The following is a 144,179-nucleotide window of genomic DNA, read 5'->3' on the forward strand; positions in this document are numbered from 1 at the left end:
AGACATTATCTTTGAAAATCAATAAATTTGCTTTTTTGGCACACATTTACAGTCAAGTCTCGTTTATCCGACACTCGTTCATCCGACAATCGGCTTTATCTGACACAATGATGGGAACCGATTAAATCAGTGCAGTTTAGACCCGTTATTCTTTATTCTTTTGTGTTAAACTTTAGAGGTTGCATGATTAGAAAACATATTCCGCGAACAATGTAACACAACAATATGAATATTTCCTTTTTCCTTTTTTTATTACAACATGTTTGAATCGTCATCTATCGTGTAGTTGTCCAATTTTCGATCACGAACGTTAATAATACCTAATTTCGTTTATCCGACATACTCGTTAATCCGACATAATCATATGCAACCAACAATGTTGGATTAACGGGACTTGACTGTATATCATTTCAAACATGATAGGGATCATGTTGATGCAAATTTATTTCTTACCGCAGCCTCCATTGAACCAAATTTTACACAAAACTACCCATCCACAGATTACTTTTTACAAACTGTTGCAGGAATGAATGATGGTTAAATAGACAGAAGCAGATTTAAAAACAGTTTTTCTATTTTCAATGACATAAAAAAGATACTTTCTTTGGGTCTCATTTCATGTCTTTTAAAGAAATTATCAGCAGGAGCAGTATTGAGCATTTAAGAGATTGGTGTCAGAGTAAGAATGTGATTGGACACACTTCACACTGTATTGATACATTCGGGTATTCTCCGTCAAAGTACACAGGAAGAACTTCCATGATTGTAATTAAAAGGGCAAGAATACCAACAAGTCACGCCGTGAAGCCATCCCCCTTGTTATGTGTCAATATCTTTATTGAATTGTTATTACTCACTGTTACAACTATTTTCTATGTATTAATGCTTAACTTGAAAGATGTCATTATATTTTGTTACCCTTGGGAAGTGCGTAGAGGGTCAACGCCGTCTCTATTATATACATAGTATATGTTTGGAGAAACAGGAATAAAGCGACTAACGTAGTCATGACTGTTGGACTGTTGTCAAACCTCTGCAACCTTTTAACAAATCTATGTACATACTGTATAGTACAGTATTACTTATCTTATACGCTCTCTGATCGTCATTGCCATTAATCATGCTGAGCTACTGATAAAAGAAAGACGTCGGCAATATACCAATATGGTGATTAGTCTTATCCCACACTTAATTATTGATACACATGATGCTAATAAGCATCTTCAATTAGCTTGTTATATTCGACTTGATATTGATTGGGCAATGTTGGCATTCTCTTCCAGTGTTTGAGCACACGTGATGCGTGCAAACAACATCATTATTTTATATCAGGTAACTAAACAAAGTACCAACCGAGGTCACGCAGAAGACCAGGGTTCGAATCCCCACACAGATCATGGGTACAATGTGTGAAGCCCATTTCTGTTGTCCATCGCCTTGATATTGCAGGAATATTGTTAAAAACGGCGTAAATCCTCACCAACTGAGGTTCTTATGCATATTCTATTGGCGTGCACCTGCTCTACTGTTTGTTAGATACATATTTTTAGTAATGAAATAAGGTATGTGTACAGGCCTTCACCACAATACTGGAGAAATAGTACAATACAGCTGTGCTCCATATTCCTTTAATATCATTGTAAACACCTTCGCTCCAAATATGTCAGTATGATTTCTGAGTTGAGAACCAATACATTTCCCTGTTTATTTATGTGATTGTGATACCGGAAGATTTAATTCCAGGCACATAATCGTTGGTAAAACCATCACACCCCTCTTCACAACAAATGCTCATATCTAAATAACTGACGTTGGCATTACTTTGATCTTGGGATATTGTTAAAAACACAAGGTTTACTTTGAAATGTTTTTAAACTCAGACCGGCAAACAAAGCCGAATGCCCATATTGATAGACATGGCCCAAATATCAAACAAACTGCTTCTATGACTTGCACTAAAATCATATTTATGAGTATATGGAGCCGAGGGTCCCATCAATTCTTTTTTACTGAGTGTTTTCTTTTCCCTGGTCGGTCCACAATGTCTGGGTTCTAGGACAGAAAAGCGTTTGAGTGCCCTCAATCAAACTGCGAACCTCAAAGACAGCCTATCGCTACAAGCCATGAGGAGACCCCCTCAGTCCGCCGCAGTAGTCGTCGTGATATAAAGAACGGAGACGTTCACAGCCGGACAGCCTCAAACATACCAGCTTCAGCATCCATCGATTGCAGGCACAGAACGCGTTATGCCATTCGAGTTGTTGAGAAGGGAATGCATAGTTTTATATTTCAGACTGAAAGGCTTTGGTTTATTGAATTCTCCGAAAGGTGTCAATACTGCATCGAGACTGATGTGCTCCAAAGTTATTGGATAAAAGTAGATTGGGAAAGTGTCATTTACAATCCAGAATACGGTTCCACTATCAGTCGCTGTGCGGGGTCTCCAGGCAAGAATCGAACCTGTCTTTAAGGGGTCTGAAGCTTCCCTTTAAAGCTCCGAACGGCGTTTTGGCAGCCAGCCAGAGTGATTCCTTCAATACTTGTATGTTGGACTCAAAGGAGTATGTAACGATTAACACAGTCTTTTATTTGTGCTTTTTTTCAAGGAGAGAAAAGTGCCTGAGAGTTTTTGTAAAATATTTCCAACTGGGTGTGTTTTAGTAAAACTGTTTTCCATCAAAATCCGACATCCCTCCATAGTTTCTACAGCAACGTTTATGGGGGATTTCTTTGTGAATCAGTTATTATTGAAAGACTGTTATCAACCATATTTCCTTATAATGACATTCCTTAATATTATTGCACCGTAACAAATCGAACGACATCTTGCAGAACAAAGAAACCTTCACAAACTGGAAAATACAGGTGGCCAGCATTCATAAAAGGCAATGCATTGACAAAAGGACCGGAAAGGTTTTAATAAACGAAATAGCCTATCATGCAGTTAGGTAACGTGATTCAAAACGCTTAAGTTCAAGGTTTTATAAGAGAAATGTTATGCCTTTACGTTAATGATGAATGTCTTCCTCATTTTGTGGAAATATCTCAAGGCGGATGGCAAGGCTATAGTAATTACGAGTTTGTCTCTGCCTTAAATTTCAATTAATGAGAGTAAGGTTCGATGTGGGTCATTTCCTGCCACTCAATGTTATCTTAGTGCTTTATAGGACAAGATCAGACAGGACACTTTGCACTCGTGTCCACACCGTACAAGTATGCGATTGATATGGATCTAAAACACACACGTGATAGATTACAGATCCGCTGATTATAAAGAAGAACGGCAGATAGTTTTACAGTGTTTTGAAATGCTAATGAAGCTGTACTAGGTTGCAACCGATTTCTTGGAAATTTCATTTTAAAAGCCTAGCTGAAATGTATGCTTTCAGCAGGTCGAAGTGACTTGACGCACGCATTGTATCCATTTGCAGAATTCATGTACACTGTACTTCATGAACACCTTCATGGTAATAAAACGACAAGAATTGGTTATTGACAATATCCCAACCGGACCTTTTCATATCCCGGATGTTATTGATGTTTACAATTCCCATATGTACGATTACCAACCTTGGAACCGTTCTCCACCGTTGCTTAGTTTCGGATGTGACGTCATCCATCTCCATCCCTATCTTCTCACTGCATTTCCCTCTCTAATCAGTGTACATTGGTGGGCTAGAGTCCGCATCGGTTGTCAGTCCTGGGCCCGACGAGAAGCCATTGCACGGAGAATGGGTCTAGGGTGTTTATCATAACAGAACGCACATACAATACACTGGATAATCGAGGATACAGTACCAAAGACATTCCTGATAACTCCACTGGCCATACAGCACCATGGCAGCCGCCTTAGGTGCCACGAAGATATATGTCTTCTTTGGTTAAGCAAATGTTCATTTAGATCATAAATTATTATGTGACTTTTTTCGTCCAGGCTGCACAAAGCGTCAGTTTCATTGCTTGTAAAAGTATACACTAAACATATACAGTTTAAGTATATTCCACAAGTAAGAACTGCAAGGATTTCAGAGATTATCATACTTTTCAACGGGTACTGTTGTTCGTTTTACACAGTAGGTCCTTGTACAAGTGTACATCTCAAGTTACGATCTCGATTTCACAAATCAGTAAATCACTTCACAAAAGTAGAAATAGTCAAAATAGTTGAAGATATGTGTGCAAGCTGATGAATATGTACTAAATCATGTCCACACTCTTTCGTGGCTTTTTATAACTGATCGTTTTTCTCTTTATTCTTGGACTTGTTCTCACTGAAAACATTGTGATCATTATTAGACTATTTGAGTAAGTATTTCTTTACTTGAGGGTATTTCAGTTATATCACGGTGTGTTAGCTTAACTTGAGAGGAGAGCCTGAAGGTCGTACACATTTGGACGTTCACGCGTTTTGTGAAACTCACGAACATGGGAAATATGCTGACAAGGATCATAATCAAGGCTACTAGGTGAAATTGAAATCCTGGGGCGACAAAGGAACACAACTGCACAGTAAATTACGGCGCGTCAAGTGTGATGAAAATACAGTGAAACATTATTCAATTGAATTCCCAGGCATGGCAAAGCAAAGCAAATTTAAAACGTGCAGTACTTAAGAAAGACAGCTCATTTTCTCTAATCTTGGCCCCAACATATTTTATGGTTCAATTCATCGAGCAATATGAGACTTCGTGACTGCTTTGGGAAAATTTGATATATTGTAGAAATCTAACATATACATTCATTGTGCATTTACTTTTATACCATTTTAATGGTTTTCCTTTTTTGTCTGATCTACCTTTTTATGGAATGAGTTACTTATGAAATAGTGATTACTTGCTGTTTTAATATATAAACTAGATCATGAAGCAGATTGCTTAATCATCTCATTTCCATCACTCAATACCCATTGCTCTTGTTGACATTTGATGTAATGGAGGTGAACACATAATTATAGACCTTTAATGGTTCAAGTCGGCCCTGAAACTCAACTACCATACCACATCATACCATACCATACCATACGGCTCGGTATGTAAATATGTAGCACGTCCTACTCACTCATCTTGTTCAACCCTTATTTTCCATGATACGATGAATACATGCCCTTAAAATATGTCTGTAGAGTCCAAATCGCTGTTATATTGAAGCACTTCATTCACCGAGGAATGTATGAATCAGCAGAAAACACAATCATACGCCAGCTGTAAACTTGACAATGGCGTGTTCACCAACAAACGCCATGCTGACGGGTAACGATGATGATTTCGTCTATATTATGTTATGTTTCGGAATGTAAATCGTTTTCTAACAGACGCATTTCTCATTTTGCTATCTAAACAAGAACACATGACAAGACGGGTCAATATTCCACATGATTCATCATGTAAATATTATACTGATAATTATGGAAAATACAAAATCGATTCATTGTCTGAACGGAAAAAAGCACAGTGCCTGGTAATAGGAGAAAATAGAAGTGTGTCTTTAAAAGGATGACTTGCAGTATTTGCGAATGGGGTTGACTCGATTTTCAATACAAATATTTCAACGAAGTTAACGACTCAAGAACAGAAAAAAACTCGAAATATTGTTAGTGGAAGTATTCATTGGTTTGCGTGGTATGAGGAAATATTTTTTAGTGATTCATTACAGAACAAGTTCACACAAATACAGCAAAGAGGATATTGGTAATACGCTTGGCCTACTTCACGGCGGGTATCACAATTTGTATAAAACCACGTTTTTCGTTTTAAGTTGATTTTGTCGCATCTCTGTAACGACGTAAAGTGGTTAACTCGAAGGACGGGCCAAAGAAGTTTTGCGTAATAAAAGTAATCGCTTCCTTAACGCAACAAAATTCACGTTTCTAGCAAACGTGATTGGAATAAGTAAAGGGGACTTTTTGAACGCATTGTGATAAACGGTTAACGCGAGTAGGCAATACATGCATTATCTGTCACTTGACTGGAACATTTACTATCCAATTTGATTTAATAGGTTTTGTATATACTTGTTTGAAGGTTGTTTTCGTTACACTTTAAACTAAGTCAATTTGTTTTTAAACATGAGTATGATCAATGATATAAACAGACAATCAATGATACGAGCGTAATAACACTCATGGAGCCCACTGCCGTTGATGAGTTAACGTGTAGTATAATACAGGGGATTAACGTCGTGTTTTAGATTTGCTAGTGTGATTATGCGTCAGGCATAGGTTTCAAATGCTAAAGTGACCTTACATTGCACAATTATACTCTCAAATTTGAAAAAACAAACATATAAAGTTTATCGATATTGAAAAATATAAAAGTTATCTGTTCTTTCACAAAAAAATCTACCCTGTCGATGACCTACATATCGATGTATATAACAACGGATGCCGATAACCCATTAGAATGGTTTGATACCGGTATCTAATCTACAATTAGACTGCCTCAAATCTCAAAACACAGAAGGTTTATCTCCTGAATGAATGACGTCACATGCTTCCATGACTCCTGAAGCAGCCTGGTTAGCACAATGTGGCGAAAAACAGCAAAATCTAAATTGCTCTGACAAATGTTTATCCAACTTAAGATAAAATTAATGACGTGTTCAACTTCCCCAAGCCGAATGACACATTTATTTTCAGAATTGGGGATTGAGAAAGAAAAGCTACTTCTTCAGACGACGATTCATACTAAAGTGAAAAGTCAATACAATATTTCTGGGATCCAATCCCATTTAACAACTTTCTAAAACCAATCAGATGTGCATCGCACACTACCATTCTATTTACAATGCCAGTTTGACAAACTGATGAACGGAAGCCCCATGAGTAATTAAGTTGGAGGTCGTATACCGGCTATGCTAGTTATAATTATATGGTCAACGCCGGTTTGGTAATTGGACCAGAGCATGTGGTTCTCTTACTGAATCAGTCCATCGGCTGTCCCGCGGAGGTTCTATGTGGTACGAGGTGTGACTGTAAGGTGTGACTGTAAGGCTGTATAACCGTTTGCAAAAGTACGTTATACCACATACTTACGGGCAGTATTTGAATGCAAAATACACAACCAGCATTTTTCTGCAGGAATCAAAGTGACAAAACACTCTCTCTTGATCAAAATGGACATTTATTGCTTCCGTACAATGTATCTCCAACAGAAATGTCACCAACTCCGACATTCATCATGGTGTCAACTTCAGGGAAAATGGTACTTTCCTATGCTTACTGTTTAAAAGTGGCCAAACTTTAAACTCTCCAACAATAAGTTTCATGTTGACAAAATACATGATATGATTATGGATCATTGACCATTCACCACACGTCACATAGCCAATATATAGGTATATCTCATGAAAGAGTTTTTAACACTCTGAGGAATGAACTGGGCATGACAAAGGTTTCTGCACGTTGGGTTCCAAGGCTTCAGATTCCTGATCAGAAACGTTCCAGTTTCTCTATCTCTCGTGAGAATTAACGTCATTTTGAAGGAGACCCAGCTGATTTCTAACCATGAAGGGAGCTACTATCAGCCAGAGCCTATCTAAACCGACGGAATTATGTTGGAAACTAATAAGCAACCAACCTCATCAACCTTGTCCATGAAAGTTAGTCTCAGAACTTTTCAGTCACCTACCGCACTCCCTACACCGCGCAGCATACTTCTATTAAGCCTTAAAGGAGAACAAGCTCGCATCATAAAATGAGTATCTGCTCTATTTTCTGACTCGTCGTGATGTCATGTATCACTAATTCTCAAAGTGTCAAAATCTGTACATACAAAATAATCATTTATATGTTTACTGGAACAGATTGTGTTTATTTCATCAACGAATGTAATACAAACGGTATACAGGGTCACGGCATCATCTGGTAGTTATGGGTGCTAATCCGATTATAAACGATTCGGTAAGTACATTATCTGTGTTCAGGGGTTTAACCCATATCGTAAACCTCATCCAAGTGCGTTAATCTAAACTTATTCATGAAATATCTTGCGTGATACTCCATGATTTACCAACCTGAAGTAAAAGAGACCAGTAATACCGCCTCATCTGTTTCATATTTAGATCATTGCATAAAAATTAAGAGTAACATTACGCTATCCACAAGACTTCCTAATAGTCCTCTTATAGCTTCTAGTCTAACATTGAGATACGTGGTTCGGTAATCGGTTCGGTAGTTACTCAATGTCACATATATGTCATAATTTGTTTCCACTGTTTCATATTTAGATCATTGCATAACAATTAAAAGTAAAGTTACGCATTCCACAAGACTTCCTAATAGTCCTCTTTCCTTTGTGTCCAGCAATAGTCCAGCGTCTCCAGCCTTTCGTGTCTACATTTCGATTTTGAGTACAACGTAGAATTTTCTTTCTGCAAAGATTTCAAAGTGTGACATACGACTCTTGTTCAAAACTTGTTTGGTCAGGACCTTAGTAAAGCTTTCAAACGTTTTATGGTAGACATTTCCAAATTTGACGCATTCAGTGACCATAACTAAAGGATATCCGATGCAATTTACTGTTTGTACTTATCCAATATGTTGCCTTGCTTGATCAGGTGAACACTTGACTTTATGACGGGTGCAACTGGTTGGGCAGGAAACGCCCCGGTATCCTCACTATTTGATTGTGATTCAGGTGTTTTTAAGATAAAGTCCGAATAGTAAAATGGACTCTGCTATAAAAAAGGCGACGTTTCGGTATAGATCCTTATACCCTTGTCAAGCAAAACTGTAAATAATGTATTTTTATATGAATCAATGCCGTTCTGGACCAGCACAAGACGTTCCTACTTTGCTGTCTGATTGACACATATATCAAAACTATAAGAATCCCTACATGCGATTCAGAATGTGTGGCTTCTAGTCTAACATTGAGATACGTGGTTCGGTAATCGGTTCGGAAGTTACTCAATGTCACAGATATGTCATAATTTGTTTGAAATTTCAGTTAGTTTCAAATTCCAATGCACATTGTGTTTACGTAACACAACATACGAATAAACCAGCACTCTGACTTGAACCGTGCTATAACAGCTGTCGTAAAGCTCTTTACTGTCGACGACAGACGCCTAGAAACTGAGCCTTAAAATGATTAAGACTTGACAAGGTGAAGAGCTAAACCCTCCATCCTTATTTTGCGGCCTAGCATATGCGGACCAGATTCCAATAAGTTTTCTATTTGAAGGAGACATTCAGCGGCGTATTGATAATCAATATCGGTAGTGTATTTGTGTTCTGGTGATTGTCAGCATATATGTTGTCTTTAGTCATCATCATAATGAAAGATGTTTGATTACATATGTATGCTTGAAATATATCTGGTCTTGGCGATTATTTCAACATATTAAAGGACGGTTGGGGATTTCTAATGGTTAACGCAGTCGTTTGTCACGCAGAAGACCAGGGTTCGATTCCCCACATGGGTACAATGTGTGAAGCCCATTTCCGGTGTCACCCGCCGTGATATTGCTGGAATAATGCTAAGAGCGTCGTAAAACCACACTCACTCAAAATGTTACCATGAAAACCTGTTTTTGGAGTATATGATAGATCTGATTATTTGAACAAAATTGTCACTTCTCACTTATAAACTTTTCACTGCATATGCATATTCTTTTTTAACATTATTTTTCATAATCCCAAATTTCAAACAAAACGTGCAATTCGGCCTTGCCGAAATGGATACGAAAATGATTAAATCTTAAATTTGATTAATACTGATAAGAACAACTTCGATTTTTCCACATGCTGCAAAACATGAGTTGTCAGTTATCAAGGAAGTATGTGACGTTATTCATTGTATCATGGCGTCGTAGCATTGCGGAGTGTCTGTCTGACAACTGGGAGACATCACGTAGTGTGTAGGGAGCCCATGCTGTGAAACTTTGGTAAGTTTCAATGTCGAACAACATTTCGTGGTCAAGCTTGGGAAGCATGTGCGTGTGCGTGTGTGGTGGTGGTGTGTGTGTGTGTGTGTGTGTGGGGGGGGGGGGGGGGTGTATGTGTGTGGGTGGGGGGGGGTTCGGGTGGGTGGGGGTGGGATTGGGTTAATGAATACTCGATCACAGGAATTTCATTTGGATCCGATGAAGAACACCAGCAAATCTAACATAACCCCTTAATGTTGATCGTTTAATACGCAATATGTATACTGAACGGAGATGAACTGAAAGTACATTGTTTGTATAGTTCATCGTACTTGGATACCAGTGCCCATATCCACATATACACCTGTGTATGATTGGAAATCTGAACTGTATTTGTGTTATATGCTTACTGTAGGTATTTCACCTTGATATACTATTGACGTTTCTTCTTGATTGGGGATGACCAGAAGACGGTGAATTATTACAATGCGCTGACCTCACTGCATATGTTGTGTCACTTCTTCTCGAAAGAAACATAGATGAAGGGTTTGATCGAAATTGTCGTGACTATGCACATTATAAATGTATATAACATATTCATGTACCTCCCTCCACACACAAAAACACACACTTACACACACATACACACACACTTAGATAGGATGTAGTGTCACTGCTTCATCAAAGAAACATATAATAGATGAAAGTATTTCATGTGTATGATACATGTATATAACATGTTCATATACTTTCTTGTTTGTCTGGTCCAGGATCAAGTATTTATTGGTCGCTGTCATGTAGCTAGAATATCACTGAGGGCCTCAAAAAACGTGAATACATTTTACATATCTGTTAATGAAATAAATGCAGGTCTCCTAAAATGAATTGCCATTTTTAGATATAGCAACGTTATGCCCAACTTTGACTTTTAAGCCACACATTCAAGGACTGATACATACAAAGCAAGGTGCTGTAGTAATTGCACATAATGTTTCCTGCACCTGCACTGTCCACCTGCAAACAGATACTCATTTCACATGATTCAGATGAAGACAATGAACGTTACATCCATCCCTTGTAAACGCCCATAATATCCCAGCATTGTCTGTACTGACATACTAAAGAACAGGCACGTCCAAATTAACTGAAATTAGTCTACACCTTGTAGGAGTTAACCAATGTCCAAATTTGATTACATCCCACGTAAAAGGAGATTAATTGTACCTTACGGCCATCCACGTGGATCAGATGCTTCTGCACATATTGCAAGGATGCGGAGACAAAGTCGTGGCCTATGGATTACTGAGCGTAATAGAATTACAAGAGCACGAGATGAAGGCTGAACAGAGGGCAGATAACTCTTCAAGGCGTCATTAGGAGGCAATTGACTTTGTAATCACGTTTCATTATAATTTTATAGACAAGATGTTAATCGACAGTGTGAAGGAGATTTAATGTGAAATTAAAAGTGGTGTGATGCCATTGATGCCACATTATTAACATTTTAGACAATTTTTTGAACTCAGCTCAAATTCATGTCTATAAGAACATATGAGTATCCTGAAAATGGTACCAACAAATTTTTCAAGAAGGACAGGTGAGTTGGGCTTCAAATGTTCACACTCAACTGAACTGACCATATTAGTTTTCATGGTGTATGCGATATTTTACGTTTAAATGCAGGACGTTTTGCAGCAATAATGACAACATCATAGGCCACAAATATATATTTTCCCACTGATGAAAAATCAGACACATATAAATTATTATAGTCCGTGTTACCCTGTTATGGAAGCGATTTTATCCTCCACGCATACCATTGCTTGTTTCATTTATCGTTGAACTGCTTTAGTACTCATGATATTTGACTACCTTTTCTAACAGTAAGCATTTAATTCTTTATACAACAATATATATTGTCAGCGAATCAAAGGACGTGACTCCGGAAAGAAGCAATCGTACGGTAGCGCCACTTCTCTTCATACTGAAAATAATGAAAACAGTAACCAAACATCATTGTAAAAGTTTTATTGTTGACCATGAACATGATGCTATATATGCGGTGACAATTCTCGCTGTTCAAAATGACTCACTTCTCATGGTCAAATATTCTCCCATTTATTAATATATATTTATATATGAGTGTATATATATTTAACTAAACACATACTCGCAGCATACTCATAACATCGTAAATGGATAACTGCACATTATGATATTTCAGGCGAATGGAGTGTGTAGCGGGAGGGGGCGGTAAAAATTCAAAGTAATCGTTATTTTTTAACACGGTGGAGACTCTCTTTTTGCCTCGTGGTATTACTATTATTATGATAATGTTATCTTGTCATTATTGAAATTATTTTAAATTATGATTAAACTAAGCTCACCTGGGAAATCAAAATTTACCTTTGAAACATTGCTCCTGATCTTAATACGTTTTATCTGAAAGTCACATAACAGATAATAACAATCAATATACCAAAAGTGTGACCAATGTCACACTATGGAATCACTTCTATTGATGGAGTATTCATGAAACGTTTCATCAAAATGTTTTTCGGGCTATCCGCCCACTTCCAAACACCTTTTAAATATCGCTTGTCTGCAACCAATAAAAAACACATAACTAATGCTTATGTTTTCCATTCTGTACTGAGCAGTGTTAATATGGAATTCCGTATACACCCATAATGATGTAAAGAAACTGCAAAATTAGACAAATATGACTATTAATCTGTATTGCAGATAATATGCACAATATCTTACACAGCTTTTGGCAATATTTTGTAATACTTGTACCGGTTCGTCTTTATAGCTCTATATTGCAACTATGAATATGAAGACAAAATATATCAAATACACTCTTATATCTATTTGTTGAAATTGTTTCAAAATACGCCTTTGTCTAGAGAAAATACTCCTTCGTCACAGAAAAGGTGATGACTATGAATCATATTCATTTTCACATGATTGTTTACAATAATGCCTCCAACACAGTATTGAAGAAGCTATGCTGGCCAACAAGTACATTGAATGTGAAGCAATCGATTATTATTACCAAACACAATTTTGAGGTTTTCCTACTTTGTCCAATGTGAAGTATACCCATCAGATATCAGTGTAGGAATGAAATAGAAATGAGATATTTCCCAGTTTTGAACAAATCATAAAATTAGGGTTATAAGGAAAAAACATTGATAAACCTGTACATGTATTGCATTTTTGGAGACACAAAATATCGATTCAGATACAAAACTGTAGAAAAGCACTACTGTGCCCGACTGAGCTCTGTATATACAACAATGGCAAACTTCATTGTAAGCCATTTCAAATGTGACTTTATTAGCACTTTTGTGGAAAAACTATACCAATTATTGCAACATATTTTGAAAATGAAAACATGGCATAAAATCATATATCATATTTGCACTAACTGTGATTGTGATGACTACATTGCAGGTGGATATGTATACTTATATTCAGCTCAGTCACACATTAAGCTCACACTGTGCAGTCTCACAAAACATGCATTCCAAGTCCAGCACCAGACAATAAAAATTTGCCGGTGTCTTACAATGTTGTTATATAAAATTGATTGCTTTAAATTTGTGTTGTTACACCGCAACTACAAAAACAACAAATTGCCTTATTTCTTAAAGGGCGCCATCCACAACTGACGTCCCCGGTAAATTACCCAACAACTTTCAGGTGTAGAACGGTTAAATACCTCCTGAATGTAAGAGTTATCACCCTTTCTTCATGGACATGTCAAGAGACCTTCAACTTTCCAGACTGTTTCCTTGACTTCTCGGTGGGAAGACATTGGTCATGTGACCTTCATTGTGCACCATGGCAACCACATAATGAGCCAATGGCAAGACGTTTTAAAACCAGACGACTTCCTGTTCACTTTCATCTTGGAATGAACTTGGTTGCGTGGATGGGTGCGATCATCATTTGATGAATGGAGCCTCGTTTTGGAACACACCGACACGTAAGGATCTTCCAGAACGCGCGGCGGAAGTTGACGTTACATAGTGCGTAACATAGTGGATTGATGGTGCTGTTGATGTAACACAACCAGTAACCTGTGAAATGAAAGGAAAGAAAACTCATTAAAAATCACCATCATTTAAAAAAATGACGACACGAATTCAGAACATGTAATGAAGTAGCGGTGCTTGATAAATTACAAATTACAGGAAGCAAGACTTAAATTGTAATTTTCTTTGTATCTTAAAACCAGAGGCAGTTTTGTGTGTTAGAAGTGGAAAACAATATTTGACCTGTGTCGGTTTGGTTTTTCTTGCCATGTTAAGATGATTTCCCGAAACGTCATACAAGCTGAAATACTCGTAGACGGTGGAATCATCTTGTGTTATTACCCGAAACGTCATACATCTTGAAATGCAAGTACCTTATGGATTCATCTTACGATTTTTACAAAAAGTTAAACATGTTGAAATACACACATTCATGGATTCACCTTCTGCTGTTTCCTGAAACGTCATTTATTTTGAAAAACAAGTAAACTCTGGATTCATTCTCTGCTATATGAAATACTTGGCATACTGATCATGGCGGCGTTATGTCCACCTAATTCACTAACTCCTAAAAGCAAAATGACTTTGTATTCAAAACCTTTAAATCGTTTGGTAATATGAACAACTAATCAATTCCAAATCCTTCACAATGGCATAAAACATAACTCATAATTCAGGAATTACGTGCTTTGTTGATAGTACCACCACACATCTCTCCAACATTTTTACCCCTTTAAAATCTCGATTTACCTTTTCCTTGAACTATTATTATGATGGCTATTGTATGCTCATTACATTGACCTCGTGTTTCCTACGAGTCTGTGTTCATCATAACATACAGATGAATTGTACATATATTGACTACACATCAAACCTTTTATTAGTGGCAACGGATATGTGGACATATTGGCAGATTCCGGAGGAATCAACATGGGAAACTCAAGGAGGCCAGTGTACACCGATGGATGTCTCAATTGGTTTCAGAGTTTCTGCTATCGACTGGAGAAGGTAATTACACGGTCATTGGGTTTGAGATTGCGTCCAAACATCCAGAACAGGAGACGATAGTTGAGGGCGCTTCGCTGAATGTGGGGTGATTAGCCTCCATAATTGTGAGGGGTTACACAAAAGAAAGCTTGTATTTGTCAAGTCCAATATTTAACAAGCATCGTGTTATGTTACTGTTATATATTGCAACATTTATCAGGGATGGAAATATTAATGTTCATGCTTTAATATGTTTACGATTTCATGTGGGCCTTCCGTTAGCATGTTTTTTTCTGATGCTGTACCGACTGCTGCAGATGATAGTTGACGTTCATGGTACAATACGAGCGCATGAGTGGGTGAATGCTTGTTAACGCCTAAATCAATATGAAACTTCTGTACAGCCGACGGGGGAAGCCTAACTTGGCATTACATGTGAAACAGCTGTTTCAGACATCTTGGTACGATTATGTCTGGATTTAACGAAAGGTATACATGTACGTAGAAACAGAGGGTCGTGTTATACAAGCCTTGACGCAAAAGTATTTGATTTGCAAATCATATAAAATCAGATCGTTTGAAGACTAGACTGTTCATTACATTGTACACACTACAACTATTTCGAACCTATTTAGCGCGATAAATATCGTATCACAACAAACAAAATATACTAGCAATATACCATATTGGAAATATATAAATATGTCTCAGAATATTGCCAAATTATGCATTGGCCTCAGGCGCCATCATTCGCTTGTAAGGGTAGCGCGAGTCCCACGGGCGTGATCGTGGGTTTGATTTCCAGATTCGCCATATTCATGTTTCTTGGTTTGTAAGCACCATAATCATGTTCCTGTATTTAACCAAAGTGGGAAAGTATACTATAGTTTTCATCACTTCGGGCTTCCACCCATATCAAACTGAAATAATGTTAAAAAAGGCCGCTATGTCAAACTCACTCACTCCTGCTATTCTAACTTTAGCAATCTTCGAGAAATCTAGTTAAATGAAAGCTTCCCCCCCCTGCATAGCTACAGGGGCTATATAATTGCAAATTTGGATGAAACTGGTATCCAACTGCCACCAATGTTCTCCAAGCCCAATACAGCAACCTAACATTCACACAGGTAGACTGGTACAGGATACTCTCACATAGCATGAATTTCTGTAAGCAATTAAAACTTCTCGATAGTTTTTTTACAAGAAACAGTAATAATTTCCAGAGGAAAATATGGTCACTTTGTCATATTTGCAACATCAAAAAGTTAATCTTGTTACTTCCTCAGATCTTGAAATAACATCATTTTTCAATCAAGTGACTAGATTTAATACATGATGCTGCACTATCCCAGTTAGTGTATCATCGACTATTTCAGTTTATCATTTTCCTAGACACTCGTGCAATATCCCCCAGTTCATATTTCGGCTTAAAGCCATACGTAACTGCTGCCTTTAGTCAATAAACGACATGGAATTGCCGCAACAGACACGCAAAACATCATATTTAATCAACCAGTCCATCTTCATAAAAAGAAAATCTTTATGGAACGTGTTCCATCTACCATCTGAAACTGTAACTGCATCTGAAACAGCCATATTATTCTTTTGACTGGCAATTAGATTTCAAGATGCAAGGGACAATTCTCGTGCCCTAGTGCACTCTATAGACTGTTTATGACTAACATATGCACTATGAAATCATTTTGCACGTTGCCAGCGTTCACTATCCCAAGTACACCACAATCAATTGCATACTGCTGTGACTTGTGCAAGGCATTGCTGGCAAATGCTGCTCTCACAACGTCTGTACTTGTTGTCACAACATGGTAAATGGGCGTGGCGTTATTGTCTGTGAAGTAAGTGCGTCCTGACCTTTTTTTCATGCTGCTATTATTTCATGTGGAGAATCGAACCTGTGTCGTCGGCGTGACGAGCCATTTCATTACTAGGATACCCCACCGCCCCTCTGTCAAACATGAATTAAACTTGAGTGGGAGTTTAATCCACCCTTCACGTGTATTTCAATGTGTATGACCTCACGGAAAATAGCGTTAGAAGAAAATCCTTCGACTACAGGCATTTCGGGAAATAGCATAAGATAAAAAATCGTTGTCTATGTGTATTTCATGCATGACATTTGGGGAAATAGCATAATCAATATGTGTTATGCAACATTTATGATGATTCGGGAAATATCATAAGATAAATCCATCATCGACAAGTATGTCATGTATGACGTTTCAGAAAATATATTGAAAATGAATCCATGAATATGGGTATTTCATGTATCACGTTTCGCGAAATAACATAAGACTGTAATTCATTGTCTACGTAACCTATGGATTAAACTTATGCATGTTGAATACACGTTAGATGACTGATTACACTTATGATATTTCCCAAAACGTCACACATGTTGAAATACACGTAGACGACTGATGAACCTAATGCTAACTCCCCAAACGTCATACATGTTGATTACACGTTAGATGAATGATTAAACTTTTAATTTCCGAAAACGTCATACATGAAATTAATGTATGCGATGGATTAAACATTATAACGCTACACTTCACACATGAGGGGCGCTCGTCACGCCGAAGACCCGGATTCGATTCCCGACATGGGTACAATGTGTGAAGCCCATTTCTGGTGTCCACCGTCATAATATTTCTGGAATATTGCTGAAAGCGTCATAAAATCAAACTCACTCACTAACACATGAAATGCGTGAAGACTGTGTATTGAACTTAGAGACCGACAATGTGATATTCTTGGAGCTGCCTGGGATTTTGTTTGGCGATAAGACAGTTTTCAGCTGGCGCTGCAAAACCAGATTTTTTTATAATTATGACTATGAGCCTAAACGTATTTTGAATACATTGCGACAATGTACATTTTATGCCAGACAGATTTTTATCAAAAGTCTAAAGCATAATTACTTGTTTCAAGGAGGTTCAGTGACAATATGTTGTTTTCGATGACGGTGCTAAACCAAACTAACTCACTCTGATAATTTTCCCCGAAACGTCTTACATGGTGAAATACTCGTATTTATGGATTCATCTTAATATGGTTTTTCCTCAATTGGCATACATGTATTATACGTAGACAACGGGTTTTAATCTTGTGCTATTTCCCAGATTAAATATTACATGAACTACAGGTTGATGATCGATTCATCTTATGATATTTCCCGATATGTCATACAGCTTGAAATGCACGTAGACGCGTACGATGAATTCATCGCATGTTATTTCCCGAAACATCATACATAAGACATACGAATGCATAGATTCACCTTCTCTATTTCCAGCACTGTCATAAATGCTGAAATACACACGCAGAAGATGGATCCGTTTTCAAAAAAAATAATCTATCGATGATCTGGCGAGTGATGCTTTAATGTGTACTATACCCAATCTGGTGCGTCTTTATAAAAACAACTTAACATTGGTGAATCATGTACATGAAATAGAAGCTGCCCTTAAGCAACACATTTGGTGAACCCTATACCATTTAAAGCAACAAAGCGACCATGATATTAATACTTTAGGGAATACTTAATCACAAAAACTTGGCAAAACTTAAATTTGAAAAAGGGAAACACCGTAAAACGAACGATGAAAAACGACAGCCGAAAACGCCCTACAAACGAAATATTCCGCCACTCAGGGGTTTCCCTTTACTGTTTAAACGGGTTCCGGGTGTTTGACGTGCTGTCCACTCTGCATGCTTCCGCCTCAGATTGTTTCGTTGCACGGATTACCGTGGCAAATGCGCAGGTTGATTTCCAGTTTATTCCGGGTGTAGTTGAATTCAATAGGAACAATTATTATATATTTGCATTGCAAATTCATTGATGAAATTCCCAATGCTAAGAAGGGTACTTGGTTTTTGACGAATACAAGTTAATGATTAAGACCAGACGTCAAACTTCTATTCATTGGAAATGTTCCCACAGAGGGTGTCCAACCACCATGGACACCAAATATGTCACGATATATGTCACGTCGACGCCAACAAATTATCTGGAGGGGTGGCATCCAAATCTGTACAAATTCATTAAGATACTGCAGGCTGAGCAGGATAATGCTGCCATCACAATCCAGGTAGTTTGAGAGAGAGAAGATACAACCTCTTGTCAACCAGAAAGTGAACAATTATCACATTGCTGTTTCACTTTTAGTTAGAGTAATGAATAAGTAAATTTGAGATGTGAAAGAAGAAACGTATCTATTGAGTATTTTTGTATCGCAAATCTTTAACTATGTGGTTACCCACCCGAAGTAGCCTTAGGTATAACACAAATGGGGAACCTTGTACCGTACATAGCAACTAGGCTACGCAACGCAAAGTACCCTTAAGTTACAAAAATAGTGAACCTTTTATCACATAAAGAACCTACCCATTCTGATTACCTACGCGTAACACCCAACGCAAACAATTGTGCATGGTAAGCACAATACGTCAATTATAAGATTTTAAGAATTACAAACTAATTTCATCATTGATATCATGACATACATGTAGTCAGAAAAAATAAAGATTGTATTTGTCCAAGGGGCGCGTATAACAATAAGCCTCAACATACATAATGCAAGCTGCATAGAAGCTTTATAATCGAAGTGCCGAGACGTGTCCAGCCATGGAAATAGGTAATCCAATATTTGTATTAATAATTAAGCTCAAGCGGCACTTCACACGCACAAGATATATCTATATAAGAGCTTAGTTATAACCCAAGACACCGTGCGCATACTTATAGCCTATCATCACCACATATGTATTATTTACATACAGGTCAATATTATTATTGAACGTACCTGTCACCTGGTAAGACAGAAGCAGACTCCAGACACAGACCAGCAGGTGTTGCTCTAATATTTCTCCAATGTGCCCATGGCACAGCCGGTAATATAGTAAATCGAAAACTTAAAGGGTATATGTTCTACCCTGCTTTTAAACGCAATGCAGCAATATTTGATAGTGGTGCATCAAAATAATACTGATCCCATCAACACTGAGAACCTCACCGTAGCAAATACAATAAAACATTCATCACATAATCCAGTATGGTTTTATGTCGGTTTTAGCAGTATTGTAGCCGTATTAAGGTGGGGAGCGGGTGGGGGATACACCAGCAATGGGTTGCCTAGTACCCATGGTTGGAATCAAACCTGGGTCCTCGGTTTCATGAACCAACTCTTTAAACACAAATAACAATGACGAATAGTCCTGATACAATAGTCACATATATTTATGTGTGTTGTATCCATTCTTAAGAGTATCCAGCGGTTCGTAACGAAGGTAACGTGACAAGTCTATTATTATTATTATTATTATTATTATTATTATTATTATTATTCTGGCTCTCGGAAAGGTAGATCAGATACTTCCCAATGGTACCCTTGAAATATGTTAACCTACGAACCACAAACTTCGAAATGGTTTTCTTACAAAGGACCAATCCCAAGTGTACCGCTTTGCTTCCTGTAAATTTAAGTATGACCTTATCTCTTCCTTTCCAAAACATTCAGAATGTCCACTGCGCTTTATTACGTCTCTTTTACTACCACACCTCGGAGACATATCTGGATAAATATCACCCTGGTGTATTACGCAATCTACCCAGAACATCATGGGAATTAGTAGCTGTGTAATTGTCACTGTTCGTCTTGCTGCCTAAGTCGTGACTTTCACATCAAAAGGGGAAAAGGCTTGCCAGGGGATTATACCCAAAATAGGAGTAATCAAACGTTTCCTGAAACTATTTGCCTCAGAAAGTTGGTGGCAGCAAAGTCAACGTTAATCTCCCTGCAAAGGATGAAAGAGTTGATCTGAGAAGGCACACGCGAATCTTGACAGGTATTTGACTGACAGAAAAATCCCAATTTCACTTCCGTATTTTAATGCCTTTAGGTACATATATAATATTTGTATTTGTCTTGTATTGTGTTCTTTGACAAACTGTCTGTGCAGCAATATCAAGCGCTGAGGTTCCGTTTATTCTATTCAGGAGGCAAACATTTCTAAACCTATACATGTCTTGAAGTTCAACCATGTTGACAAAGCAACCCAAAGGTAACAGACAGAAGTGATCCGGTGAGTATGTGTATACGTTGTGAACATTTGTTCCAGAAATCGGTACAAACGGCAGCTATGATAAATTTCAGTCACATCACGTGAATAATATTTGGTGATCAAAACGCAGCTGATCCAACCCGACTTTCTGAATCAAATATCCCCTATCGCTATCTGATAAGATATCTCATCGTTACGAACATGAAACTAAACTTTAAATTATTCTTTATCACATAGGTGTTATTAGTTTTATTCACTGTAGCGATTATTTAATTTATTATTATTTAGGTGTACATGAATGATAACCTTTCTGTTGACAAGATTAACAAAGGAAGGTGGTCTTGGTGATAAAGTAGTCAATTACTTATTGCTTCCACTCGTGACACGCTGCCCTGAAAGTAAGTTCGTGTCTACTCCGGCAAGTTTAATTAAAGTCCAAACGATAAGATTGATTAAAGCTATTTTCAACCGGCCCGACCTAAATAGACTCGCGCATGGTAAATGCTTCATGACAAATTACTGTAAAGCCGCATGTTCATCACAGCCTAGAACCTGTGTACAATGTCACTACAGTATATTGTCCATTCTATTCAATAGATTAAACGTGTATCAGTTACTTTTCACATAATATTAACCATATTGGGTCTGTATTCCTATATATGACCCTGGTGACTTCTGTATCAATTATCTATGCGTGAGTGTATATGAAAAAGGACATACGTCCAAATTCGGTTTAGTCCTAGGAATTCCATATTCAGTTTATGATGTTACACGTTTGTTAGCCATGCTCGTAGGTTTCACCAAAGTGATATCGTCAAAGATCTGTATCACTTCGGGTTATCCTCCCACATCAAGTTGACATGCCGTGACTACTGCAATATTGTTCAAAGCCAAACTTGCGCACTCAATATATTTGCCTTATAGCTTGCGAGGCTTTGTTGTGTATATCTTAAACTCTATTTTAAGAGACTTGTAGCGTTGATACTTCTAGTTACATCCTCATTTTAATATCACCGTAGAAATTATCATTATTTATAATTGCCCTTAAATAAAAAAGGTAGCATTATCGTTAGTGCTTCTAACATGCTCACATCCCTTATCTCAAACATTGTTACCGGTTCGTTCCCCAAGGATACACAAATTAGACTGCAATCCTTTGCATAAAACGATAAAACGTTCATATTCTGAAAAACCCAGGGATATTTTATTGCACAGGAGGATCGTTTATCATCTGACATGGCCACACGCTTGGTGAGTCCTACGTTTTACAGCTAAAATGTTTCAAATAATAGTTAAATCACGAAAGCATTTTTAACCAATCAGGAAGCGAAATCAAATTTCACATCATATGACAATGGTTGTTTAAACGTAAGTAAAGTAAGATATATTGTCCACCTTTCTGGGTATCGTTGGACTTTTAAGGGTTGCATAGTTATCATGACTGCCAAACCATGCCATAAGCTGAATGTCATGCAAGGAGTTTACAAAACACTAGCTTTTAAATAGGTCTTGTTAATAGAGGAGCCTCGTGTACGTCATTACCTGTTCGATTGGCATACATGATAAAATTTGAGTTGGTAGTTGTATAAATCGATGTTGGAGGACTTTATTCAAACTTTTGAGTGCTGCCAATGTATCTAGCCTTGTTCTCGTTAACGTATGGTGCGCATATTTATGACTTTTCCGAAGAGATCTTGAATGTAAATGTGCCTTTGTGAACTGGCGGTATTGTTAAGGTTGACCTGACATTATCACTGTAATGACATAAGCACTATGTGACTCACTAGTAATGCAGGTTGCATAAATATTGTTACGTGAATACGACATTTTAAATGATTGCATGTTTGTCACTAAAAAGTAAACCCAGGTCTATATGATTACATTGGTATGTCAATGAGAGCATGAAGGCATTGTCATCTTTAGGTTTGTTTGTTTGTTGTTTACTGCCGCACTCGGCACTTGGCAATATCCAAGCTACATGACGGCGGTCTGTAAATAATCAAGCCTGGACCAGACAATCCAGTAATTGACATCATGAGCATCGATCTACGCAACTGAAATACGATGACATGCATCAACCAAGTCAGCGAGCCTGACCACCCGATCCCGTTAGTCGCCTCTTACGACAAGCATAGTCACCTTTTACAGCACGCATGGAGTGCTGAAGACCTATTCTACCCCGAGTCTTCACGGATTACGTCTTTAGGTAAATCAGTGGTCACTGCATGGTAGTTACAGGGGAATATAAAACATCCACTACCTAGATGGATATTATAAGGAATGTGCTTTATCAGATGGTTAGTATAGGGGATGTGCTTTATCCAGCTGGGTAATATAGGGAATGGGTTTAATCCAGCTGGGTAATACAGGGAATGCATTTTTTTCAGATAGGTAATATTTGAGAATGCACCTTATTCAGATAGGTAATATACGGGACGGGTTATTCCAGAGGGTTAATATAGAGAATGCATAATTATTATTCAGATAGATAATATACGGAACGGGTTAATCCAGATGGCTAATATAGAGAATGCATATCATTCAGATAGGTAATATAAGGAACGGGTTAATCCTGATGGGAATATAGAGAATGCATATTATCCAGCTTGGTAATAAAGGGAATGTACTTCATTCAGATGGGTGATTTAAGGAATGGGTTTCATCCAGCTGGGTAATATAGGGAATGCGCTCAAGGAAGGTATCATAAGAAATACACTTTATCAAGTTGGGTAATAAATGTGAAATGTGCTTTATGCAGCTTGGTGATATACAAAAGGACCTTTATCCAGTTGGGTAATATATGAAAAGAGCTTTATTCAACTAGATAATACAGGTAATGTGCTTTATCCAGTTGTGGAATGTACTATTACGTCACCTACTATATAAGGAATGCACTCCAGCTAGTCGATGTGGTTGCTCTTGAAGCCGAAACATAACACAATGACTATCCCAGGGATGACATAAAGATGATTTTTGCATGGTATACGTGAAAAGAAGATATGTTACACATTAGACAAGAAGAAAACTAACTTTACACCAACAGTTAGTCTAGTCCTAGACAGTGATGCTAAGGTTAAATGTTACCGATGGAATCGTAGAACCACTGCAATATCAATGTACGTAACATAATGACTGCACTGAGCCAACGACACAACCATGATCCAGGTACCTATAAACGGGTGAGTGATACAATCTTTTATGTAAGATCATGAAATGTAAAGGAAAGATTCATTCCAGAGTTTAAGGTCATGTTATGTTAGAGATAATATCGAAGAACAGCCTATACTAAAATGGACTGGTGAAATAAGAATACCTACTGAGCACTTGGAGTTGTACATTGACGCTTCCACGTTAAATGTAATGTCACTCTTTGACCCAGGCTCGGTACTTATTCCTTTTAAAGGGCAGACCACATTTCATTTGAGGGGGTGCAACACAACATTGTTGAGTGAGTGAGTTGAGTCTAACGCCGCTTTGAATAGTATTCCAGTTATATCACTGCCTGTTAACTTAAACTGGGAGGAAAGCCAGAAGTGATGCATGACTCAGACGTTTTCTACTTCAGTATGGTGCTGTTAACCAAGAAATAGAATCGGGACGAATCGGGATTCGAATCCAGAAACAGATTAATCACAGGCGTAGGTTTTGTGAATGGTAGAGGCAGTGAAGTACCTAACGAACTTGTACTGTCAAAGGACAAAATATAATAATTTCCATGTGATTTCTATGTAACTCGAAACGATGGCTGAACTTGTTTTTCCTTAGTGTGGTACAGAGAATAGAAGGATAGAAGGATCCACGAATTTGCCAGTGCCGTTTGTAAAGTAGTGGATATTAGGGTCGAATAAGGCCACAAAAGTCATGGTGATGGCTTTCATGGGGCTCTTGGTCAGAAAAGCTCATGACTGAAAATACGGTTCTATTGAGCTGACGTCCTTTAATTTGAATGTTCAACAGTTACATACAGAGCATACCTTATGCAATCAATGCTTCTGGACAGAACACGAGTATTTCAGCATGCATTTTTTTTCTTATCACATGGACATTCGTTGCAACCTTCATGGTCCTGGCTTCATAGATTTAGATTTCAGTTTGAAATACGCGTCAAAGATAAGGCAAGTGCAGATCATGACAAAGGATATTGCTCTAAGGAGTATCCATATAGACAGTGTCAGCAAGATGTAGATTAGGGCCTATTTGGCAGCTTTCATTACATCCTGGAATATCAGCCAAACCCTGTGTTACTATGACCCGAGCACGCATGCCGTGGCTGAATGAAAGGACTACAACTTGACACTGATTCAAACAAGACCGTATCTGCTTCACTGGATAATCAGGAAAGATCTATTGCCATTGTGTTTACGGGTTAGAACCGATATAACCATGTTCATTATGAATGTGTCCTATCCATCTGTTTCAACTCAAATATTAGACCTCAGTATGAATCTGCCAGAAACGAATACCAGTTAACGAATGAGATGGTCATCCATATATGTTGAGATGAATTATGATTAAGAGAGTAAAGGACAGGTGATAATAAAGTTTCACTTTGTAGACATGATGCATGCTTTTGTTATAAAATGTATAAGAAATATCAGATATTTTATGGCTCGTTCTAAAATCATATTTACAATATTTAGCCATGTATTCTTACTGCAAATTTACACACTATGGTCTGATACTACATATTCCCTTTGTGATGGCTGCAAATCATATCGACGAGGTGCTTTAGGCTTTTGTTTGTTGTAAGGCTTCTCCTCAAACCCCGTGTTGCTTTGATCATATCTGACGCTCCATATACATGTGCGTCAAGTATAGTTTCTGATTACTCAGCTTAATCAAATATTTAAAAAGGTCAAATGTCAAAGATATTAATCGACGACTTATAATATTTGCAAGGCACTCTTGCAAATATTAAGTGAGACTGAAAATGTAATAGCACACAGGTGGCGCTGTAGAACGGAGGCGTTATGGAAACTTCATTACCAGATAAGATACATAAACATTTCCTTATCAATCATAGTCATAGCTAGATCCTAGAATGTATAACAAATAATGTAAAAGTTTGTAATAACATAATATCAATATGGGTATGTGTGCCATGACGTAACGAAAACAATACCCTTTATCTGAAAAGGAAAATGTAATACTTTCAGCTTTTAGACACACAAGGGCCAATATCATAGAATGGATGAATCGAAAACAACTTAGGTATATGTTTCATGATTATACAACATTGAAATGTACTTCGCATTTTGTATTCCAAAAGAACCTTTTGACAAAACCCCATAGATGAATTGAGTAAGCTTAGAAATTATTCTCGAAAAACCTTTCATGTTAGAAATGGCCTTTAAGCTTCCAAAACCCAAACCAAAAATTATCTTATGCCAGTGTGAAAAATAAAAGTTAATCTTACCAATGGCATATAGAGTCTCATCTATACATCCATTGCAGAAAACCATGATGACAGCAAAGATGTTATAGGGCGTCCACGTTACTATGAAAGCCAACAAAATGGCGGTCAGCGTTTTAGCCGCTTTTTGATCCTGTCTCCGTTCGTGGCGTTTTGAATGCATTTTGTGCCGTGCTCGTTGCTTCCGAACTTTGTTGGCTACTTTCATTGCCATGCGTTGCTGCATAGCATGTCTAGTTTGATCATTGCTTTGAGCCCGCCTTCCCAAGGCAGGGGTTCCTTTCGGTGGTGGAAGGGGAGGTAATCCCCTGTCTCGGTCAAGGTCGTCGGAGTTGTCCGCTTGGCTGCCGTCACTAGAATCGCTATCAATGTGGCGTGGCACAGAAGGCGTCAACTCACAAATACTATCAGCATCGCTATCGGGTATCATTCGTATAGATGGTTTGTTCTCCGAGTCCGTTGAATCGTCCCGTGGAAGCTTTATCAGGACAGTGTACAATGTCTCCTTTCTGTCGTCTGTTGCACAGTCTTGGTCTGTTTCGTGCAGAGGTGGGGCAGACGGCGCTCTGTTTTGGCGGGAAAATGATGTAGTGATGTCATAGGGAGGCGGAGGACCAGGTGAGGGGAATGGGGAAGGAGTCTCCACCGGAAGTAAAGGGATCATTGATCCACTGCAGCTCACACCGTCTGTTTTAGGGGTCCGGTTTAAAGCTAAACTATTGCTAGCACTATTTTGTCGGAACCGTGATGGAAAATTGGCCCGGAGAATACTTTGACCAGCACTGGTGGTTGATGTTGTCACCACGTTAGAATTCCCCGGCGAAGCTGGAGGGTCACTTGTACTGGATTCCTCTATGTAATCCGAGTCTCTATCTATTTTGAGACACGACAACAATTTACTCCTACACGAAGTTCTTTCAGTCCTCCGAGAATACTCCTCTATGTCTTGAAGCTCAGGGGATGAATGACTTCGTTTTTCACTGACACTTGAGTAACCCTCCTCGTCACTGGATATGGTGGACTTTTTGCTGCCGTAATATCTCTTAGCAGCCTGGAGCTTAGGAAGATCCTTCTGTCTTTTCTGGGTTTCAAGAAAAATCCTATAATACAGAATCACCATGATGGACACGGGAATATAAAATGCCAGTGCTGCTGTTATGATCGTGAGGTATTTATTTGTTTTCAAAAACTGAATATAACAGTCATTATACTGAACGGTCCTCTGCCCCTCGATATAGGGCCAAGCAAATATCCATGGAGTCCACATCATTGCTGATATGACCCAAGCACAGAATATCATTGTCAAGGCCTTTCTGGAGGTCCTGTTGGCGCGATAGGTGAGAGGCCTTGTCACGGAAAGATACCTATCAAAACTGATGATGATGAGATTGGCTACGGAGGCATTGCTCATGGTATAGTCCAGAGACAACCATATGTCACACATCTCGGGGCCCAGTGGCCAGTACCCCATCACAAGATAGACAGTATAAAAAGGCATGGAGACGACACCGATGGTAAAGTCTGCCACAGCCAAACTTAAAAGGAAATAATTACTGACAGTTTGTAGTTGTTTTTCCACCTTAAAAGCTATGATGACAAGCAGGTTACCTCCCGCCGTCAACACACATAGAACTGACACCACGATAGAGATCACAACCACCTCTAGGGTGCTAAACAACGGCCCGGTTGCTGTCGAGTTTGATGGATCGGTGAAATTAGTTGAATTATAGTAATCAAACGTGAAGTTGTCGCTTATAGTTGTGGCTGTCGTATTCCATTGTGTAAAAGATTCCGTGAAGTTAAGAAACTCCGACACAGTACTGGTTTCCAGTGGGGCACTTGTGTTAACATACGCATCCAAACTTTGAAAAACTTTTGTCGTATTGAAAAACTCCGTACTGAGAGAAATCTCGCTGACCGGCACCTCAGTGTTGACAGATAAATCCGTCGTATAGCTGCTGTCCGTTGTTCCGTTGTCGGTATTGCCAGCATTCCTACCTGGCATGGATGACACATCGTAGGTAGTCCTGTTAGAGTGTTCCATTGTCCGCACATAGCTATCACTCGATGCCGGACAGCGAAGAGCGAGGCACTAGTTCCGAGGAGCTGATACCCTCCGAGTAGAGCATGAACGCTGGAACATCGAGCTGTTGGTTGGTCGGTCCGACAGTCTTGCGGGCACAGCCGATAATCTCGCTACTCGGTCGACAGAGCAAGTCCCTTACTGCACTGGGCGATGGGCTCTCATTTACTGCTGACTGCCGGCGTCCGGATGACATACGGAATCTGCAATCCAGAAATTAATCAAAATCGATTATTCATTATTACATCATATTTCCGTGTCTAATTTATCACTAAAGCTGTCATGTTTTAATATAGTGTGATCTGTATATCAGAAATGTCACAAGCAATAATGATAAATTGATTTTTTATCCTTTTCGATTATGTTTTTACTTTTCCATGTGATGAAAAAAGTTCATTTTATTGTTTATGCGTATTAATAAATCTTACAGAATTCATAAAAATGTTGAAGATATATATAGAGTGTTCAGTTTCTCTGAAGTAACAAACAAGTTCTCCAGTCCTATCACAGTTAACTCACTAGATTGTTCCAACAGTTCTCATATTCATCACCTAGTCCTTCTTCACCACATTGTGTATACAGAACATTTGTCTATGCTGCCGCAGAGTTACAGCGCTATGTTCCAATGAATATGTCAATCAGTTACTAGCACGCTTTGAACAACTGGTTCATTTGGGTAAACTGCTGTTATACTGACGTTATACTGTTGACCGATGGACCTGGCCTCACATAACGAATACCAAAATCAAATTACATCAAGTCTCTGTCAGTATACCTGCCTTTTCATTGAATATAAAGCCTAATGAGTTCAAATGGCAATTGTTGTTTAATACACACAGGACCGGCTTCACCTTTATTAGCTACTTTTCACCCAGTTGCCTAATGCATATGCTTACAAAAGATTTGGCGCATGACATGTGCAGATGAAAATATCAAACCCTTACGTCTTGCAAGATCCTACTTTGAGTATAATCTACAAAGATTCCTGTAAAGCAACGGTAGTCATTTCCATTTAGGCTTCCGCACCATTTCATTCATTTTGTCAGTCTTACGATAGAATATACAGTAACTGACTTTCAGAACGAACTACCTTCAATCAACGCCTGAGTAGCCAAAACGTACATTATGTAGAATAATGACATATCATGCCACGAGATATCGATTTATAGTAATCAAAACAGCCCTAATCATGTTGACATGTGACCTGTAAAACGAACGTTCAGCTAAACCTTATCTATCCCTGATCTTTCAGAAATAAGGAAGGTTTTGCAAAACAAACCTCATTCAAGCGCTTCATGCATGATCAGAATTCGGTGGCTGAGTGGGTTATTTACGCATACGTAGCTAGTACCTTGAACATACAGGTTCCTTTGATGTGACTAACGAACATGCGCTCCCGGCACTTCTTTGTACAGTTTCTAAGACTTGTCGAAGACATAATGTAATGAAATTACATGACGCGGAGGACACTTAACGCTTGCATAATGTCTACAGTAGACGAAGCATAGATCGATTTTGCGTGTCAAATACATGACACGTTTCATAAAAGTGAGTGACTGAATTGGTTTTAACACCGCTTGGTACAGTATTCCAGTTGTGGCACGTCGAGTCAGCTTACGGTCAAAGGAAAGCCAGAAGGGATGTGGGTCTCAACCGTTTCACCATTTCGGAAGATAATGACATCTATATTAATACACAAATATTATAATCAAGACACACATGTATAATACATGTGATTTGTTCTTTTATTATTCCTCCATTTCAATTCTTTAAGCTGCATTTGTAGTCGCTAAGTTAAAGCGATTATATCAAATTTCACATATCCGATGAGCATTTGTTTATAAATTGATAATTACATATCCTAAGTATAAGGATTTTCAATAACATCGTATTAACAAAAATCCAAACAATAACTAAATGTGCGTGGTATTTAATAACATGTTGGCTGGCCTTATCCGGTTTAACCGTGAGTGCTCTCAAGTAGGATCTCGCTAATACCTCGCGGCCTCACTAAATGATAACACTTTAGAAGCGTTGTTAATATTATTAGTTGCTTACTGCCATTACCTGCGGGTGAAAAACAAACTGTGAGCAAGATAATACAGAACATATGTTAACACCATGTTACGTATCCGAGCGTTTGACACATGGAGGAGGATCATATGGTCCTGTGATACCGGTGCCCTGTGTGTCTTGACATTGCAATGAATTTGTACTGCTTGCCTTTCTCATTTGAGGTATCACGGGCAATCTCATAAAAAATCAGATCTTAGATCTCGCTACCGCTAAACAAAGATCTCAGGACATCCCATAACGGACATGTCAAACAGACCTTTCGCGAACTTTGACCGACCAATGGAATAAATGACAAGACGTCGGCATTAGCCAACCAAAAGGCAGCTTGCTCGTGTTTTACGGCACTAGTTTCAAACTGACGACTACGCTTCGAAACATATTTTGACAAATTCTCGATTCAAAATTTAAAACCTGAACAAAAGAACATACTGAAATCGTTAATAGGTGGCCTAGGTTGCATGGATTCAGTCATAAAGCCTGTAACTGTCGTTTGGGAATATTTCCTGTTAAGTTGTTCGAGGTTGCATGATTAGAAAACAAATTCCGACTGTCACGTTCATGATCTGGTAAGAGACGCTCTGATTGGTCGGATGAAAGGTCGTTCTGACCTGACCCGTAATGAGATGTCCTCTGGTCTTTGTTTAGCTGTAGCAATAACTAAGATCTGATTGAAATGAGATTGGAGTCACCGGTAGCCAAGTCGTCGAAGCTGGTCGCTTCATTTATAGTGGTACTTTTGTTGGATAACAGAAGATTGTTAGACCATACGTTAGAGGCGACGCAAATCAAAGCAAAGTTGTCACTTAGGAGTGCCAAACACCTATGATAGTGCGTTAGAATCCCGGTTCGGACTCATTATGTTGCTAGGTTTGTCAGCACCATACCCGCGCTTGTTCATCAAACGTAAACGTCTTTTATCACGTCTGGCTTTCCTCCCACGTGATTTAACCGAAAGTTGAAAAACTTTTATAATTATATGAACTTATATTTTTATATGAAGTTTAACCATGAATATAAAATCAAATGTACAATGCTTTTATTACGAATGGCGTATTCATGCATAGTCACCCAGACCATAGATAATATATTACAAAACAAATCCAACTCAAGTCTAGATTGTTTTGCCATGTCTAGATTGCCTCAGTACTAAAATAAAGCATATTTATATGTGTATTATAATTTTAGATGAAGATAACTTTGTTTCTGGGACTAAGGTGTTCGTCTCATTCAGGTAATGCCTGGGCATTTCGTAGCATAACGATTTCCCAAAGAGATCATACTCAAATGTTTAGTGCTCATATATATTCTGTAGTCTTATCGTTGTAATTAGTGCACTGATTAAAACTGTGACAATGAATGTAAGTCACCATATAATATGATTTACGAAACAAACACAATGGCTTTTCAATGAGTTTAATGAAGCTTGTTAGGACTGTCAGTCGACCCGAGTATACGTCCTATAATTTTGTAGTTGACGTAAATCTAGGTAAAAAGAAAACATACAAGTTGACAGTGAGTGAGTGAGCGTGTTTGGTTCACCACTTCTTTGAACTGTATTCCAGTATATCACTGCGTGTCAGCTTAATGTTGGAGGAAAGCCCGAAGTACATTTACCACCTCAGTGCAACCCACAAGCACGGATGACAAACAGTGATTGATATGATGAGCAACGTCCTACGTCACCGTAGGCTGACACGCAATCATTCAAGTCACAGAGCCTGACCGTCCCATCCATTCAGTCGCGTTTTACGACAAACGGATTCTGTGGGACCCATTTTAACCCAGAATCCCAACACGTTATGTGGGTTTTACAAAATTTCAGTATCAGTGATGCCAATCTGGCCGCTGGGAAGTCAATAAGAGACGCTCATATATACCTGTGACTGTGAGAGATTAATAACCTCTCAGGCCACCTGGAGCCAATTATGAGTGTAATTAAGGTTGTCTAGCTCACTGACGTACATTATTTGGCACCAAGTTGGGGTTAACGTTGCTCAAGCTTTTTCAGGGAGGAGATAGGTTGGACACGGACTCTCTTTCACGATGGACACATGTTCTGTGGCACGCTCGGTTCATGCTCATGGGTTAAATCAAGTGATATTTCTCACATTAGGAACTAGAAGCTGTACCATGTGGCTGAAAATATGTTCCTATAATTCTGGCGTTATCTTATAGATCAATATATATTATCATCAAGTTCATCTTAATTATTAGTCAATTTTCTGTTAGCGCGAACTGATGTGCTTGGCCTACATTCGACACAATGGGGGATTCAAAATAGACTTTAAAACCAGTGTCATCTTATTTTTGAACGTGGACGATCCAACACGGACAGTCTATGAACTGGTAATTAATTTTTGAGAAATCTCGGAAAGAAAGTCGAAATTGCGGACCGTGTATTTTGAATTAAGGTATTTATAAAGCGCGTTGGAATTTGACTGAAAACATTGAAACACTGATCATGCAAAATCGATCACATTAAAGAATAAAGCAATTTCACAATCTCTCTTTTATGTCGCGTTTGGTGTGCCTCAGTTGGCAATATGAGTATTGACTTGAGTGATGAAAGCATTTGAAATTTGTGCACACACGACTATACAAAAACAGTGCTTGGTAAGATGAATGATCCTACCCAGCATGGAAACAATTTCGGGAGCTCATTCTTAGCGACCCACTCGTTGATTCTGATTTAAAAAGGCCATATAATGTAGCTGTCTCAAAGTGTGTCTCGCACCTAGTCCCCCCTCAGCCAGCTAGCCGAGGTCTAATCCCCCCATAGGTCATTCTCATACCACCAAAAGGATCCACACATATAAGGTCAACAGTTTCATATTTTAATATTTCATACTCTAATACGACACCAATTGATAATTAATCAGTTCTACCTGATTTCATATTTTAATACGACAGGTGGTGGGTGATTGCCCTCAAGAAATCTAAACTGTGCATATCCTCAAAATTGTCTACAACACGGACATGTCTGTAAACTTGAGCCCAGGGAGGGGCAGTCAGACCAGAAGCCACCTCTTTGGGTGACTAGTAAATTGATAGTCAAATCCAAGCCTATAATTGATTGGTATTTTAAGTAAACCATGATCTGATTTCAATATCGAGAGGGGGTTGGCTATGGGGATTTAACCTGCCAACCTGCTGAATTAGGTCGGGGTAGTTACAAACAAGGTATCTAGCTTTCAGTTTTGCACTCTTCATAATCAGCCCTAAAGCTTGATGGACTACCATTATATACCTCTTTATATTCGAAGAACACATTGCTGAATGTAGCCGTGAAAATTAACACACAAACAATCTCAGTTGAACGTCATTGGTTGTAGGATTAAACATATTCTTCTTGAACAGAAAAAAATATCAACTGCAAAAATGTATTCTTTGATTATGTATGACATATTTTCTCTCTTATTTCGGAATATATTTGGGAGTGTCTCGTTGGGCTTCAAGATGTTTTCAACAGTGACCCTTTCGATCATGATCACCACTTCTTATGTGGCGCGACTTCAATTCCTGAGTAGAAACTGATGATTGTGTTGAAACAGATAAAATTCGACACGCACATTTAATTTAAGATGTTGTGTGTTGTTTGGAGTAAAAAAAACCTTGTATCTAACAATAGTTAGCGAACACGACCAGGAGCATTTATGAGAAAACAATCATAGGATAAAAGAGGTAAAGTTGAGCCATTTTACTCGATGCTACATTAATCAGTCGTGATGACGTTTGCATGAAAACAGAGACATTAATGAGTCATGATTTTATCAAAACAACATAACTTCCATTATTCTCATCGGGGTATTTAAGAGAAGCAGATTTTCATGCTCATGAAAATAATTACCGTTAAAAAGTTGTGTATAATAACATCTTCATCTATACAACAAACGAACACGAATAGGTGATAATATAAAAATGCAAATAAGATCTTTGATGGAGATAAGACAATAAGTGTCGTGTTATACTAAGGGTTTGTAATCATTGTTAATGCTCGAGGTAACAACGTATAAAATAATAAGAATGAGCATTACATGTAACAGCTTGCGAAATGAGCATTATGAGCTTAAACTGTTTGTTTATAACCTTAGCATTTCTTATGATTGTGTGCATTGAACCACGTTTGCTTTGTTTCAGTCATCTTTTCACAATGTTGAGGCTAATTTTCAAGCTTGAATTAATGCATCACATCTCTTGAAAAAATCACCATATCCGTATTGGTACCTCTCTTTGAAAGGCAGCAATCATTTCATTATTTATATATTCCAGGCCGTACACATAACAACTAATCAGAACAACAGTCGTCCCTCAATTAAGCCAGTTAAGAAAACGTCAGTATCTCTATAAGATAAAACAGTTAAGATATGGTGTCATAACAAACTTTAATGTGCAATTTCTAATATGTGAAATATATGATATTAATGTCAAATTATCCAACAAATACGATATTCATAACAACATACTGCCCGTTTATTTGATTAATCAAAAACATCAGCACCATTACCATCATATCGGCAAAATCAAGAACCCAATACCCCTAACACTCCATTCACGATATATCTTTACAATTTGACCATACAAGGTTGAAATGGACACTTAACTAGAAATTGAGGATCTTGGGTGTACTTTCGAGGCTCTGCAAGCCAGTCCATAATCGAATATAAATATGACCAAGCGGTCTTGCTAGTTAATTCGATCTGAGCCCCATCCAGCTATCAGCCACTGATTTCTACATAGGAATCGGAAATTGGCAGTTTCTTTCGCTCTTGTGGGGCCGACTTCGATTTTCAGACAATGCATATTGTTTTAACTAACGTCATACAGTGGACAGATTGTGTTATATCCCCTGGACAAATATTGTCATAGTATAGGGTAAAGACACAAACAGTCTTGCTGATGTGGGTAATGACTCAATGTACTGTTGTGGCAGTTCATGGTCACTGGCCTATATAAAGTATTTGTGTAAATAGTCCTATCCAATTGAAGTGCTAACTGATAAAGCAAAGGAATGACCCAGATCGACGACAGTGTCCGGCACAGTTACTAGAACGGATCCAGGGCCATGTGTTTCAAACGAATGCTATATAGATTATTAAATTTTAAGCATATGATACCAATTATGGTCATTATCGATTCAGAATTAATACAATATATTGATTTTGTATACTGAAACTACATTTTAACACAAAGAAAAATATATTTCGCTATCAATATGTATAACATTTATCTTATCCGACGTTGCCACAGTTGTGCTATGTATTGTATGACAATAGCACTATAAATACGGCCGTGTGGACACTTAGTTTATGAATGGCCATCCAGACCAGAAACCGTAACAAATGATGCCTATAAAATGTAAATATCATGCAATCATCGCAGATTGTATTCTGTCTCATTGTTTAAGTAAATAATTCAGAAATAGAAAGCTGTTTAAAGTAGTCGTGTGTCCAGGAATAGTCAGCATACGTCGTCCTGTCAATAAAGGCCCTGCAAGCCAAACCTTGTTAATTCAAAGACCACAGGAAGCCTATTCAGAACTGCAGGTTTGCCAATATAATCTTCTCAGATAAATTCATCCTTGTTATTATGGTCCTTGTCGTGACACTAGCATGTGGCCTGTGGCCTTGTCTACAGACGTGCTTGGGAGCAAGTATCTCTGGCATAATTCTTGACAAGCTCTATTGCGTGAATGATGTATTGGAAACACCGAACCATTTTCAGTCAGGAAACTATTTTGAAAAGCTCTACAGGACACGTTAGTCTTTTAACCAAATCCCAGGGACGTATATGCAGAATATATTACACTGATTAAATGTTTAGTCACTGAGATGTATGCCCAATAAAACATATGAAGATGCTTGGCGTCGATAGCAAACATAGCTGATTTTCAAAGGCCCTGAAAATCGCTGAATGGCCGTTAAAAGTAATTTGATTGAATAGCCACTTCATTTTGATGCCAATAACGAACGCATAAAACATTTGGAATGTTTTGCGGTTTTCAAAATTGTATGAGGAGCTGGCTTGTGCGGCATTAAGCGGCATTCTCACTTGACTGGGCATGCATCAACAACGATAAGACACACATTGCTAAAACATACAAACGGAAAGTTCGTATGATGTTCTTGTGTCTGTGGCATTAGAATATCAAACAATAGCAACAACTGTTCGCAAAATGCAATATTTTTGGTGTGAGTTTTGAAGCAACATCAATGCATTATTGTAGGATATAAAAGATATTATCAATGAAAAAACAAACCCCATCTAATAGGATTGTTCTTCATTGGGATTCAAAGCAGGCCAGTGGTCATGCAGAGAGCAAGGGGTTCTTCTGTGGGCACAAACAGGGCAGTGTTTCAGGGTGACAAGCACGATCCTTCTATACGATGTTTTCTTTGTTCCTGACTTCCCTTGGACCCTCAATTAAATCCTATGAAATAAGCTTCGTTAGCAGATCCCACGAAATTGACTAAGTGAGTATTTGCAAATCCTACCCCCTTTGATTTGACGGATTATCTGATTTGGCAGAGTACACGGAAAAATCATTAATTAACTAGGATCATTCAAAGCTCTCGCCGCCAGTCACAGCAAGAATCAAATGTGCATTCACCTAGACTCGGAGGCCCGAGGGAGGGGGAGGGGGGGTGCAGAACTGACGGCCAGTGACAGATGAGGTAGGGGAGAGGATCGACCGGGGCAAGGAGTCAGATCCCGGTGTAACTCCATTGTTGACAAACACACACGGACCTCTGGGTAAGTCTTGTCAAGATGCAATTAGAAAGATTCCGTCTGTAGAAAGTCCGGCTAGGAGGACTTGAGTGTTTGCTTTCTCGCTAGGTATTGAAGACGTATGCCAAGAAAGCGTATATTGCAGCCGACTTTAAAGTAGTTCCTTTATTCTCTCTACGGCATTTTATTGAATTATTCCTGTCGAATTAAAAAGCAATTTCCCACCAAATGGGATTCGGAGATATAACGTATATCACGTTATTATCAGAAAATATCATTTACTGCAACTTAATCTGATGAGGTTACCATTTAAGAAGCAGAGGGTTATGATACAAACATAACATACATTAAAAACCCATTAGGGTGTAATAGGTCTCTTTGGTGACAACAACGAGCATGGATACGATGTTGAATTTATATATCCGACTGGTGGCTCCTGGCACGGCCAGAGTACGTAACTCTGCACAATGAATTATAGAGATATTAGAACTATAATCCACTCGTGTCCCAACCTGGAGAGTTCGAAGTTGTGATATAGCTGAATTAGTTTACTGCAGTACCCAGAGCACCATTGCTGATACTCGCTCTATGACCACTGGTTTTCTTGCTCAATTCTCGAATCCAACATTCGCGCAAATTATGGACGGTTCTGTGATAGTAACCTTCCTCCCATCACATTTCACTCTCCAAATTTCATTCTTAGAAAAACTGCTATCTTCAGCTTAAGTAACTTAGTGGTATACAGACGCTGGAAGATTTAGAAGTAACTTCCAGTTAAGGACTCATGTGTCGGAAAACTGACGAGATACTGTACATGAAAGCGACAAAACCCGTTCCATACGAAATCTCAGCCACAAACAGTCGATTGTACGATTCCGACAATGTCATGACCATGTGTTTACAAATCACCATCAAATAGTGATCATATCAGGTGTTCGAGGATATGTGGGCGTATCCTGCCCCACCTGTGGCACCCGTCACAAACACATACAAAGGCATGTCAACACTTCACCCGAATAAAACACGGGACCATGTGGTACATATGTGACTGATGCGCCAAATTTGGAACGTCCTCCACATGTCTACCACAAAGCCTCGTAATTGGATTAAGTATTAGCAGCTCTTGGAAAGAGTGCTCGATGACTGCCTTTACCACTTCTTCACCCATCCAATTCGCAGACTCGGGCAGCTGCCAGTCGACACATCACCAACAGATGGCACCATCACAGATAATGTTTTTTCCATACTAAAATCCTATAATGTACTTGTCGACACCTCTTGTAACATCTTTCGATTATTTAATCGGCAATGCGTTTAGCACTGTCTGAAAATGTCAAGTGATGAAGTGTTAACCGTTGACACCAATACATATATAGACAATCAACTGATATTCGTATATGCTTTAAAAGATATTTCGTCAGTCAGGAACTGTTTACTTATATGCCTCTGCATAATTTCCCTTTCTTGTGCAAACGGTAATTACGTGGCAGGCAGGCAAATTATTTGATGTTTTAGACAAAAAAATGAAATTTTGTACGAATCAATACTTTCCCGAACTTTATATTGATTTACATGGCCATTTTCATTATAAACATGAAGACAGTTCCAACATAATTATACACTGCTGACATCCTAACCCGGAAATGGGTATTTGCATCACTTTATTTAATAAACCATTCACATGGCCGTGACCTTTGACCAAGTCTGCTTTCCTACAATTAAATTCAGAGACGATGTAACAACAGGAGTCGACCATTCCCAAACCCACTTGTAGTCACACAGGGTATTGTTCCTGGTACCAGAAGGGCTGACCACAGAGAATCCCCTTGCCATGATTGTTTTGTCCCGAGCATCGATCACGCCAAACCGTGGACTGATATTCCACTGGCCTGGGGTCGCGGTCTTCCATAAGGAAGTTCATTGATTCGCATCGTCAATATTGGCCACTACCTTCTGCTAGTACTACTGTTATGAGGAACAGGTTTTTGAGCAATGCTGACTATCCTCTGGCTAGGAACCGAGAATTACAGGTTTGATATTCTTTTTATGGTATGCAAAAAATGCGGGGAAAGCATTATCGGTACCGTGAGAAAATTGATAGATTATTTTTTCGATTATAAAATGCATTAAATATTTTCGATTTTAAGTCCGGGATTTTTCCATCTTTTTATGCTCTTGCATCTCTATCAAACAGTCCTAGACGAAGCAAGGCAACGTGTGTTTGATCTTGCGCAATAACAGCCCATTATTGATAAGAAAAACCTAATGAAATCTTTCATACTTCTGCATCGTTGCTTAACTTTGGAACTCCATATTCCTGTCATCCAAGTAGAACTGTGAATGTTTTAGATTTTTTCAGTATTTTTATGGATAATTATATTTCAAAGAGGACCCATTACAACCTGACACGTGTTTTAAAAGGTTATGACAGATGTCTTATTAAGACTGCTTCAAAATCTCAACCGTATTAGTTCGTTTCTTTTAAAAACAGCACGTCATAATTTCTGTGTGGCTTCAACATTTGTATCTTTAAAATTTCAATTTCAAAAGATGGCATTTTTAGATATGCCGTAAATGATAAGAATGCTTGGCTGAGGACAAAGCATGCACAATCAACCCTGTCGGTGTCTACAAGTATTATCAGACATATTGCGAACTGTGTACTGGAATATGTCCATGAACCAGATGGGATTAGCAAAAAACGTTGATCTAGTCAATATCATTAAAAAACGTTGATCTAGTCAATATCATTTAAAAACGTTGATCTAGTCAATATCATTTAAAAACGTTGATCTAGACAATATCATTTAACCCTCAGAGGTTAGTGATCAGTGTGTAGGGAATGGAACTGACGGAAAAAGTCAACGAAAGCACCACTTTTCTTTGATTCCTTCCACTAAGATTAAATCATATTTCCGACTTACAGGTATGTAATAAACAATCCATGTAACTCCGTGAAGATCCGGGTTAGAATTGTTCTTCAGCAACCCATGTCCCGTCAGTATGTACACATGGCCCACAATGGGTTTACAGGGAAGCAACTGGCCAAGGGTTTTGCCAACTGGGTTTCCCATGGGTCCCAACAGATATTATCGACAATGTACATATGCTTACATGCGAGTGTGTTTTCGGATGGGAAGTATCATGTATTATGAATGTTTGTTTAATGTTGTTTATTAGCCCAATGTATTATGAATAAACATTTTGAGCCTAGATGAACTTGTACATATATTGTGTTTAATCCTAATACAGGATATTTGTCATCCCAAAACTCACAAGCGTTATAGTCAATGTTTCATATGATGTTATTCTAAAATTCTATGGTCACAATCGGTTCTTAAACATTGCAAGATTTCATTGGATATGTATATATAAAGCGTGTATAGTTCGTTTGTCAGTTTGTTTGGTTAGTGTGTGTGCGCGCGCGCGTACGTGAGTGCGTGCGTGTAATTACATCTTATAGAATTGTGTACGTTTACATCGTCAGACAATTGGGATACCAGTGTTCCCTCGCCCAACTCACTGCAATGAAAAAGGGTCCAAAGCAGTTAGTTATATTTATATATATCGTGTAATAATTGCGCAAATATGATCCAGCAACATGTAACAATGATTAAGACCATATCTAATACAACGCCCTCAACGTCACTAAGGAGCCGCATTTTATGATACAGGGTTATGACAACAGCAAAGTTCATGCAAATAGTGAGTGAATGAGTATGATGTTACGCCGCTTTTAGCAATATTCCCGCAACATCACGGCCGGGGACACCAACAATGGGCTCCACACATTGTACCCATGTCGGGAATCGAACCCAGTTCTGCGGCGTGACGAGCGAACGCTTTAACCACTAGGCTACCCGATCGCGCCTAAATACTTCAATAATTCATTTACAGAAATAGTGAAGCTTTGATATCTTACTATTGCTCCACACCGATATCTAAGTGATTAAATACAATGTAACCTGTAGGTTGTAACAGTTTACATATTAATCAGTGTAGACAGTTGGCAGCTACCTGCACTGTTCGTTATCAAATCATGCCTCTTCTTAAGTACAGACAAAATCCGTGTCTACTAAATGTTTGCACATTGCAATCAGAATCTATACTCAAATTAGGTTTAGGTGCACCTTCGAACCTAATCAATATATAAACCGTACAATTACACAGTTAACAAATTGCCCATTGTCAGCCTTTCAATCAAATCTGAAATTCATTGCAGATGGACGACGAATGCCAAACATCAATTACCAAGCTAACACTCTGGTGGTTACCTAATTTGTGTCGATGAGCTTACGGGAACCGTCCACACAACGTTAGTTGTAAACTGAAGCGAGATAAAGCAAAGTGCCATCACCCTGTTGTTTATCTTGCCAGCTATCTGAGCTACCTGTAACGAAATACATCTCAAGTGTGTATACATGTGCTTCTTCACTTCCGGCCATGTGCGTCCAGATTACTCCGCATGCCGAGCATAAGTACCACGAAGTGAGGGTTCCGTTGATGAAGAAAGATTCGGAAGAAAGTTCATTTACAGAATTAAGAAACTGTTTTACATGTAGTTTCTCACTGCGTGCATTAAACAGCCTCTGGTTTGTAAACGCGATGAACGTTGGCGTGTAATAATTTCATTTAAAGTCTCATGGATTTCATTTATAGATAATCTAAAGTCAAGAATAATGTGTGTCAGACATGGCCTACCTTTCAGAATCTCTACAGCGTAATATTATATTGTACAGTAATATGGTACTCTCCACCGGCAAGTAATAAATAAAATACTAATCTCGCTCCCGTATAAAACCAATTTAAGAAACTCGTATGTCTGGTATGTCACTCACTTTCGCTCGTCAGATACAAGAACTATTCATTAGTTTCATAAATTTGGTATTAGATGGGAGTATTACAATAGTATTTTATATTAATAAACATACAATATATGTCGTTTGTTATGATACATATACCCATTTTTTAAATGGACTCGTCTAACACTCATTAATATGTATTGCATGTGCACCAACTGAATTTGCAAGTGCACCAACCGGTGGGCGGGACCGCGCTGTCACAAACCAAGTACTCGGTGAACTTTCCTCCATCACACTGTATTACAATACTAAACATGATACATTTGATTGCAGGTCGATTCGCGTCAAGCAATTTTCATGTAAAATAAATCTGTAATTTTATATATTCAAAATCAACATTAGATGCAAATTAAAGATGCAGTTCAAAAGTTAAACAAGAAAGCAGGTGGTATTTATAATTCAAAGTAAAACCTTTGGTATTACTTGAAAGTAAACCTCCCTGGCTATATTCGATGTCGGACTCGGCATTCAACCTGATTGAGAACAAGTATATGCTGAAAGGAGAAGTCCATATACTACATAATATATGTTTTATACATAACTGAGACATAACAGCAAATATTAGAAGAACCTGTTATATATAATTATAAACTTAACTTCAACGATCTCTGCCAGTACAAGATACAATAATACAACACTCGCAATGTTTTATTTTTAATTTTTCTTAAGGAAAAGCGCCTTAAAGTCCTTTACATGATTCGGGTGGCCCAGTCGTATTATAAGTCTAAATCAGGAACCAAAGCACATATATTACCTTATGTGAATAAATGATGAATTGTTTGATTACTGCCCACTCGCCAGGCGTAAATAAGCTGTCCGTCAATTATCTCCACACACATTCTTCATTATTGATGTTGCTAGTCTGATGGAACAGTAAACTCAATAATTACTTTGTTTATACGTCGTGTTAGGGGATTGTTGCAATTATTGATATTGAGATAATGACCAATTTTCTTTTGATAAATTGTATCGTCATATTGTGTATCAAATACCGTATAGATTGTGACTTGACAAATGCTTTCTGAGATCACAAGTGTTAGATTAATAAGATAGTATTGATAACCATTCTTATTTATAATGTTTTTGTTTTATGTTCATATGTACATACATTCACAACTGTATTCTGTGATACCTTGTTAATCGAAAAAAAAATTATGGTAATTATTATCTATATTGACTAAATGACCAAATTGAATTGTTATCAAATAAACGTGTACTATCATCGAATAAATTACCTGATCCAAGTCAATATCGCACAGGGAATAAGAGATTACCGGAATATATGCCGACCTTGTGAGGAGATAACACGCTGAAATGGACTTGTTTCATATACAAAGGCCAGTGGGAACACTACATAATCATCAGCCTCTTCTGCAAACGACCCTATTCATCAGTCAGAAGTTAATACTAATCTGCGGAAGGTTTTGCACGTTCATGTCACAACATAGTTATATAAATGCAACTATCGATCCCGTAATATATATGATGATAAACATGAACGTGATTGGGAGGATTAAAAAGTCATTTCTTAACAAAACAGAATGATAAAGCAAAACACATACGTCTAGCAAAACACGTACGTCTTTTCCTCGGTATTGTTGTCAGTTTTGTTTCATACTGAATTGTGTTTCTGTGGATATTGTTTCCGGGGACGCCTATTCAGTTGCTCGTTTTGTTTCGGGTTGGGAAGAACTATATCTTATTTCTCCTGTTCACACAGACCCCTGATGCCTGATGACTGTAAAACGGGTTCTGTCTAGCCACAATCTAGATTGAATTTCAATGTTTCTATTGTCCCAAGCCAAAAAGTAAGCAGTGTTTCAGGGAAATAGAGGAGTCTTGGTACCGAGCCCTTAAGTTCACCCTGCAATCAATGGTTAATTTATCCTCTGTATTGAACAGTATGGAGATGTGACGAATCCTTCGATTTTTACACCGTAAGCCAGAAATCTGAAACCAAGCACGGGGCTTTGGGGTCGATTCGGCACTTTGTTGACATTACAATGTCTTTTAGCCATTTTGATCCTTGTCGATCTGACCCAGAGGATCCCCAAACAGGCGGCAGAACGCGTGTAGATTGATGACAAAGTTTGGAAGACTGAAGCAAGTGTATGAAAGTGGTTCGTGTCTCGCGGGCGAGTTCATCACTATGGTGGTAATAATTGAAATACCTCCTTAGAGGGACATTTCTGTTGTCTTTTTTCTTAACTGTGAAGGCACAAACACGATGTGTTTTTGAACCAGCGAGAAATCGGCCGAACGAAGCAAACATCTTTCCAGGTCTGACAGTCGAATGCTCCACTGTTGTTATTTAAATGAATCTTTAATAAGGATATCTTTCTCAAATAAATCATCAATTCGGCGTTCTTAAAATTTAAACTAAGTAGTTCTAAAACGAAGGTCTTGCACAAATGTGTTCTTCTATGTTTTGTATTTTGTATTATACACATAATGGTACTACATTTTTCACAATATGAGCTAACTAATGACAGTTTTCATATTTGAATAATTGTTTTTCCCATAGACAATTTTCTGGCAATATAGAAGAAATAAGAGGCAGTTAAAACTTCCTGTTTTGTACTCGTGGTCTTGTGTACAGTGCATACGTCCCAAATGTGGCGAAGTTGAGCAAGGTTAGTCGCGGGTGGGTTCCGCAAGCTGGACTTTCTAGGGTCCTGCCCAGGACTAAAACACTGATTTACATATAGTGTCTCCTTAGGCAAGTGCCTTTGTTTAAATAAGTATAATTACTCAGCAGTGGATGGGTACCAGGTGGGATGAGAAGCTTTTTAGCAACTTAGTAGGCAGCTTGGTTTGCATACTCTCTGGGATGAAATTAGAATTGACGGTCTGATGGTAATGTAGCGCCGTGAACTGACATTTGATTAATCGAAAGAAGCATTAAAAATTGACTTCATCATCGTCATTATCAGCATCATCATCAATGCATCTCTCTCCATGGGGATTCCTGGTTAGATTCCATCCCCAGCGGTCAGGCTCGGTGACTTGGTTGGATGCATGTCATCGTACCCCGACGGCGTGTGTCGTTTCTCACAATATTGATCACTGGAGTCTCTGATCGGGATTTGTTTACTTACAGGCCGCCATCGTATTGCTGAATCATTGCTGAGTGTGGTGTTAAACAACAAACATACAAACACTGCGTCTCACTTTCCTTCCACATTAAACCACTGTTTGAAGCGGCGTTAAGCAGGAATATCTCACTCACTCCAAGTACATGTACCAGTTCACCTGGACCTGACGATCACAAACTTTCTCCTAGTTAGATTTGCTTGTTTATCCTGGTGCCCATAGTGTGTGGGTTATAAGTAGAAACTAACACAAGGCCAGGTGGTGAAAGTCTGACCGCCCCGACCCAGTGATTCACAGGGGGCAAATGATTCTGATCCGAAACACGTGTGTATAATTCCGCTGCAACAGTGGTACCAGCTTCCAGCTGAGGATCACAGACAGTGCTCATATTCACGAGGAAGATGCCGTAAAGGAAAACATAGGATCTAAATATCAGATGCAGTATGAAGTTTATGTATAAAGAAGCTAATGATGCCAAAATGTAATGTAGAACCTCAGGTAGTAGGACTGTATCATAATTATTAATACAACAGAAGTACGTGTAGTTCTGATTGCTGGTGTGAAAGCTGTCATACGTTTCCTTTCACAAGCTGTGCTTCTAATATAGATAACAAAATGCAGGCGTAAATATATTTTTTCTTCAGTTACGACCTTAAAGTTGTGCAGTGCCCGCCAATGCCACGTCAAACTATAAATGCTTCACAGTGATTAACAAAAGAGGACACTTACTGCATTCTTGTGCAGGTTCCTTGACAAATTGCATGAAATGAATCCTTCTCATAGATTCATTCCAGTGTATTGTTCATGAAGAACAAACATACGCCAGGTCGTTGTCTTCCTTATAAAACATAGCTCTGCCCGAGATCAAATAGCGGCATCTGCATCAAAGGAGGAATGGCATGGCACGTATTTTTTCCTTCCCCATATATCCTCATAACAGCATTGACATTCCATCTCAAGCTTTTCCCGGTATGGTGAACTTGGATTACAATGATATCTTATCTGACAATTATTTGTGACGATTTAATGAATTTGTCAGTAATTTATTACTGTTATAGAGATACATGAAATAATTATTTCGTACTTATATATGATATATTTTACAACGCCATATCGTACTGATAATGATGTACTTAATGACGAAAGGTGGATTTCAGCACAATAGCACATGCTGAAGAGAGGTTATCACGAAAGTGTTTTTGGGTGGTAAATATTCTGTTTAAGGAATGAACAATGTTTTCAGAGAGTCTTGGCGAGCTAAACATTTAGTCTTGTTTCCTAATACAGCACATTTACCATCCCAAAACACAAAAGTGTGGTGACCTCTTTATCATATTATGCCATTCTTAATTTCCATCATCATAATAAGTATTTCCAGGAATGTGCCAGGTAACATATTACGTCAGAGTGTCAGTAATCAGTCAGTAGGACAGTGGAACAGTCAATAAAGTTCCAACTGAAACTTTTCGTTCAGGTAGTGGCGTAACTACCATATAGGCAAAAGGAGAATTGCCTATAGATAATTGTTCAACAAAGTCAGTGACCTCCTTCCGCGGCAATCCATCGGTCCGCTCGCTAGAATAACTACCCTTTCTCAAGAGGAAGCTACTCAAGTCTATGACACGTCACGTCTGTTTTGAGTCTGCCTTGTTTGTCAAAATGTTCCGTAACGCGATCACGAAATGCATTCAGATATTTAACATAACGACAAAATAAAACAAGGCAACATTTCGAACATATTTCAGCCAAAACCAACTGTTAATAACTCACGAAAAGACCGCTAAGCCGCAGAGATCCTCAAGCACAGGTATCGGAACTAATCCAACCGTCCTCGCTAACTGTCTTCGCAATTTACATCTCCAAAGTTGCCTTCACTTGTGGAAGGACCATAAATACACCCTTTTCAAACACCAATTTTCGGTATCTTAGACTATTATTTTTTGATAGTGTTAACACTTATCCTTGTAATTTGTTCAGGTCCCCGATTGTCAATTAGAAATCGAACCCCGATAGACAGTGCGTACCACACCGTTTATATTTGCATATATATTCGTATATGACCCAAACGGATATCGCTGGTTCCGTGGGCTTTATCCTGCAGGGAAACCTATCCGATATATACGAGAAATACGCGAACCATAGAAACATACTGAGAAGCATGTAAGTTAAGAAGAGATATTTAAAATGTGTACCAATTACTGCCAAAACTAACAATAAGTCAAGTGTTACGAGACAAATGGTGCATCTCTGACGTCATATGTGCTGCGTGCATGAGCGTTTGTTCATATAACATACCTGTATGTTCTTTTGTGCATCGAACCAGTCTAATATCTCTTGAATTCGCGTTTCTTCAGGTCGTGAGTACAATAGAACAGCATTCAATTCATCTGAAAGCGGAATCAGATACAGTGTTATCTTGCAGCGACTCGTGAAGTGTTTGTTGTCTGTCTCGAGTGTGTTTCGTATAAGATAGTATAAAGGAGCCTTTACAGAGGTTCATTTTCAATTCAATATCGCGAGACATCAGTAATGCATATTCGTTGATATAAATCAAATGACAATGGTTTCTACGAAATATTAATATATTGTTGTTTAGTTAAGATATGAAGGTCAGTGCAGGATGGGCGTAAATCCTGGTGTCTGAATATGGTTATACCGTCAAAGCATATGCCAAAACATTGGCCAAAGGAGAAGATGAACCTGTTGAATGTCTTTTAGAGGGGGTTAGGTCTGTGAGTGACGTTGTCATTGGTGGAATTCATAAACTGAAAGAGTGGAAACAGAATTTGAATAAACCCATTCTCTCCAAGCCAGCTGTAATCCAAAGTCTGGCTGCTCTCTTGTCTACATGAAATATGTCTGTAGTTGGTTCCTCTTCCAAGGCGTGAAATTACATAACCATTATATATGTAAACATCACTGGGTGAATTGTTGCTAACAAACTTGGTTTGAGTGACATATGAAATAATGCCATATGTAAGGCCAGTATGTTAACAGAGTAAGCAATCTGCCAAAACCACGCACCAGGAGTATCAACTATTTACTTCACTCTAAAACCTGAAGTCATGTCCATTCCTATTTTGTACTGGATCCCAAACTTTAAAAACATCAGTACAAAAAGATATGTGTTACTGGGTCAAAGACATTTACTATCAAATTCCTGTCTCAAAGATTAACCATAATCCTGAACACAATCAAGGATGGACTTTCTTTATATGCCCAGCAAGTAGTTAAGACGAGTGGCATTGATACATGTGGATTCTCAAAAACTCAAAAAGTTTTGCCTGAATGTTTTTAATTTCAGAAAAGTTTTTTTTTTCAATTCTGTCACATCTTATTTTTCAACTAAACTACTCTTTCCACACGACAAACTTGAGAAACAAATGCATTTATTGATTCTCGGGGCAACATGGTGACCATACATACAGTTACACTATTTGATAGTGATTCATAAACACATGCTTATGATATTGTCGGGATTGTACAATGGGCTCAGATTTGAGTACATATTATGATATTAATATATCATATTAATACATATTATGATTATGAAAATGCTTTTGTCTCATGTTAGTCATTTAAAATTAATACACGAGAGAGAGAGAGAGAGAGAGAGAGAGAGAGAGAGAGACAGAGAGAGAGAGACAGAGACACAGAGAGAGGCACCCTTTGAAAGGTAGCACATGCATGTATTGAGATACTCAGATACACGTGGTATACATGCACATTCTTTTGCACCCTAGTTACGCGAAATACGTTTATTTAGCTGGCATTGGTTTTGTTAATAATATTGTGTGTTTTTTAGAAATACATTCCCTACGACTGCTTACGTTGCTTGCATTTCGCACACTGTTCATTAGAAATAAGGACGACTATATACGACATATAAAGAATCCTGTTGTATCATTACAGATACAACTTGCGATTAAAATTTATGTTCTCTTCAATTCATATGCAGTTTGATACTATTTTTTTTTGTCTTATCTCATTAAAAAGCAGAGCAAAATGATCATTTATATAAAAATTAATTACATTTGTGAATAACATGTTGCAGAACAGCACATCAACATGTAATGATATTAATTTGATGTTGGTATTTTATGACATCTTTCGGATGTTCAAAATCTTTTATTAACGAAAAGCACCGAATATTAACTTTCATTGTAACATGTACATTTACAACCATTTATAAAATGGCATATGTTCAATACCTTGGCTCTGTGTTTGTACGTTTATATTATGGGCGTTCGTTGGCAACTTATATGAGGCCGTATGTCTGTCAAAGGTCATAGACAGTTAATCCGTACGGTATGTCTACTTCCTGTGGGCAGACTGTATCCGTCGTTATTAAAATAGATGACTTCAATTAAATGAAATCATTTTTCAGTAGTCAGCTTATGGGATTAGCCTACATCGTCCTCATTCATTCCCTATATAGTGAAATGTAGGAAAACAAATATACCAGCGAACATTGAGCAGTCTTGGGTTATTGCCTTATTATAATGAAGTACATGACCAAACGTAAAACTAATATTTCAGACAAAGCATTCACCTAACAAGAATTTGTTTCATGTCTGATTTTCTTTCATACAAGAATGATAGTGCTTATTGATAATACTTCATGTACATTGCATGTCATTTGTCAATTCTTTACTCGCAAGACACACATATACCATCACATGATATCGACAAAAACTGCATTAGTGACATACAACTTTTCTTAACCATTTTGAAAGTTTAATCGGAGGGTTGTGTCTTCAGAGGCGATGCTATCTTTCATGTCCTTCGAAAGCAAGGAGATAGTGACATTTAAAACGTAAATCTCCTCCGATTTTGATTGTGGCTGTCAATCTCCCGTCAATAAATGTTGATAGCATGTCGGTATCCAGAGACGATCGAACGTAATCGGAAATCACTGGAACAGATGCATTAAAATTGAAAGCGTTCGAAACGAGGTTGGGATGAGCGTGACAAGGCAGTTACTAAAGAATGCCTCGACAGAGAAAGTTCGTCCTATGTTCTACCACATCAGGGAATGCTACCATTTCCATATGTAATAGAAGGAAAAGTAGATGTTTCCAATGTTAAACAATTTGTATTAATTTCGGTTACTCTGGGTTGTAAGCATTTATTGATACAGGACAGAATTACTTTCTATCCTTTTATATCGTGGTTTAGGTTTTATGTTATCTGTGGAACTTTGGAACTTTAGAACAGTTGTGGGGATCATATAGAAACATTTTATGCAGGGTAAGACCATACATATCGTCGTGGTCAAGACATATTTCTTCCCATGGCCATTAGCACTTGGCAACTGGTTACAACTAAACCTATATGTGTTCATCGAAGTGCCACGTACCAGTACGCATATATTACCGATGTACGAGTAAGATACATTCACAATTATCATAGTGTAAATAACATGGAAAGTAGGTGTGTGCCTTAACTACATAATATATCATGTAAGGTCACACGTGCATCCTATCAGGCATCTAAATGGAACCGGAGGTAAGGCTTGGTCACACGCGTGCCATAGTACCCTGCCAGTGCATAGCATGGCCACTGGTATGTCTGGACCAGACGTTGCTGAGTGCACTGTTAAACAACAAACAAAGAAACATGTCCATCCAGGCTACCCCATATGGCGATGCACCCACTGACAACGGTTCATCAGCACCAAACACCAAAACCTTCAGAAGAAACATTAAAAACGTGAACAATCGATCGGGAATCGTTCGTAACTGTCACTCAAACATAATTCGGCTTAGCCTAAATCTTTTGAACCATCCTCGTGTATTTTGAATAAACAATGTCCTGGCAAGGAGCCTTGACTACAAACAAGAGACGTCCGAGACGACAGGGTAAATCTTACCAGAGCAGATTACTGGTAGTAAGTAAAATCTTCTTCACGATCCATCACGTAATTAATTCACTCAGTAAAGCGCACATGGGACGGAAAGGGTCTGTGAAAGAGCGAAATATAATGCAGCTCACCCACCACCCTTTGTGAGACTTTATCTAGCTAATTTCTTTGACTTGACAATCTCCATATCGCCTTGTCTGAGACCTACATCAATCAATAACACCATCAATGGCGGGATATAGCAATATGTCACTTGTACGTTTCGCTCCATTAGATAATGAATTAAATGTCTTCTTGTGTTCAGAAGATAATAAACTAGATTCAATAAACCATGGTTAACGTTTATTGCCCTACTTGGGGATACTGTTTCAAGATGAAATCTTAAACGAATAAGGCGCTTTGATAGTAATCTTAGGAGTTCTGCTCGTGTTTGCTTCTTGTCAGTACTAAATCCACTTAAGGGCCCCGCGTTTACTGTACAAACTAGATAAATTCTTTTGATGTTCCATTTTCCTAAAATTGCACTGAAAAGGGTGAATAAATGTTACTGGGTTTGCCTTATAAACATTTACAGGTTCTGTCTTATAGCTATCCAGGGAGACAGTCGATGTAAGCAAGGGCATGGTGTTACAACCAAGGTGCTACACGACTCCCAAGATCAGTTTAAGTTCATGTTTCTTTGTCCCAGGGTCAAGGAATACACGTGCAAGGCTTCCAAACATATAGAAATATAGAAATTCACAAAATGCTAACACAACACAGAGAACAATCCGTGTTATGTAATTATTTTGTACATTTCTTAACATGTGATTCTGTACACCAGTGCATCTCAGCATAAATATATATCTTATCTTATCGCTATGATAACTAAACTCCTTTTTGTAAGTTGAAGCAAATGTAACTGTTTCAGTTATTCACATATTGTTTCTGTATCGTACCCATATCGACCGAATAGTTCATACATTCATCCAGTGTGAGATATGCAGTCATGCTTCCATTTGTAATGTAAGTGGTAATACGCTTCCAAGTGGTAATATACAGACTCATCAGAGAGTGGCTGGAAACGGTGTCCTTTAAGTGTCAGAATTCCGACGCCTAAGTTATATTGTCCTGTAACACGAGACCATGTATTGGGCACAGGGTAATGGAAATACCCTACAAAGGTACATCCGAGCTTTATGCAATACAGGTTAAGTTCTACACATGATGAATGTTTATACATCTTATACAAAAGAAATTGCCCTCTTAAGCTGTGCACCTCCAGGAGTTGATCACACTATCTTTCATTTTGTAAATACGTTTTTAGTCAACCACGCATCTTAGGTACTACAAATGCAATATGTTATATGTCTTAATTACGTTTCTTAGATTCTTTAATGACGTTATGCAACGTAAATCAAGACAAACATTTAAATAGACATTATAACGGCGATTAATTATTTGCTATTGATGTGTTCTATGCTGAAAACGATATCATCATATTTCCCTCTTAACTGAGTCCGTCACTGACGGATATGATCATTCCATACTCGTTATGGAACGTCAAACGTCTGCGTAATCATAGAGTGTCCAAAACTATTATTAGTCAATCGCGTATACAATTATGGTCGGTATTGTTTGACGATGCTATGATACGTTATCCGAGAATGCAACGTTGTTATTACTATCACCCTGATGGCGAATAATCAAGAGATAGCTTTTGTGGTTTGGTATATCCACGATAATCGACTACATGCAATCGTCATCCTTTAATCTTATCTTAAAACCATGTCATGTAACAGAGGATGCAGATCAAGCATAAACTTCTCCTTAAACATATATTATTTAAGATAAGTATCAAGAGCCAAATCTTCACATGTTATTTGATCAGCTCACGGTATCTTTCTTTGACAGCCTCAGATTCAATTAGATGTAGCTTACTTGTTTTGTTTTTTTATAAACGAGAATGATATGTTTCGTGACAAGATAAATTATCTTTGCCTTGTGTCGAGGCCGGGTACTGAGTTATGGTTGTACGGCTCTTTGAGCAATATACAAGCAATATCACGGAGGAGGACACCGGGAATGAGCTTCACACCTCGTACCCATGGAGGGAATCGAACGCAGGCCTGCGACGGCCGCACGAACGCTCTAACCTCTGGACTACCTCCCACCGCCCCCTATTACTGAAAAGTAGTTTTTAATCAACATTTACGCTAAACGGCTGCGTACAGATAAAGAGCTTAACAGTTAGGTCCTTGAGTGTTCATGTGACCTACATATGCATAAACAATACGCTACAATAAGTCTCTCTAACACGGATCAGTGACCTGTTATGAACGCGAACTGATCCCGTTGATAATCCGCTAATGCCTGCGTTACGAACCACACTAGGTATGCGTTTAATGAATTTCGAACGCGATAAAAGCACGAGATTACGCAATACCAACGCATCTTTAACGAGTTAAATTCGGTAGTGAATTATGACAATGCATAATGACGCATAACGACGCCCGGTGAACTCTATCTTGACGCTTTTCTATACGTACGTTTCGTTTTCGCGTAAATAATGTATTCAGAATACAAAATGGAAATGAACAAGTGAAAAGGGCATGCACACATAACTAAAATGACGGGAACGTTACTTTTGCACAGAAGTGTACTTCTACACATGTACAAATATGTTGTGTACAATTAGTGTTTCCATTTGATATAATATATCACAATAATAGCATTTTAAATATTACGTGACTTGATTAGTAACTATGGATTATTGCATTCAGACAACTTTTTTTCTATTTTATCCCACTAACTGTCGCCTCAAGCAAACCTTTGCCCAAGAAACCAATGACAGTCCAACAACGATATGATCGATATCGTAATGACAAAAATATGAAAAAAATCATACATTATGTATATACTCCCAAGAAAATACCTTCCTCATATTCCTATGAGTTTTAACTCCATCACGATTGATGCTTCCCCAAAGGGTCCCCTCGTGCCAATAATGTCATGCCCAGGATCTCCTTACTATAGGACGCCCCTATAGTAGATCGCTTCAATCACGCCGATATGCTAGCATTCAAGAGCCCTACACTCTGTACAGCCAACAAAATCAAAGCCTACTTCACAATGTAATGAAAGGAATCGCGTGTTGGTTTTCACGCCCACCGTGTGAATGAAGGGTTCATTCGGTTATGTGTGCATATCTACACGGGGACGTTCGATCCTGTTCTTGGAACTTGATTAAATGAGTTTTAAAAAACAACGTTGGTAACGGATATAAACGGGAAACTCCTATCTGACCGATTTGTAGTATTTACTTTACATCTTTTGAGTTTTTTAAAAGCATAAATGTATTTAATTCAAGTCAATTAATATGAAACGTTAGGTTTGCTGCGTGTGAATAAATGGCCATGTGCAGTTTTGTCCAGTCTTTTCTCGACTTCATGTATGTGCATCTGCAGCTTCATGCATTTGAAACCATCTGTTTGGTATATAAAACTATCCACGTTTTTATTTGATTGTTTCTAAATATAAAACTGTCATCCGATTCTCTGATGTACCGTTACTGTAATTGGGCTGATTGCATCTTGATGTAATTGAAATTGGTTCCCTATTAAGTATTCTCATCGATGTACTGTATAGATTGAATTTCAGTCAGATTGCGTCACCACTTCAGTAACCTAATACACTACAAATGGGCTAGGCTTCTCGTCAACTAAGTGAAAGATGTTTTTATTCGTTATTATATGCAACAAAAACCTTCCCCATCTAAATAAATGAGTTTTATTTTGTCCATTTCCAATAATGAGTTTTTTATACGTTATAAACCACAGTATTTATTAATTCAAAGAAACACGTTTTTAAACATTAATTAGTATTTACAAAAATACGTATTCTTCTTTGCAAAATATATAAAAATGCAGCCTTTGTAACATCTCCTACACTTCTCAAATTTATCCTCCTCATTTTCCTTGTAAGATGTCAGAGACACCAAGAGGTCGCTGGTTCCTTAGCGTACTCTATATACTTTAGCTATCAAGAGAAGACGTCCTATTTGGTTCGATTTTAGTTGCGAACAGCTGTACCTTGGAGCGATCCAGAGACCATACGTTTTCAGAAAGAAAAGAATACCACATGCCGTATTGCCGTCACGTGACCGTAGATTCCCTGACTAATAATACGGACAATAGAAATATCTTAAATAAATTCACGAGTGTCACTCAGTTGGTGTCGTGGCGTTTGGCTGCTTTCAGAGCATCGTGGTGCTACTTACAGCTTATTCCAGACGAAGACATCCAAACCTAATGCATTGCCTGCAATTATGACCATCCCTTTGTGCCACTGCAAGACATGGCTGAAACGATCACTCCTCTGTACTAATGACACCACCTAACGATACATAAACTGCCCACTCCTCTGTACTTTTGACACAACCTAGAGATGCTCCTCTGCATTGTTGATACCACGACGAGATACATAAACTGCCCACTCCTCTGCACTGTTGACCCCACCTAGAGATACATAACCTGCCCACTCATCTGTACTGTTGACACCACCTAGAGATGCTCCTCTGCACTATTGACACCACCTAGAGATACATAAACTGCCGTGTCCTCTGCACTGTTGACACCACGATGAGATACATAAACTGCCCACTCCTCTGCACTGTTGACCCCTCCTAGAGATACATAAACTTCCCAATCCTCTGCACTGTTGACCCCACCTAGAGATACATAAACTGCCCACTCCTCTGAACTGTTGATACCATCTAGAGATACATAAACTGCCCACTCCTCTGCACTGTTGACACCACGACGAGATACATAAACTGCCCACTCCTCTGCACTGTTGATACCATCTAGAGATACATAAACTGTCCATTCCTCTGCACTGTTGACACCACGACGAGATACATAAACTGCCCTCTCCTCTGCACTGTTGATACCATCTAGAGATACATAAACTGCCCACTCCTCTGCACTGTTGATACCATCTAGAGATACATAAACTTCCCACTCCTCTGCACTGTTGATACCATCTAGAGATACATAAACTGCCCACTCCTCTGCACTGTTGATACCATCTAGAGATACATAAACTTACCACTCCTCTGCACTGTTGATACCATCTAGAGATACATAAACTGCCCACTCCTCTGCACTGTTGATACCATCTAGAGATACATAAACTTCCCACTCCTCTGCACTGTTGATACCATCTAGAGATACATAAACTTCCCACTCCTCTGCAATGTTGATACCGTCTAGAGATACATAAACTGCCCACTCCTCTGCACTGTTGATACCATCTAGAGATACATAAACTGTCCATTCCTCTGCACTGTTGACACCACGACGAGATACATAAACTGCCCTCTCCTCTGCACTGTTGATACCATCTAGAGATACATAAACTGCCCACTCCTCTGCACTGTTGATACCATCTAGAGATACATAAACTTCCCACTCCTCTGCACTGTCGATACCATCTAGAGATACATAAACTGCCCACTCCTCTGCACTGTTGATACCATCTAGAGATACATAAACTTACCACTCCTCTGCACTGTTGATACCATCTAGAGATACATAAACTGCCCACTCCTCTGCACTGTTGATACCATCTAGAGATACATAAACTGCACTGTTTTGATGCCAACATAAATGTAATTATGTAACAGGGAGCGGCAGCGACATAAGCCAGTTAGGCCTGTGTACCATTCCCTTTCAAGTTAAGTTGAATAAAAGATGTTCTAACCAACTAAACCTCATCTCGGATTTACTGTCCGTGCTGCAGAGACCATAAGCAGACAATGGCTAGACCTGCTACAGTTACCGTGTATGAATTGACCATTCCTACATACTGCTGTATATGCTAGAGACACTATACACTGATCACTACGATGTTCTGGTGTCCCTGCAAGAGATACTCAAACTGACCACAGACCACTCCTTTGTTCACTGTAGACATCGTCCAGAAATACAATCGAGAAAGAAACCATCACCTAAATTCTAATACCTTCAGCTCAGAAACCCACACTGATAACTTCTCCGCTCTGGGGTCTCTACTTGAAAAACCCTGAACTGACCACTCTTCCGCTCTGGTGTCTGCTAGAAATATAGAGATACTGGGTGATGACCACTCCTCTATACTTTGTTGACTCCTGATAGAAATACAATTTCCCAAGTACGAAACAATCACTTAACTTCTTATTATACCTACAGCTGCTGCCAATAGAAACAGTGACGATACTTTAGGCTCCATACGTGGTTGAATCAAGTTATTCCTTAACGCAGTAATCATTCGAGAAGGTTGCATGCGTCAGAGATCCGGCATTAATTAATAAAACGCACCCATCTCAGGCACTCCAGTCTTAAATTGCCATGCATGGATCATCTAGATTTAGACCTGTAGTTCCTTTATTGATCTTAATGGCTCACGCATTGTCTAGGTCATCCACGTATTGATAATGAAAAAAACCTGAAAATTATTTGAACTCATAAAAACACCACTGTAAACGGTTTGGTGCATAAGCACATCCAGATATCACATGATCCTTGAGAGTATCGCGAATCGGAAAACACGATAACATGCCTGCGTGATTTCTCGTGATTTCTTTGGTTAAAAACTGGGCATAAGTCATGAATGGCATGGTTGTGTATTTTATAGCAGTATTTTTGCAAACGTTTTTATAATAAGCCATGTTTAAAAATCGTTTGCATAATATTAATGTCCATATCATGCAAAACCAATGTGTAATTGAGATTTGATGTTGATAAGTCATCGAATATATATATCGGGAACCAATGCATATAATGCTCTATGAAGTGTTGCTATCAAATTACATAAACGAATGTTGGTCATCCAAAGAGAAATGCAGTTGTCAGCACAAATAGTCTTTGTATCAAAAACAAAATATTTACGCAATTTATACGCACTTATCAGTCAAAATTGTCTCGCGTTCTATCAGCCTTAAAATGACCATAGCGAACTGCCCAATATCATAAACAACTCCCGCCTGTCTTCCTAAAAAACAATTCCATACAAGGGGCGTATAAGCCAGCGAGTGATCGTGAAGCCAATGTCCAAACCTGGTAGTTTCTGCTCCATGTTATTACCGGCGTCATAATACAAGCAGCTTCGCATAACAACCTTTTGTTGGCAATCTGGGCCAATTTGTAGCAAACAAACACGAAACATAAGCATCTGCCCCCTGGGGAAAGGTCGAAACGAAGAAGCCTTTTCAACACCAGAAGGCTCAGAATACATCTCACAAGCGTCAAGAATGAATCCAGAAGAAATGACATGGCAACATTGCCGTGTAAACTGGCGGCAGACTCGGCTGTTTCGCCGCGTGACGTAGAGAGACGGGGTCTTAATCGCTTCATTGCCACACACCTTGCATTACAGTCCAGGCCCTGATAGTCGGGCAGGATATCCGAACTAATTAACTGGCTCGGAAATAGACATTGGGGAAATTAAGGCGCTTAAGCCAGTGGTAAACGTGTGTGTGTGTGTTTTGATTAAATGCAAAAGTAACGTGTTGAAAGGTATGTTCAGCCACTGTACATTGAACGAAGATCTGGTTAACACAAACATATTCAAAATTTGAATTGGTTTAGATTTAGAGTTTTAAAGAATTCCGGAAAAGTAAACCCATTATTTTAAATATCTTGTACAAACGGAATAATCGTTTTAATGTAAAATATATCACGTCTACAAAACCTAAATCATAATCTCATCCTACCGGGTACCCATTTTTACTGCTGAAAAGATGAATACTTCTAACAAGGGGACATCACAACATCGTTGTACATACTTATTTATTCCGATGGAAAAACGGCTGCTTTAGACCATAGGAATGACTGTTACTGAAACTAGCAACGACGGAAGTATGAGAACGCCATTTCTCGTTGTCTTGTGCAATAGGACAGGAACGTCACGCAGAGTTGATACGAACAATAAATATATATTCGTGGTGTTATTAGTTATTAGGCTATAGATTTGCTTGGATGAAATGTACGTCATCTATATCTTGTCAATTGCTTTTATTTGAGACTGGTAGTATTCTTTTGCTCTACCGACACGGTGAGGTGAGGTGCAATTGGGTTTAACGTCGCGTCCAAGATTATTGCACTTATATACCGACGTGCATGCACGTGCGTGTGCGGCTGCTTGTACTAGTCCGGACCGTGATGCCGACTTATAGTGCTAGCTCACTGAGATACAATACCGCAGTTTAACATGAAAACCCCACTCAGACACAGCATGCTGACTCCGAGCCGACCAGTCCTTGTTTTAACCCCTTAATGCCGAGCGCCAGACAGGGTAACAACAAGTACCATCTTGTAACGCCTTTTGGTATGACGCGGCCTTTGGATCGAACCCCGGACCTTCCGCTCTCCGGGCGGAAGCTCTACCACTAGACCACGGAGGCGGTCCTCTACCGACACGGAAGCAACGATTGAAACGTGTTCATATGTGTTTGGTCCCTTCATACCAACAAGGTAGTGATATTTGTCTTGTATCTGTTTCCATGTTACGTACTTCCACACCATCCTGTAAAGTCATAAACCATAAACATTGCGTTTTTTACCTCTACCGGTTCCTGTACCATCAAAATGAATATTCATTAATTTAAATAACAACGCACAAACTGCAAATTGACAAGTCTATTTTAATCAAGTATATTTATATTAAATTTGAACACTTTGTGTCAATCATTTTAAGTATGAACTTTCATCCATTTCATGAAAGACATAAACATTAAATAAGTACGTACAATCGATGGGTCTGACATTAGCAGCCCAATATAGAAGTGTATTCTCGTTCTGATACAGGCCGCAAGTCTAAATCAGGCCTTTTTGACGTCACAAGAGAAACTGTTAGTAAACAGGTTCCGCATGGTAATGGATCCATGGTTAGTAAACATATTTAATAATAGAAACGGTTATATGTGGATATTGGTAATATTGTATCAGCAATCAATGTTTGTTACATCGTGACATTTATCTCGAAGATTATATTGTTATTCTTAAATGTATGTATAGTAAGGGGCACGGGTGGTCTAGTCGTCAAATGCGCCACAATTCGCTGTGCAGAGTTGCGTCCCTTAGATGTGACCTTAGGTGTGCCAGAAACCTATGATCGTGGGTTCGAATCCCGTTTCGCCCTGAATATGTTTGTTTGTGTGTTTGCACTGGTTTTATAGTGTTTCACAAAGTGGTGAATGTCACAGAACTGCATAACCTCCACTATCCTCCCACACCAAGCATACACATCTGGATATAACTGACATACAGTTCAAAGCGGCATTAGACGAAAACCAAACACTATCGTTTTGACTCAACCTATCATTCACTCGGGCTTTAAAGATAATCAGTGTCAGAATGCGACAAGAAATCTACATGAAACGACCAATTTAAGAACAACATGTGCACGTGTGTTGCTTCATAAAAACAATAAGACATGAAATAGATCACCATAACAAATGCAAGTGTGTAAACCGTAATAACGTCAATAATCGTACAACGCATAACTGTGAAAGCGAGTGAACTATTTTGCGCCGCAGTAAGCAATGATACGATTATATCCTACTCTGCCCGTTTAGATCCGGTTTAGAATGATCCTCAGCAACCCATGCTGGTGGTGAGAGGCGACCGACGGGATCGGGTGGTCGGACTCGGGTGACATCGTATCTCAATTGTGTGGATCGATGCTCATGTTATCAATCACTGGATTGTCTGGTCCAGACTCGATTATTTACAGACCACCGTGGGATATTGCTGAGTTCGGCTTTAAACAACAAACAAAGAAACAATTCGATCTCATTCAGTCGCTTCTACCAGCATTTGGGCGATGGGATGTGTTTAAAGCGTTCGCTCATCACGCCAAAAGGCACGGATTTAATTCAAACACGCATAGACATTAGCCCAGTTCTATCGCCGTTATTTTGATGGAATATTGCTAAATGTGCTCGGGAACTCTACCAGCATTGGATAACAGAGTCTTATTCTTCTCCAAAATCCCCACAAGGCAGTTAGGCCATCAATGTTTGAATGCACATTCAGTACAAACACGTCCAATCATTAACGGGTATGTATTAAACTGTAAAAAAAGTATTAAAAAACACGATACCCGAAATAGGGACTCATTTGACTTGCTGTTATGTGCTCAAATAAATACCATCCTTTTTGGTGTCCCCCGCCATGATATTGCTGGCGTAAAACCATACTCACCGTCGGGGCCATGACTCGCACGTGAGGCAGCCAGAAACCCGCATCGCCTGATTGTCTTAAGACTAAAGTGTACGTATACTTGCCCACCGTGCCACGTGATGTCATGTGTATATAAAGAAGCTACACGTTATCTTGATGTGTTCCAACTAAATACTTTTTTGGATCTGCCACATCAGATGGGTTATTTTATCAATGGTACCAAAAACTCAGGAGCCCCGGAGCTTCACAGCTAGGCAGAATGGCAAAAATAGGCATTAAATTTTATTTTTTAACTAAGGCATGCTCTGATCCAGATGTTTGGATACTGCTAATAAAGCTGCTCATGTCACAAATTATCAGGATTTGTGAAAACCACAGGTGAATAATCTTTAAGAGAGGAACGGAACGTACAACGTCATCTTACATAATGAACGCATGGTCAAATGGATCAGGCTTGAAGTTAGAATAGTCGCAATATAATACCACGTACGATGAGATGAATTACTTCAGTGGTTTAAAGTTAATTATTCCACTTATTCGGCATGAATATTACTGGAATGTGACTTATGTATAAGCAAAATGTGCGGTTAGTTTTCTGAAGGTCGAGGTATAGAAAATCAAAAATCATTTACAATTTTTTTAAACTTCTACATTCACAAACATATTGTGAACTGCCAATTATGCGTCCACATATAACGTGACAGAAAATCTTTATCAATTCTAAACGTACAGGAAGACTCATATGTTGGTTCTCATTTCGAAAATTGTCTGGGGAAATATACAGAAATTCACATATGTGAATAAAGAAAAACGTCTTCGTGTCATATTGACTTGAGGTATTTTCTTCTGCACAATTAAACCATGTCGTCAGGATATTGGTATAGAAATAGGTCACAGATGCTGATGAAGTTCCACGCGTTCCTTTCCAAAACTCGCGTCCTCAGAAAATGATAAATTGTTTACAGAATCTGTTAATTCCAATGTTGAAGATGGCAAGGGGCAGAAGCCCGCAGTGCATGAAACACGATATTTCTTAAATTGATTTTCATTATTGATGCAATGGAAAACACATAATGATGGTAACATCCGCTAAGAACTGCATTATTGACTTGAAGGCATATTTCTTGCCTCGGAGGCAATTTTCTTGCTATCATTATCAAGGCATAGTTCTCGTTTGCGAGTGTTATCGGGGTAATATTGATGAATATTGTTATTCGGAAATGAACATTGAAATCAAAGTTTAGTAAAACAGACGCACACTCTGATTTTGACTCACATTTTTTCACTCTTTTGGAAAGAATGTTAAACGTTTTCAGCAAGTGTCTATGATCATATTTTAGTTTAAGCATACCCCATTGTGCATTTGTTGCAAAAAAACACCAAATATATATTTGCACGTAATTATAAGCATTTTTCAACAATACTATGACAAAATTTAGAGCATCTCAATACTACGTGGCATCTCAACGCAGAAGACAGCCTCCGTGGTCTAGTGGCAGAGCATCATCAAGGAGACCGGAAGGTCAGGGTTCGATCCCGGTCGCGTCATACCAAAAGTTGTTAAAAACTGCCTGGCACTCGGCATTAAGAGGCTAAATCAAGGATTGGTCGGCTCGGCTTCAGCATACTGTGTCTGGGTCGGGTATTCGTGTTAAACTGCGGAATGATATCTCTAATAGCACTATAAAATCGACATTAGTCCGGGCTAGTACAAGCAGTCACACACACGCGCACACAATATTTGAAAAATGTCTTCAACGTCAAGGCCAGAGAATAACCAGTCTCGGTTATCCGGCGAAACCGATTTCGTTTGGCGTAACAGGCAAAATAGCTGTGAAAGGCATAAGAGTGGATCGCTGAAAATTAGTGATGACACCAGGTGTCGAAAAGAGTAAGCATATCATGCCCTAAAAACAGATAACATGCCCATAAACAGTTTGTTGTCTGACGCCGCACAGCAGTACTTCCGCAATGCGACCATAGCTTGTAAACAAACCAAACAGCAGTCAAGTGATCGATGGACCAGAAAATCCCTTGAGACATGTCACGTCTTCTGATTCGCCATTTTTGTTTCCAGGTCAAAGTGTTAAATGTCCACGACCAACCTCACTGCAGCCTTTCCTCCTACATCAAGTTACTACGCCAAAATGATGTCGACAGCGGCGTTAAACCGAACTCACTCACTAATCGTAAAGATAAAGCTATAGATGATATGTCATAAGTTGAGTCAAATCTAGTTAACTGAACGGGGATAGCTGGAGTTATTCAATGTTCCTTAATATTCCTTAATTATATCCGGTAGAATTATAGCGACATGTAAGTGTGTCAGAATACATGTGGCTTGGGTCTGATTAGTAGTGAATTCGTTAGCGTTCGTCTTTAGCAGTAAAACGGGATTGTTCAAGCCTTTGGGTGTACACTAGTTAAACCCAGGTCTGTTGGAGGCATCTGATCAATGACTGATGAAGATGACATCGATCCAGGGACAGAGAGTACAGATGGACATCACAGATGCCTGACAATGTTGTTGGTCACCATATATGTGAGATGGCACGATCGCATCATCTCAATTTACATACATACAAATCCCCACTGGGAGTAATTATACATGCATAGAAATGTGGAGATATAAGAATAGCTGCATATAAATTTTCAAAATCGTACAATTATATATGTCGTAGGCCACGCATCCACCCCTCAAATAATTTTGTGTATGGCCAATTAAAAGTTTTCTCTAATTCGACTTTTAGAGAGACCAGGAACTAATCACCCAGTCAACATTCAGGCAATTGTAGCTCCCATTCTAAGGAATGCACTACAGGAACGCAACCTATGTTAAATTGGACTATTCATAGAGTTCATTTTGACCTGGAAAGTAGGGAATATCCAATCAACTTGCTGATGTCAAAATGATCTTTCGCTTTCAACAAAATGTGTAGGTCCGATCCCAAAAGCCCAATCAGGTATGGATGTTAGGGCATGTGTCGCTAATATAAAATCCATAAGATTTTCCTGGAAGCATTAAAGACTGAGAATCTATGTACAATGTTAACGATAAGGAGAAAAGAGTCATTTAAGCCTCGGACATATTGGCTCTGCATAGATTATTGAAAATTGAATCAATTTCCACATCTCTTGAATCGACGTTGCAGCGATTATAGCACATAAATGAGGACATGTGGTATAAGTTAGAAGGCCGTACAATGTGAAATTTGACCACCAGGGATTAAACAGGTTGCAACTTGACCCACTCTCAGAACACCTCCCCCCCCCCCCCTTCCTCCCTCTCTTCTCTCTCGCTCTCTCTCTCCCTATCTTCTTTCTCTCTCTTTCTCTCCGACTCTCTCTAGGTCTCTCTCTTCGTCACTTAATCATCAATGAATTTGTTCTTAAACTACAAATGTATCGTTATTAAAAGAGTTCACACTTAATAAATGATGTATTCGTAAAGTATACGACCAGTTCCAATCGAGGTTTGATAGTATTCTAACAATTAAGCCCCACTGTAAAATGTAACCTGTTCTCCCACCGCACTCTATCGCCATGTACTTCCAATAATGAGCAATGTTTAAAGATGCGCTCACTGACGTGTACGTGCGTAGGGAAGAAAGAGAACCCGTTGTAATTGAGTTACACGCCTTTTCACAGGACATATTGAAAAAACAAGATCAGAATTAAAGTAGACAGATTCATTATTCGCTCTAAACAAGAAAATATTGGCTCTGTACGGCAATTTTCTTCATATGCTCGTTTCGCTGAATATTTCCGCCTTTCTAGCCTTTTCTTTGCCAAAATATTAACTTATACCACACACAAATGTAATATGAAATAATTATTTGACATCAAAGACCGTATTCATCAGAAGTAGGGATGATTGAAGTTGGCCTTAAGTCATATGAAAGATACATGGGCTGTAAGCGCCCTTCCATTGGAAGAGAACAATTTTAGAATTTAATAAAAACTCCAGCATATCAGTATAGAAAATCCAAAGATTTCTCCAATGTAAGAGTTCAGTAACCTGGTTCTAGACAAGTCCTTATTGAGATGACATGATTTTTATCTTGTCTTTCGAGACAAGAGTAATTATGTTCCGTATTTGCTTTGATAGGAATATTTTTGGAATGTCTTTTACGAGAATGATACATATTTTGTGTAGTTTTATATTAGTGATTTGGAATGTTTCAAAATAATGATCCAGATGCTCGGAGACTTCTTGTGGTGATTTCCTGAGGACAACACACTGCCGTTTTATCCTGCCAGGGCCAATTATTGTATTTGTATTTCGGAATAGCAAGTTTGCAGTTTGAACGTTGCATACCTGTTACCCGTTGTACCATCGACAACCTATAGAGTTCACCGCATTGGAAGACAAGCAGGATGATGATGTTTGACATCAAATAATAGTGAAGGACGTCAACGAACACCTGAAGGATATTGTCTTTAAAAGGACTATCTCGGGAACCAACCTCCTGGCAAAACTCCTTCCCCCAAATACATTTCCACCTTATCACCCACTCCAGTGTTTATTTTGTCCCTGTTTAAGCGATGTTTTCCTGGTTGAGCATACATTTTATACAAAACACATTGCTTTAGTTGAATTCCTCATATGCACAATACGGGAAAAATAACCTTTGAAATGATGATTTAACTCAAATCCATAGACCCTTATCAAACCTACGTAAATGTACTCATGTTGTCTTTTCATGCACTCTATGTCAACTTATCTGAATAAGAAACCTGTCCCAGCGAGATGAGTGTTCCCGCTATCTTAATTTGAGCATCATAAACAACATTTGTCCTCAAAGCTAAAATCTAACATCTTAGATCAAACATGGTACCTGTAATTATTTTTCTGTGACCAGAATGACGAACCCATGCAACACTGGACAAGTAAAAATGAAAGATGATTATGGATTCTTTGATTGTCATGCTTAAAAACTGCTTTGTGCAGATGAAAAAGTACATCCTGAATTGTCATTAATTCTGCAACCACGCTCCTTTGACTGTTAATGCCATCTGTACATGCAGATGTTTGATAGTGCCGTATGTACGTCCTTTAAGAAGACATCAATTACTTTCTCTGAGAGATTTCATGAAAAGATGAAATTACATTTCCAAAAAACACAGCAATGCTTCAGAAGAAATGGATTTATAAGACAGTAATTAGTTGTGTAAGCGTCCTTTTGATAACTCGGTTGTGTGATATGTGTATCAAAAGTGTTTCTGACACAGAAACTTGTTCACATTAGCGTCTCTGTATGTTAACAAGGAAATAGGCTTTATACATTACCCGTCCTTACCCTGCCATGTTATGTATTGAAGCCTGTGGGATCAAACTGATAAATTTAAATTAAAGTTTGTACAAACAGCAGTTACAGTAAATAATGTTTCTATATTAAGCATTGAAAATATTCTCCATGCATTCTCCATGCATCACCAAGCCAAACAGGCACACACATCGCATTTTGAATGCATAAGGTATGCTGATCATATGCCATGAAAGGATTCTAAGTCAGAGTACGGAGCACATAAATGTACCTCATGCTTGTGGACAGAGCCGGCTAAAATTGGGATGATTTACGCGTCATCGTCACCTTATGATCGATGATCGTTGCTCTTGCAACAGTCCATAGTGATATAACTGGAATATTGCTGATTGTGGCAAATGTGTATTTATCCGGCCATTCCGGCATGTACACGTGATGTACATGCCTGTTTGTGTATTGTGACAAACCAGAGATTGAGAATAAAAACAACTCCTGTGTCTGAGTACCATGCACGCAATCACCAAAGACGCAGAGATTAACCAGGCATCTCCACGGGGCTATGTGCTGTACTGATAATATCCATACTCAGCGTCATTATTGAGGGGCCAGGAAGATTATAAGAGATAAAACATCGCTTTTACAACTTCCAAGAGTGCAGTTCCGTTACATCTGGAATGAACCGTTTTAGACCAACATTGACTGTTAACTTGTCATGTATAACACCTGCATGGGTTAATCCCATGGTTTAGGCGTGTGTTCTGGGTAGCTATGTCAATCACCTTAAATCTTGCCCTTTGAATTGTTTTTTAGAGTCGTTGTTCATATTTCCAGTCCCATAAAAGCATCCGATCAGTGAGACATAGGCCACAACAACACGTGTTTCAACTGTTACTCATATATAAACATTCAGACCTCTTGAAGCTTGTTTGTTCATGTTTGACACCTTATTTGTACATTCCTACGTGATCCTTCAATAATGACGCTGAGTATATTATGACTGACTTCATAACGACCTTTTCATGTTATCCCGTCGGAACTGTCCGTTGTGTGATAATGTAGTGAATACACCAGCTAACAAGCAATGAACCCTGTATCTTGTTTTGTTGAATCGTGATTACTGCCATTCTCCAGGTATGTTTGGTGTGGTGAGGGAGCCTGGTGGACGATGGTTCACCTGTATATAATGACTGTGCTTATTCAGATCCGATTTTGACTCGTAAGCGGTTTATGGTGCATGCATGCATTTAATATGTTATTTCGTTGTGTGCGATCGGTTTACATGTGTGACACTGCGTGGGAATTGTGCGGTTAATGGATACCACGCACTGTCTGAACGGCTACCTATGTCTTCATGCCACGTGTGTTTTCTGTAGAAACAAACATGCAAAATATTTAACGAAACGAAAATATTCTATATATTTATTGACACCCGTCCTCCTAACCAGTAGAACTACTCATGGTTACATATTGCATAAACAGAAATAATAAAAACGCGTGTGTTTTCTCTTCATTCAAAGTGTCTTCTTAAAGCTTGTTAGCCGTGAGGGATCGCGTTTAGGGACATACGTTAGCGTTATGGAGGCACGTTGTATGTTGTACCTAAATCGCTCTTATTGTCAAGGAGTTCACAGATGTAATCTTGTTATCAAGGAAGTAAACTCTGTTTCATGGTGGTGTAGCACGAATTATAATTAATCCACCAGCTACCATTCACGATGCACTCGCCGTTTTATAAAAACACGAGGAGAATTTTTAAACCATTGCTCCGACTTGCCCCAGCTGTGGCAAAACACTTGTGCGATCTTCAGTTAAGGAGTCCCAAGTGTTGAGAGGGTCTCTTCAAACGGAGACGGGAAACTGTTAACCTGATCACGTGATCTAGACCAAACTAGTTCTACTTTCGATCCCACACTTGGAAGAATCAAATTATTCCGAAGAATAGTGAGGGTTACTTAATTAAAGATAAAGGCGAAAAATTCCTTATTTGTTGAGTGAGGTTTGCGACATCTCCGAATGAATGGACCCAAGGATCAATGGCGGTCAATTTCTACACCCTACTAAGCTCCTTGCATGTCGTCCCTTGCACATTCCCACTGATGGCTACCGAGTCTGTAATGGATTAATCAAGGTGCATCGATCGTGAACAGACGCTTGTGTTCACCCACAGATAATGAACTGATTAAACATACGATTGAGGAACACTGAAACCATCACTGACCTTGTAAGGAGACCACTGATGGCTTGCCACCTCTTTGAGTGAGAATGGACATTTTGACTACGGTTCTCTGTTTGAACAACATATGGAGAGTGTACCCAATGCGTGTTCAATGTCAATCAAACATTATATACTCAGACATGTATACGTTTATGTAAGGTAGCTATAGCATCGCTATGGTCGCTTTTAATCTTTCGTCATCGTTCTTGACTTTCCTATTTCTCCCAACTAAACTGACGTGATTACCATAGTTCTGTATGTTGAGCATTGGGCTTTATACGTCTTTACCCTTGATCTTTTGCAGGGAGTTCCTTTCATTCCATTCACGATGCACTCACAAAGCTAACTTCTAATTGAATTATCACATTCTACTCTGGTCTGACCTTTTAATTCTTTTAAACACTGTAGGCCCGGACTCTGTTGCAACTCTTTATATATCAAAATCGGATATGGCGAATAATTAGGAGCCGACGTGTCACCTCCAGGAGGGTAATGTCTCGTCAATGCAATGATTATACTTCATATATCAAAAACCTAAACGTCATGTCCTTTGGAGTTGGACATTAAGCTTGTTTGACTGTGAAGATGGACAAATAATTATATCCAGTTCTATTTCAGTGCGACCCGGTTCTCATCGTCTCAACACACTCCCATGCGGTACACCCTTGTGTCCGTAGTTTACCTATTGTCTGTAGTTTACCGCAAATATTTCTTTTTCACATGTTATCGTGTAAGCGTGGGGCACATGACTTTCGCTGCGCGTCCTCAGACTCTAAGCAAAAACACTTCGTTGCTACTGCGTAGTTGGTTATAATTACGACAATATCATCGAATACTCAAATACCATCCTGCGTGGGTTTTGCATTTACTCTGTGATAACCACCGCGTGAAATTTCGTATAGAATCGCAGACTGTTTCTATTGATAAAGAGGCGGCGAGGAAGTCTAGTGGTTAGAACGTTCGCTCATTACCCCAGTAGCCCGATTCGATCCTGCACATGGATATAATGTGAGAACCCCATTTCTGGTGTCCCATTTTTTGTTGGGATATTGTTAAAAGCGGCGTAAAAGATTATTCACACACTCAGACATTTTGACAAAAGTCACCAACCCAAAAGCAACGTTCTGCTACAGAGCCTTCAGAAGATACATCTCCAGCAGCAGGGCCTATTCTTAACGACTGTTCATCAATCAACGCCTAGACAAATAAATATTATAAATTCCACACGCATTGATAGTCCAGGCGATATACAGCAGATTGGACATTCCGGGCGAGGATATTTCCAGCCGCACTATAAGTAGTATAAACGTCAAGTTTAGTATTTCCGATAAACATTTTCCTGTTTCTGATAGTGTGCACATGGGACTCTGCAGGCATAAAGAACACTATAAAGATTCACTAAATACTATCAGATAGTATCCTTTAGAAAGCAGTACTTACTTAGAGGAACAACAATTACACCGAGGGTGATCCTCTTGTAATCACTTCAGATATATAATTTAAGCTCGCTTGCTTACATACACATATACGTGAGGGAGGATAGTTGTTATAAATAACATTCTACATTGATACGATGATGATAGGCGTAGTAACGTGGAGCACATATACATGTTAGCACAACAATCGCTGATGAAGTTATCTATAATCCTCAGTACTTATGTGTGTGTGAAGTTATATCTATTAACTGATGCACTTATGTGTTGGGGAATACTGACGTGATATCTTTCAGCTGATGTACTTATGTGTTAGGGAGTAATGGAGTGATATCTACAGGCCTATGTACTTATGTGTTAGGGAGTAAATACGTGAATTTCTATAGGCTAATATACTTATGTGTTAGGGAGTAATGGAGTGATATCTACAGGCTGATATACTTATGTGTCAGGGGGTAAATACGTGAATTTCTATAGGCTAATATACTTATGTGTTAGGGAGTAATGGAGTGATATCTACAGGCTGATATACTTATGTGTCAGGGGGTAAATACGTGAATTTCTATAGGCTAATATACTTGTGTGTTAGGGAGTGATGGAGTGATATCTACAGGCTGATATACTCATGTGTCAGGGGGTAAATACGTGAATTTCTATAGGCTAATATACTTATGTGTTAGGGAGTAATGGAGTGATATCTACAGTCTGATGTACTTATGTGTCAGGGGGTAAATACGTGAATTTCTATAGGCTAATATACTTGTGTGTTAGGGAGTGATGGAGTGATATCTACAGGCTGATATACTCATGTGTCAGGGGGTAAATACGTGAATTTCTATAGGCTAATATACTTGTGTGTTAGGGAGTGATGGAGTGATATCTACAGGCTGATATACTCATGTGTCAGGGGGTAAATACGTGAATTTCTATAGGCTAATATACTTATGTGTTAGGAAGTAGTGGAGTGATATCTACAGTCTGATGTACTTATGTGTTAGGAAGTAGTGGAGTGATATCTACAGTCTGATGTACTTATGTGTTAGGAAGTAGTGGAGTGATATCTACAGTCTGATGTACTTATGTGTTAGGAAGTAGTGGAGTGATATCTACAGTCTGATGTACTTATGTGTTAGGAAGTAGTGGAGTGATATCTACAGTCTGATGTACTTATGTGTTAGGAAGTAGTGGAGTGTCATTTTGCGTGTTGGGTGCCACTATTCTGATTTTCTTGCCAAAAGTTTTGTCACATCATCAAGACTGGTTATTCTCTGGCGTTGGCGTTGTATATATCTACAGATTGAGGAATTTAGTGTGGATGGGTAACAATGTGATGTTTTGGGTTCACTGAAGGTAAGACTATGGGGATAATAAAGTGAGGCTCATGGCAAGATGTATTTCGGCTGTTGAACTTATATGTTGGAGGGCAATACAGTCTTTGGGGGCTGAGTACGGGTTGATGCGTGTAAGAAATGTAGACGATGAAATACACTTCCTGCTAAGATGTCCCTACTATCAAGAATTAAGATTCAAATGGCATCACGTAAAGCCTTATTGAGGTTCCTTCTCAGTCCTGCATCTGCTTCTGTCAAATATTTCTCAGCTATTATACATATTCCAAATGAGTGTATATTATATAACATTAATATCTTATTATATTCTCTCGGGGTAGTGGGGTAACCTAGGGGTCAAAGCGTTCGCTCGTCACACCGAAGACCCGGGTTCAATTCCCCAATGGGTACAATGTGTAAGACCCATTTCTGGTGTCCCCCGCTGTGATATTGCTGGAATATTGCTAAAAGTGGCGTAAAGCCATGCTCGCTCACTATGATATATACTTTCAAATAGATTCAGTGATATGATCATCTTATTCCGAAAGCTTCAATGTATCTTATTGTCAGTCAACGGTTACTTTGTACACGGTTACTGTGTCCTGTACGACTTTCCGACTCGTCTTTCACATTCAGACCTATGCACAAAGATTCAGAATGAACAAAATCTATCAACAGGATTGTGTAACAAGAGGGCTGGCTTCAGCTTTCCAGTAGTCGACTTTCCTTATGTCAAGCAATATTCCAGGAGCTCCAGCCTTTGGCGTCTACTTTTCCACTTTTGAGGTACAACAGAGCATGTTCTTTGGCGAAGATTTCAAAGAGCGTCTTACCACATTATCTCGAAACATGATTGATCAGGGTAACAACATTCAAGACCTGAATAAAACTTTCAAAACGTTTTATAGAAGACATGTGGAGGACATTTCCAAAATTGACACATTGACCAGAATGATGTCCGATGCAAATCCTATTTGGACTTGTGCCATATGGTCCCTTGTTTTTGTCCAGATGCCTTTGTATGTGTTCGTGACGGGTGTCACTAGTGGGGCAGAATACGCTCACCTTTTCGCGAACAACTGGTATCATCACTATTTGACAGTGAATAATAAACACATGTTAATGATAAAGTCGGAATCGTACGATAGACTCTGTTTTAGTAGAGATTTGTTATGCTCATAGGAATTACTTTTGTGGATTTTATTTATGAAGTGGTGTCTATTTGCTGATTAAATGATGTGTGTCGAGATGGTGCATAATGCCATGGGGACGATACCGTGGGCGCTGTGGTTTGGGGTAGGGGGGGGGAGGGGTCTGTGTCGTTGATCATGATCATGATTTAACGATAGCGACATTATTATATCTGAAATAGCTACGTATGCTTTATTGTCCACAGACGTCTTCCATCGTGTGTTTGGCACCCAGTCAGTGATGTTATGGCATGTCAGTACTATAGCTTTATCTCAGAAACCTGACTATCCAGAATGACGGCACGTAATGTTGTTTCAAAGAAAGGATAATCAGCTAATCTGCGTTTGGCGGTTTTATTTTGTAGATGCCAATCTTATATGACGCAGTTGGTTTGCGTTAGACGTACTTCATCGCATATAGTACCTGCAATAAAGCATGTTTGCACACTGACCGTCACACCTATAATCTAAGAGGGATGCACCTGAAGTCTAGTCTAGTCTTCCATCGTCTGCTTCAAGTCTGAGCCTTTTGCAGACATCTTATTAATTTCTGTTCAATACATCAAAGAAACACCTATTATGTTGAAGCAGCTTGTGCGATAGCTCAGACATGGCAATAACACATAATATCATTGTCCCGGATAGTGTCGTGGTTATACACTTTGGCATGAGGTAAAGTGGCAAATTAATTGATTCACTTGTAAATCTCATCAACGCTGTCAGTCGGATTTAACGTACATGCTGATGAGAGACGCGATTGCGCGCTTATGTGCACCACTTGCAAGTGTTAATATGTCAATTTCGTGGCCATACATGATTACGTGATATTTAATTCATATTTCAGTACGTTTCGGCGTATATTAGAACATTATATATCATATTTATACACAGTTTTTAACTAGATTTAAGCGCGTTTTGCACATAGACCATCCCAACAAAAGTGGCTTTTTCACTTGGATGTTTAGACTAATAGAACCAATCTCTATCTACTACAACTCCTAATAATCCAATCGTCGCGTGTTCTGATCATTGTTTTGATTGACAGATATTGAGTTGCACATCATTAGTGGAGAAAAACGTCATTAATAAACGATTGCACTTCGTGTTTACTTGAGCGGAAGAAAAAACGTCAAACCAGTGATACATATTTAAAATGATACGAAGAAGAACTAACGAAAAGCAATCGTAGGGAAAATACAGAATTGATTTATTCTTACTATAAATCCTTACTCTCTGACAGATCGTGAAATCTATCTGAATGGTGAAATTAAATTTCCTTTTTCAAATTGGTTACTCCTTGCGTGCAATAAGCAATACATACCGCTGACGCCAATTGATAACTCTTCAAGCTTATTTGACATTACCTTCTGTCTCAGCAGATCTGTGTATGTCTGAAGTCTGAGTGATTTACGAGCATGGAGGCATTGAAATGTCGATATTTGTTATAACAGGGTATTTAACTGCAAAATCATTATCTTGAGAAATTTTGGTTTACTTTTTGAATACAGGATACCACTTCATCATTGTATCATTCTATGGACGTTATTTTGCTTTGCTTTATATTCTCAGTCATCAACTATAATACCATAAACAAAAATATGAGAAAAGAAGAATCGCTGGAGTGTAAACGCGTAGCTTAAAGAATGCTCTTAAAAGCAATAAATCAATTCCCAAATCATTTTTTGTACACAATTTCAAGAGATTCTATAATAAGACTCCACTGGCACATGAATGAAAGAACACATCTACAACATAGGCTGATTTGGTCTGATCATAAAATCCAGAATGCATGAAGCGGAAACATTTGTTCAGTTGTTGAAGGGAAAATAGCGAACAAAATTAAATAGAATATTGACCTGGTTTTTTTTCAATTTTCGAGAGGGTTAATGTCACGACAGTTTATCAACGTGAGAAAATCGTCTCTGTTTAAATTTGCGTTTTTGTGATGTTAGAAATTGTAGCCAATAGGTCCTCTGCTCAGTGATCTCCCAAGCATTAAATTGTACCAAGTCCTCCTGATTCCCTAATGACTTCCTTTTGTTTCATTAGACATATGCTACATTCCTATCACATGCTGATCATGAAGACAAGCGACTAGCGAGCCCCAGGAGACGCGCGCGAATAACAGCTGCTCTTTAAAGTAATCCGGCCAAGTCCTTTCTGACAATATACACTATAAGAAATATGTTGAATAGTACCATCGTCGAAAGTAGAGCTTCTCGAGAGTCGTACGGATATCTTCACGGCTCATACAGTCTTAAAGATTTATTCGGAAAAAATGAAGCATAGTTCGACCAAATGTGTTAGGACAGTGAGTGCGTTGTATTTTTATTCTGAACATTATTTCAGGGTTTTTTAACGGCGTGGTAGTTAGATGTAGGCAGAAGGTCAGAAGTGATACATGTTCGCTTTGGTGAAACCCACAAGCACGGGATGACGCTGAAAGAATGGTCATCATCAAAGCGAATTTGGTGCTCGAACCCACGATCATAGGATCATGGATGGAATACGTGGTCAAAGTAGTCCATCCGAATTGCGTGCCTTAGACAGCTGTGCTAGCCCAGCGTCAGAATAAAATGATTTGATGTTTATTCTGACATACAGCAGAAGTTTATTATAGTTCTCTTTTCCCCAAAACAATATAATTTCCAGCGTGTTAAAAAGTGCCAAGTAAGCTGTTCTCCTTCCATCAATTGCAATTTTTAGACTTAAAATACGATCAAGTGTTGAAATAAATGAGTGATGTGACCAGATTTTAGGACTACTGAAGAATATTTTTTTGCATGTTCATTTTAAGTCCGTGATCTTAGATGATAATTTTACTTATATGTTTGAACTATCCTCACCTTCATCACCTCAGATAATCAACAGGGTTTTTGGTCATGTTCAGAAGTAAGAAAAACGCATCATGAAAGTCTCTTACATCAGCCTTTGGGAAACATTTTACATTAATCTCTGCATTTGATGATGAAGCTGTAGGTCCAGAACATGCAAGTGCAACAGCTGATAAGAAACAAATTACATTTCTGAGTCATGTGAACACTTCTGAAAACTTTATAACTTACATATTTTTTTAATAGTTTGAACTTCAAGTAGACCAAAACTGATTTAGTCATATCTCGCCCTTTTAACGTGTATTTTTTTATGTCATACTGGGGTAAAGAAAAGAAATGGCATATTTGTTCTTTAGTCGTTGGTATATACAAAGCTCAGTCAGATAAACCATTTGGTGATCTTATGAAACTGTTTACACAGATATGACTATTTGCTTTTGAAAACCGCATCATCAGAAACTGTATGTGGAGGCATACACATGAACTACCAGAAGAGGCTTGTGCATATATCTATCAATCATTATCATACTTGCCTTCACCCCTGATACCCATGAGCTACTTTACAATCTTGTCATGTTCAGTTACGCCTTGCTGTTTGTTACTTGACGTAATGTTAATTACAAGTAACGCTGGGGTTGTACAGAAGCGTAGCGCCGTGACGCTAGTCTAAATATCGCATACGCCAGCGCTTCTCCAAGCCTTTCACCTTTCTCAAATCCCCCAACCACAATCCCCCCAACCCCTAATCCAACGCCACGCCCTAAAACCTTAGCATCGTACCCAAACTACATGGAATTAACTCCTGAATATAATTACTCAAGTTTCTTATCATGTAGATTTGAGTCTACTCATTTTGCATACATTATGACGGTAGTTAAGATGAGGCACTACAGATGACAGAAGGCAGAACTGTTCCATGTTAACGTACTAAATGATATCGATTTATTTAACAGGTCCACTAATACAATGTAGGCACAAAGAAGACAATAAACTATATTCGTTGTTTTAAAATTAAGTACGAAGAATGTTCAGATGAACCTGATGTTTGTTTGAAAGTGAGCTTTGAGCAGTACTTCAGTCATGTCACGGCATACCAGGTTAATGGGTGGAATTCTTAACGAGACGAAGGTCGTGACGCTTTACTGGAAGATGCTGACAGAATGCAAGGACCAAGAGACCTAAATGAGAGTTGGACTTACTTACAATAAGTGAATGAAGCACATGCATATGCATGAATATACAATTTATGACGTCAAAATCAAGAACTACCATGCGCGCATCATGTTTCATACCCATTAATGTATGGAAAACCTGTAGTAGTTGCATACATACTCACAGACAATACTTTCTAATCAGTGTCGTAAATACCTTGTGCAATATATGCGAATGTATTTTCGGTAAGTATTTACACTTGCTTCGGTAAAAATGAAATGTTTACCCATGGTTCTTGATGTGTATTTCGCCGTTGAGATGTGCTGATGATATTATTTAATAGTATGACATATGTTGTGAGAGATGTACTCACATTAAACCTCTTCGACCTCCGCTGAGCATGGCCATTCATTATTTCCACGTGCTAAATTGCATGTGTTGTGAAGTCCATCAAACGATCTTACACGCACCCTTTTCTTAACAAATCTCTGTTTTGCATGACATACAAACGGACGCCTTGCCATTCTTGCTCACCTTGTTATGCATGACTCTGTTGCATGTATTCAGTAGGAGAACTTACAAGTACAACTGGGGTGACAAATGCATTTTTTAATCCGTGCAGGAATTTCCATTTGACACGATTCTAAAAGCGATTGATAACACAGTGCGAAAGACATGACGGTTGTCTGAAGGCATGTACTTGCTTACTGACGAGTAAAATCTTATATTGTCTCAACTTGTCTGAGGTGTATGTGGGGTGATCAGTTGAGAGCCTTACGTTTAGTACCAATTCATATTTATCGAAATACGCCGATGTTCTTCGTTTTCTTATTATTGAAAATATATAAAAATATCTACCCTTTTATGAACTGCTCTTTAACTATTCCGAACTTGGCTATGTTTTCTCTTCCAGATATGACAGTGTTTAACGTGTGGTCTGCACCTTCCTGAGGATGTTCTGTTCTTGTACAAGGGGAGCTTTGGTATTGCCAACACATGCTATGGAAAATTAAATTAGCATTTCACGAGAGCTTATGCTATGTTCATTCTGTAAGTGAACTACATTTCAACGTCACCTGCAGCACACACAATAGATTGAATCATCTTTTAATATCAACCCGGAACATGTGTAATTCTTTTTACAGCAGATCATTGCTAGAAACATCGATTAACATAGGCTCTGTTACAACTCGCAACATGATATTTTTCATTCTTCTACTGACACGATTGCTGAAAACATCGATCAACGTAGTCTCTGTTACTACCCGCAACATGATATTTTTCATTCTTCTACAGACAAGATTGCTGAAAACATCGATCAACATAGTATCTGTTACTACCCGCAACATGATATTTTTCATTCTTCTACAGACAAGATTGCTGAAAACATTGATCAACATAGTCTCTGTTACAACCCGCAACATGATATTTTTCATTCTTCTACAGACAAGATTGCTGAAAACATCGATCAACAGTAGTCTCTGTTACAAACCGCAACATGTAATTTTTCATTCTTCTACAGACACGATTGTTGAAAACATCGATCAACATAGTCTCCGTTTCAACCCGAAACATGATAATTTTCACTCGAAAACGGACAAGATAACTTGCTGAAAATGTTACATTTATCTTCAACACACACGGGAGCAAAAGCCTTCGTTCTGCACAACAGTTTCCTGCACATGAATGTACTGTGCAAAGTACAATCTAACTACTTGTCACACATCAGATACTATAAATATCATACAAATTAGCATGAAACAGTTACACTAAGTCCCTGTCTCATCGATGTCACAGCAGTATGTGTCACTCAATGTCCATTATCTAATATTGACGCTAGAGGTACTACTGATCTAGAAAATGGTTTAATTCAAATTCTGGTCTTGACATGATACCCATTGTGAAAGCAAGTGCGCCGGCGAGGCCATCGGAAGCACAGTCTCCCCTATCCTAATTGCCAGGCTAATTATACTACATCGATCCCCTCTCTCTGACGGAAACCCCTTCATTAGGCACCAGCCAATATCATGATTACCTACAAGAAAACGTTAGACAGTTCAATAATTTACACATTCATGCGGAGAGAAAGAAATCTAAAATCGGACAGATGAGCGTTGCATTATGTTACCCTAGACATGTACGGGAAGCACTGAAGACAAATTATCTTAACGATCGATGTATTTGTTTTAACCTTGTTTCATGTATTATTTGTCAAATATAACTTTGATAATCTCAGTTAAATTATATCATAATGAACTGGTACTTTTGAAAGATGAAACAAATGCTTCCTATATCATTAGTGAGCATCAAACCAAATAGAGAGACATTGGGGTTGGACGTGGTTCCCAACGCGGGTACGTTATAGTTTTTCTGTGTCACCAGTAATTATATATTTCATTCCTGATCATGGAGTGAGTGAGTCATGTTTTACGCAGCTCTGAATTATGCATTCTAGTCAGATCATGTTGTGTCAGCCAATTGTGGTAGGAAAGCCTGGAATGACGGAGGTACTACTTACCAACGTGTGAAACTCATGAGCACGGATTTGGTGTAGCCCTTCCGAGGGTTGTGTCACCCGTGGCCATCGAGAGAATGGAGTCGAAGTGTACCATCTGTGCCTTCTCATCATGACTTAGAAATAGGTGAAGCTAACAATATATCTGTACTGCATAGTATGTGCCTGTGCCATGCATTGGCGTCACCCTTTGTTATTTTTGTTTGTGTGTTTTTGTTGTTTAACGCCGCACTCAGCAATATTCCAGCTAGATGATGGCGGTCTGTAAATAATCGAGCCTGGATCAGACAATCCAGTGATTGACATCATAAGTATCGATCCATGCAATTGGGATACTATGACATGCATCAACCAAGTCAACGAGTCTTACCACCCGATCCCGTTAGTCGCCTTTTACAAGCACAGTCGCGTTTTACGGCAAGAATTGGTTGCTGAAGACCTATTCTAACCCGGATCTTCACGGGTCGCGTCACCCTTTACAACTCTCTGTCTTGGCTATGGATTCGGGCTTATTGAGCAAACCTAACTCTAACAATAAACTACACAGATATGGGTTCATCATTCACAAGGTGGGCATCTATTTTGAGGGCATAAATGTATTTGTTTGTTGTTTAACGCCGCACTCGTTAAAGGATATATCCTGACAACTATCTATCTCGCAAAAAATATATTCTCGAATACATGCTTGGTGGTAGTGTTGTATTGTTTCGCTATTATTAGTTACTTTAGTTAATATGGTGCAACTACGTTTTCCACTACGACCGATCACATATATAAGATCCGTGTATGCTTTGATACATTTCGCTCCATGTTTATGTTCTGTTTTGTTTGAGTGTTTATTTGTTGTTTAACGCCACACACAGCAATATTCCAGCTAGATGAAGGCAATCCGTACATAATCGAGTATGGGCCAGACAATCCAGTGATTGACATCATGAGCATCGATCTACGCAATTGGTATACGATGACATGCATGAACCAAGTCAGCGAGTCTGACCACCTGATCCGTTAGTCAATGATATGATTACAGTCCAGCATTGTCGTCTCTTGCGACAAGCATGGGTTGCTGAAGATCAGTTCTATCCCGGATTTCTCGGGGTGCATCATCATATATTTTTATGAAGACCTAATAGAAAAAAAACATGTCTGATATTAAGAGCAACATTTGCGGTGGTCTGAAAATAATCGTAGTGATTGATATAATGAGCGTCGATCTATGCAATTTAGGATACCATGTCTGACCACCCAATCAATTTAGTCGCCTCTCACGACAATATACGCAAGTTGGTTGAAGGGAATCTTCACGGATTCTTAAGACTTTGTGAATATAAGACTAGTATATGCACATGTTGTAGCTGCATTGGGTCGAGGATCAGTGAGACCAAGCGTACAATAAATATGGTTATTCTGTCGCAAATCTAATTTTATCACACACTGTGAAAAAGAACAATTAGGAAGTCGTCTCATTGCTCCTCGTGATAATGTCACGTGCTCTACTCCGCATGAACAAACAACAAAGTATGTCTTATGTAAGATGAAATTGTCCTTCTTATTGGCTTATCCTAAAATATCATGTTAATTAAACCCATCCATTATCTGCTTGTCCTGACAAACACGCTCCAGTCAGCTTGTTTACATGCGTAGCTGTCTGGATTCAAAGAATAGTTTACATTTCCCTATTAATATGCATTACTTGCTAGAAATAGACAATGATCAATATTTTTCATTTTTTCAGCAGAAGCATTTGTCTCATTGTTTCTATCTAAAATACAAAAGTAGGACACACGAGCCCAATCGAGGCAGGTCGATAAATGTATATATGTTCTAGCCAATGTGTAAAATGACTGAAAGTTTCACTTAGACAATTTACAAAACGCCAAAACGTTTCACTGATTTGCAATTATTTTTCCATCTTTTATATCATGATGACGATTTCCAAACTTTTTTATGCTCTATTTCACCAACCACTGACTGAAAATAATAGGATTAAAAGAAAACGAAAGTCAAAGGATATTGTTTTATTATTTTTTCAGCTTCTAATCCTAGCATTAGTGGTGTATTGTGGTGTTTGTATTCCCTTTTCAACTTCTTAATAGCCTTCAGTCAATCTGATGGAAAAAAACTCAAATATGTTGGCATTTTTAAAATTACCTAAGTTCAAATTTCAGTCATTGTACACATTGACTGATTTTACATACTGACAGTAACATATACACCTTGAAATAGGTTAAGGACCGCCCCCTCTTTCATCTCATACATCCCGGACGTCTATGTATCTTTGGATCATACCTACACACAATGCATGGTACTGATTTGCTGTTTATCGCCGCACTGAGATCTTCCAGCTACATAACGGCAATTTGCATATAACCGAGCCTGGACCAGACAATCCAGTGATTGGCAACACGAGCATCGATCAACGCAATTAAGATACGATTAAGTTCATCATTAAAGTCACCGAGCCGGACCACCCGAACCCTATTATAACAAGTAACCCGTGATGATCCGGGGTAGGTCTTCAGCAACATATGCCTGCTGTAAAAGGCGACTATGTTTGTGGTAAGAGGCGACTTACGAGATCGGGTCGTCAGACTTGGTTGATGCTTGTCATCCAAATTGCGTGGATCGATGCGCATGATGTCCATCAATGGATAGTCTGTTCCAGACTCGATTATTTACAGACCGCCGTCATGTAGCTGCAATATTGCTGAGTGCGGCGTAAAACAAGAAACAAACAAAACTTATGACAAGCATGGGTTTCTGTAGACCAATTCTAACCCAGACCTTCACGGGGTTATTTCACATTAGTAAATGCCCAAGACACCACCTATACCAAGGAGGTATAAGAATACGAGCACTGCATATTTCTCCTGATATTCGCTAGCACATGGTCACATCACATCATGCAACGAATCAGGGAAAGCAACTAAAAGAGAAGTAAAATTGTCAAGAAAAAGTAGTCATTATAAAACATGTTATTACATAATCGATTTGGTTTATGCATATATATTCAATATTGGTATCTCTAAATGTTTTCGGTCAGGAAGTTAATACATGGCCTCATTTCAGAACTGTCTATTTGATGGAACTTTATAGCAAGCGGTGATAAGCCTTTTTTCCAAGTGTATAAATATTTTGCATTTACCACCCTTGTACGTCCAGACTAAACAAGAAAAACTATATAATTTGACTTGGTTGTCAGCTTCCCCCACACTGGTGTGTGAGTCACGTCCTGGCCTTCTTAAGAAGCCGGCATAATGACTCGAGTGTCCACTGACAGGTTATAATCAGAATCATTGTAGTCGCATTTCAGCCTCCTGAAGACGACTTAAAGTTTTAAATCAAAAGCCACGCAGCATGGCTTACACCCCGGGGATATATTGAAATACCAGAGTTCGCATGCTTGTAGTTATGAACAGTTATAAAATGAAAGCACATTTCTAGACAATATGTTGTTGTTTTTTATCCGCGAACCTTCCAAGTCGGACATATATAAATATATAGCAGTACATACGTAGGTGAGCCATGGATTCTGTAATCTATGAGATTCATGTCAGCAAAATGACAATAAGTTCTGAATGATTCACAATCTGTGCTTTGAACAGTATTTCAGCTATATCATAGCATGTGACCTTACTGTGGAAGCCAAGGTGATGCAAGTCTTAGACGTTTTCCACGAGACCCTTGGATCTCCGTGGCCTAGTGGTAGAGCGTCTGCCCGGAGAGAAAAAGATCCGGGGTTCGGTCCCGGCCAGGTCATATCAAAATACGTAAAAAGATGGTTCTTGTTATTACCCTACCTGGCGCTCGGCATTATGCAGCTAAAACAAGGACTAGCCGGCCCGGGGTCAGTACACTGTGTCTGAGTGGGGTATTCATGTTAAACTGCGGCATGGTATTTAGTTGGCTATCCCTATAAAATCGGCATTAGTCCGGACTAGTACATGCACGCACACATGCACACACACGCACACGTACACAGAGAGAGAAAGAGAGAGAGACGTGCATGCACGTCGCTATATAAGTTCAATAATCCTGGACGCGACATTGAATCACAATATGAAATAAGGTAATCAGGTAATGTTCTTTGAGAAACGACGTGTATAATATATAGTTAACAATAGATTGTCTCACCTTCTATATTCATATGAAAGTACATCAGTACACACTGGCTTGACGAGGAGACACCTTTTTGTTACGTTTATCTCAATGATTTTTTCATAAACATAGCATTTTGAATTTCTCCTTTTCAAACTCAATTTCAAAGGGTTTTTTTTATTCCAAAAACACTTATGATGAGATGCTGCTGAGCTGAAGGAATTTGCGTATAACAAGGTTTTATATTTGATTAAAAAAAACAATTAAGAGGTCATTGATGAAGCGTTAAAAAATGGTGTTTTCCGTTATTAATATTTCTGTTGTCAAGGAGATCATGCAACCAGGATGAAGGACACATGGAAAAAGAATCATATTTCCGGAAAGTAGACGAGTATGTTTATGGCGTTACTTGAGCATGTGAAAAGTGAGTGTTCTTGAATACTCTGTGTTGGTGACGTTAAGAGGTTGAGTTTGAGGTACTCGGAGTTGCGCAATATTTCAAGTGTTGAATCAGAAAGCCACGTTTTCATTACTGAATAAAGTTAAATCAAACTCCCGACATGGCGCCCGTGCAAAACATAATTTTAATATGGAGAATATATGTCCAGGAGACAGAAGTTTATGTTCTACATATGACCTTCCCCGCATTAACATTACACAGAACAGTACCCCACTCCTCACAGCTAAATTAGCGTTATGATTATTTCAGATTAACCTGAGTGTGATGGCTGAAACGCTCAATTTGCTTTGTGGTAGGGTGTAGGGTATATGTGACGCCTATCAATGTAGTTACCATCATACGTTCACTTAGGTTTACGACATTGTAACGCTAAGTTAACTTTAAAGAGAGGAAATCGCCTCATCTGTTTTCAATACTTTTCCTTAATGACGGGCAATATTCCTTGAGATCCAGCCTTTGGAGTCCATATTTCACATCTTGTTAGATAGAATCGAGTATGCTCTTTCTATGAAGATTTCAAAGAGCGTCATAAAACTCATGCTCAAAAGTTGTTTGAACATGGTTACAACATTCAATGCCTGCTTAAAGCTTTCAAAACGTTTTTTGGAAGACACGTGGAGGACACTTTCAAGATTAGACGCATACGTGACCAAAGTGATGTCAGATGCAATTCCCTATTTTGACTTGCACAATATGTTTAATTTTTGTTCAGGTAAACATTTGACTTGCCTTTGCATGTCTTTGTGACGGTTGCGCCGATGGCGCAGGATACTCTCACCTTTCCGCGAACACCTGGTACCATCACTATTTGATATGGTTGACTCGAAGCGCACCCCGTGAAGATTCTGTATAAAAATAGGTCCCCAACGACCTATGTGTGTCGTACGATGCGACTCAGTAGATTGGGTGCTAAGGCTCTGGGACTTGGTTGATTGCATGTCATAACCCCACAGCGTTGGGCGTTGCCCAGTCGCCTAAGGCGCGGCAATTGGCTATGCAGATTTGCGTTCCTTAGGTTCGCCTCGATTATGTTTCTAGGTTTGTCTGAGACCTGCATCACGTCGGGCTTCCCGTCCACATTAAGCTGACACGCTGTGATATAAACAGAATATTGTTAAAAGCGGCGTTAAACCCAATTCACTCACTCACTCACTCACACAATTCATTCAACATCATATGTTGGAACAATACTTCGCCGTGGAACTTAGATCGCCTGGTGGTATCAAGTTTTGGCCACTGGCCACCCAACTCACTCACTCACTCACATAATTCATTCAACATCATATGTTGGAACAATACTTCGCCGTGGAACTTAGATCGCCTGGTGGTATCAAGCTTTGGCCACTGGTCCTGCTCCACGAAAACAATCCGAGCGTAATTCACTGTCATGTATTTATTCACATGAATGGTTAATTACGGTTGCAAGTTTGTAAATGTCATTACGTGTTAGTTATGTTCCATAAGTGATGCAGGTCACTTACCTGTCTACCCTTTGGGGATTCCGGGTGACAATGTAATGGTATTACAGGTCGAAAACGAAAGGTTGGTCAGGATCGGTGACTTGGTCGACTGCATGGCTTTTTTCCCAGACGGAGTTGATCTTTGTTCATATTAACAATCACTGCCATGTCTGGTCCAGTAAAGGTGACGATATCTTTGTCAGATCACTAATTTCGAAGCAATACAAGACAGTTTAACTTGTTTAAGAAAGCATTTCATGGCGTGTTGGGATTTCGGAGCAACACTGCTTCGGTGTTTTAATGCTTTAATGCGCGTCGAGTGTGCGTGAAACTTGTGTTTCACTCTTTAGCAAATATTTTGCAAATTACTGACTTAAATATGTTTAATCAATATTAAACACACGTAGTACACATCACTTACCAATTAAGGCAAGGTGTTATTTAGGTAGCGGAATAAGTCAAGTGGATCGTAGTACACTCGTACTATAAGTATTATAAGAATAGAACCAGGTGATCTGGATACAGAGAGGCATGTCCTATCGGTAATATATCCGTCATGGGTGAACGGGAATGTAACAGTACATTTAGCTCAGGAAACAGTTCTCTCTCAAGCAATATGGGGATGACGACATTGACATTATGAACGAGTGAAAAGCTATACTGGAGAGTCAAATGCGTTTGAAACCAATCACGTTTACCTGAAGGCACTTGAAATGTTGTTAAACTCATAATTCAAACAATTTTATCAACGTCTGGATAATTCAAATCAAATGTTTATTTCATCAGTGCATGATTCCAGGTCTGATATAACAGTATGGTTGTAGATACCTTTTTCAATTTCACGCAATACAAGTCTCTCTGTCCTATCATCCTGCTTCTGGTGGATTGTGGATTTGGCGGGATGCTTATCTACTACTTGCGTTAATGCATGAGAACAAATTGAAAGGGATGGAATGGATTTTGAAATCATTGGAAATAATAAGTAATGATAAGCCTCATTGTGACTGTATGGAGAGATTCTGAAAAGGTATTCAGATGCCAGACAGTGCAAAATGTTCTAAACAAGTAAACACTGATTGCGTAAAAACAGTAAGCTAAATGTATATCCTGTTTCAAATATGCATATTTATATAAATGATTTGAAGAACATGTCTTTCACGATTAGTCCAGTTCCAACCATAAAATGGTTGCACCCTAAACGTTACAGTGACGCATCATGCGAATATGAAACGATATTGACATTTCTGTTGACTTGACACAGGTTTAGTGACTCAGTGAATGCATTATTCAAAACATCCACTTTGCACATGACCCGCACTGTGAATATAATCCATACAACAGGTGCACATGTATCCATATATTGTTGACTTACGACTCAAGTATTGATTTTATTGATTGCTACTATACATTTAACATTTCAAGCATCTTCTACGGCTTCTTCTTGAATTATATACTAGTGTAGTTGTCATATTAAATATATTTTGAGAGCAATAATGGCCAAATATAGGCTACAAGCATTCAACTTTTCTGGGACCTTTCTAAACAGAAAATGTCCAACACTGATACAGAAATAACCTGAAAGTGGCATCACAAATATAATTGTGGAATCGATGAAGTTTGAGAAGTGATGTCGCAAGGTGCACACCTGAAGATTAGTATACTCAACAACAGCTAACTGAACAATGCCCAATTGGTCCGTGTAAATATAAATACCGACATCCATAGGATGATGATAATAAATATGTTTCAACCAGATGGTGTTTTTCTTTAACTGTTTAAGCGGTGAATCTGTCAAAAAGCAATGTAAGATGAGCTCTTACGAAAGTTTTTTCTCCAAAATACTCGGTTTGTCTTGATATTTCAATACTTCAACTAAACGTACATATCTAAACTACTAGATAAGTAATCGATTTATTTAATCTTTATTCAGAACAAAATACGTAAAATATACGTTAAGTAGAATAGAATGAAATTGTAGGTGTTGCTTCACTGAAGCCAGTAAACACTGTGTACTCTGCAGTGGTCAAACAAGTTCTTTCTAGATGCATGCGTCCAATTGACTCATCTCCATTTTTTATATTGGATCTTATTTATAGTCCCAAGCATACACCAACTCGAAATAAGACTGAATTTCAGCATCCCTACGGCTTTTAATAGTATAATCACATTAAGAATTTGTTTGCATAATCATATTATCCTAATCCGGAGTTCTCTGCATCGTCGTGTCCATAATGGATCAGATGTACACGTTCATTTCAATAAGAACTAGATTTTGGCCATTTCAAAATTGTGATTTGAAACGCCACAAGATGTAAACGCATCGGCTAAATGGCTAAAATAGGGCAATACGAACGATTTGCGAGATTTTTCAGGAACAAGAGCATATATTTGTTACGATTTTCTTACGAGATAAATATGACGAAATTACGGATACAGAAGAAATATCAACTAGCATCCGGGTATTCGAACAAATCCACAAATAGTTATACAGCTGAGAAGACACTACAGCTGTTTTGTATAACAAGTTGTTCAGTGTTGTGCGGGGCCGAAGCACCAATGAATGAGTGAATGTTGGTTTACGCCAACACGAGTGAATGCGTTTTGTGTAAAGCTGCTGTGACTAGTATACCAGTTCGATTACTTGATGTGGGAGGAAAGTTCCTGGTGGTGCAAGTCACAGACGTTTACCACTTTGGAGAAACCCACAAGCACGGGTATAGTAATGACAAAGGAAGGATTGTAATCATGGCTACTATTAGATTCGAACCCAATAATGTTAAGTGCCGCAACTCTCCAGAGCTAACTGTTAGCCAGCTCTAGCCACCCATGCTTCTTGACACAACAGACTCAAGTTCATCTATTACCCCTGTGGCCTGACCCGTGAAGACTCAGGTTAGAATAGGTCTTCAGCAACCCATGCTTGCCGTAAAGGGCTGTTAACGGGATCGGGTGGTCAGACTCGCTGACTTGGTTGATGCATGTCATCGCATCCTAATTATCGATGCTCAGGATGTCAATGAATGGTTTGTCTGGTCCAGATTCGATTATTTACAGACCGCCGTCATCTAGCTGGAATATTGCTGAGTGCGGCGTTAAACAACAATCAAACAAAACCCCGTTGGCCTGATAATCGAATATATGCAACAGGGAAACTAGTGGTTGATATCATGACTAAAGGTGTCTTATGCACACAATTAGCTATTACATATTGTAAGCATTCGATTTACCAGTTATAAGTATGGGATACTGGGGATATATCTGTCCTGGACGTCCATCAAGTTCGAACCTCCAAACAAAGTCAGCGTCAGAGAAGCACAGTAACAGATGATAACATGTACTCCATGTCCCTCACTCGCAAATGAAACAAGCGTGAAATAATGACATTTCGCATTGCAATGCATGCATTTGTTCTATACTCCGCCTCACCTCCATCAAAAATGACCTACATGTACGAAATACACGATGCTGCAATGTATAAAATCCCAACTATGTACCTCCATATATTCCTGAACACTCTGCCTTGATGTTTAGAGGAAAAAACATTTTTTATACTAATCAGATCCATCTGCGTGGTAATATTAACATTAATTTGTTTACGTCTACTACACATGGCAGACTAACTTCCCACACTTTATATTCTGTGTAACATCTTTATTGTTTCCATCTTGTACTGCGGCGAGTGTTTGAACAGCACGAGTATAATAGGGACATACTCTGGATGCACCCATAGCTTATTTGATCATAGGCCGTGTTTGTAATAAAAGCAGTAAATCCCTCAGACGCACGGTGAGGGTGTTTTACGTACGCAGGTGGATGCTTCACCATGTTTACTTCTGATGCTTGTTCTTCGGATTGCTTCGGTTTTTGTTACGAATGTCAAATTTATGGATAAGACCGAAAAAGACTAGGCCAAGGCTGTTGCCAAATCGCATGCTCTGTTGTAGATCAATACACACATGATAGCATTGAGGCAAACTTACAGAGCCAAATGACCTCATGAAGACTCGCATGTATGGATTCGAAATATTTTATTCATTGACTTTGATGTATACTGTTTTCCAGAGAATATTACAAAGCATTCTTCACTGCCTTCTCGGAAACTGTTGTTTCTATCATTTTATTGCCTTTTGGAAGAATAAGAACAGACACATATATGCAGTAACTTTCCTTACTGTATCGGGAATACAGACAGTCAACATGGTCCATGCTGATGCTGCAATGCTGATGCTGCTAAGCTACTGCCAGACGTTTTATAACTAAATGGTAAGAAAATACGTCATCAATCGTCAATCACGTAGAGTGCTTTGTCTTCAGAAGTTGTGAGTAAAGAAAGAACATACTTAAAATATGTTAATTTTATATAGAGCTTTGCCTTTCAGAATTGTATTTAAAGTAAGGAAAACCTGACAACATGTCAATGATATACTTAGATATATTCTTAATATAGTAGAGCTTTCGTCTTTCATAATGTGTGTAAAGTTGGGAAACACTGAATAAATCATTTGTGTCAATCATTTGGAGCTTTGTCTTTCAGGATGTTGGGAAACACTGAATATATAATTTATGTCAATGATATAAAGTCAATAATTGTCCATAAACTCTGTTTTATAGTACCAAGACACGACACACGAGATCAACTATTTCAATATTATCGGCTACTACTGCTCTTTGAGGGAACACACACACACACACACACACACACACACACACACACACACACACACACACACACAAACAACGTATATTCATATGAGGAGATACCATTACTATTTCATTCTGTGTGAACAGCATCAATGACAGTTAGGCTGAGGGGGTAATTAAACTTAGAAAACTGAAAGTAGGTCGGTTCCCGGGATCCACTTACTTCATACTAGCTTTAATGTGTTACTGTATCTAACACATCTGATGACCCAATAATACATCCGGGCATTTGCATTGTTTCATCTAGCAGCATGACATACTGGTCAACATCAACAACTATATTGTCATAAGTTTCGTCTGACGTTTGGTGGTGCCGCCAAATTTACATCAGAATATATTCTCATCGCACTTTCCTAAGTTGATTTACATATTTGTACATGCCAAGACTTAACGACCCTCCTTTTCGCTTCATTTGTCTGTAACTTGTAGTCTATAGTGAATCCATTACTGGCGTCAGTGAGAGAAAGGCCCACCACATGCAACCGTGTGCAACCGTTTCATTGATCATTAAATCCTTTATATTAGTCACTGGCATTCCTAACTTGTGATTTTTTTACTCATCGCCAATGCTGTTTAATTCTAGTTCAACTTGTTTCATACCGTTCAAATGAATGAAATACGATGTGTGTAGAAGACTGCCTACAGTTTCCATTGTACCTTGTGGATGATGCGCTATATTCAATTTAGAGATATCATCATCATTATCACATGTGGACATGATATGAGCAATATGTTTGTAAAGTTTGTAGAATGGTGTGAATAAGAACAAGTGAGTGGATACGCCACTTTTAGCAATATTCTTGCAATATCAATGTTTGTGTGGGGCGGGGGCATCTCCAATAGTGTACCACGTTGAGAATTGAACCCGGGCCTTCAGGGTGTCAAGTGTACGTTTTAACCACTAGACTACCCCATCGCGTCGGCATATGTATTCTTACAATAATCACAAGACTCTAACACGGTGACATTAGGTTGTAGGCTACAGTACCGATACAGGTACACTAGTCACAACGGAAACATCAATCTAGTTGGCTGCACATGTTGTTGGATGTTTACAAACTAATAAATATTATATTAAACAGTCATGCAATTACCATAAGGAGGATACTGAAATCGCCTGAAGTAACAACTTTTTGGAGTTATGTCACTTTGAATGCCTGGAAAAATTGCAATCAGTATTCGTTTCATAGTTGCAGTTTTAACAGAATCCGAACTGACGAAGCTTGACAATTTAACCTCGATACAACAAATGTATGCGGTAGTTTCGATGTGCGATCCTGCCGCACTAGCGGCAATACACATACACAATAATCACTGTATGTGATGTATGACATTAATGAAGACATTAATAGAAAAACTGTGAGGAACAGTTTCATTCATGTCGTCGAACGAATCAGAGCCAACGAAGAACATGAAATTGAAACTGAACTGTACATGTTGCTTTTTATTCAGATCTACGAAGAACAAACAATACACTGGAATTTTTATATATAAAAAAATAAAACTTCAAAGTGTAAGAATATTCCATGGCCACTATATTTTCTTTCAGGTAAGATAAGAAAACACGAATAGTTTCGATATCATATATATTTCCCTTAACAAATGCTACTTCATCGCGTCGTGACGTCCTATGTGTTCCTATCGAGTATATTAACCATCTGTTCCAAGCAGTTGTCCTAGAAACTGTTTGAACAACCTTGGAGAAAGTGATAAATTGTTATTGACTATAAGGAAAGAGGCAACCCAATCCTGTAGAGTTTGGGAAAACTAATTTATGTCTTAATTACAATCGAAATCGACAAGAAGTCAGATGAAATGCATACCACTTACCACTGAAGAGACGACAGGTCTTCACCGCGCCAATCACAACAGCCTCTGTCGCCAATCAATGCAATACATCCAAGTTGTCCCTCATAAAATCCATATGCTTAGTTTTGTCATTTGATGCAATAGACATTGTCTGGAAGGCAGTAACTCACTCCGCTGCAGGTAACACCACGATGGACAAAAAGACACATCAATCGATGAATCTGGATCTCTGAAAGATAAATAAAAGTGATGTGAATACGAGGCGTCTGGACGGAGACGTCTCAATATGACATCGATGACTTTCCCGAAAGTCCTCAAACAAATCAATTTCACATGCACTTCACGATGCTATGTGTCAATATTCTTTACAACTTATGCAATTCTTTGGTAGTACCACAAGGAAGGTTTTCCCTTTCTGGCGGTTGTTCAGGGAATTGCTTTAGCGGCCGAGAAATTCCGATCGTTATCGCTCCGATTGGCTGCCCACAGCAATGAATACCTGACAGGGATGTGGCCTCCGCTTGACTACCAGTGTAGCCCAAGTGATGCAGGTGTGTTGGATATGCTTGGAGGCGTCGGATTGCAAACTGGTCGCACGCGTAATAAGGAGCATGTGTTAAAAAATACCACGTGACCAGCTCGATCTCTTCCGTATCAATGGACATGGAAATAATGGAAAAACTGGCTTACGGCTGGAATGATAAAAAGAAAATGTCATTGATGGATAGCCAACTCATGGATATGTATGGATAAATGGAACTTTGTTAGTCTGAGGTCTATAATATAGAATGACGTGTTGCAGAGTTTGAATATAATATTTATCCCATTGGCGTTTCATTACATAGACGATTCCAAGTTAGAATAAGTTCCAGGAAACCTGTACTTGTCTTACGAGCTGAGAAGGTGGATTGGGTGGTCATTTGGCTGATTAAATTGCATTGTACCCTAGTAAGAGGCGACTAACGGGATCGGGTGGTCGGCTCGTTGACTTGGTTGATGTCCTCGATCCCAATTGCTCATGATATTAATCACTGGATTGTCTGGCCCAGACTCGATTATTTACAGACTGCCGTCATATAGCTGGAATATTGCTGAGTGCGGCGTTGAACAACAAACCAACCAACCATTGTACCCTAACGGCGTTGTACGTTGACAGTGCTCATAATGTCAGTCACAGGTTCGCCTAGCCTCGCCTACATATATTTAGCTGGACTATTGCTGAGTGCGGCTTTAAACAACAAACGAAAGAAAACAAAATATATGTTTATGCTTTAATTAAAGAATTGAGTTCAAGCACTGCGAAGGAAGATATCTATCATTTTTCAATGATTTTGTTAAGTTTTATGTTAATGCGCTGGGGAGAAAGTATACGAGGGATGATTGAAAAGTTCTAAGCCTAATTACAAAGGATGTATAGTACACTCTTCACAGTTTTCATGCATTTAGTACAGTACTTTCCATGGTTGCAGGATGCATTTGAACAACACACACGACAAGGCAGCATATTTCTGCAGGCATCAAAGTGGCTAGCTAATCTCGTTTAAAAAAAAAAGAAATCGGCTCTCTCGCCATCATCCAACTGAAACCTCTAACAGCCATTCATGCAGACATGCTGTTAACTTTTGGGGATGCTCCTTCTTCCTTTGACACTGTTAAGAGGTGGCTAGCGGAGTTTACATTGCCAGTTTGACCAACTGATGGACGGAAGCCCCATGAGTAATTAAGTGGGAGGTCGTGTATGGGCTATACTAGGTACAAGTACATGGTCAAGGCCGATTCTGTAATTGAACGGGAGAATATACTTCTCTTACTGAATCACTCCTTGGACGGACCCGCTGAGAATGTTAAATGGTACACGGGGTTGCTGAAAGGCAGCATACATAACCCCTTAACCGTTTGCATAAGTACATTATTTCCCATGCTTACTGGCTGTTTTTAACCAATGCCTCGGCCAGGCAGTATATTTGTGCAGGCCTCAAAGTGAATAAGTATTCTTTGTTGATGGAAATGGATAGATAAATATTGGCTACCGCGCTGTCACCAAGGCCAATGCATCTCCAACTGAAATTACGAACTCCAACAGTCACCATTGTGTCAACTTTAGGGTATGATACTCCTCCCTTTGTCACTGTTAACAGGTGTGCAGCGCAGTTTAGGAGGAGAAGAGAGAGACTCGAAGATGATCCAAGATCGGGAAGACCTTCAACACTGCCACCCACAAGGAACATGTTGATAAAATAGACGATATGAGTATGGATAATCGACGACTCACCTCACGTCACATAAGCAATACAGTAAGCATCTCTCATTAGAGAGTTGAGAACATTCTGAGAAATAAACTGGGCTTGACCAAAGTATCAGCACGCTGCGTTCCACGGCTTCTGACCCAGGCCAGACACGCTCCAGTTTCAACATCTCCCGTGAGAATTTAGGTCCTTTTGAAGTAGACCCAAATGAGTTTGCTGTTACCAAGGATGAGTCTTGGGCCCACCACTATCAACCAAAGACTAAACAACAGTGTAACATCTACCGTTTCATTGTCTGAAGAAGGCAAAGTCTGATCCAACAGCTGGCAAAATGATAGCTTCGGTTTTCTGGTATTCAAAGGACTGACTACCAGACGACCAGACCTTTAATGGCGAAATGCTATACAAATCTGCCTAGTCAACGACGTGAGAATATCAAAGCTTTGGTGTCAAACTCACTAAAACTCACTGTGTGTCGTTTTGCCAGGACGGTGTCCCATAAGTCTGTTGTCGCCATGGTTGCAACGCATGACTGTCGCTTGGAACACATTGAACACACTCAGTAATTAGCATATATTGCACCGTTAGATTTCAACCTCTTCCCAAACTTGACGAAAGAACTATCTGGCAAACATTACAAAAATGATGATGTCGCCATTTCTGATTAGGAGGAATTTTTAAACCACCAGGGGGGAATTTTCTACACCAGTGGAATCCAGGCACTCCAAAATCGGTTGCAGAAGTTTGTGCAGTGGATTATGCCGAAAAACATTGGCAAGCAACTCCACCTACGCAGCCCGTCACTGTTAGATTAATAGAAACGTTCAGCCACTTTGCAGATATATATTATACACCTTGTCGTGAAGCCATCTGGTGTAGATACTGAGGCTTTCAATTTTGTAATATAATTGTATTGATTTTTGTAATAAGTGTGTATGTAAGACTAATTAATAAAATATCGATAGTTACCTTTATCACGTAAAATGCAGCATTCTACGTAATTCTTAAGGACATATACACCATTTATACATGTTCATAGTTACTATAAAGTTCCGTGTGACAGACTTCGTTTTCTGAACAAGAAAATACTATTTTCAATGCAGTGAACATAACACATGACATTATGTGCTCGTTTCATTAAGCGCGAGACTGTTCGTTTCACAAAGCGCCATTTTGTTACTTGACCAACATGTATTCATTCGTTTCCAACACCGGTCTTGTAAGTTGATATTAGTATATAATCATATCTTAATGTATGATAAAGACCTTTACTGACCTCAAATAGTTTTTGTTATTTTTGTTTATATTTTTCCAGATTTTGCAGACACGACAAAAGGTCGCAATTACAAGGGGTAGTGAAACACGTCCATGCGTGTGAGGTTGGTAGAATTTACCTTTCACATTTGTCCATTTGTAATTTAATAATTTAAATTCATTGAATCAACTACATGATGCATAAGATATTCCATGTATCGAGTGAAATGCCATGTCGTGAAGGGGGAAAAGGCAATATTTTCTGGCTACGTCACTCGATGTGAGAAACATGGAATATCCTGCAGCTACATTTGGTATATGTGTGACATTCAATGAAACGAAGAAGTCAGTTATCACTTAGCAACAGATAACACCATCAGTCAAACAATGCCAAACTGAACAAGTACAACTGGGCAGGGGTTAAGACGTTTAAGAACGATGAGGTGGTCTTTGCTTTAGTCCGGAAGAATGTGAGTTTTATAGTTCTTCTCCACTTAGATGCCATGCCGCAGTTTTAACACGGATATTCCACCCAGACACAGTATTCGCTAGTATCCAACCAGTCCCCGTGAAGATCCGGATGAAGAATAGGTTTTCAGCAACTCGTTACAGGCGACTAAAGGGATCAAGAGGTCAGGCTCGCTGACTCGGTTGCTACATGTCATCACATCCAAATCGCGTCGTTCGATGCTCACGATGTCGATCACTGAATTGTCTAGTCCAGACTCGATTATTCCTATGCCTTGAATATTGTTGAGTGTGGAGTTAAACAACAAACAAACAAATTAATGCTCTTAATGTTGAGCGCCAGACATGGTATCAAGAAGTACAATACCAGGCCTCGAACTACTGACCTTCCGTTCTCCCATCACTCTACCAACCAGTCCACTGAGGCTGGACGATTGACGGTTGTTTGTGCTCTTTCCGCTACACCCAAGAGAAACTATTACCAGTGCGGTTAACTCCGCTTCCAACAGTATTTCAGTATCACAGCCTGTCAGCCTGTCAGATCAGCCTAATTTGGACAGAATGGTCAAATGGTAGAGCGTGTGCCCGGAGAGTGGAAAGTCCGGGATTCGATTCCCGGACGCGCCATGCCAAAAGACGTTAAAGAAGGTACTTGTTGTTAAACTGTCTGTTCACTATACAAGGTTTGGTTTAACACCGCTTTGAACGGTACATCAGTTATATCAAGGATGATAATCGGGGTGAATAAGTATTGTATTTAGCGATCGAATGTGTATTGTTCATTGTAATACAGTGAGTGAGTGAGTGAGTGAGTATTGGAAATTTGGCTTTTAGACAGGGACGTCACTGCCATATCGACAAAAGGAAACAAAAAAGACAATAATATATTGCCTGCAGATTTTTTTTTTCAAATTTGTCAGTGATCACCCATACATCAATAAATCCGCCCTTCTTTCGGTCAAATCCAAATATTACTTTGGTCAAAGTTCCCCATACCGTACTGAGGTCTTTTTTTATGTTACTTAAACCACTAAGGGCCCGAACATGAAATGCGGTGATTTACACATCGGCATCCCTGCCACTCGAGTCCACCTCTTCATGTGTTTTTCATTATACGTACATTGTAATGTAAACCTGAATTAGGAGACGTTGCTATAAACAAACAGGGATATCTTGGGTCACGGATTCTCATACTTGAAGCTGTAGGCATCGGTCATTGTTGCCATACTCAACCATTCTAAAATGTCAGCAGTATTAAACTTGAAAGTGTTATAAAGAAAAAGGCTAGTTCTCACAGTCTAGTCTAATAATTTTCAAACCAATATTTCAAAATTATCCTCAACTTTAATATTTGACATTTCCAGTGCGACAATAAGGGCCGTTATCTTACCTCGCACTTTCTCACCAACATTGTAACTACGGAGAAATGTTCCTTGTTACACATGTCACACAAGTCAATGTCTACACACGGCTCGTATCGTTGTGTATATTCTCACATAGACTGGCGTTTGTATACGTACACCTGACACCCAAAGCGTATACTGATCAATATTAACATCTGTCTTTTAACGTTTGTGACACAACGTCCAAACTAGTGCCTAATTAATTAAGTTAAACCAAGTGGGTCATTTGTTTTGTAGTAACAAGGGGCGTTTGACGCATCTTGCTATAGTGTGAAGTGCTCCCAGCATCACAGCTAATATCCCTCAGTTAACAAGTCCTCTCGGCCCCATGAGGCTTCTCAATTTCTCACCTATCCATCTGCCCATCACCTTCTCACCTATCCATCTGCCCATTCACCTTCTCACCTATCCATCTGCCCATTCACCTTCTCACCTGTCCATCTGCCCATTCACCTTCTCACCTATCCATCTGCCCATTCACCTTCTCACCTATCCATCTGCCCATTCACCTTCTCACCTATCCATCTTCCCATTAAACTTCTCACCTATCCATCGCGCCGCCTACCTACCTATTCACCCGCCTGTTCATCAACTTACCAATCCATCGACCCGCCAATCTATTCATTCACCTATCAATCTTTTTACCTTCAATCCACCCATCTATTCACTCATATATCTACCCACCTATATCTCACCCATCTACCCACGTAATCAACCTACTAGACCATCCATCTGGCGAACAAACAACCTACTCGTTCACCCATCCACCCACCTACGAACCTCCTACCCTCTATATCTACCCACCTAACATCCTACTCACTCATTAATCTACCCACCTATCAACCTACTATCCCATTCAACTACCCACATGTCAAACTTCTGTCTCATAAACCTACCCACCTATCAACCAACTGTCTCAACCATCATCTACCCACCAAATATCCCATCCACCTAACCACCTATCAACCAACAATCCCAACCCCATCAACCTGCTCAGCCATCCTTCTCCCCACCCATCAACCAACTCCCTTCAACCATCCACCCATCAACCAACTCCCTCAACCATTCACCCATCAACCTACTCCCTCAACCATCCACCCATCAACCTACTCCCTCAACCATCCACCCATCAACCTACTCCCTAAACCACCCACCCATCAACCAACTCCCTCAACCATCCACCCATCAACCTACTCCCTCAACCATCCACCCATCAACCTACTCCCTCAACCACCCACCCATCAACCAACTCACTCAACCATCCACCCATCAACCAACCACACATCCACCGACTAGTGGTCATAAGTTCGAAGCTGACAATACGGACAACGCATAGAGTAGTAGGAAAACAATATATGTCTACCCCTCGAAGTGTATGACCGAAACTCATCGAAACACTGAAACTAGAAAATCCAAGTCTTGATTCGAATGGTAAACACCTACCAAAGATAGAAGTACGTAGTCTAGCCACGAGTACATATATCATAGACATGACATAAGGAGCTTCTTAGACAATTCTTCACAGAAAGGAGACAAAGCATCAATCAACAATATATAAATATCTACGGTCCACCTTTCATCCAAATGGTAAAAAACGGTGATATCCTGAAAGTGAAGCTTACAGCCATATGTAACAGCCGATGTAATCAGATTGAAGAACAGAATTCATGTAACCAGGGCCGAGCGGAGGAGAGGAAGCGCCTGTCTGTCACGGGTACCTGAGGCGAGATGGATGCTGGACAGGATCAAACGTTACTTGATGGAGCCCTACTGAGGGGGCAGTTTGTCCACTCTAGTGGTCAATAGAGTCTAGACAGCAGTCGTGAGCTCCGTATATTCTTTGTCAAGACCGCTTATATCATTACTTCCGCCATAGAGGCAAATCTATGTCGTCGTCTGAAGGGAGGGCAGCAACAGAAAAAGCTAGATGATCCCTCAGTGACACGACTCATTTCGGTTGTCAAAACATTGTGTAATGGGGACTTGCTTCACTGGCTTTGAGTTTAGGAAATTCATATGATTATGTGTAAGAATCAGAGTCGTTGTAGGTTCTCAGGCCTGTGCACTGAAGGATACACCCTTTTGGTAAATGAAGAGTACATTTTGTGATCACTTGAATACAAGACATATCCTCGATACAGCATATATCTTGTCCACTATCTATCTCGGAAAAATATATTCTCGAATAAATGCTTGGTGGTAGTTTTATACCTTTAGTTATTTTTAGTTAGTTTATATTGTTCAAATACGTTTACCAATACACCCGATCACTTATATAAAACCCGTGAAGATCCGGGGTAGAATGGGTCTTCAGCAATCCATGCTTGCCGTCAAAGGCGACTTTGTCGTTGTTGTCAGGCTCGCTGACTTGGTTGATGCATGTCATCGTATCCCAATTGCAATTGGATCGATGCTCATGATGTCAATCACTGGATTGTCTGTTCCACTCGATTATTTACAGACTGCCGTCATATAGCCGGAATATTTTGTTGAGTGCGGCGTTAAACAACAAATAAACAAACAAACATCTTATATAAAACTTTTAAAAAATATTTAAAACGGGGGTGGCTACTCCTCCAGATCCGCGTATGCTGTGGTATAATTCGCATTATGTTTATGGTTTGTTTGTTGTTTAACATCGCACTAAGCAATGTTCCAGCTATGTGACGGCGGTCTGTACATAATTGAGTATGGTCCAGACAATCCGGTGATTGACATCATGAGCGTTGATCTACGCATTTGGGAAACGATGACATGCATCATCCAAGTCAGCAAGTCTGACCGACCGATCCCGTTAGTCGTATCGTGTTAGGTATGTCCAGGTACATGTAATGACTGAATCAAAGGTAGTTAAGATTACCTTAACATTAATATGGAAAGGGAAACAATGTACACTTAATGTACCAGCGCAGAGAATAGCACGGAATTAACGGCGCCATAGGGGCAATGACGTCCGTTATATGACAACTGAATTGCACATTTAAGCTAGATAGTGTGTGGCAGATGCGAGCGCTTTCATAATTCTGAGTTTTACATAATTATGATTACAAATTGGGTTATATGATTGTCCATTGATAAACTATTATATAGAAACTGCGATTCATTTTGTGTCCTGTTATAGTCAACTCTCGTGTTCCAGTAAATAACATCAACCTTGGGAGAGTGATCATAATTAGGGTGGATCTGGGGAGGTGCAAGATTATTGCGCTTCTATAGCGACGTGTATGCACGTGTGTGTGGATGCTTGTACCGGTCCAGACTTATGCCGATTTGATAGTGCTAGCCAACTGGGATATGCCGCAGTTTAACAACAGGGTAACATCTTTTAACGTATTTTGGTATGACAGGGCCGGTGATCGAACCCCCGACCTTCCGCTTTCCGGGTGGACGCGGACCGACAAGCTGAGAAGAAGTTTAATTTATCATAGGCTAAACGGGCCATGGACCACTTGTCACGGGTACCGCTATTCGCTGTTCATAGAAGGCTATGTACGTGGGTCCGAATCCCGGTTTGCAATGACAGTTTTTAGGTTTTGCAGCGTCATACCCGATCATGCATTTCACCAAAGTTGTGATCGTCAAAGAACAGCGTCACTTCCGTCTTGATTCCCATGTTCAGCTTCCACGTGGCATATCTGAAGTAATGTCCAAAGCTTCGTCAAACCACCCTCCCCCACCCACTAACATATAGCTTAACCACAGTTGGAGGTATGTTGGGTTTTGTTTGGATGCGTGTTGGGATTTTTTATAAATACTCCGTCATATTTCTTGGTTTCGTCGCCCCTCTGACTTGTAATCGTGATATTACACATTTGTTTCAGAGTTTAATATTATGGATCATATAATAACACAGTGACTGATTGTATGATTTTCAGAATAACACATGTACGTACGAGTGAGGGCTCTAGCATACAAATTGCATGCTTTTGGAGGGTTACCTTTCTTAATTGACAGAATAATACCATTTCTGGAATTGCAACAGAGCAATATTTTTGTGGACATGGTACCAGGATTATACAGATTACCAAGTATAAATTGGACTACCATGTTACACAAGGCCATAAACCCATTACCGTTCTTTGTGACATCCTGACAATGTTTTTCCTCAGCGTATGACGAAACCAGTCCTACCAGTGAAATATATTTTTTAAGAGCAGTGCTAGAAATATAGTAAGGAAAGAACACAGCAGGCTTAGAAGACCGGTTACCTGGAATAACTTGGCTCAACATCAGTTTTGACGACATAATATTGATCCGTTTAACGATCAGTAAGCAATCCTCATCCGCTTCATTATTGCAATTCCGACCTTTGTAAACACGAGTCTTGAAATTCCAGCGTTGTTTAAAAGCTTATTCTATTTCCAAGTAACCAATTGCACGAGGATAGCAGAACAACGTGAAACAGTAGGGAATGGGCGCGGAGAGTCCTCAAGCGATGAGTGGTGTCGATGGCTGCCAAACAATCGCCATTGTGGGTTGCCATATTTTGAAATTTTGCAATCGACAGATGGGCACTTGATTTGGGTGTAAATTAGACAGACACTTAACACGTGCAGTGTGATTTGGATATGTTTATGAGACACTCTCGTTCCAGGGTCTGTTTTTAATCAACCGCTATTCTTGGCGTTTTTGTAAACGAGAGTAGGAAGAAGTGTTGAAGTTTTATGATAAATGAAGATAGACTTTACTCTGCAGGTAATGATTACGTTTATGTTAAAAGGTACATTTCTATGTCCGCGTAACTAGAAACGTATCTCTGACATCCAGGAAACGTTATCGAAACATAATCGCACAAGAGTATTGCAGATGTGGTTTATCAGCGATGAGGCGTTAATGTAATATTATAGATCTAACGTTTAACATTTGAAATGAATTAACAACGACTTGCAATGCATTTGATGTGCTTCATCATTTACATAAACTTGAACAAATGTCAATGGGGTATAACTAAATGCAATACCACTGTTAACTCAACGCATACGGGGTTGCGAGTGTACAGCAAAAATGAACTCTGTTTTGTATGACGCAAGGACGTTATATCATGATGTTACTTGCATTAATATCCGTTTTACTTCCACAATAAGGAGGTTTTAGGGTCGGGTTGTTGGCAGTCATAAACTTTGATTTAAGTCTTGATCATCCCCTAACCACGTTGTCTGTCAGTCACATTAGGTTTTGTGTATTAATCCTATTTGGGGAGATTTTATCCTATCGTTACACAAGGAAGTAATTGCCATGGCTAGACAAAGAGCTGGATATGGGGTCAGTATATATAGTCCTCTCCCATGTGGATGCCAATGGGGCGGTGGGTGGTACAGAACGGCGTCCCCTTACGAAACACGAACTGTGCAAAAGTAGTGCATGTAGTAGTAGTAGTAGTAGTAGTAGTAGTAGTAGTAGTAGTAGTAGTAGTAGTAATTAACATAGCGTCTTGCCAATGGTCATACATTGTATCGCATTAATTAGACTGAGTGTGTATGGCTGTTTTGTTTGTTTGGTTGTTGTTTAACGCTGCACTCAGCAATATTCCAGCTTATGACGGCGGTCTGTAAATAATTGAGTATGGACCAGACAATCCGATGATTGACATCATGAGCATTGATAAACGCAGTTGGGATATGATGACATGCATCAATCAATCACCCGATCCCGTTAGTCACCTCTTACTACAAGAAAAGTCGCCTTTTACGGGTCGCTGATGACCTATTCTACCCCCGATCTTCAGGGGTCGAGGGTGTATGGATGTGAATCAATGTGAATGAACGTAACATGTAACACTCAATGCAGATCTGTATTTCTAGTGGAGAATAAAATTTGTTAAACACAAAAAGGTGTGGATGTTTCACATTAGGATTAGTAAGTAAACTGAAAATGAGCGCCATTCTGTACAGCACAGCCTCTCTTTCACACATGTGCACTAGTTCCACAATCGGGGCCATATTGGATTCGACTACGTACATCTGCACTGTAGACATCTTTAGGTGCTTCTCAACCGATTCACTCCCATGCAATTAAGGAAATTCATCATGCAAAGCTTTATGAATCTCATAGCCAGTTTGCTGGTATTCGGGATATGCAATCAATATAAATTAACAATTAGACGTGTAAAAATAAAACATCCAATAAATATGTGATTCGGTGAGCCCTTTGAAGGAAACTCATAACTCGAATAAAACTGAGCTGTGGAAGCATATTTACAATATATTATCACACACAGGATAAATTATTGCTTATGTATGTTCTAGTTGACAGTTTCTGGCTTTCCTTGCGTGGACTACTATATCACTACCTATCATCCCGCTAATCTTACCTACTGACTTGTCCCACCGAGAATCCAATCCTGGGCTTACTTGACAGACAACTATTACCTTGAGGATGGCGAATGACTGTGTGATCTGACTCTGTGATCATCGGAATTCCCTGTGATTTGCCGTGTTCTTTCATGTCCTAAGCCTAACTTCGTCCTGATTATGAGTGTGGGTTTGTCAGCACCCACCTGTGCTCGTGGTTTTTGTGGGGAAGACCTTCCATCCGCGTTGTTACGGACATCCCTCCCACATTAAAGTGATACACTGACTCACTCACTCACTCACTCACTCACTCACTCACTCAAGGCTTCCTCGCTTTCGCACCCGTGAAACTGGCAGTACGACCATGTAAAACGCGGATTCAAATGACATTATTTGGTGTTTAGTGGTACTGCACTGTTGTATTGTGTCTCTGTAGCTATCGGAAACAGGGGTTTGATCCTTGCCTTGTCGGGCGGTTTCGTAGCCTAGTGGTTAAAGTGTTCGGTCTTCACGCCGAAGACCCGGGTTCGATTCCAGACATGGGTACAGTGTGTGAAGCCCATTTCTGGTGTTCCCCGCCGTGATATTGCCCAATATATTGCTAAAAGTGGAGGTAAAACCTCACTCACTCACTCATCGCTGTGATAACCATTCACCATGAGTTCAGAAAGCTGTAATCTGGAAACAAGTTTTACCCCAGTAGTTGAGTGATAGCCTCTGCTTCTACAATCGTTCTTGTCAGTCTGTATGTGCATCACTGTATCCCGCTGACACGGGATGTTGATCGCATTATCGACCACTAATTTGACTAAGCCATGTTCGATTATTTTACAGGTTGCCGTGCTGAAGCTGGAAACCGATGATTAACATTAAATGTACAGGTATTTTCTATCACAGCAAATAACGACTGAATGCTGCTTGAACGGAAGTCAGCCAATGAACAACTATTGTAAAACATCGAGGAAGGATATGATACTAAAGAAGTGGTTGACAGCATGAGCAATAGTCAATCGTTGCACAATGATACACATTTGGCAAGATCACGTATTGTAATCGACAGATTCACTTTGTAGTTGTCTCTTGTAGGCACTGGGTTCTGGTGAAATATTTTGGAATCACCAAGGTTATCAAATAAGCACGTGTATGTAATGACTCATATTCCGATTTGTGCAATAGTTAGCGAACAATTCGTTTCACCTTTAAGTACCAGGTCCTTCCTGCAACCTTGTGATAAAATGGAGATGTCAAACCTCCTTTTTGAAATAAGATAACACCTAATTACCTAGCTTTAAAGCATCCTTCCTTTGTAATTATGAACTATTTTGTCATAGGATTTGCTATTCTAATCCAGTGATAACTTCAGTATTGTATTTTTGACAAATACCTGTATATAATGTGCCCACCCTCGAATAAATTCAGAATAACATATTGCCCTTTTAATAGGACAGAATTCTCTCCAAGGTATAGCCCAAGGTGTGTTTACATATCAAAGAAAACACGCTCAAATAACATCCGTGAAGGACATAATATGGTTCGGTATCACACAGTAGACACCGCCAATGCCATACAACATCGGTGAAGACCCTGCAACCCTAAGATTACTCTCGAACACAAGAACAGAGGAGATGTTTCAACATAAAATGTCAGTGAATATCTGTCTGACAAGACAATTGACTTTGTTACGTTACTGGTTAGTGGATTCATTTATCCACCGGTCACTAGACAAAGGTTTAAAGAATAAATACGGCGGAGAAGAAGAGAAGTTCAAATCCGGTGGAGGAAGACACTACGGCTGTTGTTTGCAGATATCTGTTATGTTGGGTATTTTACTTCAACCTTGAAGTGGCATCGGGAAATTATGTTGACATTATATTAGATCGCATTATCATTTTGCCGATTTGATGGGATTTGTATTACAATGAAGAAAATTTAATCATTGAATAACATGGACCTTTAGCTGTGTGATTATTTGGATTTCAATCAGCTCGTTATTGATTAGAAATGTTTAATAATCACTTGGGATTAATTAGTGATTGATTATTTCCATCGGTTGGAGCGGGACCGGGGAACGATAAAACGTGCGTGAAAATCTGAACTTTCACCAGAGTTTCGTCATACACCAGGCAAACTGTGGGGAAGATTTTGTCACAAGAAGCCGACCAGATGGTAATGCTTCACAGCGTGAGACACATATGAGTCCTTCATTAGTTAACGTAACATAGGATGACCGATCGAGTTAAAATATGTCACAGCTTGTGGACAAGCTATCAAAGTCTCCTTAAACCTTATCACCGAGTTCCTACAACGACAAGCGTGTATAGTGTGTGCTGTCACTGTGTATCTCAAGCGATTGCAATTTGACGAACACATAAAGAATAATTATTGTGTCCACTACTCCAACCACTGGAGCCCATGGTAATTGATATGGAATGAATATATGTAACAGGGGTTAGGGCGGCCTCCTGGCATCTTATCGCAGAGAACAATTGTCCCAGTAAATGCTTAGAAATTATGATTCATGGGGGAAAATAGGAAATAATTTATCTAGTATGTTGCGACTATGATAAATGAATGTCTTGATTTAGTTCAATATTCTAAACTCAGTGTTTTACTCACATTTTCAGTTTACATTTTAATTTTGATTTCCTTCTAAGGCAGTAATAAATGAATGACAGAAACTATTCTCATAATCCCATACCAGTATTTTGCGATCAAAGGGTTCGTTGCAAATATTTACCAAACAACCAGTGTAACCTTAGAAACCAAATCAAATAATAAATTCTTCTCAATGCCAAGAGTCGGTACAACGCCTGGGGGAAGCTCTGGCAACAGAGTGTCGAGCGGTTATGTTGCTTTAATCAAACAAAGCAAATGCTGTTCAGTGGCGTAGAATGAAGGAAAGCAGGATGCAAGGGTACTGGAGCATTCTGCCACAGTGAACACATGTGGCCGACCTTGGCTGCCAGTCTTCAATCAAAGTCAGGAAAAAAAATGGCAGGGTTTCTTTTGTGGGACTGGATCTTCCAGTTGCCATTGTTTCTCAATTAGAGTGTATCGCCAGCAAATCTATTTGTTATTAACCAACTGCAGTAGTGTGACACAAAAACATGAATCCATTGAACCAGATACTTTTATAAATTATGCCCGAGGACGGAAATATGAATTACGCCCTAAGACGGAAATTTGAAGTTGAAATCTGTTTGTCTTGTACTGATAAATCGGCGTCCATGCCCATGTCCTCTTGCCACAAATCAAAAGGTTTTCCTATCACAAAATTGCCTGGAAACTGATTAATGTCCAAATTACAATACGTAGTTGTTGTTTTTTTTGTTATATGAGTTTTGCCGTACATTTTTCACATATGTAACTCACATGAAACATCACAAATAAAATGCCTGTCGCCTTCGAATTTATTATGATTTATATGTACAGGATGTATGTTTAGTGTTTTACTTTCTTTTCATATTGATTGTGTGCGTACTACAGGCTTTATGGGTTAACCGTGAATGTGAATCAGGAACTCTCAGTGTTCAGCTTATTTGTGAACTATGATGACATTCGTTTTTCTTCATTCATCACTGAAACCAGAAACCAACTCTAAATCTGCAAACAAGGAAATGATTCTTTAGTCTTAGGTACAATTATTAGTCAAAATTCATTTCCCTTTCATGTTTCACAATAGTTCAAATGTCAGGAACCACATTTCCCTATACGAACACTTATCCAAGTTGTTCAGCTATCGGAATGATGTAAATTCCACTATTGACAATAACAACCTTCATCAGTCAGTTATTCAGATATGACCCAAAACATCGTGGACAGGCAAACAATTGGGGTCACGATTTTAAGAACATTATGGATGCTGTCGAAGCGTATGGCAAAAAAGTAGACCATTGGAGATTTTACCCGTTGAATACCTTTCTGAGTGGTTAAGGACAGTAAGTCATTTCATTATTGGGAGAATGCACAAACTGAAAAACAAGGAGAAACAGAATTGGAAAAAACCTTCATGTATAAACCAGTTGTCATACAAATTCAGGCTGGCCTACACAAAATGTTTGTAGGTGTTCCTACTAAGAAGGCCACAAATAACATCACCATTTAATGAAGGCATCACTGCATTAACTGTTTGATCAAAGAACTTGAGAATGTGACCTATCAAATAATGCCACATCTGACGCCAGTATGTTAAGTGATAAAAGAAGTCTAACAAAAGGATCAGTACTATCAAGTTTTGGCTTGAAGGCATGTACTTTTGGCTTGAAGGCATGTCCATTCCTCTTTTGTACTGATTCCAGAGCTCTATAACATTCCGTACAAAGAAAGATATATTGTTCGCTCCAGCACATGCACCACCAAATCCCTGTCTAAAGATTAATCATAATCCTTGATACAATCAAGGAAGAACTTTCCTTATTCTAACAGAAAGCAATTGAGTCAAGCGGAATTAATAGCATGCGGGTTCTCAGAAACTCAAAGGATTTGCTTTAATCTTTGCTATCTCAGAAAATAACTAAGTTCAGGTATGTCAGTCATTGTTTCCAATTTTGTACAACACTATCCAACACGAAGCTCAATCAAAGGGGCACTTGTCACTAGACGTGGTGACCATAGATATACTAGTAGTTACATGTCCGTCTTCAAAGATTCGGTACACTTTGTAAACGAAGGAAAGCAAAGTTCTTCTTCACACAGATAACCACAGGGAATGTCCACTACCACTACCTACCGCAGGGCAATATCAACCCACTGTCCTATTGTCCAGCACCGGACAATGTCAACCCACGGTTAAAGACATGATAATCTGGTGGGACAAAATAACCTTGCCATCATGTGACCACACACACCATCATATAGTGTTCATTTGACGTGGAGCATGAGTTTATGACAGATAACGTCTAGATGCAGCTACCTTACAACACCCGATGAGGGCAAGACCCATCTCATTAATTGTATGTAGTACCCGGATGTAAAGGAGACTCATCAGCTCCCAATGTGAAACCCGGATGTAACTCAGACATGTAACATTGCTTCAGTGTAACATGAATGCATGGTACCTGTAAAGTAGTTAACCGATTTAAATTCCCTTTCCCATTCCAACATCAGTCTGTTTCTATGGCAATGCAGCAGTCAAGTATCAGGAACCGATATAATACATGAGCAGAAGTTGATTTTCTTCGTTTAGGATTTTCTTCTGTGCAGTCCTTGACTTTAACTGTCGTAATTAAATGATGCCTCGAGGGTAAGCCTGCCGCTCGTCCCACACTGCGGATATTGTCCGCTATATGAGAGCTTCAACATCACCCATTGTCAACATGATGTATCTCTGGAAACGTCTTGACTGTAACGTGTGATGACAAATAGTCTGGCATTGGTTCCTCGGGCAGTTGCATCCGTCTTCAATGTAGAAAAATGTCATCCTTGATTCCACATTGAAAGCCCGGATTGTAAATAAGCCTTCCTAACCAAATTGAAGTATGGGGATCAAATATTTGCTTCACTTGCTAAATGGTTTGAATATTAACTGATGTTCGCATAGAAATAGGATAATGTTTACAGGTTTCATATTTCTGGGAGTCGGTTCAATGAGATTTCATCAGATGGAATGGTTGGTAAGTGTGCATCCTATGCCGCATGTCTTGAAGTTATGCGTGCATTCCTGATATTAAAAGAGCAATAGATAAAAGACACATGGGGAAAATGAATATTGCTTTCCGATTGTTATATTTTCAAATAAAGTCAAGTGGTTTAAGCGTTTGCTTTTGGGTGGGTATGATATTGGGCCGTTTATTGCAATATTACAGAATATCACAGCGGGAGACACCAGTGATAACGTTTACCATAGATACTGGGAATCGAACCTGGGTCTTCGGCGAGACGAGACAAAATTTTAACATTTATGTATCACCTTGACATACACACGTCTACACCATAATATACACTTGTATACACACACGCTCCGCATAACATTTCTAAATCACTTGGAGCATTTGGAAAGTTTCAACGTACGGAACTGGGCTTCTTGTCTAGTCTTTCGTTTCGTTACGACATACATGGCGATGGTCATATGATACGTAAGGTTCTATTCGCTACATGGGTACATCTGTTGCATTGTCTGTAGTGTAGTCACTACCTCTGCGTATTGATCAAATACGAGATATGGCTTGATCTCACCCAATCGATATCTCATGTAGAAACCAGTTTTTATGTGAAATTGCACTCTGTGGCGGAAAACGACATTCGCTCACAATCACATTATGTACTTCAATCTCACATGAGGTTGAGGGTAAGAGATTCGCACACACCTGAAAAAATGCATTCCTTTTAATTCAAGATTAAAATATAACAAAAAAATCTTATGGGGATTTGATCACATTCTCAGCTGATCTATCCACATGCAGTTAGGCACTGGATGCAGCACTCCCTAGTGGTCGAAGCCAATGCGTGCAGATCACTGCATGTCTCTTGATGTCAAGTGTGGTCGATACCCTTCATTTAGCAAGAAGTCTGCTGAGGCAGTCAGCAGCATGCAAACGGTTGTTTTAGCCTTCGTCCTTCAATCAAGGATACATTAAAGGTCCATTATAAAGGTATACATCATTGTCTTTGCCCCTTCAAGTCTTTAAAGTGACATTGACGAGGAAACCATGCTCTGGTCGAATGTGTTGTTTTTTTTCCTATCTGATTAATGTGGAGATGAGTTGGAATAAAAAGGGGCCTGGTTCATTTATTATCTTAATCAAATAAAAGCTGTTCATTGGTTCAAGATGAGACGTTTGTTTATAGTTAAGTTGGTTGTTAGCAAACCTTCCGTCTTACTTTTGATGGCTGGTTTATATACTCTTTATATACCTCTCGCTGTTGCAGCATGGGATCTGGTAGTTTCGTCAGACGATATGTGCACAACTATGTACGGTAAAGAGAAATCGATATTTGGATATGGTAATTCAGTGTTTTATATTCCGTGTTTATTTCATTGATTTGTATGATACGGGACGCAGGTTGAATATGTTGTTAAATGGTTATATTGATAAAATATATGAGTATGGAATATTATAGTTACTGCAACAAATCATATATTTTATAAGGATATTTCTTTCTTAGAATAACATGCAATGTAGTTAAACCAGATTTACTGTACATTGCCGACAAACGATGAATATTCTGCGAATTCGTACAAATAAACTGAAGGTCAAAAGAAAGATGACATTGCAAAAATTCAAAAACACATGCCCACATTGCTAGAACTTTTGTTTGCTCCTGTGTTGTTGTACCTAACCTGGTGCAACGTTAAAGACAGACCGGGTAGACATCAGACAGGCTAAGAACAGGCAAACCCAGGGTAACTCCGCCCAATGAAGACAGATGCTTGCGTACTGTGCATCTCCGGAATCGATTCCTGACAGTGACGTCATCAGCGACCAATGGCCTTGGGTATATGGCAAGTCGAGAGAGAATGGCCAGGCGACTCAGGGAGCAAAGAATGAGGCGGAGGGGGGTGGTCATACACGCTATTACTGTATCGTGTCATTGGACTTGAGCCATTTTACATGTGTTTGCCCTTTACCCATAACGACCGCCTCCGTGGTCTAGTGGTAGAGCGTCCGCCCTGAGAGCGGAAGGTGCGGGGTTCGATCCCCGGCCGCGTCATAGCAAAAGACGTTAAAGGATGGTAGTTGTTGTTACCCTGTCTGGCGCTCGGCATTAAGGGGCCAAAACAAGGACTGGTCGGCTCGGAGTCAGTATACTGTATCTGAGTGGGGTATTCATGTTAAACTGCGGCATGGTATATCAGTGGGCTAGCACTATAAATCGGCATCAGTTCGGACTAGTACAAGCAGCCACACAAACACACGTGCACGCACGTCGCTATATAACTGTAATAATCTTGGACGCCACGTTAAACCCAATTTCACCTCACCTCACCTCACCTTTACCCATTACGTTGAAATCTTGTTTTACTGCCCCACCTCAATTCGGGCAACTGTCGTGCTAATATCGGATGTCGTATGACTGTCATTTTGAATGTTAATTTCGTTGTATCTTTACGATACAGTTTACTTCATGCATCTATCTTTTGTGTGTGTTTTTTTTTAAACTAAAGTAATTTAAAACTGTGGTTAACTTATTTTTGGCCATCCGTTTATATAATGTACTGCAATAAACACAAAGAAAGCCACAATAGTGAATGTAGAAACAGATATGTATAAGGAAGAGAATTTATCGATGTCAACTTCTATATTATTAGGGACACAACGTTTCGGAGTATATGCTTACTCCTTTATCAGGTGAAGGAATACTACGAGGCAGAGAGCATATATATTCACATGTAAGAAAAACAAAAGTAATAAGATAACGACCTTTTGGCGGCAAGAGAGAGCAATATTTTGATATTTTATTACTTTTGTAACCCCAGAAATGGGGTTTAACGTCGCGTTCAATATTATTATAAAGCGACGTGCATGCACGTGTGCGTTTGTGTGTCTGTGTGTGTGTGTGTGTGTGTGTGTGTGCGTGTGTGTGTGTGTGTGTGTGTGTGTGTGTGTGTGTGTGTGTGTGTGTGTGTGTGTGTCTCTGTGGCTGTGGCTGCTTCTACCATCTTCCCGAGGCAAGAGAGTTAACAGACTATAAAAGTCCAGTTTCAACCCTTGCCGAACTAGGCTGGTATTATGGAGTTACATTTTGGTTGGACTAACGAGTCTATGCATAGTCCAATCAAAATCGCGCACCGAAATAGAAATCCGGTTCGTAAACTGTCGTGCAGATTTCGGTCGATTGCAGGATTTGCAAAACATGTGCACCGCCAACTCGTTGTCAACAGATATTTTCCAAATCTTTTCATGTTTTTAATCAAGGTGATCACGTGATTTGATGCATTTCGCGATGTTAAACCCGTTTTATCACAATATATATCTTGATTATCGATCAGATCGTCTTGACTGGGCGCCGCCATTTTGTGTGACGCAAACGCAAGTGATACGAGAGGTGGAATCTGGTTGGTCCCATATATATATAGGCGATGCTAAGAAGAGACATAACTGGTAATAGCCACTGGTGGCGCTACAATCAAGCCCAGAAATTCCAGCCTAGTTGGCCAAGGGTGGAAACTGGACTTTTAAAGTCAGTTAATTCGCTTGCCTCGGGAAGATGGCTTCTACTAGTTCGGACTAAGGCTGAATTTATAATGCCAACCCACGGAGATACCATGCCGCAGTTAAACATGGATATCCCACTCAGACACAGTTTATCGATCAGTCTGTGTTTTAGCCCCTTAATGCCGACAACTAGCACTATCTTTTATGTCTTTTGGTATGACACGGATCGAATCTGAACCACATTTATGAAATAAATGTCATTAATGTAATATTAAAATAAATACATAATAAAATCATTGGCGTATTACGGTCATTTAGTCTTACCGTACACTGATACACAGTTTACAATTAAAGAGGATGCGTGCGTATTTCAAAATAATGTATTCCCTCTACATTAAGAGACGGCATCTATTAAGGACCGGCTATGAGATTTGAAGTAAGAGTCGGACCTCTGATAACGGAGGGCCAGCTACAGTTAATTAATAAGCTGCCAATGACATTATATACCATAAAGTTGACTAAACCAAACAAGCTCCTCACAGCGACAGATCTGTACTGTCACGATTATCCTGGGAGTGCAACGGAGTTGTCACGTGCTGGGATGGAGACAATTACCACTTCAGTGAAACCCACACGGGTATCTTACTTGACAAACCTAGAAACATAATCGGGGCGAACCGGGATTCGAACCCACAATCATAGGTTTCTGACGTGCCCAAGGGACGCAACTGTGCACGGCGATTGTCGCGCCCTAGACGACAGGGCCACCCGTGCCCCTACATGAGGCAATGCGGCATGTGTATCACCAGACCGTGGTACAACGGGGCAGCATTGGACAACACCGGATCAAGTAGTCGTCTTGCATATAGAAAGGAACACATAATGACGGTCCAGATTCCACTTCTTGGCACCTAATCTGTACTGTATATTCCAGAGACAGTAAAATGACCAGACATGTGGTGATGCATACGTTCCCATTTGGAAGCAATGCAAGACAGGACTAGGTCGCGGGGAATCTCGTGATCAAGAACGATGCAACTCTGTGTCTCTCTGTTTAGAATACCACTCACTCACTCTGTGTCTCTCTGTTTAGAATACCACTCACTCACTCTGTGTCTCTCTGTTTAGAATACCACTCACTCACTCTGTGTCTCTCTGTTTAGAATACCACTCACTCACTCTGTGTCTCTCTGTTTAGAATACCACTCACTCACTCTGTGTCTCTCTGTTTAGAATACCACTCACTCACTCTGTGCTCACGGGAAGGGGAGGGGCAGAAGGTGCTAAGGTTTTTGTTAGAGACAGACTATGATTTTCAGATTATGCTTCAGGGTATTTTTTTATATAAAACGGAGGAGCCGAGCTATTGAACCGATCCTTCAACGACTTGCATCAGTTCCTTCAACTGACACGACGTGATAGAACTGGGATTTTTTAATGGGAAGTTTACTCGATATACGGCTTTTCAGTTAGACGGGAGGTCAGTCACATGCCAGCGAAACTGAAGTTCATAAGTGTATGAGCGACACAATTTGACGTTTATACGTTTCTCACGAGACTGTATTCTTGAAATGACGTAAACACTGACGGTCTACTTCACATTCCTGTGGAGACCCATTGGATTTCCCAAGCACGAATAACTACAGAGGCGTTGTTGTTAAACTTAGCGTTTAGCATACATTGGGATAAATCAAAGGAAACGAAGGAAACCACATCCATCGGCTCGAACCGTTTCTAGACTACAGTGACAGTCTACAGCAATCTTTGAATTTACCTTAGTATATATTTGACACATCTTTACAATCACCTTTCAAAGATCGGCAAACTGATCAGTGATTATCTCTCCCGTCACGTTTATCGTGTTTTGTACTTGATGTTAATGTATTACGATGCGCTGTCTTGTGACTGACTTACTCAGGTAGTTCTTAAGAGACCTTTGTAATCTTATGAACATATTATTTGAAAACATTTGTTGCACCGAACTACAAAAGTTGTTCCTGTAGAGCATGTTGAGCATACATACGCTCATATATCACCTCTCGTTTTGAGGAACTACATTATTCCGCGATACAGTTGGTTTTTGTATGGCTGTCAGTGTAAACATGAAATCACACGCTCTAAGTGTAATTGTGTATAGATCTAGGTCTACATCCTTTGAGGTGAAAAGTAATGATAAACAAATTAAGAATTGACTTTAACTTTGAGTGAGTTCATTTGTCACAAGCTCCAAAGTTCATACAGTTTAGCTCTCACTCTATGAAGGTTCATACTCCAATGAACTCTCACAAAGTGTAAATCAATTTTTAATGAACGGTGTACAACCCACATCACACACTCTCTATGCTCATTGGGGGAGGGTGTGTGGCTAAAAGTATTTTGATAAGAAACAGAATATTTAATCGGTGACTGCTCGAAAGCAGGAGCCGAACGTATTTTATTCACAATATATATTTTTCAATATTTCCATCAGCAATTTCTTTTACACCTCCTACACCTGAGGCACAATTATTTATTCCTGCATTTCCTACCCCAAAATCCTTTGGGGCAATAGTTTTGATCCTTGCAAAATGCTTTTAACATATCGATTATTCATTCATTCATTCATTCATATTTAATCCTTCAAAAGCTTTATATTGCTTCATGTATTGCTTTATTTATATCATATATAAATTTATAGATTTATTGATCTATATCTACCTCATTGAGTATTGTTTAATTCAAGTTACGTTATAACATCCATTTTTATTTCAAATGGAGAGACCTCGTTTACACTGATTAGTTCAAGTCTTATATCTTGTCCCTCCCCAAGGACCCCTTGCAGACTGCTGTGCCACAGGAAGAAAATTGTACCTAGTGTCCAATAACATGAATACCTCAATTACGTCGACAGAAAAGACGAAATTTAGAAATTCGCAACTTCACCCTTAACCTGGATATGAGAACTACGAGGTATTCATCCACGCCGGTGGTTCAGACAGTAGTTTCGATTACTTCATGCCAACTTTCCTTCCTCTTTAATTCCCATTCCACGGTCAATCGTCCCTTTCTCAGATCCGACATCTTCTAAAACCTCTTGCACTGTGCCCAGGGTCCCAGACATGGTTTAAAATGCGATCAATCAAGATCGGTTTCAATATTTTCCACCGAAAATCTATAGTGCTGAGCAGTTCAATACGATTCCACCAATATCAATGTTGTCTTTGTGTATTTTCTATTTCAAGCAACGGCTTGATGGTGGCCAAAGTAGTCTGATGACTAAAAGGCACGATGTCATGTCTCTTAAAACAGTTTCAGTCCAGTTATTTTGAGTTATTCCTGATGGCACAGCCTTTGCAGAGGTATCCGATTTCTCCTTGAACTTTGATTTAATATCTCCCATTAAACCCAAGTGGGACTTTTCTTAAGACCCTTACTTCAGGAAAAATTGCATTAGCGAAGATAATTTCGCCCAGGACGTATATGTTTGCTATCATTCTTCGGTGTCTTCATGATATGATACGAACGAAAATGAATAGCCAATCATCGCAATCTTAGCCATCATATAATGTACTGTTAGACATCATCGTATGCAATAATGGTTATAAGAACGATTTGGAATGAGTGCACTTGGTCGATTGGGATCCGTTGACATACTTGGCAACTTGAAACGTTTTCGATTTGACAGAACCTTATATTTTCCCTCGAATATAAGATCATTATTCCTTGTCATTAATCGTCAGCCCTTAATCATCACTATCATTTACATTACATTATACTTATCGCATATGTCTTTTTGGTTTTATGTGAGGTGAGGTGAAATGAGGTTCAACGTCGCGTTAACAGGCGACTATGCTTGTAGTAAGAGGCGACTAACGGGATCGGGTGGTGAGGCTCGCTAACTTGGTTTGCTGCATTTTTATTTTAATCTGTAAATAATAATAATAATAATAATAATAATAATAATAATAATAATAATAAGCAGTCGCAATAAGCAGTGTACATTTATCTGCATAGGTAATGTAGATAAGTTATATGTGTATACAACCATAGCGGTGATAAGAGATATTTATGTGTAACCTTGTTAATTACATACGCCGCTATTTGTACAATCGTAGTGGAGATGTCTTTTTGTTGTATAACCGTACAGTCTATCAATCTTATTCATACCTGCAGTGTGTTTAATCGTAAACTCCTCAAACAAACGGTTTTAATATACATCAACTTTGAAAAAAGTCATGCGTTCATTTGAGCAGTTTTCGAAAGCTGCACCTCTTGTTCGAAATAGTGTTCTTGAACACTTAGACAGAGAGGAAATTTTCATAGAGACAAGATTGACTGAGGCGACCTAGGAACCAATTAAATCGTTTTCTTTCAAAATCTGAAATTTCCAAAATTAGGCAGACAAGGCATGGCGGCGATATTTTACCCCCTTTCGTCGTAATGGTCAAATACAGTGGTCGCTTTTGAAGACAAACCCTATTTGCTTATGTTCGGGTATTGTCGGAGTTCTTCATGTTAGGAGATAAGAAAGTTCCTGTTATTGACACGCGCATGATCACGTGACGTCTGGATGGAACTCTTCAAAGCGAAGACAAATAAATCCTTCTCCATCCCCTTCACAGATTAAACATGTGTCTACAGCACAGAGACATTAGTTATATAATCGACAGATAATTCCATTCATGTGTAACTGCACTGGTGTCAAATTGTCAAAATACATATGGTTGTACGTATTGTTGATTTTGATACGAAAACGTAATATTCATAGAATAGTACTATTTTCAATCATTGTCGGCAGAGACCCAGATAAGGTGCCTATCTGCGTGAAATACGCATCAAAACGTATCAAAAACGCTGATGGAAAATATTGTAGGGTATCAAATACGCTAAGGAAATCACTGAAACGCTCTAGGTATGTTTTGAATGTGTAATGATAATCATCCATAAAAATACGTGCGTGACGCTGCAGGACCTTATCCTATTTTGTCCAGCCCGTAATATTGAAATCAGAATGTTTTTCACATTCTGAAAAAGATAATAGATCGTTTCCAATCAACACTGAACACGCCTAACGAACGCAGCCTAATTTATTGTAACACTGTCGTTGATTGGTCGCGCTAGTAATGAGTGTCTAATGAAATTATTCGTAACGTATAATGATGAAGTTAGTTACAAACAAACATGGCGTCTCGGCAGTCACATGGACGAAACCTAGCCGGTCAGACTACAATATCAGCCTTCCTACGCATTGGCAAAAGTTCTTACACAACTACGCAGGTAGTAAAATCTCATATTGAGGAAGTGATCGGACTTTGTTTCGAATTTGAGGTGATTATCAGCGATATACTAATCACTGCTGCCATCTCTCGTCAAGCATCGAAAAAACATGATGGGAATAAACTTTCAAAGAAAACTATGATCGAATTGAAAGCTAAGTATCCGTGGCTAAATTTCACCAGTGTTGATAGTGAGATGCGATTGTGTTGTACGGCGTGTCAGGGTGCAAAATCTACACTTTTGCTTACAAATGTCTGGGCTTCTGAGGGCACACCAAACATACAGATTTCTAGTATTATCAGACATGACGACACTTCTGAACAAAAACGTGCATCATCAAAGATTGAGAGAGATTTGGGAGCAGATTTATTAAATGACCCAGATGTAAATGTTGATGGTGGGGGTATCTGCTCCAGTGATGACAAAATTTTGTTTAACACTGTATATTATGCAGCAAAGTCTGAATGTCCATCTGAACAAGTGAATGGATTATTGTTGTTGCAGACGATGAATGGATTGGATGTAAAATATAAAAAACTTGAGCTGGACAACTATTACAGAAGTACAGAAATCAATTTGTCATGTTTTGACAAAGACACTTGTGAATGATATTAATTCTTCCCCTGTATTTGCAATTATGCTTGACGAAAGTACAGATGTGACTGTTGAAAAAAGACTCAGCATATGTGTGAGATATGTGAAAGGTGGAGAACCTATTACTTCATTTCTGTGTATTCAGCCTATTGATGATGGATGTGCTCACACCATAGTTAGGTGTATGGCTGCATGGAGTTTGACAAGTCAGGCATTGACTTAACAAAGTGTGTGTCACTCTCCACTGATGGTGCTGCTGTAATGATGGGCAAACACACAGGCGCAGGCAAGCAAATCAAGGCTAAATACTCACCTTTCTCTTTACAAACACACTGTGTGGCCCATAGACTTAGTTTGGCCTGTGTTGACTCAATCAAGAAACATGACAGGGACAAATTTAATGCGTTGTACAATTTCGTGAGTGCATTAAGCAACAGAACTCTGACACTTATGTAGTAGGTGTTAATTCTGCAGCTTGTAAATATGTATGTATTTTTAGTGTAGATAAGGTATCATGTCTTTTCTATTTCAGCTTGTTGATTCAACAGAGGGTTGTGTCATTTCCTGGTTTCTATCTATCATTAGTTGTGTCCTTATCAGTATTTGCTACTGATAACTTTCTACTGGGTCAAAGGTCAATGGTCCAGTCTATTTTACTTCCAAGGGTGTTTTATTCTATTGTTTGCTCGTCATTAGGTTTACCTGTTGCTACCCAATTAGTATACCTTTCAATTCAAATCCCTTTCTCACCTGCCATTGCTAATCTTATGCTGCACACACCCACCTGCACTGCACAGCAATGGATTGAGTATCAAGTTATCAAGGTTAGTAATCATAATTAATCTGTATCAATCTAAACATTATAATTTCAATCATTAGTATAAATCAAGTACATAAATAATAAAATAAGTTTTAAATAACTTGTAAACATAAACAAACGATAGGTTGAGTGAATGAGGTGAGTGTGATGAGATTAGGGTCTGATTCATGAGTATTGCTTATCTTTACATATATTTTATATTTCAATGCATTGGTTATTTGGTATTTTGTGTATTTTTGGTATTTGATGCATATTTGCTATTATTTAGTAAATCTGGTGTATTTCTAGACTTTGTACATATCTCTCTAGATGTATGCATGTATTTATTGATAGTTGTATGAATGAATGACTGAAGTTGTATTTCAGTGATGCATGTATATGCCGTGATTATATATGTTATTTACAATATTATAATTAATATTGTATCTGTATTTAGTTTCATGTGACTGTCGAATGAGACGACTGGCAGAAGGCATGTTACACTCTCGTGTCACACACAGGGTATGTTTTGTATATAGTTTATCTATATAATATGTTCATGTTGTGCATTCATTATGCATAATATGATTAGATGATGATTTAATGATTTCCTCAGTTATGCGTTTAATAATGTGTAATGATATTGTCTTTTGTATATGAAGGTACATCTGCACTGATAAGTTATCGAGGCAGAAATATATTTTTGTATCTGCTGTAACGATGTAATGAGTTATGAAGAAGCAGATCGATACTTTACATTTAATGTGTTATTGTACATTTATTCTGAAACACGTGATATATTGTGATTTTAAATTGTTTCAGGAGTGTCTTCTATATGCCTTGCTGAATAAACTGAATTTTCTCACAACCCCGTGGACTGTAATCTCTTGCAACTAAGGATTACACATAAGGTCTACAACACTTAGAAAGATCCAAACGCTACTGGAAGAACCTGTATTAACTGTTAAAGCACCTTATTCTATAAGGTGGTTGGGTCTGAAGGCTGCAGTCGAGGCAGTCTTTGAAAGTTATGAATATATCTTGGCAACTTTGTCAAAGTTTGCAGCTGAGAAAAACAGTGTAGCTAAAGGTCTACTCAAGTACTTTGCCAACTATAAAGTAGCCCCGGTCACTTCATTTATGCTTGATGTGCACACAGAACTGGCAGTATTAAGTTGCAGTCTCCAGAAGAAAAACCTTTTATTCAGTGAAGTGAAGCCACTGATTGAGGGTACACTGAATAAAGTTCAGGTGAGTCAGTCAAGATGGACAGGGTCTTAAGGACATGAAAGACAGAATTGTGATTGTGGAGAATGGAGCAACTATTGGTGGTGAGAAGTTGGTGTATGCTGATGCAATGGGTGATCAGTTTGAGAATCTCAGAGCTGACTACCTGAAAAATCTGTCCAACAACATTAAATCCAGATTTAAGGAGGAAGATAGTGCTATCTTCTCAGATATGAGCAAAGTAATGGAGCCTCTAACTGTCAACTCTGTCCCACATGAAGAGTCTGAAGATGCCGTTGCCCATCTTGGTGATCTGTACGGTGTTCAGAAGGAAGTCAAGGTAATAGAAGATAACCTGATTGAAGGACTTGAAGAACTTGTGAAAGAAGTGAAACCCCTACTCAATTCCAAGAAACTTTGTGAGGAATGGCCAAGGTTGAGAGGGATGATAAATGGTACATATTCAAAGCTCCAATCTGAACAGCTGTGCAAGAGGATAATTCTTCTTCACAGAGCTGCTCTGCCAAACTGTGCCAAACTAGCTTTAATTGCACTTTGTATGCAAGTGACAAGTGTTGAGTGTGAGCGGAGTTTCAGCACACAAAATCGCATGAAGAACAAGTTCAGAGCTTCGATCCTTGGGCTCAGAGAAGTTGGATATACTTCTCAAGATCAGTATGCTAGGTCCAACTCCACAGACCTATGATCCCTGTCCTGCCATACATCACTGGCTAAGAAAAAGGAGAAGAAAGGGTAGACTATTCAGTGACTACAAAGCCAGACCAGCTAAAGTACAAAAACTCAGTGGTGCTAAGCATGCTTAGTACAGACTTTAAGTGTGGCTAACCTAGCTATTTCCCGTAAATCATGTCTGACTCTGATGTTGTAAACATACCATATCCTAAAGTTGGCAGTGGTTTTGTAACTTGTATTATCGCATCTATGAGTTATGCAATTAAAGAATGTATTCAGAAAAAAATGTTTTTATTTCAATAGTATTAAGAGGAAATGTCACTGTGTCACAGATCTCAATCTCTTGAGAACAGATACAACAAATTTTTGCTAATATCTCCGAAATACCTGCTTTATTATATCATCATGTATTAATTGAGGGTCTCCCTCTACGAGACTCCATACACATTCTGACTTAATGGTTAATTACCTGTCTGATTACCTATCTTATCACCGTGACTACTGGTCTCTCAAATACATGTACTTTGAAATATATTAGTGATTTACAGTATGTAAAACCTAAATTACACACAACATTTGAATCATTGGGTTACAGTACCCAGATATTCAGAAGATAGTGGCTAACAAAAAAATTGAATACCCACTTAATTTGTGTATTACGCACCAACAAAAAACCCATGAGTATTTAACCCCAGACACCAAAATCTTATCTAGAGCTCTGTTGTCGGTAGGCATATTTAGATAACTATATCTACAATTACAGGTTACAAAATGCACAGATACGGTTACTACAACATTCAAAGGATGTGTGGCAATACATTTCGTGCAGAAAACACGTTTTATGTTTTGGAGACAACAGAGAGCTTGGAATTATAGCGCGTTTCTATTTACGACTTTGACGTCTTTGGCGTCACAATGAGCGATATGACGTCATAACGCGCGCGCGATGCGCGATGTAGAGCGAATGCCTTGCAAAGCTTGTTTTGTTGTCTTTAGGAATCCCCACCTCATGTTAGCTTACCAAGTTGCCATGCTTATATGCTTTCAATGCCTGTCATATGTTCGAGTGAAGTATAACGGTGTAACTGCTTGAGTATATACATATTTTGTTCGGTGATTCCGTAATTCAGATCGATAACACATTCAAAACACTGGACTCAACCCATGCCACTTCACTAAGTTTATTTGCTAACACCAAAGAGTTGGCGTTTTATTTAGTCATGGAAGAATGGTCAAATTTATCATTTGTAACCTCACGCTGCGCGCTCGGTTCCAAATTCAGTTTAGCGCGGTTATATCTACAGGTAACCTAGTTCTACATTGAAAGCACAGTATGTTTATCTCCTAAATTTATAACCTATTTTAAAATTTAAATCACATCGTAAGTGGTCGAGAGTAAGTGGGTTTAACTGCATCAACTATATGAACTTTTATGCTTGGACTGACACGTTCTTCCCGTCCAATAAGACTATTCAAAGAAGCAAGTTAATGTTACACATATGTGAAATGTTTGGTCGCCGAATCAGGGCACAATTTAATACAAGACCGCAGCATGAAAACTGAATCCGTAGAAGCCTTGATTAGGAATTGTTTGTGCCTATATAAGATGGGAATAAACGACATGGGCGTCTTTATGTGTTCTTCTTAAGGTAAATACTCACTTCAAGAAGACCTTAGTATTATTCGGCCGTGTTATTTATGTCTCCACTAAGTATTACACTGAAGACATTTTTACGCAGCCAAATGATTAGCAAAAGAAGCGAAAGCCGTACAATAGCATCATGCTGTTTTGCTATCATAGTCCCAAGAAAACCTGTGCAATGAAAAGAACTATGATTAGCTGGTTCACTACTTTGTGCACTGTCCATAATCAAAGATCAATAGGAACGATAGGTTGAAATATGTGTCACTCTGCCAAGCTTCATATCCGTTAAGCACGCCGGCTAGGTCTAATCTTTGTACAAACGTCGACACAAAAAGTTCCAAGGAAGTCGTTTCTCTGATGCTAATTACACAAGAACTTCAAATGAATAATCCCTCAAACTGAACAAAGAAATACATATCGACTGCCTTATTGATTAAACTTTTATTTGTTCTCAGGTAACAGAAAATAATAGTTTTCTTTACTGGGAATCACTTGTGATCGTTGCAGTAAAGTAAATCGGACGTTTATCTTTACTGACGTGGTGACAATGGAAGTAACATTTTGCTTAGAATCATCTAATATGCGCAGCTAAATGTATACACACCGATTAGGAATAACATGAGTAAATCGAGACCAACCTGATGGTGAGGTCATTATGTTCAGTTCCGTCACACAGGGATGTAGATCGAGAGTTCGAATCCAGGATCTCCCTGATTCTGGTTCTTGGTTGTCAGAAACCGTATTCGTTGGTTTGTGTGCGTGCGTGTATGTGTGTGTGCGTGCGTGCGTGTGCGTGCGTGCGTGCGTGCGTGTGTGTGTGTGTGCGTTCGTGCGTGCGTGTTTGTGTGTGTGCGTGCGGGCGTTTGTGTGCGTGCGTGCGTGTGTTTGTGCGTGTGTGTGTGTGCGTTCGTGCGTGCGTGTTTGTGTGTGTGTGTGTGCGTGCGGGCGTTTGTGTGCGTGCGTGCGTGTGTTTGTGCGTGTGTGTGTGTGCGCGCGCGCGCGCGTGTGTGTGTGTGCGCGCGTGTGTGTTTGCGCGTGTGTGTGTGTGTAATTTGTGTCCAGGCTCCTTACACAATAACGTAAGCGGACATGCTCACGGGCGGATGGGTAGCCTAGGGGTTAAAGCGTTAGCTCGTCACGCCGAAGACCCGGGTTCGATTCCCGACATGGGTACAATGTGTGAAGCCAATTTTTGGTGTCCCCCGCCGTGATACTCCTGGAATATTGCTAAAAAAAAGCGGCGTAAATCCATACTCACTCACTCAAAATGCTCATTATAACCCATTTGGTTCATGAATGTGGATTTTGTTAAAGGATAACCATCAGATCTTGGATTATTTTACAAAATTGATAAGATATTTACCGCCGTTATATAGATGGAATAATGAGTGAGGCGTTAAACAACAAACAAAATAAGGAAACAATAAACATATTTCTTTTATATAACGGCGACCTAAAGTTGTCTATTCTGGCCAAGGCAAAGTATTGCTGGTGGTTGATAGCAGGAGGAAAAGCCACGGTGTCGGGGTACGGTGATACACAATCCTCCAGGAACCATACTGTAACCTCCAGATCCTGAATACGTCCGCTCTTGTGGCATCCGATACTTGGGACGTTTACTGTTACGCCATTCCACGGGGGGAAATGGTAGAACCCCGACTTCTGTTTGTTTCTAAAGAAACACGATTCATGTCAACAGCAGGCCCTCGGGGACATTACTGCATGTATATTACCCTGCCGTCTACTTTAATCTTCGTTGTGCGAAGTTGGGTCGCTTTGCCGTGTTAGGATCCGCTAGTCGTGAGCACGAATCCCAGATCTGGTAATATTTGGTTTTCAGCATAACACCCGTGAGCATCTATGTGTGGTGCTGGGATATCAAAGATGATGATCGAGATGAATTTAACATTTACATCCGATCAGCGTATCCTGGTACAGACATGCAACGACAATCAAACATCATTGGACGTCACAGGGGACCATCCCATCCAATGACAGTGATTTGAGAGCCGCGGGGTGGCGATGTAGCCGACCCTTTTGCGGAAACGTTATGAATCAACGTCAAAAGACAACACAACGTCTTACCCTAGGCATCAATGCGTCATGTTGTTGTTCACCTTTGCCATAAGTCATAAGTCGGGCACACCTCCATGGAGTTTTCGACCGCCTCCTTGGTCTAGTGGTAACGTGTCCACTCAGATCAGCCCAGAGAGCGGAAGGCCCGGGGTTCGATCCTCGGCTGCCTCATACTTATAGACGTTAAAAGACACTTGTTGTTACCCTGCCTGGCACTCGGCATTAAGGACCGGTCGGCTCGGAGTCACTATACTGTGTCTGAGTAGAGTATTCATGTTAAAACTAAAACACACACACACGCGTGCATGCACGTCGCTATATAAGTGCAATAATCATGGACGCGACGTTAAACCCCATTTCATCGTACGCATGGAGTTTTCGCATGATTTGTGTCGAGAATATTCAGCTTGAGTGATCTGAGCGTGCTGACATGTACATTAATTTAGAAACACTTCAGGAAACGCTGCCAAAAAATACGTTTCGAAGAAACATGGTCAATCTGTCGTTCAACATTATACATTCTAAACTGATTTTATTTCTCCAATCTTAACTTCCTACATTTAATCAAACAGAAAGTCGCAAAGTGGTCGGGTGCATCACTCTCCCCGATCTATCTGTAGCCGTACATGGCAAATGGACATAGGTTGATTATTTACATATTATGCCTGTGGCAGATCATAACTAATAAAGAATGCAAAGCAATTTTGTGAGTGTGACAACCTTGTTTGTTTGTTGTTTAAATAGCAATAGTCCCTCTGTATGAAGGAGGTCTGAATCCAGCGATTCACATGAGACATCATCAGGGCGCTGAGCAGCTGATCATGGGAGCCGCCTATTACGTCAAGCATGGGTTGCTGAAGACCAATACTAACTCGGATCTTCATGTGTTTTACGAGCTTGTCTAGTTTAATGAAGTGTTAATCCCGAAAAAGATCTCGAGGTCATGGCTGTCAAATCAAAACGAATAAAACGAGCCCAACCTTGTAGGTGTCACTATGGAGTCAGTATCTCACCACCTTTCTCTTCAGGAGGTCAATAAAGCTGAATCTGTTCCTATACATAGCAAGTAATGGGTTAACCGCCAGTACACATGTATATGAAGGAAAAGCAACGTTAGCATGAAGGCAAGCAGTGAAGCTTCATCGGGCCTTCTAATATTGTTACCAGAATTAGTTCAGCCTCAGTGTGCCTGAATGGCCTACAACCAAAAAACGGAACATTTTCAATTGAAGGTACTCTCTTGAATGAATTGTGAAAGAATTAGGTACGGATGAACCGAGGATAAGAAGTGAAGTCCGTGGCCTTGGACATTGCAGGATTCCAATGACACGTTCTACTTGATTACAGGGTCTAAATTATGCATAATAGCCCGCCTGAAACGCGTTAAAATGTTTCAAGGCTGGACGGAGTAGTTTTACGCTCATTTAGTCAATATCGATCACACAAATTTTGGCCGAAATTTCTATGAGGCATTATTATTTCCATTGAAAAGCAGGGGCTGAGATGGAACATTCCGCACTTCAAGATAAATAGAAGCAATTTTCAACGATTTTAGGATAAGTTATCGACAAAGCAGAGCCGCCTTCGCGTCCGGGAGTTCCATGTCTCGGAAGGTGAATTACAAGGCTTTGGAGAACACTCTTACTACTCGACAGACGCCTGTACACCGTTTTGACCCCTTTCTAAGACGGATTCCTGTAGAGGATTCGATGATTTTAACCAATAACTGATTGATTGTACCATCGATTCGGATGTAAACTATTCCGCGGCTATGCCAGTCGCGTTCTTGAGTGCTGTCAGTGGTGCGAGGGCGATATCCATCTTACTCTCAGCACACACGGCAAACGACGAATATGGGAATTTGAGCAGATGTTTTAAAACCTTAATCAATGATAATATGAAGTATCGGCCGTCACTGCCGTGAAAGGTGAGGAATAGGTCCCCTTATTCACGCAAAATAGGTCAGTGTTACAGTGGCATCCGTCTTGCTGGTGCCGACAAGGGGACGCGTGACGCAAGTAGATCATACGGAAGCCTTGAGGAAAGAAAGGGTCGAGCTGGTTGTTTGAGGGACTCCTGACAAGTGACAGTGGCTGTGTTAATGGGTGTGCAGTCCATGGTGGTTTGAATCAATACTTGTTGTCGGGTGGGATGAAGTTGAGAAAAAACTGGGCTGGGTTGGGAGAACTCTTGAATATAGGTTATAACGATTTCCGTGATGTGGAATGTGGGCGGATTATATAGATATCATTGATAAGTCAGAGTAGTGAGTTGTTTGGTTTAACGCCGTTTTGAACATTATTTCAGTTGTATCAGGGCGTGTCAGTTTAACGTGGGGTGAATGTCCGGAGTGCTGCAGGTCTCGTTTACCACTTTGACGAAATCAGTGAGTACGGTACTGTCAAACCAAGAATCATACGTTACAAGGATGAATCTGAGATTCGAACCCACAAATAGCGAATTGTTGAGCTTTGGACGACTGGGCCCCCGATGCCCCCGATGCCCCCAATGCCCCCGATGTCCTCGACAGTGTGAAGGATGTCAAGTAATGAGATGGGTTTGTTGTCAAAGAACGACATTGGTTCGGAGATGACGGGGGGATGACCTATCGCCGAAAGATGCTTAATAATATATCGATACATAACATAGGCTGGGCGAAATGTCGAGATTTGACACATGTAGCGAGTTGTCGAGAGACAATACACGCTTGGAGTTTTATCGGGAAATGACGCGTTTGGAGTTGTCGACATTACGTGGTAATATCAGGGGATGCCACGGCAAGGAGCTAGATTGATGGCACAAGCTGGGGGATGTCGATGGATGTTAGTGATGGATGGCACAGTAGAGTCACGAGACTGGCTGTTGCCTATATTAATACTGACAATGGCATCACTATGTATAATGACCAAAACTATATATTGTGGTCGATACACATTGATATGTCAAAGTCATCGGTAGAATCATAAAGAAAGAGACCGATTTCAGTTTGACGTTTACGTGTTCACACAGCGACAACAGCGTCCTAGTTACAACACAGCATAATCTGTATGTCAAAATTGATGGTTTTTATCCCGGACAGAAAAACGTCTCCACAGCGAAATCCCCTTCGTTTGACGTTTCAAAAATCTGGCATCGAATGTGCATACTTAAATACATATTTATCATCTTCGCCGAAACACAATCAGACGTTCTCGATATCAACTGCAACGTCATTACAACAACGGCAGTCGAATGTCAAATTCCCATTATATGTAGCGTATTGGCATTCACGTTGTGGGGCAATAATCCTTGCGTTCTATCGTTCTGACGACCCTTGGTACTATTTATGACAGAATCCTTTTTCGATCAATGCATCAATATTATATTGATGCACTGATCGAAAAAAACCTCATTCCACCATATATATTGCATCATCAATATGTTAGTATCGCGTTAACCCTCATCACGATCTTTGTTGATCTGATGACCTTCCAATGTCTCGAATTGTTTAGAGTATAATTTCGTCACTTAACGTAACTTAACGTAACTCAAGCTGTTTTTAATAACCCCTCATTAGGGGACGTTTATTTGTTTCTTGATATTCTGTTGACACCACTTAATCTGGAATTCGGAAAATTGAGAAAGCACAACCACGAAGAACCTGGAACATATCTATTTAGATTCTAGTATTAGTTATGCGGGTGATGCATGGCCAAGACCATCCGCATTTACGAGTTTACGAGTTCGCCAGAAGTAAAACCTCATTAATGTGGACATGCTGCGTTCTCGGCATCTGTTTCTATATAGTTCGTCATGTCTTGTACCCCGTTAATTCAGACTACTAGTTATTGCGACCGAACCGTCCAGTTGTTTTAGGCCGCATGCAGCGGGGACGCTTGTTATTAGAGACCTTCTTTTGTGGACGAGTGAAGGAGTGAGTGAGTGAATACGTGTGGTCTAGATGTTACACGGCTTTTATCAATATTCAAGCAATATCACGGCGGGGACACAGAAACGGGCTTCACATATTGTGGCCATCTGATGAATCGAACCCGGGCCTTAGGCGTAACGAGCGAACGCTTTAACCACTAGGCGTTACCACCTCAGCTTTCTTAGATGAACATATACAATTATGTAAGTTGTACTTTGGCTTTCCTGATGCTTATACATTAAGTCGTATTCATTGCATGTAAATTTACATTTGAATAACACATTATCCTCGTCCTCACTGCGAAGAAACATTTCCTCATCGAAACTGTCATTCGATATTGGGTCACACCATGACATCTCTTGTGTTTGATCAGCTGCTGTGCTAATGTGAAAGCTTTTCATATCAACGTCGTGAATAGTCGTGTCTGTTACAAGTCATTAATGTCTTTGAATGAATCACTCAATCTTTGAACGTTAAATGACTAGCAACCGCCTTTCAACACTGGACGATGCTTTCAATCCCCATTACTTTCTTCCACGCTGACGTGAACTTTTGTAAGTTTCCTGCAACAGTTCCTGCCAAAGTCAATATGTCTTTGGTTCGATAATCACCGGTAATCTGTAGGAATCACATAATGGGGACATCTGATGATGTAACGCTCTCCCTGCTGTTTGCACGACGAAGCTCTGACATCGACCTGAGCTAAATTAAACATATGAAGCCGTGAACGAGAGAATTAGCTGAAAACCCCTGTTGCCCGTGGCCTACAGAGGACCGCGGTAGGGCCATTTCTGACACCCGTGCCCACACAATTTTCAATAATATAGATTGCAGGATCGTCAACAATCTCTTCAGCTCTTCCTGGCCTCCCAGTCCGCTACTTCTGTTGGTGATACTACAGAGGTCGCGATCTCTGATGCTTCTCGCGAGGTCAATCGATGACCTCCGATCACCAATGACTCTCGACCAACTCTTTTGAACTTTTTCTGAATGACTTGAATTCAGGGCCTGGCTTATAACGTTATCAATGAACCTTTACTGTTTACACCGATTTAGCCTGGTAAGAGATTCGCATTGATTCAATTTGATGATATTACCTCTTGAAACTTTCGCTGGGAGATAAATTTGGAAACGTACTGCCCATTAGCATTCAGCTTTCGCGGACATCATCCCTCGACAACCTTAAATGGAATACTGTCAATAACACAGCTAAGACGGTTTCGATCGATCCTTTGTTCAATTTCAAAAGTTCAATGTATTGTGTTTGAAATCGCTGGCACTGAAGTGGCGGCATTGATTATATTATGAAGTGAACAAAGTTTGCTAAAAAGCAGGAAACTTTATATAATTCTGTGAATACATATGGTCTTTCATATGTCGAAGGGTAGTGTGCGTGAACAAATACCTCGTAACCCTTGATGTCCTCGCCACCTTGTCTAACAACGCCGGAGCATGTCCCAACGGTCGTATGAAGTACGAAATACATTCGCCCCCATTATGAATATCGGCACTAATGCGCTCACTTGAAATGAACCCGATCTTTCGAAACGATATGCATACCTATATAACATGTCCGATATATACTCTGTCGATCGCTTGACATGGAGAGGATTAAATATATAAGATTGATCACCAATGAAAATGTTAATCATTTCAGATAAACAAAAAAAAAGCACCTTTTATATAATGATACATTTTAATAATGAAACATTATGAGAAACATGCTTTATTTGAGTAAGTGAGTTGGTAGAGTTTAAGTCTCCTGTTGTGATATAGCTGGAGTATTGCTGAAAGAGTGCGTAAATACACACTCACTCACTCAGAGCCCCTGCCTTTTACACCTGCAATACAATCAATACAAGATTGCATTAACTGTAAATGTCATCCTTACTGAATGTACATATTAGAATACTGCATATCTAGCAGTACATTATAAAAGTAGATGCATATTACCGTCCTTCATATACATCCATCAATATCTAGTGTGCTACAGTTAAGTTGAGTGAGTATGATTTTAAGCCGGTTTTAGCAAAATTCCAGCATTATCACAGCGAGGAACACCAGAAATGAGCTTCACACATTGTACCCATTTGGATTCGAACCCGGGTCTTTGGCATAACGAGCGAAAGCTTTAACCACAAGCTACCCAACCATCCCCTACATTGTGGTATATGCCATGGACACCACGACAGCTTTGTTTTCCGATTCGAATGGTACGACACTACCCGTCCAATACAATTATTCTCATGGACGAGAGAAATGCTGTGCTAATCTAAAGATATGAGCGATGGAAGTGGTCCCGACACTTGACGAAGCAGTGGTAACAAACTGGTCCAAGGTATTTATCTAAATAGAATGGAGATCTACTTAATACACTGCATTATACATATCACAACATACCACATCTGATTATGTGTCATGTCAGTATCCTGAGACGTTGACCAGTAATACTTTAGCTACACGATGCACATTCCAACATATATGGAGGGATTCCAGGCCAACATAGATCACATGGAACCCTTGAACGGCTGATTTGTATTAATCCCTCCATTTCGAACGGATTACATACAAAATGGCGGCAATTTGCATGACATTCATTCAGGTTAAATAATCACAATTAGGTCCACATCTATGTAATGTTTACTATTTCTTACACAAGACTAAAATATGGATTTTGCTGTATACTGTAACGATATCGTCCATTCTGTGTGATTTAAAGGTCAAGTTACCTGTAAAATTGAGCAAAATGTAAACTTAAATTCGACATCATCACCTTCACAACAGAAGAAGGACCAATGAGGATCGGTTGCATCAAATAGAAATAGAGATAAGGGTTTATGATATTTCCTTGTCTTCTGTAGTCTGAGGTCCAACGAAATATCAGTAAGTTTGAAATTATTAATAAATGGTTCAAGCACTAATGACAGTAAAAGAACAATGTCCACCGTTTTCTTATAACATATTAATTTAGATGGTAATTATCAACATCACTGTTGATCATACCTAGACAATGAAGCGAAAGTACCCCCAAAAATAAGTATCACAGTTCTTAAAGACCGTAAGAAAATAACCCATGTCCAACATAAACAGGATCATCAGGCGATTTCAAAGCTTATGTCTAAGACACGGTTGTCAGCAAAGCCACTGATTTCCATCTCTATGATACAAGACGTGAACATCTCAGTAAGGGACAAGGGTAAATGTTATATACTCTTAAATTGGGGAGAAACGATAATAACAGATGATTACAGAAATACAAAGAGATACCGAGTGATGGCAATGGGTGGATAAGAAAAAGGAAGATTCTGTGTAACATAACTATCAACAGAACATGTTGGGGTGCACTGAAAGGATGCAAAAAAACAAGACACGGGTGTGTTGAAAAAAATCAATGTTTGTGATGACTTGATTAGTTATGCGTCATGCACGATTGGTCAAACATTCATATATAGTGTAGCATAGTCCGAATAAGTCTCCGAATGACAATCTGTCTTGTATGGCGAAGTTCGGCTAAGTTAGTGGGTGGCCTTTGAAGTAGGTGAACACGTCTCCCGATCATGCCTCAGATGTTCTCTTTGAGGGAAGGTGAGGACTCATGCTGGCCATTGAATTTTGGTGTGGTATGGCTCCTGGAGGTAGTCAATTACAATATATGCATGATGAGCAGGAGCGTTGACCGGCACAGCGCGCAAAAAAACACCATGATGGCGCAAGTATGTTATCTCGGTAGTTGTCCAGTAACCCTTCCATGGACAATAAGCAGTGGCGTTCTGGTAGTCATTGTGATCCTGACCCATATTTATCATCCAAAACTGTAGATACCGTTGCAATGAAATTGCATCACAATGCTTTGCATACCATTGTGACGTCACTGGTTACTATGACGTCACAATCAAATGACATCACTAATGGCTCTGTTGCTGAAGCTGTTAGCAGTACTTTTTACACTTAAGACACTGCTTATTACTTTCTACAAACTGAAAATGTTGGAAGAATGATGTTGGATGATAGAGAGAATCTCAACCTTGTGTCTTTTGCTATCAAATATATCAACACTCGTTGATAAAAGTGGAAAAAAAACTCGGCAAGCCTCGGAGTTTTCCCCCTTTTATCAACTCGTGTTGATATATTTGATACCAAAAGACACTCGGGTGAGATTCTCTCTATATATACAGACCCAACCATACATGTGCCACGTTGCTTTACAACGTTTATCAGGATTCCTTTAGACAAGACCACGTCGTTCCAGAAACTTCAGCGTGAATCTGGACTCACCTGAAAACATTATACGAAACTATCGGCGATTCACCCAGTGTCTTCGCTCTGAACGCCATTGGCGTCTGGTTAGAATGTGTTGATCTATTGACGGTGGTATAACACCTGGTCAGGGAAAATGAGATTACGTGCATGCAGACGATTTCTAGTTGTGTGATCAGAAAATTGGCCCAGCGCAAGTGAACAGCGATTTGATTGGCTGTTTGGGCTATAGCCTGGTTTCTAATTAATCGATCCTGGACTTGTGTTGTTGACCTAGGGAACCCTGTGCGGAGCCGAACATTAACATTTTGTGTCTGCCGAAACCTGTTCCAAAGTCTGCATGTCACAGACTTGAGACACATTGAACATATTGGCTACGTCTCGCTGAGTTCTACCAATTGTAGCAGGCCAATAGCCCTCAGGCGTTCATCACGATGAATTGTTTGATAGGCAATACTTAGAAGTTGACGGATGACAAAGTAGACATAATGTACTGTAGACTGGTCTTTCTTGACAACGGTATAAGGATCTATTCCGGAACGTCGCCTTTACAGTATTAAGGGAGTTGTTATCCATAAATTGAGTCTACTTTGTTCATCACGATGTAGGCGAGGCTAAAGCAGAAGTAGAAATCTTACGTAGTACTGTGGATAATGAACATCAACAATACTAATGGTTAAGTGCGATTGGACGTTCGTTCACTTAAGTGACAAATCAAGAATGACACCAACCCACGTGCACAGAGGAATTGCATTGTCCACGTGCAAACTTTCGAGCGTGTTAGGGTGTCAGGGTTTGGCTCCGGCAGACATTTTTCAAAGATGATCTTTCTTCTGACGAGAGATCATAACATTGATAGTTCATTATCCCCTACTTTTTGAGAGTATATCCACAGTGGAACCTCGCGGTTTATCTAGACCTTAAAGATATCCGTAATCGAAAGTGACATGACAACCACTCTCAAGAACGTATATGGATGAATTCGAGTGTATTTATATCTTTAATCTTGGTCGAAAAAGTATCTAAAAAGCAATGACTCAAAAATGTTACGTGTTCAGCCAGATATTTTGAAAAATGTGTGATTCGTTCAATATCCTTAGGGTTATCACGTTCAACGGGATGTCCCTCCTTTCAATGTAAAGGATAATCAAGATGAAAGAATTAGTTCAATCAATGCAGTGAACACCAAAGGAACTATCTAAGTAATACTTGTCAAAAATGTAATTTGACTTTGATATTATCAAAACTAAAGCAATGTTTAATTTTATCGCTTGAAAATACATAGGACTTATAGCTAGAACCAGTCGTATGTGTACAAATATTGGTGTGGTGTTAAATTACGCATATATATATATATACATCTGGTGTGCACATTGTCGTTGGTATTATCTGCCATTTTGGTACTAAAATCATGAAATTTTCACGCGCGCACGCGTTTGATTTTTTGCATCGTGTAATCCGTTCAAAATGGAGGGTCTAATTCAGATCTGCCAAACAGTGATTCCATACCGTGCTCTTATCGTAAGAGTTGGTAAGGGACCTACCATTTGATATCCTTGGGGGTAGGGGGACTGGGATTGTCCCTGAAAATTCTTGAAAATATTAATTATGCTTCAGGTCTTTGAGCATAATCTCATGATCAAGCAAAGCCCGCCGGTCATCGTAGCCCAGTGTCTTGCTACATAATTAGTGACAGGTACATTTCTAGCGATTTAATGGTACACTTTTATCATGACTTGATCTGATATATGTTATTTCGTATATGTTTGCTACCTTAGTAGTGTGATGGAAAATGTTAGTGACTTTGATTTTCACACATTTGCAAGAATATCTGGTACTTGTAGATATTTCGCATGTATGTATGGTCATTTGCAACCTCAATAATTGTAAATATCTGGTTGCATGTGTTCAGTGCTTTAGTTTGGTACGTACAACTTCCGTATTGGTTCAGTAGTTATTTTGCTATTCGGGTTTTCCCTATGTTAGGAAACACACTTGGCAACACTCTCCATGCTGTTGCATTCCCACGGCTGACCCAGAAAGGTTGTCCTCTCCGACGTCCGCCCACACGTATAAAACACTTGTCAGAACCATGTGTCTCTACCTCCAGGCTACGTTACGGGTCGTCTTGCTAATGGATGAACTTTGGAAATTCAGGTTTCGTTCGTAAGTGATTGCGAGGTAGTGTTAATCTGGTACTGACTTGCTCTGGTGATATGGAGCTAAACATATTATCTTGGGGTTTTCATACTCCGTTTTTCTAGTAATCCGTGGATAACCAACCTTCCCGCGATTGCCTAGTTTGAACAAGTACCTGTTTACTTTTGGGGGTCAAGTTCCCTTTTAAATGATTGTGAGTCTAGACACCAAGTAGGTCAAGTAACTTATAAAAACACGTGCCATATAACAAATGTTATATTTGGGATGACACTTCATGAGTAAAGTATATTCTTTGGAGGGTTGAGTCCCGTCCGGGATTCGAACCCACACTGCCTTAGTGAGGCACCTAATCGCCAGCACCCAAAGGCAGCGATCTAACCCACTCGGCCACGGAGACTTCCACAAAAATCAAAGTCCGACAACTGGTAGTCTAGATCACGTACTTTGTGTATCCCTCTGACACGTGTAAATTGGCACGGCTCATCAAGGCCGAAAGCTATGAACATACAATGCCATTAAGAAAGTGGTCAAATGTGACAAATGTTATATTTGGGATAACAATTTCTGACTAAAGTAAGGGACTCAATCCAAAATGTTACTCAGAACGTGTTATCCCAAATATAACATATGTTACAAGTAACTTAAATTTTCGAGACGTTAAGAATGTCCTTGTCCAGTCATAGTGAGTGAGTTTTAGTCTATTAGAGTATACTAGTTTGATATTCAGGCGATTTTCGTTTATTTTCCTTTCAAGAGACTTACTTTAGGTATAGACCCTCTGTGTTTATTTCCCGCTATTTAACCTTGCTGACGTTATTCACACATTAGAGCGTTGAGTTAATTAACTCACAGGTGTTAATTAGTCACAGCCGACGTAGGTAGCTGTCCATGCATCTTGTCAATATCTTGTCCAAGTGTTGATTTACCTACTCTCATTTTATTACTGACATACAGTTGATTAGCGAGTCAGCTTGTGTATTTGCTCTGTGGGAATTAATCAGTGATCAGTGTCCGAGGAAGTTAGGGTTTTGATCCTTTATATTGTCGTCTATTGATACAATCAGCTAACAGTAATAAACCTTTGAACCTATTGACACGTTTTCATTATTGCTTTGTTCTTGTTTAATGACAATCTGGTCTCTGGAGCACACTTCCGTCACAGCTTTGAAGGAAAAAGAAATTCCCTGCCACAAAAAGTACGTTGTTGCTAAGGATTTTTCTTTTTAAAAAAATGCAGTTTCATACCATTAAATATAAAAAAACATATCTGGTTTTGCATCGATACAAAATCCCGAGGATACAAAGGATGTCGTTATTTTGCTAGAATATTGTTGATTGTGGTGAAACACACACACAAAAAAAACATATATACTTACTAACAAGTGTGTCACGCTCTGGGATATACTACCAGACCATATGCGGTTCCGGGGAGGATAGAGGCGGGCTTTTTTAATCTCACTTAAGTTTTGTATGTGATCGGGTATACTGTGCAAACAAACTACAACACTAAAAAACTTTCACATTTGGCAAAATGATTTCGACGAAATAGCATATTCACCAGACACGAATTGTCATAATCACAAAATGCGCTTATTTTCCAAGAAGTACCCGCGCTTGCAGACGTAATAAAACAGCGTGCAGACACAACATGTTCTGTGTGAAAGGGTCAAATGGCTGTGTCGCACAGCAGTGTAGTATGTGATTATCTTGACTACAGCCACATTGGTATTCCCTCCTAATGCCCCCCCCCCCCCCCCCTTTCACTACGACCACGAATATCCCGAATCACCCCGAATCGGAAACTTTCGAAATTCGTGATGACTCGGCCAATAATTGCAAACTTTCGTGGCTAATCGGGTTGAAAAATATGAAGAATGACAGGAACGGGTTAGGAAACATGTACGAATTACAAGTTTCATGTACGGATCATGCACGAAATGTAAGAATCGCCTACGACTAAGTTCCGAATATGCCGATTCTTGTTCTTACTTAATTCTTACATGATTCGTTGTTGACTCGGGACATTCGTGCATATTTCGGGAAGTTTTCGGGTTGAGGACAAGAAATTTTGGAAGCCACGAATCGCTAAGAATAGCCAAGAATGCAAAAGAATCGATTATGAAGCAGTTACGGAACATAATGATTAATTACGAATGGATTACGATACAACCACGAAATTGCAATCCGGGGACCCTTCCACGAAAGTTTTTGACAAACAAAAACTTTCTCGCCGATTCGACGAACTCCCGCGAACTGTACGAATGTTTGGGAATCAAATAAGATTCATTTAAGAACTTCAAGAAATGATTGAGATTTATTTACGAACATGAAAGATTTCCTAATCGAGGTGATTCGGGATGTTCGTGGTCGTAGTGAAATGGGGGAATGAGTAATGTCCTTGACAAAAAGCAAAGGGAACAATCACATTTCCTTGATCCTTACATCCTACTGACAGTCGTGAACATGCCGAGAACGCTTCCGTACGTACATGCTTAATTAGGCGATAAAAACTAAGGTTCATCCCCAGATGATTTCCAAAATTACCAGGTCCCAAGCCTTCCCCTAACAAAGTGACATCGTTAAGGGGGAATGATAACTCTCCATTACTCTATAACATACAGCAGAATTAGGATAATACTTTCTGCGCGGAAGCTGTTGCTGCCGGTATATGTTTTTACATGTAATTGTTAAGGTTTCTCAAAACGAGCATCTTTGTCTTTAAACCTCTGTGCAAATTGATTCAGCTTTGTTTGGGTACAGCAACGATGACATGAACGCCCTCTTCGCCTTGAATCATTAATAAATCATAAGCACAAAATGAATATCCCCCGTCTCTTTACATCCAGACACAGGGCTCAGTCACACGTACAGGATTTTAACGACCGTCTTTGATAGGACCTTTCCCTGTTAAAAATTGGACGATTCATGCCCGTTCATCACGACAGCGTCCCGATGCAGAGGACACCGTTCGGACAACACAGGACATTGTTACGATTTTGATCCGATACAGCAGAATCTGTCACGACATAGTCACGATTGTAATTCGACTAGACAAAATCGGCTGAGTTTCCCGAATGTTACGGGACGCACCATACTGTCGGGAGTGCTTTCCCGACCTCTCTGGACCTTTCCCGATCCGTAGGACTCTGTTACGAACGTACATGACTGCCTTCAGAAAATGGTAGGACATTCCAGATCAATTAGGACAGTTATCCGACTTTTTCACATTTCGTGTCGTAGCGCTGCCTGATCTCAAACGGGAGCTATAATCGGCACTGTGTGAACCTGGGCTTAACAAAAAGCAAACCAATCTTGAAATTATATGAAAAAATATATAAGTGCCAAGTTGAATCAATAATTAACGATACATAACGATGATTACGGCCTTAGGGTTTTGCTGTGTCGTTTACGACAGGTTTGCGATCTGATGTGCTCCTTGAAATTTGTAAATTTCAAAACGGAATAGGAAATATTATGGTCTATTTTCAAAATCCGACTAAAAGATCATATTTAGCGGTTTACCTGACACTATTTTAAGACAAAAAAATATAAAACATTCTTTAAATGTGACCGCATGGAAACGATTTATAAAGAAACGCCCCTGTTTTCGGTTTGATGAACTTGCATCAGATTATTCACTAGTTCTAGTTTCCGTTCAAGCGCCGAACTCTCATTTCCAACAGACTCTTTAGATGAACTATCAAAACCCCATCTTTCATGAAGAAATCCGCCATGGGCATTGAAGAAAAGAAAGACAGCATACATCAAAGAGATTAAAGGATAGCATCAATATGTTCTTTTACATTTGAGTTTTTTTCACTTAATTATTAGACTCCAGTCTTTAGGATAGCCACTTTTAAATTTGTAGATAAAACTATTTGATTTCTGCTTGTGTTGTATGCAACAAGAAAGTTATAAATATAACAAGACGTCACTTTCAAGTGTAGAAAATGTTTATTTTATAATACAGACTTTGTCTTCTCTTCCTTTTTCACAACCACGATGTGATCACATGAAAATATCTTTTTAACAAAGGAATAGCACAACTATTTCTTCGATGGTGTTCCTTTTTGGATTTGATGTCATGACGCTCAGAAACGACAGGTTATTTAAAATATCCACACCAATATCACGAGGAGGGCGTTAATACATGGAACTGACCGTTTAATATATTTTTCGAGAGAGGTTGTCAGACTTTCACACAGAAAGGTGAAAGTGAAAGATCTGATTTTCATGAGATTAGTTCTGTACGTGCATATACGTGTTTTATATATATTTTAGTGGGGTTATCTACAGAATCATGCTTTCTTTTCCTTGGTGTCTTTATGTACACAAAACTGGATTCATAATTTCTTTTATTCGTGATTGACCATTGACTACAAAGCACAGTACGACAAAGGAAATTCATTTACCAACAACTTCCTGAGGCAATGTGTACACTTTCTGATTATTGTAAAAATGTTTTTGAAGATTCAATGTTTACTCCAAATATTCACATCAGGATATAAACACTCATCGTAGATTTAGGCATCCCCTGTGGCACACATCATGTATTTGGTTTCATTTGCAGGCCAAAGTTTAAATGAAGAGTTGTCTCCCCCTTGACCTGAGGCTGAGACACACAGCTTACAACTGGTAAACAACAATTCACAGAACACCTTCGTCTGTGACTTATACGGAGCCACCGATCTCCAGTACTATTTTCTTGCATGACGAAACCTGCTTTCATAAAATCAGTATAGGCCATATCTATCTTTGTTGGATGCAGAAAATTTGTTATAGAATTATTTAACCATAAAGATCTCTTGCGTATATTTTGTAAATTCCGTTTTTAGTCACATATTGATTAAAGATGCTTAAATGAAGGTGTGATAATGACGCTGAGACTGATCAACTTCTATGCTCAAAGTGTAATATGAACCTTGTAGAAGATGAGTTTCACCTGGCATCAGTTTGTCCGAATTATATGCACTTACAAGAGCAAGTTATCTCCCCTTACTTCTATATATATCCTACGAAACATATGTTATACCAACTATTGTCATCAAACAGAACTGCTTCCCTAAAAGAACTCTTGCTATAATCTTGAAAAGAAATTTGTCGATTTGAATGGTGAATATCTATTAACTTTTTTGTGTTTGTGCGCAGAAAAACATTGTGCAAGCATGTGATCTTGGTCACAAGGTCATCTCACAGACATAAACATAACTCTTGTTTTATGTCTTGTCTCAAGGCGGTCGGGTAGCCTAGTGGTTAAAGCGTTACCTAGTAACGCCGCAGACCCGGGTTAGATTCCCGACATGGGTACAATGTGAAGTCCATCTCTTGTGTCCCCCGCCGTGATATTGCTGGAATATTGCTACAAGCGGCGTAAACCATACTCATTCAGTCTGGTCTCTTGTTTAGACCATATCTCATAATAAGACAAACATGATTTACCTTGTTGGAATGTCGCGTTTGTAATTGAAGGCATGAAGACATAAAGTTTTTTCAAAGTGATATTAGGATGACAGAGCCAGTCTCAAATTCTGTCACCCTCCTGTACTACGGAGGGCTACGGACATATGACTGATGACTGATTAAAAACCTAAAACATCTTCACACGTAGTTTTTGTCAAACTTCAAAGGAAGTGTTTTCCCGAAGGCATACGGTGTTTATCCCCCTTCAGTTCATCTTAAAATAGAAACATGTCAGTTCCAATGGTCTAGTTGTTTGGAGGTGAAGCGGTTTACAGACGAGTACAACCTTCATATTTATAGGCGTCTTTCCTGTATACAAATAACACTGCTGCCCACAAGTGACGTTCTTGAATGTTTGCACTACGTGTACTTTCCTGATGTTAGCAATACGCTCCAAAAGTTTGTATTGTTCCAAGATTTGCACTACCTATTAAAGGTTTACAGTTGGTGTCAATAGGTTGCACTACATAAACCGTCAAGACGTTTGCACGGCATGGACTGTTCTGAAGTTTGCACTTCGTATCATGAGTTGTGCACTACGTATCCAGAGAGTTGTGCACTGAGTATCAAAAGTTGTATCACTTGTTACGTTTTTTTGCACGGCATGAACTGTTCCGAGGTTTGCACTACGTATCCAGAGTTGTGCACTACGTATGCAGAGTTGTGCACTGAGTATCAAAAGTTGTATTACCTGTTACGTTTTTTGCACGGCATGAACTGTTCCGAGGTTTGCACTACGTATCATGAGTTGTGCACTACGTATCCAGAGTTGTGCACTGAGTATCAAAAGTTGTATTACCTGTTACGTTTTTTGCACGGCATGAACTGTTCCGAGGTTTGCACTACGTATCATGAGTTGTGCACTACGTATCCAGAGTTGTGCACTGAGTATCAAAAGTTGTATTACCTGTTACGTTTTTTGCACGGCATGAACTGTTCCGAGGTTTGCACTACGTATCATGAGTTGTGCACTACGTATGCAGAGTTGTGCACTGAGTATCAAAAGTTGTATTACCTGTTACGTTTTTTGCACGGCATGAACTGTTCCGAGGTTTGCACCACGTATCATGAGTTGTGCACTACGTATCCAAAGTCGTATTACCTGTTAAGATGTTTGCACGGCGGCATGCACTGTTCCGAGGTTTGCACCAAGTATAAAGAGTTGTGCACTACGTATCCAAAGTTGTATTACCTGTTAAGATGTTTGCACGGCATGCATTGTTCCGAGGTTTGCACCACGTATCATGCGTTGTGCACTACGTATCAAAAAGTTGTATTACCTGTTAAGATGTTTGCACGGCATGCATTGTTCCGAGGTTTGCACCACGTATCATGCGTTGTGCACTACGTATCAAAAAGTTGTATTACCTGTTAAGATGTTTGTACGGCATGTAGTGTTCCAAGGTTTGCACTACGTAACTTTCCGAGTAGTTTGTTGAACAAGATAGGTAAGGCTTTGACATGCCGAATAAAGATGATGGAGCAGACTTTGCTCGGATGCGGAGACGTTGGATCTTTTCACCGCTTTAAATGTTGTTTCGTAATCCATGGTTACAAATCGTTCAACAAAATCAGCTGGAGCTTCTCACCAAAGTGGTAAACGTCTGACACCTGCATCACGTCGGGTTTACCTCCCACATTAAGCTGACATGCCGTGATGTAATACCGTTCAAAGAGGCGTTAAAACCAACTCACTCACTCACTCACTCACTCGTAGTTGGGCTGAGAACAAGGCAAACAAACAAAACGCGGTATTTCCGCAATAGATTGGAGGAAGAACCGCTGTCTGTTTCCGGAAGGAATGTACCACTATACAGGTGTAATCAATTGTATACAACCAAAGCTGCCTACTGGCGCTAGAAGGTTTCGTCATCCACCTCACATATCGGGTACCCATTCACTGCTGGGTTAGGCACATTTGAACAAAGTCACTTGCCCAAGGTTTTGACAGTTGTGTTTCGGGTGTATGTACGTATTCGTGTTTCAACCATCTGGTCATCTACCCTGAAGTGTTAGAAGTATATGCACGACGATGGGGAAGCAAAATTAGCTCAGCTATATGATCAAGAAAATATTTCAAAATCCCGTATTGGGCATGGGTACATATTTGTACCTTTTATCTATTAACTCATGCCACTCAGTGGAAAATGAATCAAGACAAACGGTGTCGTAAAAGTTATGTTGTAATGTGCTTACAAAAGAGGCGAATGAGGCATGCCTTGGTTGTTTTGAGATGACTTATTGATCCAGCCTGTTCACTTCATCTACTAAATATGTGTTACCGGGACATAACATTATACCCCACATTGGAAACCGATAAAGCGGGCTTCTCGTTAAGCGAAAGACTACCACGGCCACAAATAATAGCTGATCAAACAGCAGGAGTTCCACTTCATGGAGGTTCTGTATTGATGGTTGGAGTGAAGGCTGCCGAATGTATGACATGCTGAGCCCTGACTGATGGGGAAGTAATGAGACAGGGATTGGGTCAGTAGAGACGAAATATGACTATCATGCAGACCCACTGTCCAGCTGTCTCGTACAGTGATTACCGTGAACATAGGGGCGGTTGGGTAGCCTAGCGGTTAAGGAGTTGGCTTGTCATGTCGAAGGCACGAGTTCTATTCCCAAATTGGCACCATAAGTTTGCACCTCAATTCCTGTGTCCCCCGTTGTGATATTACTGGAATATTGTTAAAAGCGGCGTATAGCCTCACTCACACATCTTTGACATGTGATATCAAAGCGATGGAGTTATTCCAGTTCTCGGTACTGCAGATGATCCATTATTTAAGTGTTGTTATAGCCTATGACGAATAATTCGCTCAACATAAACATTTGCAATCTGTTTGGAAACCAAAAGCCTCATAATTATTTTGCAGGGTCCAATTTGAAATTGCATTTGAAATGGGGCACTGATGGCCCAGTCATCTAATGCGACGCAATTCACATTTAATCTCTATCAAGCGTGCAGCCTCCCTAATTTACAATACCCATGACAGATTTCTCCATGACAGATGGAGATTTGATAGTTCATCTAAAGCGTCTGTGAGAAAAGGGAGTTCAGCGCCTGTTAATCAAACAGAAAACAGGGGAGAATATTTATATGTAATGTTAGCACTGCAATGTAAACACAGTTGTAGAATATTTTCTGTATACCTGTCCCTAGAGAGTGTAACGTCAACATGCATATGTGAACATGTGGAAATGTAACATGAAAACACGTTCCAATTTCAAGCGGAAGGCAGATCAGACTACCAACCAGCCCAGAAAGATCCACGATCTTCGTTCTGCTTTTCACATCCATCAATCAAGTTATTGATTCAATCTGGCACGCATATACGAGGGGTGGCATAACTATTTTTGCCTAACTATGATGGACTGCGATGATGGAGTTGGTTGCTAATTATTTTTCAAAATAATCCCCTCCGAGGTCTCCAGACTTTTGCCAGTGATGCTGCCAGCCACTGACACCGCGCAACTTCCATCCGCTATCGTCTTCATCACCACTGCAAGACAGGTTCGAATCCCGGTTCGTCGTGATTATTCAGCAGCATACCCGTGCTCCTGGGTTTCACGAAAGTGGTA

General features: G+C 39.3%; 1 protein-coding gene across 1 annotated transcript; it reads right to left on the bottom strand.

Moving 5' to 3' along the window:
• Window positions 1-13,328: 13,328 nt before the first annotated feature.
• LOC139443001 (muscarinic acetylcholine receptor M1-like) lies at window positions 13,329-91,965 on the bottom strand. The gene is made up of 3 exons (XM_071223928.1): window positions 91,780-91,965; window positions 26,395-28,677; window positions 13,329-13,952 (listed from the first exon to the last, which is right to left on the bottom strand). Exons 2-3 carry the CDS (start codon window positions 28,433-28,435, stop codon window positions 13,777-13,779), a joined length of 2,217 nt encoding a protein of 738 aa, XP_071080029.1. The 5' UTR covers window positions 28,436-28,677; window positions 91,780-91,965; the 3' UTR covers window positions 13,329-13,776.
• Between the last annotated feature and the right edge of the window lie 52,214 nt (window positions 91,966-144,179).

This window comes from Haliotis cracherodii, unplaced genomic scaffold, assembly GCF_022045235.1.
Source record: "Haliotis cracherodii isolate W230 unplaced genomic scaffold, xgHalCrac1.p SCAF_5, whole genome shotgun sequence".
Classification (NCBI taxonomy): domain Eukaryota; kingdom Metazoa; phylum Mollusca; class Gastropoda; order Lepetellida; family Haliotidae; genus Haliotis; species Haliotis cracherodii.

Coding starts and splice junctions, on each gene's coding strand:
- LOC139443001 (XM_071223928.1), bottom strand. CDS start 28,435: ATGGAACACTCTAACAGGACTACCTACGATGTGTCATCCATGCCAGGT. Junction 13,953..26,394: donor TGAGACTCTATATGCCATTG/GTAAGATTAACT, acceptor TTCATTTCACAG/GTTACTGGTTGTGTTACATC.